Genomic DNA, 144,179 nt, shown 5'->3' on the forward strand with positions numbered 1-144,179 from the left:
CAGTTACTTAAGGAAACAGGTATGATAAATGTGATTAACATCTCTGAGTTAGTACGGTATATACTTTTACATTTTACTCTTAAGAAACATAAGGAGATCCAAGAAACAATTAGCTCATCGTTTAATTTATTTTAGTCAAATAAACTGGGGAGAATGCATTAATAACTTTGAAAATTAACCAAAATTGGTCCCTTTATTGTTGAAGGGTTTGTTTTGGGGGTGGTTTTTTAGGGATTTTTCTTTCTTTTAGTGGTTTTTGTTGTTTTGTTTTAGTTAGGTTTTTTTTGTTATTATATTTGTTGATTTTATTGTTTTATTTTATATTTGGTATGATATACCTTCTGTAGTATTTAAGACATATAACAGGTATTGCAATATTTGTATTGCTTATTCATGTATACAACTCATGCTTATCCCTTCGTATGAGTCTTCTGGTTTGAGGATCGGTGAAACATAAATGTTAATTTAAAAAACAACCTATGCGATGACTACGTTTTATTAAAAATACGGTTTACACACATACTTTTGCATCAAAGTTATTTAATATAAATTGTTCCTCAGATGGTTTCTTTGACGTCTTTCTTTTCCAATACCACGTTTTGGAATTAACAAAATCGATACGAGTATAACCATCAGTTATCAGTATCAGAAAGGAAGCGTGGACATTAATGAACGATAGTCCCAAAACTAGTTGTCTCTTCCTTTTGTTTTATTTTATTTTTTAAATGTGTGTTAATTATCAATTTATCATTATTTATTTATTTATTTATTTATTTATTCATCTATCTATCTACCTATTTATCTATTTATTTGTCTGTTTAATAATTTTTATATACCTTTTCAATTAAGCATTTTAAAAAACAACAACAATTTTTGTCACATTGATGACAAAACTACAAAATATCAAATATAATTATGTAATCTTGACATTTATATATATAGCTAGTAATTCACATATTAAATAGGGAACATTTCAAAATGACTTAATATGGCTGTAGCACTCATATGTTAACGGGAAAATTAATTCACCATATTTATGCTTAAAATAAATTTATTTTGAATTTTTTTTGCGTAAATAAATCAATGTCTTCTCTTTCTTTTCAAACGGTAAACATTTATATAATTACTTTATACTAAGAACTCATACGTTACAAGACCTAGTGAAAACCGCACATATCAATAACATAAATTATGTATATCAGACAGTGGTTCTAATGTCATCGATCATAAAACAAAACAATGTTAATCGAAATTTCATTTTTAATGACAGTTCGTATTTAAAAGTTTAAAAGGCAAAATGTTGATGACCTTATTACAGTTTGTTTACTGTTAAAGCAAAATCAACTGTTTTACAAAAGAAGAAGAAGAAGAAGACACAGAAACAATAAACACTATTTTAATATGTAAAGATATTTCCTGAAAAATGTCCGCTGTTTATTTAATGTGACTGGCAAACGTGACTGATTGTTCGCACGCCAGCTAAACGTTAATTCTCGCCATTCTCAAACTAGAAAGAATGGAAACTGCACGCTCTACATGTGACCTGAAATTGATTAGAATGAAATTCAAAACATTTCACTTAAAAACTAGGTTGAAAAACGGCATCGCCTCACTTACCCACAGGCAGCTGCGGTTTGGTTGTGTTGACAGGACAATTCGACAAGCGGGTTCCTTTGAAATGTGTTACTGTACGCTAGCTTAGACATGCAGAGCGTGTACATTGCCCATTCCAAAATGATAATAAAGCCTATTTACTTTTCCAGGAATCCTTGTGTTCTGCTGGTCCAGTTTAGTCGCCAGATTCACCCGCTAATACCCGCTAAGACCAGAATACACCGTTTTTCGACCGGCATGTCTTTGTAAGTGCACGCGAGCCAAGAATTTCGCTGCATGTTAAAACAACGACTTTCTTTGATATGCTTTTTCATTCATTCGCCACTACGATATTGCAGGGGCTTGTGGTAGTACGAGAAAAGTATTGTACAGGGACTGTTTTTCATGACCTTGGTAGATTTTTTTTTTTTTTATTTTTTTTTTTTCCATTGATAACAACTCGAATTGAGGGCCGTGCCCAGCCTAATATATCTATTAATTAAGGAGCAGTCAAATAAGAAACATGACACAAGAATGTTAATTTTTTTCTTTTAAAATAAAATGGCACTTCTTCGTATTTTTCGGGAGGGGTCAACTGCTTCATTGCCCCTCTCTACTACGCACGAACCTTGAATTTGTTACAGTGCTGTCCGGTGTATCGGCGCACTCAAGCTTTCAAGGACCATTTTCTATGTGAACATTGTGAAATATTTAATAAAATGTGTCTCTCACCAATGAAGAAGTGCATAATCAGAAATACACTACAAACTGTTTTATGTCTGTAGTAAATAAACATTTTAAAATGGTACATAAATATAGGCACTCCCTTGTATCCAAAACGATTTGCATGTCCGGTGATTCGGCGCAGTAGATGTAGATCGTTGACCCCGCTATTTATAAACCGCCCATGACCTCACGTTTAGCCCATAAACGCTACACTATTGCCCCATCATTATTTTAGTACTTTTTTGTTTTGTCCTGTTAAAAATATTACTATGAAAATGAACGATCACATATGACCCATCTCATGATCAGTTTCGGAATCATTTTCTTGAGTGGCACAGTACTGCAGATGCATACATGTTCATTGTCATGCATGGCTAAGATGCCTACATGGATTTTATTTTTCTCGGGTAGATTGTGCACACACGTGGATCTTATTTCGCTTTTATTTTTAAGGTGTAAAATTTTCGTTTTGTTTGCATTTGCCTGTGTTTTCCTTTTCGGTTTAAATAAAAAAAATAACCGAACAAAAATAATTACATTTATACTGTTAACTATAATTTTTAAAATGCGGGAAAGGTGTTTTTAGACTGGTTTTAACATTCTTAATTAATATCATGAAGGATGACCTACTTCGCATTTATAAACACCAAAACAGGTGAATGATTTATTTTGAAATTATTATATAATTATTGATAATTCTAAAAAAAAATGTAATTGCACCCTTAACAATAAATATGTTGATACTTGATTAACCATTGAAAAAGGAATTGAACTTTAATTCGTTAAAAATTCCGACAACATGACAACTTCCTAAGCATACTCAAGCAAAATACGAAGTGCGCCGAATCACCGGACGCGCCGATACACCGGACACGGTTGTATTTAAAACAAAAATCACCGTATGTCTTTTCAAAACAATATCTAAAAAGAAATATAAAACAGAGAAACGAATGTTTGCTTCCTCCAACAAAAGAAAGGAGTGACACCCCAGCACATTGTTTAAATATACTGCACCTTCGAAATAATTTGAGCAATATATGTATACAATATCCACAGTTTCTTGCTTTGAATATTATTCTATGTGTTACCAAGGGGCGGGATGTAGCCCAGTGGTAAAGTGCACTCCTTATGCACGGTTGGTCTAGGATCGATCCCCGTCATTGAGCTATTTCTCGTTCCAGCCAGTGCTGGTATATCAAAGGCCGTGGTATGTGCTATCCTGTCGGTTGGTGTGGCTTATATTAGTCGTAGAACACTCACCTGGTATGCTATGGGTCGCAGGATCGATCACCTACGGTGGACCCGTCGGTATTTGTTCTTACTCCAAATAGTGCTCTACGACTGGTTCATCAAAGACCGCAGTATGTGCTGTCCTACCTAATGAAAACGTAATGAAACAAGTTACTGGTTCATCAAAGACCGCAGTATGTGCTGTCCTACCTAATGAAACAAGTAATGAAACAAGTTACTGGTTCATCAAAGACCGCAGTATGTGCTGCCCTACCTAATGAAAACGTAATAAAACAAGTTACTGGTTCATCAAAGACCGCAGTATGTGCTGTCCTACCTAATGAAAACGTAATGAAACAAGTTACTGGTTTATCAAAGACCGCAGTATGTGCTGTCCTACCTAATGAAAACGTAATGAAACAAGTTACTGGTTCATCAAAGACCGCAGTATGTGCTGTCCTACCTAATGAAAAAGTAATGAAACAAGTTACTGGTTCATCAAAGACCGCAGTATGTGCTGTCCTACCTAATGAAAACGTAATGAAACAAGTTACTGGTTCATCAAAGACCGCAGTATGTGCTGTCCTACCTAATGAAAACGTAATGAACCAAGTTACTGGTTCATCAAAGACCGCAGTATGTGCTGTCCTACCTAATGAAAACGTAATGAACCAAGTTACTGGTTCATCAAAGACCGCAGTATGTGCTGTCCTACCTAATGAAAACGTAATGAAACAAGTTACTGGTTCATCAAAGACCGCAGTATGTGCTGTCCTACCTAATGAAACGTAATGAAACAAGTTACTGGTTCATCAAAGACCGCAGTATGTGCTGTCCTACCTAATGAAAACGTAATGAACCAAGTTACTGGTTCATCAAAGACCGCAGTATGTGTCCTACCTAATGAAAACGTAATGAAACAAGTTACTGGAAGCTTCTTGGTCAGAGTAGTCTATGTGGCGTCTGTCTGGTAGCTATCACTCTTTATTAAATTAGTGTTAAAATAATCAGTATATTACTGATAGACACCAACAGCTGTTCGGGGGCGGGACGTAGCCCAGTGGTAAAGCGCACTTGATCGATCCCCGTCGGTGGGTCCATTGAGCTATTTCTCGTTCCAGTCGGGGCACCACGACTGGTATATCAAAGGCCGTGGTATGTGCAATCCTGTCGGTGGGATGGTACATATAAAAGTCCCCTTGCTAATGGAAAAATGTAGCGGGTTTCCTCTCTCTCGTTAAACAAAACAAACTTTCTAGGGACCATTCTGCTATTGTAGCCATCTAGTAATAACACTATTCAACTGTCTAGAATGTCTCCGTTCTTGATGTGCGGTCGGTCTAGGATCGATCCCTGTCGATGGGCTCATTGGGCTATTTCTCATTTCAGACAATGCACCACGACTGATATATCAAGGGCCGTGATATATGCTATCCTATCTGTGGGATGGTGTTACTAATGGAAATTGTTTTAGCGGGTTTCTTTCTGTAAGACTATATAAAAAAAATTATTATTACATGTTACATATTATGTCAAAATTATCAAATGTTTGACGTCTAATAGCTGATGATTAATAAATCAATGTTCTCTAGTGATGTCTTCAAACAAAACAAACTTTGTAACTTTCTGTTCTTTATTTTGATGTGTTGGAATCAGAACGTAGCCAATTCTTATAATTATGCTATAATTATTAGTTTGATTCATGCATCTAGAACGGAATATCAGAGGCGTGTTCAGGAGGCTGAGTGCTCGCGAACAGTTTGACTGGCATCGTCGTCTTCTATCATATCACATTCAACTAACAAAAACCAGTCTAGTGAGCGGCGGCAATCGCTCACCCTCCTGGAATATGGCCACAGATCACAGTTATCTGCCCATTCGGAAATATATCCGCGCAAGTATTGTGCTGTTTACTGGTTATTTCATGCCTATCAGCTTTGTAGTGGCAAATATTAACCTGAAATTGACAGGGGAGAGCGTGTAGTTTGTAAACATGAGCAAAGTTTTAATATTGGATACTTTTTACGTGGTTATTCCAGCCCATGCAAATGTGGTACTTTTTTTTTATTCCAACGGGTGTACTCCGGCCAGGGTTAGTGGGTGTGTTTGTTTAAACCAATATCCTGGAAAAAATAGCTGGGCAACAGGGGTTGTCTTTACCTGTCTGGAATACACCCACCTTGACCCGTAAGCGGATGTAAGCGTGTGTGTCAAATTATTGACTGATTGTTTGATTGATTGATTAGGTCGTCCTTTTCAAGGTGTCTAACGAGAGTTGCCTCCCTTTCTCGAACGCCTCCAAAAAACGTGCAGTCGCATTTCAGATTTTGTTACTAATGACGTTACAACAGCTATACCGTTTTATCCAAGGTAGAATATCATACATTGTATTTCTGGGTTAATTAAATGGGCAATCTCATATACATTAAATAATACATCCACATTTTCTGATGTCATAATATCTATAAGTTTTGCAATGAATGGATTTGTTTTATAAATTTAGAAATATGGTGATCTCTTAGTGCATCATGACGCTTACATACAAGCAAAATATGGAGTTCATCCTCAATATAGCGCAATCAATGATCCAGACAATACGGACAGTCTTTCAGTGTAAGCTATGTTGTTATATCTTCTTTGGTAAAAAGCAAGTCTAAAACTACTGCATCTAAATATTGTATATACTGTAACAGAAATATCAACATCCACTAAGGGGATTCGAACCAGAGACCCACTTTATGAGAGCCCAGCGCTCTACCAACTGAGCTAATAGGAATATTCCTGTAGCTTCTGCAAGTAGGAGCACTTTATACCAACACTGCTGCAATATTATTCTAAGATACACATGGATTTGGTAAGTGAGATAACGTTCTACGTTTGACAGTGACTTATAATGCTTATAATAAGAAGTATCAGATAGATTAGTAACAGAACTACACCAACGTTGTTGAAGGTTATCAAACAATCGTTGTCAAAATTTAACTATAAACAATTTTGCGTCTCGAACATGTAAATATCATACCTTGAATTACATGGCCACAAAAAAATACTTTCAAATAATTTCATTTACTACAGTTATTATTTATCTCGTTTTAGCTAGTGCTCCACAAATGGGGCAGCAAACACCGTGGTGTGTATTATCCTTTCTGTGGGATTGAGCATATAACAGGGCCCAATTTCATAAAACGTCGTAAGCCGAGTTCTGCACGTAAACGTAAATCTACGACTAAACCACAATTCTTATTACTATTATAGTTCAACGAATATAGATTGAAGAACACATATTTCATTTTCTGTTGTCTTTAAAATACTCCAGCTTCCGTAATGATGTAATTTTCTGAATGAAATAGACGCCAAACACGTGTAAACCCACGACGGGTTTAACTGCTGGTAGCAGACGTAAACTTACGATGTTTTGTGAAATGAGGCCCTGATCTCTTCCTGCTAATCGAGAAGAGTAGCCCATGGAGGGGCGGCAGCAGTTTTCATCAGATGCGGATCGGGGGGGGGGGGGGGGGGGGGGGGTGGGGGACAAGGAAACCAATCTCTCTAAATATATTAAAATATATCTTTTTCTGGCTTTTAAAAACAGTTCATAGTCTTCACGACTTGGTTTATATGCCCTTTCTTCCTTAGCCCCCCCCCCCCCCCCCCCCCCGAGTAGGGGAGAAATCTAGCTAAGTCGGCAGAGCGCTCGGCTGGGGTCGAATCATCTCAGTGGACGCATTCTCTGACTGAGGTTTTTCACATCCCAAGCAGTGCACCACGACTGGTATATCAAAGGTCAACGGTGCTGTCCTGTCTGTGAGAAATGCATATAAAAGATGTCTTGCTTATAATGTAAAAATGTAGCGGTTTTGCTCTAATATCCACTTGATGATAAATAATAATCAATGTGTAGTAGTGCTGGTATTAAGTGCTCGTATTGGCAGTAGCTAGTGGGAATTTCCTTATTAGCTCAGTTGGTAGAGCACTGGACTATCGTACTGAGAGTCCGTGGTTCGAATCCCCTCAGTCGAGATTGATTTTTCTGTTACAAATGTGCCTTAATGATTTCTGTAAACAAAACAAACTTTATTGTATTTGGTATAAATACATACGTTTTGGCTATACATAGTCCGTTGTTATAGGCTACAAATTTCAACAACGAACTTAACTATTAACAAAACATAAAGGGAGATAATACTACATTTGCTAGGGTTGAGAGATGTCAAAAGTTACCTCCCGTACTGGACGAGCAACTGATTAATAAACTTTTTTCGACTAAAAAAGTAACATTAATCTGTTATGATTTAAAAATATTTTTCAATTCACATTTGTAAGAGAAATATATCTAGTGAATAATAATAAAGAAAACCCCAAAATAACCAAGCGTTCCATCTTTTGAAGTTGAAAAGCGGAAAACGTGTGGCACACAGAACAGAAAATGTTTACATAACCAGTTTGTTATGTTGTTTGTTGTGTGTAAAATAAATTTTAGCTTACGTTAAAAATGGTGCATGCTACAGACTTAATATAAAAAAGTGAAATCACTAGTGAAAAATCTGCTCATCATCTATTGTATCTACTGCAAAAGTAAACTTGTGTTTATTTATTATTACGTCACCTATAATTAATATGAAATTTTAAGATAAAAGTTATATATACATTAAGCAAAAGTTGATAAAATGAAGTTGTCACATTTTTTCTCTGGTTTTATTATTTCTTTGTTTTTCCTCCTAAATGTATTTTATAACTTACCAACTTCCCAAATGCCTAAATAGCTAGGGGAGACAATCATTATTATCCAAAATTAAAGTAGTTGTCTAGGGTTATGTCCCTTGCAGTCAACGTTCGCGTTGCACTGCATGTATTTGCGGAGTAAAAACAGCTGTGGCTCTGATAGGTAGTAATATGTGGCATTGATGTGCAAATATTATTATCCATTGCCAATGAATAAATACACTTTTATTTGTTATACAGTTGTTATGCAGTATACACAAGAGGTTGAAACAATGCAAGGTAGCCCCCAAAAAATGCAACTGCGATTTTCATCAAAAAAGAAAAAAAAAAGAAAAAAAGTTTTATTTAACGACGCACTCAACACATTTTATTTACGGTTATATGGCGTCAGACATATGGTTAAGGACCACACAGATTTTGAGAGGAAACCCGCTGTCGCCACTACATGGGCTACTCTTTCCGATTAGCAGCAAGGGATCTTTTATTTGCGCTTCCCACAGGCAGGATGGCACAAACCATGGCCTTTGTTGAACCAGTTATGGATCACTTGTCGGTGCAAGTGGTTTACACCTACCCATTGATTCTTGCAGAGCACTCACTCAGGGTTTGGAGTCGGTATCTGGATTAAAAATCCCATGCCTCGACTGGGATCCGAACCCAGTACCTACCAACCTGTAGACTGATGGCCTAACCACGAGCAAAAATGAAGGTTGCTAATAAAAACATTAACCAAATCTTTTAAACTTGAATGTGGTTCTGAAAATTTCAATCTTTTTGGTGTACATTTCTTCGTTAATATTGCTGAAATGGTCACTGATAACTGAGCCAATGATAATGGAAATGAAAAATACAATTTAAAAAACTGGTCAAGCAGAAAATTAACAGTATTGGGTCGAATTTTAATAGTTAAAATTTTAATAATTTCAAAAATAATGCATTTGCTAATTGACCTTCCAAATCCCACAGATAAAATAATAAAACACATAAATAGGATACTTTACGGGGTTTTCTTTGTTAAAATAAACTTGAAAAAAAGAAAAGAAAAAAAGGAGAAATATTAGAACAAGAATATAAAAATGGTGGCCTTAAAACAAACTCTAATTAGGTACATATGTTTCAAGCAGTTACAGGAATTACAACAGACAGATCGCTATATTCAACTTCAAAAAACTAAAATTAAGAATAACTTTTGGAAAGATATATTACAAAGTTGGCAGACTATTCAGCAAAAACAAAGTTATACAAATATTGCAGAAGTATATAGAATCAATATTTGGAACAATCGTAATATAAGAAAAGATAATAAACCAATGGTATATAAAAATTATATTAATAAAGGTATAATATTCATACAAGATTTACTGGATGAATATGGGCAATTTATGAACTATGAGATATTGAAAGAAAAATATAATATTAATCAGAATTTTTTAGAATATGGTACAGTAATAGAAGTAGTAAAATTGTTCATGTACAACATTAGCAATATGCATAACCAAACTTTTACTCCGCTAAACCCCATTTTGCCATTCGAGTTTACAATATTTTAGAAAACAAAACAGGTTGTCGATATAAGTGTAAACTTTTAAATGCTTCAAGTAAAGCCTCACCTCCCAAATGAAATATGCAAATTGGGTTATACCCTTTCCTGTCATGAATGGGGACAATATTACAGCCTACCTTTTACAATATTTAAAGATACCTCTTTACTATGGTTTCAGTGTAAGATTCTACAACAAACACTTTCTTATATAAAATTAAATACATTGTCTGCAATTTTTGTCATACCCAACCAGAAATATCAGAACACTTGTTTTATCTATACCCAAAGGTATTGGAACTTTGGAAAGATATAGAACAATGGAGTGTCAACAATGGAGAAAATACTATATTAGATAAAAGTACATTATTGTTTGGAATTATAAAAAATAGAAATACATTTATAAACTGGTTGATTGTTAATATTAAGTACTATATATATAGGATGCAAATACAAAAGCATGGATTAAAGAAAGATGTAGTTTTCAAAATTATTAGTAAGAAATTAGACATTGAAAATTATATATTTTATAACAATTGTCATTTTAAAGAATTTGATGAACAATGGGCTCCTTGACAAATATTTTAGATACAACTTAATATTTCTTACAGTAAATTATAAAGGCAATTGGGCTATCTCTCGTTCCAGCCAGTGCTCCACAGCTGGTGTAACAAAGGCCGTGGTATGTACTATCCTGTCTGTGGGATGGTGCATATAAAAAATGCCTTGCTGCTAATCAAAAAGAGTAGTCCATGGAGTGGCGATAGCGGGTTTCCTCTCTCAATATCTGTGTGGTCCTTAACCATATATCTGACGCCAAATAACGGTAAATGAAATGAACTGAGTGCGTCTTTAAATAAACCATTTCCTTCCTTCTGAGGTTCTGAGGCTGAATAGAGCACTTACTGTTAGTGGACGTCTTACAGTGAATGTTTCATACGGGGGGACTATACCAAATAACATCCGATAGGCAACCATGTTAACGTCTGTGTTTAAAAACACTATATGCAATATATCAACCAAACTGACCCATAAATACCAATAGTACAACCCCTACCTCAAAGTATTAACTGATGAAAATATTTCCTTCTTCTTCCTTACCTTTCTCATTTTATTTTTTTTCTCTCCTGTTTTTCTTGTCTTCTTATTTTTATGTTTTATTGAGTTAAATGTCTTCATGTCAATGCTAAATTTCTGTGTTATCCATTTGATTCATTTAAAATATTATTACTGTATTGTAAGACAGTGATTCAGGGCTCCCCAACCCTGACGTTGTCATTGATCTGGGGATAATAAAGTTAAAAAAAATATCTTAAATGATATGTGACTCGCCCCCTCCCCCAATTTCTTGCAGGTAAGTTAGATGTGAGGCGCCATGGTGTACCGCCTGGGTGTGTTGATACGCTGCTTATATCAGTTTCATTAGTAATCATTAATATCATAGGCATTTGGGACTGTGGAACCTTAAAAGTATCAGCACACATTAAATAAATATACAACTAATATACAATCATTTCAACCCATTCAGGCAGTACATACTATTAAAGTATAGCTTCTTACAATTAATGTACTGGCATTTAATAATGTATTGGATGTTTTGCTAACAACACTTATTGTTGGCAATCGCAGCAGTCGTTTGTATTAATATATCTTACTCTGGTTTTACTCCTCCTCTTGGTGAATTTACACAACATCTACACATTGAATAAATATAACTATTAATTAGTTGGGAACAGTTAATAGTAGTGGCACAAACTCTGTGACATAATGCTGCGAATATGAACTGCAGTTGCATTTACTCCGTAAATATTTAATAGTGTACTTTTGAGTATGATATGGAAGTCCCTGGAATGGCAACCATAAGTGGCATCCTTATTCATTGTACAGTTTTTTTCATTTTAGTTTTAACTTATTTTTGTGCTTCTATCCAATTAGTGTTCAACCACACTGCCAATTTATTTTTTGTGCTCCTGTCTAATTAAAGTGTAAGCACGCTGTCCTGGGTATACACCTCAGCTATCTGGACTGTCTGTCCAGGACAGTGAGGTACTGGCTAGTGAGAGAGAAGTGGTGTAGCCGCCTAACACGTAACCACCGAGTCGTCATTTAAACTCGCTCGGGATGGAAGCCGGTACCAGGATGCGAACGCGGTACCTATTAGCCTTAAATCCGATGGATTAATCACTTCACCACCGACGCGACCAGTTCGTGTAAAATGAGAACAATGAAACAAAAGATGTAAATCAGAGGTATGACGCGTCATAAGACTGGTTCCCTTCTGTATCATAGGACCAGCTCAGTCGGTAGAATACTCGCTTGAGATGCTTCGACGGAAGGATCGAATCCCCTCTGTGGACTTACTCTCTGAATTGTTTTTCCCCAGCTCAACCAGTGCCCCAAGACTTGTTTATCAAATGTCGTGGTATGTGTTGTTCTGTCTCTTAGAAAGTGCATATAAAAGGTCACCATGCTATTAATGGGGAAGGGGATGTAGCGGGTTTCCTCTGATTATGTGTCTCGACCAAATGTTTGGCATCAAATACAGTTGCCGATTATTAAAAACTCGGTGTGCTCTAGTGGTGTCGTTAAACAAAGCATACTATTCCCAATTCCAAAATACTCACTTCAGCTAATACTTAAAGGTACTACGTCAAAGTTGTAAAATGGAGGTTCCCGCCAAAAATATTTATAAATGTTTGCTTTGAAATACACACTTTATACCTTCAGCTATATGCCTATAGAAAATTACAACCAAATAATTCCATTCACAAGTTAAACAAAATTATTTTAGGGGGAATCTCGAAACTGTGTCGCACGCATTAACTAGTGACGTCACTGTTTTATGCGGACACATGCAACACAACAAATTTTTACCAAATTATTTTGCGGTTAACTGACAAACGAAACAAAGATGGTGGCCATGCTATATTTAGCCACAAATTATTCGGGAAACTCCTTTTGTCGCCAAGTTCAAGACTTTTTTAAAGTATTATTATAGAGTTAATCATGGAAAAATTATGCATGGGATCGATTAATTTATAGTTTTGTATTACATTGTACTAATAAATGTGAAAATAACGAAATATTGTAGTTTCAATTTTGACATAGTACTTTTAAGTATGGTTAATGTATATCAGTTTCAGCTACATATGTCCACACTGTCACCAATGGGATTCTATCAAGTATAGTGCAACCTTTTAAGTCTGCGACGGGTTTCGGCTCAGACACCTTCTCTACCAACAGCGCTCATCATATGTTGTCGAGTTCATCATTTGTTGGGCTGTATAGTCGTTCACCTGGTGTGTGGCCCGGTCTTTACGATCAGCTTTGAGAGAATTAAATTTTGTTTTGTTTAACGACACCACTAGAGGACATTGATTTATTAGTCATCGGCTATTGGATGTGAAACATTTGGTAATTTTGACACATAGTCTTAGAGAGGAAACACGCTAATTTCTCCATCAGTAGCAAGGGATGTTTCAAATATACTATCCTACAGACAGGATAACACATACCACGGCCATTGATATACCAGTCGTGGTGCACTGGCTGAAACGAGAAATGTTTTGTGAGAGAGAGAGAGAGAGAGAGAGAGAGAGAGAGAGAGAGAGAGAGAGAGAGAGAGAGAGAGAGAGAGAGAGAGTGAGATTGTTTAACTCGCCTTCTGTGACCTACAATACGATATACAATAAATATACTCTAGAACGTATCGGCTGTACTTGCGTCTTTGTCCTATGAATGTTAAGAGACAAACCCACAATCACAGCGAGTATCGGTTAACAACCCTGTTGTCAAGACGACAGTCTCCTGGTACGCTAATCAGCAATGACGTCATGGAGTGGGTTGAGCATCCTCTTGGCAGAAACACATCTGAATATTGCGTGAACTTTGAGTTGTATTATGTAGTCTAAAATCTTAAGCTTGCATGTCTGATAAATTATTAATTTCGAGCATTAAGTATTGCTCCGTATCAGTCATCATCGTATATTATTTTTGGCTTGAAATTTAATTTTTTTTAGAAAGGTCTTCTCCATTTGTTAATGAGTATTTCGAATAATACGAGAACAGCAGACTACAACATGCGTAACAGTACGAGTTTTAACAAAATAAAATATGAATCTTCATATGTATTGTCCCAGCCCAACCAGCGCCCCAAGACTGGTTTATCAAATACAGTGGTATGTGTTGTTCTATCTGTCGAAAAGTGCATATAAAAGATCACCATGCTACTAATGGGGGAAAATGTAGCGGGTTTCCTCTGATTATGTGTCTCGAAGAAATGTTTGGCGAGTTTTGTCTCCAAGACTATAATATGTCAAAATTACCAAGTGTTTGACATTCAATAGCAGATGATTAATAAATTAGCGTGCTGGAGTGGTGTTATTAAACAAAACAAACTTTCACTTTAACTTTATAAGGTATATACTGTATGTAGGGGACTGGAGGATATTTTATCTTAAAAACTTAAATTAGCCCCAAAGCCAGTCAAAACCTTAAAATAAACACAAACACAAGAAATGATAACAATAATTTATTCTCAGTCAAAACTGCGCATGACATCCGTCTTGCATAATATTGATGTAAACCGGAATTTACATAGTTTACACTTGACAAAAAATCAAATAATATATGATAGTGAACGATAAAAAAAAATGGAATGGAAAATGTATTACCATTTTTAACTCGTTTTTCCAAATGAGAAGGCATATTTTGGAATCACGTGTGAGGCTTTGACTAAGGTTTCACTTGTGCCGGACTGTCGGACCAGCATGAATATCGAACCCTGCGCTACAAGAACACATGCAGTAAAAACAAACGCTCCTTTATAGCCTAGTGCTGATAATATTTGCGTTAATGATATTTGTCTTTTTAGAATGCAAACTGAAACTGAACTGCAATCTGAATAGAGGTGCAGTAATTTGAATTAAACCTAAACCAACAATAAACCAACAAAACAAAAACAAAAACAAAAAGAAAAGACGAAAGAAAGAAAAGAAAAGAAGAAACAAAAGCTACTAGTATGATTGTATTTAAAATCATACATCTATACAACACAAGACAGTTCTAGAGATATTTGAACAAATCCGTAGTGAGAACAATATCACGGGGAACACAGAATTAAGGTATAAATGACGACAGAGCGATTATCAAAATCAAAACAAAACTATCTGATTCATAAACCCTTAAACGCTTAAATACAAAATATCAAAGTAACACCAGAAAAGCTATCTTTGAAAATCGAATTTGGTGCACATTGTTTTGTAATTACTGTAAATCATGTAATTAATACGTCATGATATTATTGCGTCCATACATGAGTGAACAAAAATGCATATTTTTATTAATGCGTCGGGCAAAAGTCCACATCACATAAAAACCACAGTTGTATTGTTATTATATTGTTTGGGCTTCATCTTTCATGTTAAAAGAAGTCAGTATAGTTGTTTTCACAGCTACTACATAACCTGAAGCTAAGCGCAAGGTGGGTCGACCAGGAAGCCCTAATTACTTAAAGTAGTGTAATTAGTATAACTACACCTTAGTGTTAAGGGTATGCCTCGCACTTTTGTGTGGTGATTGCTTCTAATTAATCCGCCAGTAGGAATAAAACGTAAACGGGTCGCTATTACAGGGCATAATATTTCACGCGAACGCAGACGTATTATTCTAACAAATGTTTTAGACTGATTTTATACACTTGATGCGCAGCACACGAATAGACGTTAACAAATGCGATATATTGCAACAGTGACAACCTGCGACCAGTCTAAATTGAATTGGTAAATTAAAACAAAAGACTTGATTTTCATAGTCATTAAATTAATGAGACTGTTTTTGGAGTAGACCTAGTTACTGATGGTATGCGATGAGGTTTTAACATGTACACAACATTCAAAAACATTTGCCAGACTATGTTTTTGTCACTGTTACTGCTAATAAAACCCAAACAAATTAAATGAAAATAAAATTAACGAAAACCAAAACAAAAGACATCAACACATTTGCATTAAGCCGTCTATCTCAATCAGCACCCAAACGGAATGAACTTTAGAAAGTATTGTACCAATGGCATACCATAAGTATACATACAGTATTGCACACTTTCAAAAGGTATACGTTATGACGCTCATAATACTACAACAATGAATATAGGCATGGAAGGTGTGAATAAAATTAACAATTAAGACTAAAACAAACTCAGTGTACACAAAACAACAACACAGGAAGCACTTAAGAAATATATAACTGCCATACTGGTCTCCAAATCTAGATGACAACACAAACAATTTTATACCCTCAAAGTAACCGTTAATAACCGTTCAAATTCCTTGTAACGCTTGCCACATTGTCGTCAAATATCCTGGAATATGCCCTGTGACGCAATATGTTGTCGTGCTCTAAATCGCAGGCTCTCTATACTAGAGGTCAAAATGGCGTCCTTGGACGGGTTGGCGGAACTGTTCAAAGGCGCATGCGCTGGCGGTGGTACCCGTATGTTGTCTGCACGGGACGTCTGTGGAGGTGGGATGTCCGGAAGTGAGGGGTGTGAGTAAAACGAGGGCGGCCAGCCGTTCAGCGCATTCGTCCCGTTCGGCGGGAAATGAAACACGGGCATCTGTGGTATCCCAGAGTGCATCTGGATCTGTTTGTGGAGCATGGCGCTGGCCAGGGCCTGGTGCTGGAGGTTCAGCAGACCGAACTGCGGGAGAGGATACTGGTACGGGAACGAAGACCGGTTCAAACCGTTTTCGGAGCCTGTTGGTAAAACATGAATGAATGAATGAATGAATGAATGAATGAATAAACAACTACAAAAATAATTAAATGAATGGATGAATAATTGAATAAACAAACAACTACACAAACAAATAAATGAATGAATGAATAATTGAATAAACAAACAAACAAGCAAACAAATACACAATCAGCCAATTAAACAAACAAATACACAAATAGATAAACTAATAAATACACAAACAAACAGTTGAATATAGAGGATGAAGAAACAAAGTGAGTCGAGGGAAGTGAATTTAAAAATGTTTATCAATTATGTAATATCATATCGTATCTGGTATGATATCTTGTATCATATGTTGCATCATATGCCAATCGTATCATGTCTTGTCGTATATCATATATATCATAAATATCGTATCGTGTCGTATCATATCATACTATATATCATATCAAATTTCATATCATATCATATCATATCATATCATATCATATCATATCATATATCACAGCACAGCACAGCACAGCACAGCACAGTACATATCATATAGTATCGTATCGTATCGTATCGTATTGTATCGTATCGTATCGTATCGTATCATATCATAAACCATACCATACCATATCATATACCATAGTATAGTATAGTATAGTATAGTATAGTATAGTATAGTATAGTATAGTATAGTATAGTATAGTATAGTATAGTATAGTACATTATACCATATTATGGCATAGCATATATCTGCCTATCTGCCTGCCTGCTGCATATTGCGTAATAATAATGACATGTTTGCAAACTTCACTCAATGAAATATTAATCTTGAGTCATATTTACGAAAAACATCAATTATCCTTTTCTACATTGTAATGTTAAAGTGCTAGACAATGTTAACATTGTGTTATACACGCTCAAACAGTTACATCACAGATGCAGGCTACTGTAGCAGTAATCGTATTAAAGAGATTTCGGTTAGCTAAATAATCACAAGGTTAAGAAAACCAAATATGGTATTTGTGGACTATTTTCGGTGTTAACGTAACACTGCCCAGCCCAGCACAGTTCACCGGAAGATAATTTCTCCGTTTAATCTGCTTCAAGCTAAAGATTATTACTTCAGCGACAGGCGGAGAGCGATTCGCTAACAAAGATGGCGTGTAACCCGTGGACTGTATTCTCTCCCGCTAACCAAAATCCTTCCGAGGGACAGAGATAAGAGGATTGTAGCGAGCTAAGACAGAGTAATTAGAGACGATCGTGTCTCCTTAATTGATCCCCTACTTTCCAGGTAAGTTTCAGGTGTTAATGCGTGTTACTCACATAGTTAGTCATGGGACATACGACACAAAATGTAAGAGATGGACCACAGCCTTCTAAGTATTACATGCAAAGTATATTGTAAGATATTGTCTAACCAGTTGGAAGGGAGCGGCCAGTGATGTCATTAATGTGCAGACGACATGGGGTTTTGTTCACTGTTTAATAGTATTAAACATTTAAAATGTTGACTGGTTATCGAAGTTCGAATAATAAATGTTCCCCTTCCGTGTGATGATACTATTTCAGGATCTAAAGACTCGTCTGCAATTTGAGAATTTTTGTATCCATTTGAAAGCTCTTTAATGATTGGTTAACATTAGTTGGTTCTAAAGTGAACCAATGACAATGGATCTTCCTTAAGCTTCAGTATTAAACGGATTCTGCCACATAAAACTCTGTAACAGTATTGGTATACTCTGAAAGACTTATGAATTCTGGAGGTACGGTTGTAGGGTAGAAGTGGGTTGGTTATTTACTGAGGTATGCATGGACTAAATGTATCAACCATTAATGAAATTTGTTATTGCTAGTGTAGTAGAAGTAGTAGTAGTGGTGGTAGTATAGTAGTAGAAGTAGCTAGTAGTAGTAGTGGTAGTAGTAGTAGTAGTTGTTGTAGTAGTAGTAGTAGTAGTAGTGGTAGTGGTAGTGGTAGTGGTAGTGGTAGTGGTAGTGGTGGTGGTGGTGGTGGTGGTAATATGTTTAGTTGTAACTGGTGAGAGTAGTTGTAGTTGGTAGTAGTTTTCAAGTAATAGTGATAGTAGTAACATCAGCAGAGTGGTAACAGTGACAGTTTCCACATTTATATCTAATGTTTACCTTTTGTCTGAGTTAACGCCTGCAACTCCTGATCGAGTGACCTCTGGTCTAAGGGAGACAACGAGCCCGGTCTCTCCAGGCTGTCTTTAAACAGAGGCTCGTCTGTCCTGCACGGGTCACGTGACTCGTCAGATGAGCTCATGGCGCTGGGTTGATCTGCATAAAACAAAAATTCTTATTTATTTATACTATAATAAGTATTAGCACTATAAAAAGATACACTATTTACAATTTGCATTACTTAAACGTTGTCAGGGTTCTTTTATAGATAGCTATGTCTATCTATTTTACATAAAGAAGGGGGGAATGTAGCTAGTCTGAGGTCTGAGGTCAGGGTCGTAAGATTCTTCCCCCCCCCCCCCTCTCTCTCTCTCTCTCTCTCTCTCTCTCTCTCTCTCTCTCTCTCTCTCTCTCTCTCATGAACTAACTGAATTGTATTGGGGGTTTTACCATTTGTTGGCGAGTTCGTCTGTAGCTTGTCCGACAGACCTTCGTGGTTTGTGACGTCACGTTCTACCTTCCCATCCACAGATTCTACGTCAACCGAGAAAGACAGGTCCTCATTGGCGTCATTCTCGTCACTGTCATCTTCGTTTTCATTGGCTGAATGCAAATGGCCTTTGACGTCACTAGTGTTTTCGTCTCCCTTTTCGCCATTGGCTGGGTCAGCAGTACCGGAAGTGGAACTATCTCCTCCAGTTTTTGGCTTCACTGCTCTCTGCTTTTTTCGGAATTTTGCTCTCCTGTTTTTAAACCAGACCTAAAAGATAAAAGGAATGAATAGCTTATACGAATAAACGTATTTAAAAAGATGTTTAGTAAATGTATTTCTGGTATAGTTTTTCTTATTTAATGAGTTGTATTTTAATATATCAACAATAACCATGATAGACTCTGATATTCATGGAAATTATTTTGTCTTGCATTATATCGTAGTAGTCACTGTTTCACCGAACTTCCATTGGACTCTGTTTTGTATAAATCATTATTGCCATAATTTTAAACATGCTGACGGTTTTGCTGTTTTAATTAAATATAGAAAGATACTCAGAGTATACTCGCGTTATGAACGATAAATGATTATAAATGTACTCGATGAAAGGTCTAAGATTTCTGAAGGCGGGTAGTAATTAGAAAACCAAACATTTGCATTCCTAAAGTTTGTTTTGTTTAACTACACCATTAGAGCACATTGATTGATTGATTAATTAATCATCAGCTATTGGATGTCAAACAGTTTGCAATTCTGACTCGTAGTCATCTGTCGGGGATTCTATAATACCCGTAACTGAATAAAACACGATTGTCCAAATATCTCTCCTAACTGTATATCTATTAGATCTCTCTGTAACGGGCAGTTCAAAACCGCTTTGGCTCGTCTAGGTATGATCAGAGATACGATCTTATATAAAGTATATATTATTATAGCACGTTTAGTTCACTAGAAAACACAACAAAACACAATACACTTTGGAATCTGTAATAACCTACGCTGACAAATGTACTGCCGCAGTAGTTAATTAATAACAACAATAATAACAACTCAGAACTGATCACTTGATTAGTTAATCTCTAGGTGTCTAGTTTACACAATATGCTAATCACTTCACCGTGACACAACACCCACACGTGTGATAATTGAGAAACGCTTCCAGGGGAACTTGATTAATAAAAGAATTACAGCTCTATTCCTAACTGGTTAATTTTTAATTAACCCTAACTACTCATTCAGTAACCTTGTAACACAGAATTAATACTGATACCTATCACAATAAAGACAATAACCTACAGTTTACCTAGGTCTTCTAGGATGACTGGCTAAGCTTTATATTACCAAATACTCGTATAAATATAGAACAGTAAGACTACGATTTACTTCGTCAGATGACCGAAGACACTGTCTAAATAATATTGGTATAATACAGTATTAAAATATTTAAAGTCACATCAGTCACATCAAGGTTATACAACAGAGCAGAAATGATATATAATTACCAGTCCGGACGGACAACGTTCCCCCGGGATACCTTCCTATGGTTCTCGCAGATATCTCTAAACCTTAGCTATTTATTCAAAACTCTCAGAGACAGCGAATATTGCCTGGGGGTACAACGCGGTACCTCACCTATCATCTGATATTCCACCTCTCCCAGAGTCGGTATGTTTCTCTCTGATCATCAGTCTGGCTGTCGCCATCCCGCGAGCAATCCCCTGGCCATAAACAGCACTACCGGAGATATTACGTATCTACTAGCCACATGGCCTCCACACCTGCTCTGGGTGTGTATTAGGCGTACAGCTCGAGGACCGTCGCGCAGAAGTATTACGTAACAAGTTGCCCACCTGGCTAAGTGCAATTGGAACTGCACACGGCCTTCTAAAACAATTAATATCGCCACAGGCGAAAACAAAATTAAGAGCATGTACCGTCACATCATCGGAGGAAACCTGCTTCATTTTCTATTGGTAGCAAGGGATCTTTTATATGCACTTTCCCAGAGACAGGAAAGCACAACATACCATGGCCTTTGACCAGTTGTGGTGGACTGGTTGGAACGAGAAAAACGGCAATCAGTTGAATGAATCCACTGAGGTGGTTCGATCCTGAGACGCACGTACCGCAGGCGAGAGATCAACCGTCTGAACTAAATCCCGCCGATTGCATTCCTAACACATGCAATGTCAGCGAAAGGCTATTTCATCCTAACAGACTAAAGCAGTTCTGTAATAACGCGAAATACAAAAGCTCTACATTAAAAAACAAAGTCGAAAATGTCAGTGCTTTAATTAAGATTAACTCGGGGAACAAATAAACCTGTCATCTTAAGGAGAGCGGGGGGGGGGGGGGGGGGGGGGGGGGGGGGCTAACACCAATTTTACTTCAGTAGATCCGACCCTGAATACTCCAGTATTCCTTCATGCAAATAAAATATATAGACATCTTTATACAAAGCTTTTTTTTCTTTCTTTTTTCCTTTAATTTTTTTCGAGTGTTTCGAGATTTCCGGTTCAACAGAAGGCAGTGCGTACCAACATGATTCTAATTGAAAATCAATGGCAATGCCAGGTTTGTGTTTCGGAAGTGATGGCCACCACTGCTAGGCACGGCCTTGTGTTTGATGCAGGGCTGGTGTCTAATTGAAAAATCAATGTTGTTTTTAGACCTTTCCCTTCGGTATTGGCTCAGGTAAAACACAACCTATTGACAGGTGGTGTAGTCATGTTTGGTTCCTATGGGAAGACAATGTCGCTCGTCTAAAGATTTTAAATTTAAAGAAAGGCTGAGCCATGTCAAAGATGGCTCATACACTTGGAATGGAGTGTTAAGCGGTACGAAATATATATTTAATAACATATTCACTGCTGACGTTAATATGTTAATTGGAATGAAAAGCAGTTCCAGTGTCCTTTTTGTCATTTCATTTAAACTTATCTTTATGCTTATATCCAATTAAGGTTCAGGCACGCCGTCCTGGGCACACACCTCAGTTATCCGGGCTGTCTATCCAGGAAAGTGGGTTACTAGTTAGTTGTCAGTGGTTAGCGAGAGAGAAGAGGGTGTAGTGTCCTTACACCTACTCTTTGAGTCGTTAAGCCCGCTCTGGATGGTAACCGGTACAGGGGTGTGAACCCAGTACCTACTAGCCGTGAGTCTGATGGCTTGACCACTACACTACCGAGGCCGGTTCGAGTGTCCCATAGCACTGCTATACCCTATAATTATGTAAACAGGATAGGGCTAAAGGTCACTATGCAGAATACATTTTTACACCAAAAGCCATGGTATGGGTTGTCCTGTCTGTGAGATGGTGCTAATAATGTAAAAATGTAGCGGGTTTCCTCTCTAAGAATATATGTCAAAATGATTAAATGTTTGACATCCAACAGCCGATGATTTATAAGTCGTTAAACAAAACAAATGTTTACTTTTTCTTACACGTGTGCAAGTTGTCTTGTGCAAATGGGCGTATGAATGGGGCCATATCGAGATTTTATCCATTAATATAGACTCATTTTGTAGACCTTGGTAATAACACATATTTAATAATTTTGAAATATGAACCATATTCTGGGTTGCTTTTGAACAATTTGTTTTTAAATTTTGTTTGGAAGTTAGAAAAAAATAATTTGTTACGTATGAAATTATTACAGGAAATAAATCATTTTGAACTATTGAAAATGTTATCATTAAGATGATAAAAATGCATTAAATTTACAGATTTACATATTCTAAGATAATTTTTAAAAACTATATTAATATAACACGGACCTGTATCCTTGCTTCCGGTAAGTTGGTCATCATGGCGAGTCGTTCTCTCATGACCACATCCGGGTAATGAGTTTTGGAAAATGTTTTCTCCAGCGCAGCCAACTGCTGATTGGTGAACGCCGTTCTGCTTCTTCGCTGCTTCCGGTGTACGCCATATCTCGCTTCCAGAATAATATCTAAAAATAGGCACAACGTAATTAGAGATATATAAAAAGTAATATACGATTAACTTCAACAAATGTTAAACTACGGCTATTTGATTATTTTTAGACTTGGTCGAGACACACACAAACACAGAGAGAGAGAGAGAGAGAGAGAGAGAGAGAGAGAGAGAGAGAGAGAGAGAGAGAGAGAGAGAGAGAGAGAGAGAGAGAGAGAGAGAGAGAGAGAGAGAGACCATGAGATGGAAAGAGAGAAAGAACAAACATAACTGGAGTGAGGGGAAGAGAAATACAAAGAGAGACGGAGACAGTTAGACACAGTTTGAGAGACAGTGACATATGGACTAAGGGGAGAGACAGAAACAGAGACAGTATGTGAGAGAGACGACGGGGTGGTGGAGGATAGAGTTACAGCTAGTAAGAGAGATATTGCGAGAGGAAAACCACAACCGCCACATTCGCTACTCCCACCGACAAAAATCATCAAGCAAACGCTCTACAACTAAGCTGTATCCGGCCCAGACAACATAATTATACAACACTGATGTTTTTTGTTAGCACATAAAAATATGGTATAGTCAACACCTTCCAAAATGACCACATAACGAACCTATTAAGCATGGTAATATTTAAAGACAGATTACTTTATGAGCCAGTGATAGTAAATTAAAGCACGTACGTAAAATACACATAGCTGAAATGTTTTATCAGCTCGGGTTTTATTTTTCTAATATATATACTACCAACAAAAAATAAGGGAACGACTGATGTGAATGTAACTATCGTTGACATGCACTGTTACAATACAGTGGCGTTGCATCTGAACGCTTCATCTGATCAAAATGAAATTTCACACCATGCATGAACAGCATGTGGTGCACGTGCACACAGAAGATCACGTGTTGTGCTTATCGTGGAACTCACAATCACCGATGCAAGTGAGGTAATCACATGCGTGAAAATGGTCCGAAGACAATACCTTAATGAAGAGACGAAATGGCGAATTGTCGGTACGATAGAGGGAGGTACGTCAATATGCCAAGTTGCCCGAATGTTTGGTAAATCAAAAAGTGTAATTTCTAGAGTGTGGGATAAGTACCGTCAAACTAGCGGGTTTGCAACGAGACCTGGGCGTGGCAGGCCTAAAAAGACGACACCTCGACAAAATCGTACCATAACATTAATTGCTCTACGCAATAGATTCAAATCAGCTACTGCTTTCAACAGTGAATTCCGTACAATAACAGGAAGGCGAATTTCAACATCGACCGTCAAGAACAGACTCTACAAAGCCCGCCTGAAAGCGAGGCGTCCTCTGAAGGGTGTGACCCTAACAGCTCACCATAGGCGGCAACGATTACGGTGGGCTAGGCAACACCAGGGACGGGCTGTGCGACAATGGCGTTACACCATGTTTACAGACGAATCGAGGTTCTGCCTTAGATTCACAGATGGCAGAAAACGCTGTTGGCGACGTAGCGGCGAGAGATATGCCCGGGCTACAATTCTAGACCATGATCGGTATGGGGGTGGTACTGTCATGGTGTGTGGAGGGATCACACATGACAGGCGAACTGGCCAGAGATATCTGGACCAAATTTTGCGTCCTGTCGTTGTTCCAGTGGCGAGAAATATTGGGAGAAATGTTGAATTTCAAGACGACAATGCCAAACCACATCGCGCTCGGATAGTCACCGATTACCTACGACAACAAGGCATACCGACAATCGACTGGCCCGCTAAGTCCCCCGATATGTCCCCTATAGAGTACCTGTGGGACATTCTCGGGCGGAGAGTGTACGCCAGGGACCCAGCACCCGCCAACGTGGCCCAGCTTGCGGTAGCCCTTCAGAATGAATGGCGGGCAATACCCAGAGCAACCATACGTACATTAATCAACATTATGCCATCAAGGTGTCGAGCATGCATCGCCCAAAATGGTGGACACACCAGATATTGATATACACGCCCCAAATTGGTTTTCCAGACGTTAATCGAAATAAAACATTCACTATCATTTCACCCGTTCCCTTATTTTGTGTCGGTAGTATATATGTTTTTTTCATTACATCATTAATCATTAAATTGGCATTACATTGGTTTTAAGTAATAAATGCATACATCATATTTTAATTAGTTAATCAGATTTTAAATTTAAATAATGTATGCTTCATATATTTTCAGTACAAAATTACATTTTTATATACAAAGTTGAAAATGCCATCAACCTTACAACTGCGATCGGGCTAGAAATAATTATAAATAGATTTATTAACATAATTATTACTAATAACAAGAAGATTATTGTAACATTATGCAAATACAACGATTGGATTAACTTGTTTATAAAACTGACATAAACATTAAGACAAAATATCTGAATTCGCGTTTACGAACTAATACAACCACTGTGGGTATTTCGTGTGTATACAGAACGCAACTGCATAACAAACAAATATGTGTTAAAACTAAATAATGCATTTGAGTTATTATTTATAAGTTTTATTAAATTAAAAACGGTTTAATCAACAAATACTACAAACAGTCATTACAAAAATATTACATCAACAAAAATTTAATTATTTTCGACTTTCTATTTCATTTATACATGTATGCATGATATATACAATGAATGGAAAGAAGCAACACAGAAACAAAGAATAAGAAGACACAGAAAGGAAACAAACAAACGAAGAAACAAACAAAGGAAATCTAGACGGAAGGAATGCTTCATCGTGTATTAGTAGTAACATTTTATTATTTGTGGGTGGTGTGCAGTTTTCAAAACTCTTGTTTTAAGTTATATGTATTCAAAAGTTTAAAACTCTTTAAGTAGATAGCTTATTGTTAAAAAAGAAGATCGAAATAAAATAAAAGGATGATGAAATCAATAAAATCTTTTTTAAAAGTAGTATTTCGAATAATAATTAATTGCTAAAGATTTTTAAAAGAAAAAAAGAAGACAATAGTTGGAAGAGAAATTTTTACTAATTAAATGTTCAAAACCAATGATATTTCTTTTGTGTTTTGTTAAAGGTGTTGGAAACAACAAACATTATATTTTTAACAAAGGCAATAAAAGTAGTAACAAAAGAACAAATAGTTTATATTTAAATAAGCTAAAATACACGATAAGTCAATGTTAGCGCAATTTTATATCGTTACTTAAAATATATTTCTTTCAGATAATCTCTTCTTACCAGTAATGTAATTGCATTGTTAGTGTACTTTCATTTTCCTTTAACTTTTCTAGACACCTGTAAAGATTACTACTGTTCTTATTTTCGTGAGTTTGCTGCTAACGTTATCATTTTGAATTCAATTTCGTTATTGCATTTAACATTTTATGAAGAAAAAATAATGAATTGCATTCACCCTATGAAACACAGCATTAACATTGTCTATGGTTAATTAAACAGAGAGACATTCAACTAGTTTATGAAATACTACACATTTCGGGGAAATTAACACTAACACTTTTGTCATCAGTTCTGTTAAAATGTCCATTGCATTGTTTTTTCTTAAAGACAAAAAAAATAAATAATAATATGTGCGGGTAAAATATACATTGCAGTGTTTTCTCTTAGAGGCGAAATGTGCGGATGAAAATATACCTTTTTGAAACGTACCCACATTTTGGTGAGAATGTTCCATGACGAAAATCGATAAGACACTCATACAGTCACTGATATTAATGGTACAATATGGAAAGATAAATTATTTCAAGAGTATAAGTATGATTATATTATTTGTAATGGAAAATGTAATAAAATATTTCGTTCAAAACGAACATTCAACAAAGAAATAAAAATTCTCAAAATCCAATAACCATTCACAACATCTTTTCAATAAAATGTCTAGTATAATAGTATGTTTATGCATTGTATGAAGAGGTGTTAAAATATACAAAAATAAAAAGTAAGATATAAAAATACTAATCATCTTTAAAAAACCAACTCAGAAAACTATTATTTACTTTTCAAAATATATTTAGCATTTTGAGTGACATCAGATATCCAGAGAATATGTTATGCCTTAGTGACTGTGATGAATTTTTTAATCAATTAGTCAGTCAATTGAAACATTTTATTTCAAATCCGCCGATAGATGGCTAGGTTAATGTGGCCATATTAACGAGTGATCAAGTATTAGTTGCACTAGATAGTTACCAAACAGCCTACGCAGAGAGTATAAAACACACCAGATATAACAAACTGTCTTTTAAATAGTGTTTACAATAAACTGCTATTAAAAAGTGCAAAACATGACCAAAAAAAGAGAAACAGGTACATTAAAAAAAAACCTAAACTTTACGAGGAAAATTAATTTCGTACATTTTGCACAATTGAAGAGTTTTTGCAAAACTCCTTAATGGTACGAGATGTCACTTCGAGAAAAAGGAAGTGTTTTATTTTAAACAATTATAAGTTCATTATATACACCTGGTTTAGATAAACCATATAAGTGGATTTCGTCCATTTTGTTATAATTACTGTGCATGTAATCTTGCATAGCATATCGAACAAGCAATTTATATAGTTATCTTCATGTTGTTTTACTTTTTGGACTTCTTTAGAAACTCTAAATTTGTAAATTAAGACGAAAGATGTGTGTCATTTTATCATGTCGTGTATCATGTTAATTAGACAAGATACTATGTAATATCTCAGACTGTACCTGGAAACTGGCCTCCCATGTACAGTGGCTGGTGCAGCCCCACCTGGCCCCCGGGGATACCAAACATGCCAGGGGGAGGCTGAAAGTGCAGGCCAAACGTTCCGTAATTCTGCATTTTTCTGTAAAAACAAATTAACAAAATGTGTTAAATAAAAAATTTAAAATGAAATAGGACTACTTTCAGATATGTAGAAAGCTATACTGAATTCTTATTCGTATCCATTCTGTCCATTTCCCTTCTGGTCTTGATGAAGAAATGCTATGCAATCTTAAAAATCTCAAAAAACAAAACAAAAACAAAACTAAAACAAACTAAGAAAGAAGAAAGAAAGAAGAAAGAAAAACGAAAAAAGTTATAACCCCCCCCCCAAGCCCCTCCAAATAAAGCAAAATAAAATCAAGCTTAGAACACTTTAATAATATGGAGACCTTATGAATGACTGAACTATTTAAAATTAAAACCATTTTCAAACAGTTTTCGTAAGAACGATAAGCTCAATAAAGACTACGCACATGACGAAGATCAACCATGCTGCATAACGATGTTAAGAAGATTTGTTCCTGATAAATATCAGTAAATGTAATGTAAAAACTACATGATCATTCTCGCATCTAACACAGTGTATCTAAATAACACAACGTTCAGCCGTTCGTCACACAAAGCAGTAAAATTGATGCAAATTTGAATATCTTAATTTAAATTTCAAAGATGGTATCGTCAAAATTATTATGAAACAATTTATAGACATAACATAAAGTTGGACATTGTACTAGTAAACTATTTTCTCTATATGATAAACTAAGGAATAACATTAATATTTTCATCTGCAAGTTTAAAAACAAAATCATTTATTTACTATATAATTGACATTAAAATGAATCCTTTGAGAGATACCAGAAAGAGTTCTGTATTGTTATAAAACATTATTGTTCTCAACCCGATATTATTAAACAGTATAAATTGATTGATATGAATAAATTCAAAATTTAAATTAAAAAAATATATATCTTAGGTTATAAAACATTATTGTTCTCAACCCGATATTATTAAACAGTATAAATTCATTGATATGAATAAATTCAAAATTTAAATTAAAAAAATATATATCTTAGGTTATAAAACTTTATTGTTCTCAACCCGATATTATTAAACAGTATAAATTCATTGATATGAATAAATTCAAAATTTAAATTAAAAAAATATATATCTTAGGTTATAAAAGTTTAAATTGTGAGATTATTTAAGACACTGACCCTTGTAATATAGTTTCGTCTCTTTAAGCCTCTCTGTCGTTATATTACTGGTTACTTACAGCGTCTTGCTTAAATCATCACTTGGTCAAAGCCAATGGATTTCTGGTCATCCTGGTGCAGTAGTTCAGAATGCATTTTACGTCAACCAGAAACTCAGAACTAGGTCCATGACCTAAAGGAATTAACAGACGCTCTGCGATGACATCAGAACATCTAACAGCTTACTATTTACGTCAAAGGGATGGTTTTGTTAACAATTGGCACCACAGCAACAGCATTATATCATGTTAAGTACACCAATCCCAAAACTTGGCAATTTTTTTATCAATATGATCTGGATGCGTGAAGGCATGTTGTAATAATTATTTAACTCAAAGAACTGAATAATTTTGCATTGAAGTTTAAGCAAACATCCTTTTTTTCTAATATCCTCTATGTTTATGAACGTGTTTTTTAAACTATTTAATTACAGGTGATGAAACAAATATTTTAGAAATTAATTTCCTGTTAATAACTGTGTATAATTAATCGGATTTCATCCTATTTAATAATATGCTGCATGTCAATGCATATTGGCGACCACAACTCAGCATGATTCTGTACTCTGTAACTCGGTCATGGACTAGGAGCATTGTGGTCACTCGTATCAAGCTAGTTATTATGTTAGTTAGAAGTAAAGTCTTCGTCTTAAAACCACCCACCTAAAATATTAAAAGTTAAAACTTAATTTTTCGTTTCTGCATTACAGTTGTTATTTTAAAATTTAATTCTTTCTTCCACATCGATAACAGATTACATTAAATATAATGTTCTATAATTTAGATCTTGTGTATGTTATTCAAAACAATAATAATAATAATAATAAGTTATCAGATGAAGTTTATTTTTTTTTTAAATATTTTGTAAACTAAATAATTTCAAAATTAACATTAATTATTATTATTATTATTATTATTATTATTATATTTAAGACAGCATATCGAAAATAAATTACGATTATATAATTTCCCCCTAAAACATTCATTAAGTAGATGCTTCTTTTAAGCAATTCGTATCTTTGGTGACGAAGTGAAACTAATATCCAATCAATATATTTATTTTACACGTATACTTTTATATGAATTTAAATTGTATCCCCTGGTGCGGGAGTAAAACCAATATCTAATCAATATATTAAGTTTACACGTTATGTAAAGCTAATATCAAATCCATACGTTTTATTTTACACATATACTCTTTATGAATTTTGAAAACAAAGTCTTACTGAATTAAGTGAGTTCTTCTCGAGAAGTACCTTGACGATCTAGTATAGAAATCCTTATCACGATGACCACGACTCTACGTCCGACTGTGTGGCCGGCAGCACGTCAAATGACTCGAACTATTTGTGGAGAGACAACACCAGAGCAGTCAGTTAGCCCGGCCGCTTGACTTTGGTGGAAACACCGTGGTGTCATTTACACTCTGCGCATGCCTGGAGCCTCGGAAAGTGGCTTGGAGAGCAGATTTGCAAGGGTTTAGAATGTTTGCAACATGTCACTACTGGGGAAGATGGAGATAATGGTTCTCCTGGCCATTGTCTGCTACACGCACTCCAACGGGCTAAGCATTTCGGGACATGGGAGCCAAAAGACGGACCTTGATTAAGAAGACACCGTTGAGCGTGTCTGGCAAAACCGTCCTTGCAAGACCCATTGTGTCACAGGGATGAATCGAAAACCACCTCTTTCTTGTACGGTTTGTTCGCGGGCTTGTCGTACAATGATGGTGATGGATTCCTATTAAGATTTCGCCAGTGATCTCATAAGAAGATCGTTGGTGTGACATTATAAGCAGGGATTAAGACCCAGAGCTGATAATTGCTCCAATACACTCAGTCATATCGTAAGGATGTGTGGTATTTTGTGTCAGCATCCAGTAATGGTACGGCAGCTTCAGATTAATACTTTCTGTAAAGCTGTAAATCCGAATGGTAAAACGAAAATCCGCCCGATATCATAACCAATCTGTCCAGTACAAGAAAGAATCCAAGAGATATTGAAGACAAAAGAAATGAAATAGAATAAGATTGACTGTGATCATAGACATTGAACATAATAGAATGAAACCAAATATAGTTAACATATTTAAATCATATCTTTGTACAAGATATATTCTAGAGGACATTTAATTAAATTTAATAGTTTAATTTAATAATAATTTAATAGTAGATTTGAGATTTATTGGAGAATCTATAGCGGACGGCTGATGGGCGCATCTGGCTTCAACTACCACTGGGGCGGGAAGAAGCCCAGTGGTATCGTGCACGTCTGATGCGCTGTCAGTGTTGAATTGACCACTATTTGTGGGCCCATTGTGCATTTCTTATTCCAGCCAGTGCTCCACGACTAACATATCTAAGGCTATGTATAGTATGTATATCTGTGAGATGATGCATATAAAATATCCGTTGCTATTATGAAAAAATATAGTGGATTTCCTATCTAAGAGAAAAGTGACATCCAACAGCCGATGATTGATATATCAATGTGCTCTGGTGGTGTCGTTAAACAAAACAAACTTTTAACTTTTCAGTTTCGCTATCTTTGTGTAACACACCTATCTTTGACGGTCCTGCCTAGCTGTCGACAATATTTAGCAGATTCGTCGATTTGATAAGATATGGTAGGACAGGAACGGGGCTGTTTACACAGTGTGTAAGTAAATTGCAATGTCGATATTGCCAGGTTATTTATGCATTATGTGTGAGATCGATTAATATACAACTGTAAAAATACATCGCAATTGTAACAATGATATAGAACCCTTAAGGTCACTTCAGTTTACGCATGCGACTAAAGACATATAATGAAGATGACACTATTCCATTCAAAGCAATATATCTATACACAAAGGAACAGAAAGGAAAGGGAATAATACGTACAAAACAGAGACCAAGGGGTATCTGATTACAATTAAATAAAGACAACCACACTAAAGTTTTTAACTTTATTTTTCACTTGTACACTGATTAAAATATAAATACAGAATTCTGGCGTATAAATTACATTATTAGATATAAAGAAAGTGAAAATATTATGTCATTTTAATACAAATAAAAACAAATATATGTATATTCGGGGTGTGTGTGTGTGGGGGGGGGGGGGGGGGGGGGGAGTTAGGTTTTCCGGAAATCAAGATCTGTATAATTTTAATGCACATTTAGTTTATAGTGTATTTTAATCTTCAGTATCATCAATATAACGAGGTAAGGAAATTATATTATGAAAGTCTATTTATTGCTCTGTAAACTAATTAAAATTTTAACAAACAGAAATATCATTTCATTTCAACTTATTTTCGTGCTTATATCCAATTAAGGTTCAAGCACTCTGTCCTGGGCACACACCTCAGCTATCTGGGCTATCTGTCCAGGATAGTGGGTTAATTGTTAGTAGGTTACTGGTTAGTGAGAGAGAAGAGGGTGTAGTAGCCTTACACCTACCCACTGAGCCCTTAAGAACTCACTCTGGGTTGGAGCCGGTACCGGGCTGCGAACCCTGTACCTACCAGCCTATCATACTCAATACTACATTGTCATTACTTATATTATGTACACGGAATTCGTATACAGATATACTAGTATTGTATTATTTGTGGACAGCCAATAGCTGATGATAAATAAATAAATAAATAAATAAATGTGCTCTAGCGGTGTCGTTAAACAAAACATTTTTTTCTTCTATTTTTGGACTGCAAGGCAACTATGAGATATACATTATACATCAACCACAATTTTGCCATATGCTGATTGGACTGCATTGTACAGAGATACGGTCTTGATCGCGGATAACGGTTTTGTCGTTACAGAGGAGATCTACACACAACTTTTGACATGATTTTAAAAATCCGAAGAAACCCTGTACATGACTTCGCTTGAAACGCAATACTGAATTATATAACCATGAACATGACTGCACAACACTGAGTTCAACGGATGTTTTGAGCCTACAGGACAGTCACTTTCCAGAAGAATAAATGTGTTCTTACTGTCATTTCCACACTGTCCTATCAATCCCTTTATGTTTTAAAAAGTGCACCACACCACGCATCAAGAAGCTGGATCCGAACTAATAAATGAAACCTAAAAGACAAGACTTGGATTCCGATATGCGGTTGAACCAAAATTTTTTATTTTTTATATATTAAACTGGTTCTAAATATTTAGCATAAACAAGCTGTTGTATGAAATAATAAGACAGTCAATTTATTTTTTACTTGAGACCTTTTTCTCTTTTTTTTCAGCCAGTGCAGTCCGACTGGCATATCAAAGGCCCTGGTAAGTACTACCCTGCCTGTGGGATGATGTATATTAAATGCTAATCGAAAAGAGTGGCGACAGCGGGTTTCCTCTCCCATTATCTATGTAGTCCTTAACCATATGTCTGACTCCATATAACCATAAATAAAATGTGTTTAGTGCGTCGTTAAATAAAACATTTCTTTCTCCTCTTTTTTTTTGGTTTACCAAGTAGCACTAAAATTGGGATACATTATTATTTACATGGAATGAAGATATACAACGGTATAAAAAATATTTCTGATGAATATAATTTTAAAATGAAAATTATTGGTGTCATTGTAAAACTTTGATTGTTTGGGGTTTTTTTTCCGTTTCTTAATGATAAGATAAATTATGGAAAAAAGAAGAAAAATAATTTTAAATTACGAAGAATCATATTTTTGGTTACTAATTCACGAGATTGAATGATAATGTTTAAAAGATGAAAAACAAATCTTGGCACACATTGATTACCTGTAAATGTAATTAATGAAATGCAAGAAAACAAATGCAACCCCCCCCCCCCCCCCCAAAAAAAAAAAAAAAAAAAAAAAAGAAAGAAATAAGAAACCACCATTTTTATTACTAATTTGCAAGATTGAATACTATTTTAAAATTTAAAAAATCTTGGCACGAATGGATAGCTGTAAATATATGTCCAAATTACAAACAAAAACCCCCCACATATTTTATTATTAATTCACGAGGTTGAATAATAATATTTAAAACATACAAAAAACATCTTGGCACTAATGGGTAGCTGTATCTTGCAGAGAGACCCAAATATTCACTTAAAGAAGTTGACTGGGTACGCCGGGTGACTACGACCATATAGTATATCACAGTACGATATGGGCATGATCTTATCTTTAGAAGCCTTTCTTCGATTACAAACGCGAACGCCTAATTGGCTGACAGCAAACATGTGGTTAACACCGCCATAAAGCAAACTCGACGACAGCTTAAGACCTTGTATCGGAGAGTGTCGCTTATTTCACCGATAGTGAAAAACTTTATTTCGTACGGACGTGACGGAACAAAATGACATTTAACTCGTCTTAAGAGGTATTTCTACGGTGTAATCTATTTGGAAAAGGTGTTAATAACATTCTAACACAGGTTTGGGCCGTCTTCCATTATGAAAGCCTCGGCGCTATTGCACCCAGTCCACCGGGGTCTGTATTCTAGCGATGCTTTGGAAATGGCGTATTACGTGCTCGGTGTCGGAGCTTCTTGATTACCGCTAAACCATCTAATATTTCGTCTTTGTAAAGCCGCGACTTTTCGAGCCAGGTTTTCGAGCTCCCGAGTCTCACAGGGGTCTCGTGATCCCCGCTCTACGACCACACCCACGTCAACTCCGTCCAGGGACGCGGCAGCCTCTGGGGTATCGGGTGTCGTCCACGTACATGCGCTCTCAAAAGGACGACCGGTGCTGTTCGTGGGAAGAGGAATAATGAGTTCGGAACCAGTCCTACTCCGCGGCGCTGATCTGTGCAGATGAATCGAGACTTGGTATCGGGCGATTAGTGACGAGGAATCCTCCCGGGTTTTAGACCCGCGCAACATCTTTTTTGCCTTGATCGTCGGCTTTTAGACCCGAACAACGTCTTGCCTGTCCGCCTCTTTACAGCGATAGGCTTTTGAAGGCGGATCGAATTTCGCCTCTCGATTATCTCCTCTTTGTACTTATATTATGAAAAGAAAAGCTGTAAGTACGGATAAATCTCACGCTGGTATTGATCATAGCGACCTCTGGGAGGCGGCGACACGATTTGCACATGTTTTCAACACAATTAGATGCACGTGCCGCTGTCGGCACATTGTGCATCAGTGTGTGGGATTAGTATCTGTAAACACTGTAAATGGAAAGCGACAATACGCATTGTTGTTTTCACCGTGGACAAAAGACTCGCATGTCAATCAAAGGGGGAGTAAGTCAGAAAGGGAACAACGTTTTAGCGGTGGTGTCGCGAAGTAGGTGAAACATTCACAGTAGAGCTGCATCATACAGCGAAAGGAAAATCTGTCGCGAAGACTCTTTTTCTGCTGCTTTAGATGTGAGATCACAATGGCAAGCACCGCGAATGGCAGCTTCACAGTAGCATGGTAGACATTTAGTAATTCAGTTGCATGCTAGGAAGCACAGCACACCTCATACACAAATCAAACAAACAAACAAACCAAAACATGTAACATAAACATTTCAAGAGTTTCATTGACCAGCAACATTCATGAAATCTCATTTTCATAAAATAATACTAGCACTTATATTTGTTAGTTACTTGTTACCAATAAACGGATGAAAAATAAAGTATGTGATGTACTGAAAAAAAACCCCACATCTTTAAATAATTTAATGGCCTGGAGAATTCAAGAGTTCTCCCATTAAATCTCATTTCCATGAAATAATAATTGCAATAATAGTAAACTGATGATTGAACAAGTATGTGGTATTCTAAACAATGTATTTTAATAATTTAATGCTGTGAAATTGAATACGTTTTTATAGTGCCTTTTTTCAAATAATCATATGAAGTTTCTGGCACGCACATTTTATAAATGCCATGACTGAAATTGCCATAAGCTGTCTCCTACTGCTTTCTGTGATCAACTTGTACTACTAGAAATAACAATAATTAAGATCAACGACTGGCAAAATTAAATGGATTAAAAAGTACCAATATGCAATATACCCGTCCGTATATTTCACGTACCCGAAACGGTTTGCAGTGGTTACCAACAAAATCAATTCATTTATAAAGAAAAACATATCTAGTTACTCATTGTGGAGTGTTTGAAACCATATCTAACCACTTGACGGAGGAATTGAAAGACGGCCAAAGGAGAGAAAAGCTTCCAATACGAATAAGCAGGGAAAAATGCACGAGATTCACCCTGTAAAGCCGAGATCAGTTTTCAATAAAGACGCTCTCTAAAGAAAGCCCAACGGACGTCACAGCACCGAACTGCCCCTCCTCGGTCTCTCTCCCCGACATGGCGAATTATCGCCAGCATTTATTGCACTAAACGTGTTATTAAATAAATATTCAACACGGTGTATGTAAATTTCTACATTAACCACAAAGGGTGTCAACGAACACCGTGGGTGGCTTAGACAAAGTAGAGGGAGACAGAGCTGAAAGGAAGTCCTCTTCAAATCCTCAATAAGCGTACTACTTGGTCAGGTTCATGCTTTTAGTCTGTTGACATGGTCGCTTTTCATAAACATACACTTTTTTCTGGCGATCGAAACTTAATGCCTTCTGTATATGAATCAGATAAAATGGCATGGGTCTAATTAGGCTGAGGTGTCGGGCGGGTCCCTCTTTTTGTGCCAACAACACGGAGAGGTTCTGGACTGGTACTAGGGACAGTGATTCACTCGATATAATTAGTGCGATTCTATTCACCAGCGTGTAGCTTTATGGAATATCCATTTTGTTAGATTGTGCTTCGAGGGTATTACCAAGAATTTGTGAAAACATCGTCGTGCACGTTGCAACTGGAAAGTCAAATACGTCGTCGTAACGAGATACTTCGTCTGAACCGAATCTGAGGGTGCTATTTTTTTAGGCTACACCGCCTACAGGACAGGTGCTTAGAAACGGTGTTTGTTTATAGAGACACAGTGTCTAAAAGTAACCACGGTTCGCCTTGGTTTACATGTTGACTGTCTGCCGTCTCAATAGTCTCCATTTGCTCATCATTTAGCGGATGGCGCGCTCCTTCGAGATTAAACATTGCTGTCACACAATTATAAAATAAGAATTCTTCTATCAACGGAGATCGGAAAAGTTTTAATACAATGTGAACTCTTCTTTGTTGGAAGATTGGAAAGTTTGAGTACAAACTGAGCTCTCGTTTCGGGAAGGGAGAAAAAGAAAGGTCAAATCGTTGACTGGTGCCAGTCACGGTGTCTTGGAAAGCGTGACAAATAATGAAAAATAGCAACACCATTTCAATGCTGTATTAATTCGAGCTCGGTGTGTTTTACTGACACGCCGTACGCACGCGATGACACGAGGGTAACCAACTAATTTGCGTCTAAAGCTAGTCTTATGATTTCCATGTCGACCAGCTGTTACAAATCAAAACAGAGTTTTCATTTCAAAGAAATCGACCAATAAAGGCTAGACTGAGCAGTAGCTAAATACCGGTGTGGAAAAAAAATCGTATGAACTCGTTTTTTTTTTTTTTGTAATAAAAATTGAAACCAATAAATGCATATTAGCAAAATTTAAATTGAACTCTAAAATAAACATCTATCTGTATTGTCCGTTTATTCTTAAAACTGTTGTCAGTTTATAGACTAGACCTTCAATAGACATGGGGCGAGACGTAGCTAAGTAGTAAAGCGCTTGCTTGATGCGCGGTCTGTCTAGGATCGCTCCCCGTCGGTGGACCCACCATGAGCTAATTTTTGTTCCAGCCAGTGCTCCACAACTGGTGTATCAAATGCCGTGGTATGTACTATCCTATCTGTGGGATTCTGCATACGGAAGATATCTTTCTGCGGAAAAGAGTAGCCTATGGTATCGCTGTAGCGGGTTTCGTTTATTAGTTTATATGTCTGTTCCATAACCATATGTTCGACGCCATATAACCGTAATAAAATGTGTTGACTGTGTTGATAAATAACACATTCCTTTATTCACTGGCCATACAACTTTGTTTTATGGAAATCCAGCTGGAATTATTTTAAAGTGAACCATACACTGTAACAAGGGCGGGATTTAGCTCAGGCGGTTATGTGCTCGCCTGACATTCTTGCATCAAATCACCTCGGTGAATCCGTTCAACTGACTGGGGTTTTCTCGTTACAACCAGTGCACCACAACTGGTCAAAGACCGTGGTATGTGCTTTCCTATCTGTGGAAAAGTGCATATAAAAGATCCCTTGCTGCTAATGGACAAAAATGTAGCGGGTTTCCTCTTATGAGTACGAGTCAGAATTAACCAATGTTTCACATCTAATAGCCGATGATTAATTAATCAACGTGGTCTAGTAGTGTCGTTAAACAAAACAAACTTTAACTTTTATATACCCTAACGGGACAAAACCGTTAGAATATTCAAAGTCATAGTTCTGTACCAAATAAAAAAGAAGTTTGTTTTGTTTAACGACACCACTGGAGCACATTGATTAAATAATCATCGGCTATTGGATGTCAGATATTTGGTCATTTTGACTCGTAGTCATCAGAGGAAAGTCGCTACATTTTACCTAATGAAGCAAGGGATCTTCTATATGCACTTTCCCCACAGACAGGAAAGCACATACCACCACCTTTGTCTAGGTGTGGTGCACTGGCTGGAACAAGAAAAAAAATCAGTCAGCTGAATGAATCAACCAAGGTGGTTCGATCTTGCGACGCAAGCACCTTAAGCGAGCACTCAACCGACTGAGCTAACAGTACCAAATAAATTCCCATTATTAACAATTATTACAAGCCTGCACATTCCTCCACTTTCCAAGGCAACAGAAGACACAACTGCATTATAGACGTGGCTATGATCATAACGAGAGTATACAAGATAAAGAACATCCAATTACAAACGATCGTATGATTAGAAGGATAGTATTATAAGATAAAGATAAGCCAATTACACATGATCATATGAGATGTATGTAAAACGAAAAGAAAAGAAAAGTCAATTGCATATTTTCATGATGAGATGGACTTTTCTGAAAAAGCCAGTTATAATTTATCATAACAAGGTGTACTAAAACAAATTAAAAGGCAGTTGCAATTTACCATAATGAAGGGAGATGCATGGGGTAATTGCCCGCCAGAGAAACATAAAAAATGTTGCCTACATTCAGTCAACCATTTTTTCGCTAAGCGTTTGCAAACTAGTATTGACTGATCCCAGAATTCGTTATTAGGTTTACTGTGTAGCATTAGAACCAGTCTATTAAACATTAGCGACAAACTGCTGTCTGAACATACTCCTGTCTATTTTTGTCTAGCTAGAAAAGTCACTACATCATAGTGTTGCGATTCTATTTTTGTCTAGCTAGAAAAGTCACTACATCATAGTGCTCCGATTCTATTTTTGATATCACATCTCTCCTACCTATTGTAGGGCGGGACGTAACCCAGCAGTAAAGCGTTCGCGTGATGCGCGGTCCGTCTGGGATCGATCCCCGTCGGTGGACCCATTGGGCTATTTCTCGCTCTAGTCAGTGCACCACGACTGGTATATCAAAGGATGTGGTATGTGCTATCCTGTCTATGGGATGGTGCATATAAAAGATCCCTTGCTGCTAATCAAAAAGAGTAGCCCATGAAGTGGCGACAGCGGGTTTCCTCTCTCAATATCTGTGTGGTCCTTAACCATATGTCCGACGCCATATAACCGTAAAATAAAAATATGTTGAGTGCGTCGTTAAATAAAACATTTCCTTCCTTCCTACCTATTGTAGGCTTAGCAGGGTCCTGTATGAACTTGGTGTTTAATAATAAGTTCATTGATATAGCGCTAAACTCCACACTAATGTATGCTAAAAGCGCATTACATAATTAAAATGGTTAAAACAATAACATAGTAAAACAATTGGTAGGATAATACTAAAAATAACAAATAAATATGAGTTATTATAAATGCTTAAGAGGGGGGGGGGGGATAAAAAGTCAAACTGGATAATTAAAAGTACTGGATAAACAAATGTGTTTTAAGAAGTTTTTTAAACGATATAAGATTTGTGGTATTTTTGGCAGTTTGGCAGTTCATTCCATTTCTCCACAGCACTCACACTAAATGAATTGGAGACAAAAGACAAGCTTCCATCCTGGGACAGCCAGTACGTTTTGCTGGCTAGAGCGAAGATACCTATATGGTTGATAGACCTGTGGGAGCTCACACAGATAAATAGAAGCAGTTCCATGGACGCACTGGTATGCAATGGACAAAATCTTATAGTCCACTGGTACTGGGATTGATAGCCAGTGAAGAGTCTTTAACAGAGATGATGAACTGGCATCTTTAGACGATCTTGTTACCATGCGTGCAGCTTTAGTTTGGATATGCTGTGACTTGTGTATAGGTGTGATAAAATCAACGATCTGGCAAGAGCAGATGCAGTTTCCAGTGTCAATAGGTGTCGTATGCCTCCGATATTCTGGAGGTGCATGTTGCACGTTTTACAAACCTGCATGACATGTTTTTCCATTGCTAGCTGAGACTGAAGATTGACTCCCAGATACTTCACTGAAGTAGTGAATGAGATTGGTGCATTGCATATTGTCAGATGGGTTATGTTCGTTTTGTCAACTCTGGGGTTAAGACCAACTAGCATAGCTTCTGTTTTGTCATCATTTAATTTAAGCATATTGCTTGTCATCCATGGTGTTATATCCTTAGTACAGGTCTCGAGTTTTGTTAATGCTGTCTCACTGGGGTAGTCAGGATGGAAACTGGCAGCTAACTGTGTGTCGTCAGCATAAAAATGATGAAAAATCTCTTGGTTCTGAATGATGCTCTCAAGTGGTTTGGTGTAAAGGGTGTACAATACAGAACCGAGGACTGAACTTAGTTTTTTTTTAAATGTTATTATCAATTATTATTAGTCCTAAAAATCCGTGCGTTTCAGGGAATGTGCCGAAAAAAGAAGGTCTTTTTATTTTTTATTTTATTTTTTTGGTTTTAGGTTGGTGGGTTTTTTTTGTTTTTTGTTTTGTTTTTTTTGTTGGGTTTTTTTTTTTTTTTTTTTTTTTGGGGGGGGGTCTTTTGGTTGACGTTGTTTGTTGTTGTAGCAAGGCCAGCACTGAGCCCAAACCTTTCACCCATCGAACACGTATGGGACCTAGGCCAGTGCTTATAAAACGTTTAAGAGTCCAGACTCAATCACAAATGACGTCACACGCATGTAATTTGTATGGCATTGCCATGATGTTATGACTCTAATAAGTGTTGAGTCTAAACTCTAACAGTTGTATAAGCACTCTAGGCCTTATCGGACGACGTTTCTGAAACTGTCATAGTCATCCGACCCAATTTGGTAGTGAGGCGTCGCGCTCTACGAAGAATGGAACAGGACCCCCCCACCTGCTATTGGACGTTCGATCAGGATCATGCCACGTTAGAATTGTGCATGATTGGCGAACCACGTGGGTGTTATTAGTGTATGAAAAACAAAAATCACTTTTACGACAACGGCCCCTGTTGCATACCTGGGTTATATCCGAGCATAACTCACTTGCTAGGTGTTAACATGTTTTGTCAGTGACATTCCACATAAGTGTTTCTCCTTTGCTCCTAATTAGTATTCTGACAAATATTAAAACATCTCTGTTATACTTGTTTTGTGGTTTTTAGTATCCCCTTGGCCTACATATTTTGAACAAAATATATTTGGACGTAAAACAAAATCTGATCATTGGGACGACCACAAACATATTGAATATATAGACACAGATATTCTAAAGAAACAAATTTATTTAATGTGTACCGGTAGTAGTATTTTGTTTACTTTAAGCCGTGTGGCTTATAAGCATACACTTATACACAATATTACATAACATATATAAACAATCATCAGCATAAACATAAACAAGTGGATGTGTATTTGGAGGATGGACAGTTATACATGCTGCGATCTTAAATGTAATGCACATTTGAAATAATTTCCAAGATTACAAAGTTGTTTTCTATTCTGGACAGACAGTAATTATATTAATTTAATAACAGACAGTAATAGTTCAAAAGTCTCCATTAGCAAACAATTATCTTACAGTAATGTCTATCGGACATATGTTATACGTGTATAATTGTATTTTTAAATTTGGAAATAATGCTGAATGGAAAATAGTTGATTTGCTGAATGGAAAATACTGGCTTCCAAAAATATGAGAAAAAAAAAGGGGAAATCAACCAAAAACAGCGTTTTCCTCACAAAGCCGTAATGTATAAATAAACATATCTCTGTCTATTGCAATTTACCTACGTATCACGATATCTAATACAAATGAAGTCCATTATTACAACGAATAGATTATAGATTTGTGGCATAAATTTCAGAACCTTGGCAAGCATTAAAGGGTCCCATTTCATATAATTTTAATATAACAGCTACGAAGACCGATTTGTTGTGTTTAAACACGTTGACTATTTTGTATATATTACTAAGCTGATAATGTTCAGGCCAAAAGTCATGACTGTTTTGTTTTCTCTCTCTCTTCTTTTAGCATTAAACTGATTTTACTACCCTCTTCTTTTGGTATCAAAATGATTTTACTACCCAAACACATTTTTATGTAATCAGACAAGTTAATTATTATCTTTATATGCGCGCTTAAAATAATTTTAATTCCTTATTAAAAACCTACTGTTTTAATAGTATTAGTCTTTACTAGCGTAACAAACTATTCTCAAATAGTTACAAAAGTACAATTACCAGTCAGTGATATCAGCCGCGTGTCCGGTCCTCGGCGGTTCCCGGCCGTTCCGTATAATAATGGCGGACCACAATGCGCCCGCGGTTATATTTTCGTCTTAGGTGTTAATGCCAGAACACACTTGAGTGGGATCAGTTTTTTTTCAAAAATTAAACAGATAAACGTGTAGCTGGTGAAAACGGTGGCGTGTGGCAATGAGTGGTACTCCCTGGCCTGGCGAGTCCTTGTCTAACATATCGGTGACAAACTCCGATCCCGTGCAGTACTTTGTTGATGAAGTAAGATCACGCAACAATTACTTAAACGTTATGAAGAGGGTTTTGCGGGTCGAAAGTTGTTATTCTTCAACGCGGATTAGCGCCCCGTGACATGTTTACGCACAGCCCATTAAGTCCTTAACTAGCTGACGGATAATAAGTATATTAATATGGAAAACAGTTTTATCTTAACGGTAAACAGATTAAACAGCGCAAACATACCTCGCAAGTTGATTGGTTCATTATTTGGATTGTGTTAAGCCGCAGTCATATCAGAAGACAAATGACTTGCGATACGCTTACCGTGGTAATGTATGTATAGAGTGTTCCCACTTGCAATACCTGGGCCATGGGACGCTTGTAGTCATGTTTATATGTTTGTATGAAATGTTCCTACCAACAATATCCCTGTGGTTGGTCTCGGTGGTTTAACTAAGCCATCGGTCTTAAGGCTGGTAGGTACTGGGATCGTAACCCGACTCACTGGAGTGTATACATTTAGGCATAAACTGTAGGCGACGGTGGAGCCATGGCTGTCTATCTCCTAGTAGCGAACTTTCTGTGATATTTGCAACTGTGACTGTAACGAATTATTTAACTGGATCTTACGATTTTTCATTGTAACGAATGTAACGAATGAACAGTAGCTGAAAGAAACTCGTATGCTTTCAATATTAACAGCCTACACTGGCCAGTCAAAAAACAATTAACCGTCGCCAATTTCAAAATGTAATCTTTATGAAGTACATGTACTATTATTTGTACATGAAAAAACTGAAAGAGAACGGCGATTTTTGTTGATGGTCTAAGACTGTTTTTCAAAATGTATGTACTCATATTGGTACTATTTGTTAAACATTCCTTGCTTGACCCTCGCATTGTACTGGTAGATGTAGCCTACCAGATGCCGGAAAAGACTACAAAGGAACAAAACATGACAACAACATATATTTTATATATGAATATTAAAAACATAACCGACATTGAATTTTTAATTAAGGTCTGTCAAACGATGTGGTAATTACGTATATGATTTCAGAAATAGGCGAAGAAAATCAAGTCTGCCAGGAATTAGAATATGCTTCGGAAGTGTAGAATGGGTTTTGTTTAGTCGACAAAGACAATATTTAAAAAATACAATTAGAAACAGTTAGATTAATAAAATGTCTGCCTACATTTGCATCTAAAAAGTCTTTGTACTACGAAACTGGAATAGCAACACTTACTTTGGGGCGTAAATTCAAAAGCTGTGCACAATGTTTGAAATCATGAGGGATATGGATCCTGATTTTATGATGCACAGTATATACCACAAACAGTTGCCGACAGAACCTATTACATCCTAAGAAAATCGTAATATTATTTTGTTCGTTTAGCTTTGCACGAACTAGTTTATTCAATCATCATTTATCCATTCGACAATCACATTTTGGAATAACCTACAAGATGTAATTCGAAATTGTATAAACCTATCTTCATTAAAAAGAGCAATAAAACATGATGCCTCTTGCGTTGCACCATACTGTTCGTTTGACTACAGAAGAAAACATTATTGCACACCAAGTTCAAAATTCGAGTGTAGTGTTATAAAAGCAGACTTATATCGAGTTTGACGTAATATTGATGCGGTCGGAGGAAATAATGTTTTGCTTTGAATGTATTTCATATGAAAGGCCAAGAAGCAATCTCAGGAATTCATGGCAAAGTGGTCGGGACGTTGCCCAGTGGTAAAGCGCTGGCTTGGTACTCTGTCGGTTTGAGATCGATCCTCGTCGGTGGGCCCATTGGGCTATTTCTCGTTCCAGCCAGTGCACCACGACTGGTATATCAAAGGCCGTGGTATTTGTTATCCTGTCTGTGGGATGATACATATAAAAGATCCCTTGCTACTAATGGAAAAATGTAACGGGGTTTCGTCTCTAAGACTACATGTCAAAATTACCAAATGTGTGACATCCAAAGCTGATATTAATAAATCAATGTCCTCTAGTGGTGTCGTTAAACAAAACAAACTTTTCATTGCAAAGAGTTCACTCAAGAAATCTACAACTGATTTTAAATGGTAAAAGTGATGAAGAGATGTATAATAAAGATTTTTTTTTTATCTACATTAATATATAAATAAAAAAAGGTTTTCCTTAAATAGTAAATAATGTATGGTCATTTTTGTATAGCCTATAAGTGAATAAAATTGACAAAACTTATGTTTTGGGTTTTTTACAACCTGCTTCTTCTTTGTTTCTTTCTTGGGCGTATGGGGTCTCTTTGGAGGGGTTGATTTGCCCAAAATTTTACCCAGATAAAAATTGCCTGAATTTTCCCCCACTCTTTTGCCCCTCCCCCCCCCCCCCCCCCCCCCCCCCGGGTCGTACGCCCATGTGCACAGGTCTGATACATCTTTGTGTGTGTAAAACATATTTATTGATGGAAAACATATTGGTGTACACGAAACACATTTTGGTGTAATTATATGAAACCAGTCGCGGATCATGGGTTTCCTAAATGGGGGGGGGGGGGGGGGGGTAATATTAAGGTAATGTATGTAAATCAGTGAATTTAATAAACATGTTCCTCGCTCCACGCACCTCAAACAAATATTTGACTAACAATATCTGCTGGCCACTTACCGCCCTACTCCCACCCCCTAATACGCGCCTGAAAGCATATCTTGGAATACAAGAAACAAAATTGTGTTTAGAAGTATTGAACAAGTTATTTCTCCGTTAGTCGACCCCAGTGACCACTTGTTTTGAACACGGCTGCAATACAGCGTGAAGTGGGCAGCTCGCGAGGTGTCACGGGCAAAACCAAATATTAATACATGTTGTAATGGCGCCACAAGCTCAAACCCGATGTATGGGGATCGTATTTCGGCCATTTGAACACCAAGGGGGGAAAACACAATACAAACTGGCAGGCAAATAGCGGCCTGTTTACTGTAGCCATTCGTCTATGGGCCGTCTGCACCTTGCACAGTAACCAAATGTGCCATACGAGGGTTTTAACGCAGGGTAATCCGACAACGAAATGACTCAATTCGCTCGGCAAGACCCGACTTGGCGCTTGGCCGCCAGATACCGCGAGCGCCTGGACGTTCCGTTGTTAACACCGCCGCCATGTAGCGCAGATTTACAGAGTCCGCCCAACTCCGCGCGCGTGACGATTGTGCACGAGCGGTTCCGAACGGCAGCACCGACAACTAATAAGTGCAAATTTACAGTTAAAAGATCGCTAAACAACGCTAAGTTGGACAATGAGAAAAGTCTATTGACTGTGGGATTGTTCTACGACTTGTAAAGGTCCGTTCGATCTCGGCTTAGTGGCATTTCCAGCGACACGCAGCTTTGTAAGGCAATGTTAAACTACCAAGAAGGGGTTAACGTCGCAGAATTGACATGCACGAGCAAAGCGTTGTTTATTTCTTCACAAAACACCTGTTTCGGGTCGACACCTAGAAATCGCGAGCACACAAGAAAAAAGTAGTTAGTTCACTTCAACAATTCTAGCCTTTAGGGGTAAACCAGTTCATTTGTTTTGCCTTCTGTTTCGTTTCTCTTCATTTTCTTTCTTTTACAGACAAAAGTGGATTCTACGCACCCACACAGCGATACGTAACACTTAATTATTATCTATGAATATATGTTCCTCAAGTTCTTCACCATTCATCCACAACTGTGTACAGCGGATGTGGTCACTAGTTTTACAAAGCAACATTGATTTCATTGGCAGGGCGAAGTAAAGCTGGTCCAAATGACGTGGTATATACGCACACACACACACACGCACGCACACGCACGCACACGCATACTTTATTTTGAAGCCATTGAGCATTGTTGAGCCAATAGTTCTGAAATGGATATTAAATATGTACTTGACACCTATGAGTTTATAGTCACGTTTAACACATGTCAAATTAATTTCAATTAACACATATATTCCGGAAATTACCATATGTGCAGTGGACTATATAAGTGATATATTATTACTACCTTGAACGAACTCGGAACTCAGTGGCAGTCGCCTGTGCCACTAGACCAGAATAGAGTTACTCTGAGAGGAAACCTAAGTTCAGTCAACCATTTGTCGCTAACATTTGCTACAATGTTTTTGTTCGTTATACGTTAAACCAAAGAACCACTTTGGGAACCAATCAAAATACTTTGCAAATGTTTAGCAAAAATACCCTCCCAAAACCCCCTCACAAAACAAAAACAAAAAACCCAAAAACCAGATGACTCTGTTGAGACAGACTGAGCAGAAAGAAAAAAAACGTTCGCAAAACTGCGCTTCACAGTATTTAAAAAGAAGAAGAAGTAAAGCAATGAAATAGTTCGCGAACGTTAGTATTGCTTGCATTTACTGAACGTAGGTCTCACTTTGGTTTATCAGATATGCAACTTGAGTAAATCAGTGAGGAGTTCAGCGAGCAGAATTAAATAAATAATAATTCTAAAACAAACAAAAGCCTTTCGCATGTGTGCTTCATGTTAAATAGAATGACTATACAGCAAACCATTGAATTCATTCGTGAGCGTTTAGTGTTGGTCTCTGTCACTGCACGTAGACCTGCTGAACAGAGACCTACGTTCAGCGACAGCGAGCAACGCTAACGTTCGCGGACGATTTTATTAGTTATCGCACAAAAACCAGTCTAGCGAACTTTTACCTAAGCCGGAAGACAAAGTTAATAAAATCTCCTATACCTGTTCTGTCTGGTTGAACGCAGAATATGTACATGTTCAGGAGACATAACACTTGCGATCGCTCGCGACACTGGTTATCGCGCCCGGCGTCAAATAAATGTGATAAAATACGATAAGATGGAAAACCAGTCAGATCTATTCGCTAGCGATCCCCCTCCTGAAAAGACCACAGGTTAGAGGTAACTATAGGGATGACACTACTAAGTAGTTTAATAAAGTGACAACAGACTACCCACTTTGTCTGATCTCTTATATCGAGTGGGCTAACCCGGATTATGACGTGATCTTTATTAAGTCTCTCCCTCTGGCGACAGATTGGCCTTGAGCCGGTCACATTCTGTTGTTTTATAACGATATCGGCATATTAAATTCGATATTGAACAGCCAAGTGTAAACAAATTCTACTACAGAACAGAATTTCCATACACAATGGTTAGCCACTTTCGGATTTCTATTATCCAGTGCTCAACCTCGAGTGTTTCCGAGAGTTTCCGTCTCCAACTATGGCCGACCGATCCGTCATGGTCTCTTTCATGATGACAACCCGTCAAGGGGATTAGGGGGTGTATAAAGCAGGTTTACACCCATCATCTTGACCTGTAATATTAAATACTTCACGTGCTAATATTAAAGTCTAAACTCGATTAATTGTTTTAGTGTTTTTTAGGTGAACACCATCTGGTGGGAAATGGTATCATGTGCCTACGTCTATCATTATTGATCTGTGATGTCACGAATTTTAATTGTAATTATAAAAGAAGAAGTCTGTTGGTTAAATTATAATTAAGAATGTTGAAATATTGGTTTGATATATACTAAATCTAATGTTATGTGATTAAGATATTTAGAAAAGAAACACGTTAACGATGCAAATCTTGTAATGCTTCTTTAAGATTATTTATCTTTCATTTCAACTTATTTTCGTGCTTATATCCAAGCCCGTAGCCAGGGGGGTTCGTAGGGTTCGAACGAACCCCCCTTTTTCTGAAGTGCCCTTTCAAACTAGGCTAGAGCCCCCCCCCCCCCCCCCCACCGGGGGCCCTAGGCAGCCCCCAGCCAAGTGTTGCTCGCTACGCTCGCAAGTGCCCTTTTAATACCAAAAAGAACCCCCCTTCAAAAATCCTGGCTACGGGCTTGATATCAAATTAAGGTTCAAACACGCTGTCATGGACACACACCTCAGCTATCTGGCCTGTCTGTCCAGGACAGTTAGTTGTTAGTGGTTAGTGAGAGAGAAGAGGGTGTAGTGGTCTTACATTTATGCAAATACCAAAGTTATAGTGGTTATTGTAATTCATAACTTTTATTGTAACCACGGCTGTGACCCCCCCCCCCCCCCCCCCCCCCAATTTTGTTTTTAAATAAGACGGGTCTCCAAAATACATAACATTAATTGTAACTTTTGCAAAATTTTCAAATCTGCTCCGAAGTTGTACCGCATAACATGTGAGTCGTTTTTCGTGTCGTAACGTGTTTTGCTAATCGAGTGTTCTCCGTAACAGAGATGTGTGTGTGTAGGGGGGGGGGGGGGGGTCCCCACCAAACGAACAACGAAAAGCTTCAAAAAATAAAGTATTCAAAAGTACGGGGGAGACAGCTATATCCCTATTAATTTTCTTCCATTAGTTATTCTTGTTACTCCCCCCCCCACACACACACACACCTACACACATATATTTTTGAATAGATTTTGAAAAAAGAAAGAGATAAAAACATATCTTTTCTAGAAAGCCTGAAGAATTTTGAAAATGTAATCTATTTGTTGTTACTTTTTCTTACTTTCAGTACAAGAATGTAGCATATATAATTTGGTTTAATAATAATAGTACTTTGTTACGTAGATCAAGGAATCGCAAAAAGTTCACAATGATTCACGTTTGCTTTCGCGAAGAGCTTTGCCTTCGTCTTCGCTTGGTAGAAACAGACTATCGTGTATCAGTAAAAACCATTCGTTCGCACTAACATTGACGATCGCATATATCGTTCGCGTTAACGTTGACGATCGCATATCGTTCACGTTCAATGGACAGAAAAAAACCCCATGCTAAAATGATATACTGAACATTGGCACGGTTTCTGTTTCAGTCATGTTGCTAATATTGATATTTAATGTGGTATATTCATTAACTGGTCATGAATCGAATTTAGATTGCTAATATACATTGTTATATTTATTACTAATCTGTGTTTTTCCAATTCATTATCGCACAAACGTATCTCCTACTAAGCCAGTGTTAAGGTGGAATGTGTGCCATGCTCGGATAAACCAACAAAATCGATATGAATACGTGTATCCCTCCATTTGGCTAAAAGTAATCAAGTGTTTGCAACATCGAAGTATCAATTGTCCGATTATCAAAGGAAACTTATTGTCTTCACAAAAAAAACACCCAGGATAGTATTACGTATATTATTACGTATATACGCCAAATAATAAACACCCTGGATTGTATTACGTATATTACTACGTACATACGTCAAATAATAAACACCCGGGATAGTATTACGTATATTACTACGTACATACGTCAAATAATAAACACCCGGGATAGTATTACGTATATTATTACGTATATACGTCAAATAATAAACACCCGGGATAGGATTACGTACTAGTATATTACTACGTATATACGTCAAATAATAAACACCCGGGATAGTATTACGTACTAGTATATTACTACGTATATACGTCAAATAATAAACACCCGGGATAGTATTACGTATATTATTACGTATATACGTCAAATAATAAACACCCGGGATAGTATTACGTATATTATTACGTATATACGTCAAATAATAAACACCCGGGATAGGATTACGTATATTACTACGTATATACGTCAAATAATAAGCACCCGGCATTGTATTACGTACATACGTCATATAATAAACACTCGGGATAGTATGACGTATATTATTACGTATATACGTCAAATAATAATTCTGTTCTGTAATTCCGCCTGTTTGTTGACTGTCAATATTATCTAGAGGATGTACCTTTATGTGACGGTACATGCTCTTAATTTGTTTTCGCCTGTGGCGATTTTAATTGTGTTAGAGGGCCGTGTGCAGTTTCATTGCCCGTAGCCCAGATGGGCAACTTGTTACGTAATACTTCGCGCGATCGGGCATTCCAATATGCACTTAGTCCAGCTGTGGAGGCCATGTGGCGAGTAGTTACGTAATACCTCTGCGAGTGCGGTTTTTACAACCGTGATTTGGCGACGATGGCGTCAATAAGTCTGACGATCAGAGAGAAATATATCGACTCTAGTAGAATTGGAATATCAGATGATAGGGGGAGGTACCGCCTTGTACCCCCAGGCGAATTCTGATTTATAATAAATAGCTAGATTTAGAGATATCTGGAGAACGAAAAGGACGGCTCCCAGGGAACGTTAGTCCGTTTGGACTTTGGTAAATATCATTTCTGCTCTGTGTATAACCTTGATGTGATTGATGTGACTTTAAATATTTTAATACTGTATTATACCAATATTCTTTAGACAGTGTCTTCGGTCATCTGACGAAGTAAATCGTAGACTTTTTGTTCTAACATTATATGAGTATTTGGTAATATAAAGCTTAGCCAGTCATCCTAGACGACCTAGGTACACTGTAGGTTATTGTCTTTATTGTGATCGGTACCAGTATTAATTCTGTGTCACAAGGTTACTGAATGAGTAGTTAGGGTTAATTAAAAATTAACCCGTTAGGAATAGAGCTGTAATTCCTTTATTAATTAAGTTCCCCTGGAAGCGTTTCTAAATTATCACACGTTACTGAACGAGTAGTAAGGGTTAATTAAAAATTAACCAGTTAGGAATGGTGTTGTAATTCCTTTATTAAGTTCCCCTGGAAGCGTTCCTAAATTATCACACGTTACTGAACGAGTAGTAAGGGTTAATTAAAAATTAACCAGTTAGGAATGGTGTTGTAATTCTTTTATTAATTAACTTCTCCTGGAAGCGTTTCTCAATTATCGCACGTGAGGGTGTGGTGTAACGGTGAAGTGATTCGCATATTGTGTAACTAGACACCTAGAGATTAACTAATTAAGTGATCAGTTCTGGGTTGTTATTATTGCTGTTATTAATTAACTACTACGGCTGTACATTTGTCAGCGTAGATTAATACAGATTCCAAAGTGTATTGTGTTTTTGTTGTGTTTCTAGAGAACTAACGTGCTATAAAAATATATACTTTATATAAGATCGTATCTCTGATCATACCTAGACGAGCCATACTAGGGTTTAACAGCCTGTTACAGAGAGATCTAATAGATATACAGTTAGGAGAGATATTTTGATAATCGTGTTTTATTCAGTTACGGGTATTATAGAATCCCCGTGACACTTTATTTTATATTAATCAAAATTTAATTATGACATAAATCATTGAAAAAAAGAAAAGTAATTGTAGCTTAACCTCTTTGGTTTATATAAAAAAAATTATGCCATACGACAATGATTTTGAAAACAATGAACAGGATTGCAGTTCCATATATTTTCCAATAATTATGCTACCAACTCTTTGCTATATTATACTATCCCACTGCACATGCATGTACTTATTACACATGTAAATATACGAGCAGTCCTAAAATTCCATTCACTTTCAGTACACCACAATTTGTTTATCTCAATCTTTACAAACTGCTCAAATGTTTGCGTTTTGCCTTTTATCATATATAATCCTAAACAGTAACTGACAGCTTTTGAAGAAAACCTGTTTGCTGTTGAGTACATTTAAGGGATTAATATTTGAAATCCCCCCACCGGCCGCGGAGAGGCTAAAAACAAATCTATTGAGTTCGCTAACTTTCGCTTTGTCGCACTCACAACAAGCCTCTTGAGTCTGACGCCATGATGGGCGGGACATCAAAAGTTTCTGGAGGGGGATCACTGGCGGATCAACACAAACAGTGGGACTTATCCACACACTAGTAGTGGCTAGACTAGTGTGGTATATTGATACAAGGCGGTGACTGGGGGAGGGGTCGGCTGCTTAATGTGGGGCGGGACATCAAAAGTTACTGGAGGGGGGGTCAGTGGCGGACCAACACAAGCAGTGGGACTTGTCCACAAACTAGTAGTGGCTAGACTAGTGTGGTATATTGATACAAGGCGGTGACTGGGGGAGGGGTCGCTGCTTAATGTGGGGCGGGACATCAAAAGTTACTGGAGGGGGGTCAGTGGCGGACCAACACAAGCAGTGGGACTTGTCCACAAACTAGTAGTGGCTAGACTAGTGTGGTATATTGATACAAGGCGGTGACTGGGGGAGGGGTCGCTGCTTAATGTGGGGCGGGACATCAAAAGTTACTGGAGGGGGGTCAGTGGCGGACCAACACAAGCAGTGGGACTTGTCCACAAACTAGTAGTGGCTAGACTAGTGTGGTATATTGATACAAGGCGGTGACTGGGGGAGGGGTCGCTGCTCAATGAGGGGGCTGATGATTGGTGGGATGTTGCCGTTGTTCACGAAAGGTTTTGTTTACAGTGTGATGCTATAATAATCAATATGTCTGTGTGTGACTCTGTCCGTGTATGTGTGTGTCACTCTCACCCAATAGCTGATGTATTCTTAGAGCAGGGGTGTCACTCACCCCCCCCCCCCCCCCCCCCCCCCTCTCTCTCTCTCGCACACACACACACACTCCATGCACAATAGCTCATGTATTCTTTGTTAGGTGTTGTTAAACATTAATTCTGTGTGTGTGTGTGTGTGTGTCTGTGTGTGTGTGTGTGTCCCCCTCTCTATCCCTATCTCTTTTTTTCGGTCACTGTCTCTTTCCATAAGCTTCCTTACATAATTCGTGTGATGCTATAACACGTTTTGTATTTCCACGTGTGTATTTTAATGATCAGTTGACAAAGATATCGACCCCACCCGTTACATGTTTGTCTCACCTCCATTTTGCTCCCTCACCTCTGACCCCCTAATTTCACATTGTACGCCTTGCTCTCTAGATTCTTCAGACGGGAACAGGTATTGAGTTACGAATGCATCCTTACGTAAATACGGGGATTAGACACAAATACTCGATATGCATTAACTTAAGCCTTTTTGTGCAACCCTGTTTTCTCTGAAAAGTGTTTGCGAAGTTGATTCTGGCGTATTAATTCGTGGTTAACTGTGCTTGTATAACTACGCGGTAACTGAGATCACGCCCGATATGTTCCAGGCGAGATGCACACGCACGAGCGTTAAGCACAAAGTAAAAGTTGTCGCTATTAAAAAACACCTCACTTCAATTGTTTGAGACTATTAGGTGAGAAAAATACAGCTTTTGTGATACATGACCTTGAATATGAGCCAAGAAAAAACACCATCGCCATATAAATGATTATTTTGTTTTATTGACGCAGAAGCACAGCAGATACCACAATCGTTGATAAATCAATGGGAAAGCAGTGGTTGAAATAGAAATTTTGGCAAAACTCAACAAACGATAATTTGTGTATTAATAATTATTGGATGTTCGTTGTCCTACTGTTAAATTCATTAGTTACTTAACTGTTGCCATTTTATATCCACATAGCATATTTTACCATTGTTTGACACTCAATAGCCGATGTATCGTTCGTGCTGGGATGTCGTCAAACATTCATTCACAACATGTTTATAGAATACATATTTCTTGACACTCAACATACTGGAGATTAAACAAATCTTTTATTTTACCATTATTATTTTTAATAGGGCCTTAAAATGTGTTTCTGTGAACGTGTAAAACATTTAGGTAGGTTAGGTCAGGTTTTTCTTTTCTTTGTTTTGTTTATTACATTCATCCCTACATAAAATGTTATGTATGTAATCGTTTCGTATGTACATTAATATAAATTCGGCAAATAAAATATATCGAAAACAAAAAAGGTCGGACCTTTTCTTATCTGAGGTAGAGTTTTCGGAAACATATTTTTCATACCTGATAAAAATCCAATTTTCATTAAAAAAAAGAAAACAAACAACAACAACAAGGAAAGATGTTTTTAACCATTATGATGATATAAACTCATGAATCACTACAAATATAAAATACTCGGTAAAACTGAGATTTTTTTTACCCACAGTCAACTGCATTTATTACATTATAACATGTTTAATTTCGTATCAAAATATGAAGGTGAATAACACATTGAGTGTTACAGTACAATATATTTTTCAAATTGGTAGTATATGTCATATTTGTTCTCTGAAAATATCACACATACACATTTTATTATTTTAGAAACATTATACTTGGAAATATACCTCGGTCAAGTAATACATTAAAAGAAGTATTACTTGACACAAGCATATTTTGTTTAATGCAAAATGGGTCAAAGATTAATTTATTGTGTAAATTAGTTTAAATGTATTAATTAAATTGTTATTAATTTATTTTCTTAAACACGTTTTTGTTTAACGTCACCACTAGAGCACGTAGATTTTTTATTTTTTTATTCACATACGTATTGATTGATTAATTTCAGTTTTGTGTGTGTTTGTATCAGCTATCTAGGCTGTCTGTCTGAGACACTGGTTAACGGTTAGTTGTTGATTGTTAGTGAGAGGGGAGAGGGTGTAGTGTCCTTAACCCTCCCAACGGAACTGTTACAACTTGCTCTGGACGGCAGCTGGTACTGGGGTGCGAACACAATACCTACCAGCCTTAAATGTGATGGCTCGACTCTTCATACATTCGTTCATTCGTTTGTTCGTTCGTTCCTTCATTCGTTTATTATTGCAAACTTATATTCAGAACCATAATACTAGTAATAATAGTATGGTATATTTGCAATGCATCACGAGTTTCTATGCTTTTTGCTTTTTTTTTCACATGGAGATAATTAATATTTCAATTAGGCTTTTGATATTCAAATAATGCAGTTATTTAGCAAGTCCATGTTTATAATTTCATATACCAATATTTAATACATAATTCCGACAATTTAGTATGCTTGGAAATATTGTTTTAAATTACATTAATTTTATAATACACTTGTGAACTGCAAGAAAGAAGTTGTCTGTATATTCGCTTTGTCTAAAAGTTAATATTGTAAGCGTAGACGTTTGAGAAATACTTTTCTTCTAGTCTTCTCTTTTTTATTAATTCAGAACACAACAAAAACAACACAGAATACACCAATATTCCTTAAAGAATAGTGTCTTATTAAAATAGTACCAATTTTTTTTCTTACTTTTGTTTATAACGTACGAATTCTTGCACATTTAGCTTCATTGTGTTCTAGAATGTTCTGAGCTGTGAAGGAAATGGATTTTCTAGAACAGACAGTCACTTAGCAAGAGTGATATTTAAGAATTGAAATTTACTCTCTTTTTGGACAATTATACTAGGTTTTGAGTATAGCGGTTCTCCGTTTTAAAGTACTTGAATTTTAGACATAGTTTTAAATCTTATAATTTGAAGTGCATACAAAAGAATACATATATGTTTTTCATGATACATTTAACTTGGTACATAAACTGTCAAAATGCGCCTAAAATATCTGTTCTCCAGTTGTTCCCTGCTCCAGTAACTCAAATCTAAAAAACAAAATTGCGTACAAATGTCCGATTGCAAATATTGGTAGAAACCGTGTATTTTTGCGATTTTCTAAAAATATGAAAAACGGCGGTTTGAAACATTTGATTTCAATTTGTAACACAAGAGTAATTACTGAATGGAAATACTGTAAAATATCCTCACAGCATTAACATTCAGTTAACACACGCGGACAAAACTCAGGATTAGTGCTCAATACTATCCAGTTACGAAACGAATTTTCGTAAGATATATTATTTGAATACTACAGTTGTAGGCATGCTAAACAATATATTCAAGTTATAAACGTCTCCTTCTTCTTCTTGTTCTCCTTCTTTGAAAACGAACTACCGGGTACGTGTTACAAATTGTTGCAGATGCTGGTTCCGGTAATATAAAGAACTAAATAAATCTTGGATTTGAAACAGAATTTACTGTTTAAATATTTTGCTGTATTTAGTTGAATAAATTATGATTAGACGTTTGTGCATTATAATATAACACTTAAACCTAGTTTGTCTTATTACTTTCCGAAACAAATATTTAAGAAAAATATGTTATAGGTTGTTTTAAGTAAAATATGATTTAATTAACATAACATAATACCATAAAATAAATGAAAGAATTAATTTTATCAATCATTTTAAAAATAATAAAATACTACATCATTAGCTATCTGTATTCATAATACTATAATAAATAATTGTGCAAATTAAAATATTTTAAAATGTTGGTAATATGAAATAAAAATGTACTTACATTATATTTTGTCTGATGTAGTCTAGCTGTGTTTAGTCAAGTTGTATTTGTATGACGGTGAAGAAGCTGTTTTATCGTGTTAGTTGTAACTCAGCACATAGCATGATATATTATCAGTTTACACGGACAGACCATTCCCCCATCGCCAGTGAAAGCGCATGCGTCATAATTCAGCAATTCAGAACGCACGCCCCCTTAGTTTCTATAAGCCACTGTCTTAAGACTTTTCAAATTTGGAAAGGGTTTCTCTGTTAATCAAACTAATTTGTTTTATTGTTGCTCTCTCTCAAGAATGCATAAATCTACAAAGTCAAACACACAAAATGACGACACTGGACGCTGGGCTTCGTGTGTGTGTGTTGTTGTGGGGGTTTTTTTTTTACCGGAAGACAATATGTAAAGTTACTTTAGTGTCAGATTCACCTGAGATGGGATTGACTCATCGCGTGACGAGAGGGATAGAGATGTCGTCTGCTTGTTGACAGAGTCGTACAAAAGAGTTTAGTTTTGCTACACGACTCTTTCGCCGCGAAGGCCTAGTCAGATTTTTGAGTTAGCTGGAATGTTTTGCTTCCGCTAATCTGCTTACTAAATTGTGAGAGGTCTAAATCACATTATTGTACCTGTGTGGATTCAGCGTGTTGTGCAGTTCAATACTGACAGACACCGTACATAAACAGGTCGCTCGCCACCAACACTGTCCGTTTGATCCCCCAATATTGACCCCAAGTCCTGTCAGTGCGCTTTGTGGCCGGAGGAATTTAGGAGCAAAGCACTAGTAGACGAAGCCAACACATTTTGATAAAGCCCTGTTACACGGCAAGCGTGGTCCGTGACTTCAATCAGAGATTAATTGACATTCAGTTCACTTTTACCAGATATCATACGCGTCTCAGTGGGTGCGAGTGTCCTCTTCAACCAGCATGCTGGAACGTATACTGTTCTCTTTAAATATTGTACGGTACCAATAGTTGAATGTGCCCTCTTCAACTAGCATGCTGGAACGTATACTGTTCTCTTTAAATATTGTACGGTACCAATAGTTGAATGTGCCCTCTTCAACTAGCATGCTGGAACGTATACTGTTCTCTTTAAATATTGTACGGTACCAATAGTTGAATGTGCCCTCTTCAACTAGCATGCTGGAACGTATACTGTTCTCTTTAAACATTGTACGGTACCAATGGTTGAAAGTGCCCTCTTCAACTAGCATGCTGGAACGTATACTGTTCTCTTTAAACATTGTACGGTACCAATGGTTGAAAGTGTCCTCTTCAACTAGCATGCTAGAACGTATACTGTTCTCTTTAAACACGGTACGGTACCAATGGTTGAAAGTAGAGACAAATGTTTCTGTTTGGAACTTAGAGATTGTCCCAAAGAATATCCATTTCTGTATATCCTGAGATATTGTAGTTGTCATACTGTCCTTTATTGGCAATAAAAGCTCAAACCGATACTAGATTTAAAAATGTACTATTTCAACCAAGACGTTAGTTTTAGATGAATAACAGATACAGCTGTAAGAGGTTACCAGTACCTTAAAAGCTCAGTGACAAACAAACTTGCGCCAGTACGAAAACATTCATTTTTATTCAATCAGGTCTTTAAAATGTGCTTTTTTTGACTCTACCAGAAACAACGGGCAGACCCTATTTGTTTCCATTTCCTGTTCGAACGGGTGAATGTGAAAGTTCCCTCGCTGCTAATGTAACAATGTAACTGGCTTCCCTGGAAGACTGAATTAGAATTGCCAAATGTTTGACATCCAATAGCCGATGATTAATTAATCAATGTGCTCCAGTGGTGTCGTTAAATGAAACATACTTTAGTTAAAAATAGTAACAGATCAATGATGGAGGATATTGGTTTTTGTTTTGCTCGGCAAGTCTCGCAGAATTGTTAGTTTACTTGTATATTTAAACTTGGCGCCATCTGACTATTAATCCAAAATCTTTACATATGTAAATGCAAAATAAAATACACCACTACTACATATAGCCATACATTATCATAATAAAGTATATAATAATAAAAAAAAACCATACAAACTTATTATATTGTTGAATTCAAATTTATCACATTATTAATCCTTAAATTATATTTAATTTCAGCTTACCTTTATACTTATATCTAACCGAGGTTCAAACTGTTTTGCTTTTTAAATTGTATTTGTATTTCTCCCTTTAGGGGTTCTTACAAAATTAAAATATCAATAAAATTTCTAAATTTTATATTTCCAGCAAGAAACTAAATAAGTAGCATCTGGTGTGCAGCATGCCGATCAGATGCCCTGCGTTGTGTTACATTACAAATACCGATACTTAACATAACATACGGATTGATTTTTCACTAATGATTTCATAATACCTTAATACACACATACTATAGAAGCGCTCACAATGCAAATAATAGAAATTCTATAATCTTTAGATGAAATCCTACTCTATTAAATGTATTATAGGATGTAACAGATGGAACAGATGTTTACCGACTTCAAAGCTATCTACCAGAGCTTTTTATTAAGTGTAGCTACAACAAATTTTAAATGGACATCTTATATATAATTAATATATTACTCAATTTTTATTTTAAAAAAGAATTGTTCGTAACTGAACACAGTCACAAAGGCGGCGAAAATAGACGGGAGGACGTTAAACTCTCACCTCATCAACTCCGAAACTGGTATGATAAAATATGTGTTCCCCTTTCTGTTGCAATGCTAATTAACAATTACCCCACCCAAATCTCTCTCAGTTTTAGGTTAGCTTCCAACATCTATTGTTAATGGAAAAGAGGTATTAATTAAGAAATAGTGTGTGCATGCGTGCGTGCGTGTATATGTGTGTGTGTGTCAGTGTGTGGGTCAGTGTGTGTATGTGTGTGTTATGTATGTTAGTCCATGAGCCAATAGGGTTTGTCGGTATCAGTTTGAGGAATAAGGCTCATAGTAATGTTTAGCAAGATATGCAAGATATGCATATCAAGGGTTGGAAAATATGTGATAGCATTGGAATAGTGGTAGCTTTTGAGTATTATCACCCTTTTCCTGATCTTACCCTAAAATAATCGTTTTAACAATACTACCAACACACGGTAAAACAACCTATTTGAAATTAGTGCTACTTTTATCGTTAAGCAGTCATCGTCAATGGCATTTGTCACACCTGTGGTAATGTTAAATAACATTTCAGAAAACATTTAATAAAATGTTGAAGTTGAACATTTTAGCATTGGTAATACATACATTGCGGTGCATAAATTTTTAATAATGCAGTATTTCAGTATCAGAATGTTTTTTATACATCATTTAGTTTTAACATGTTAATACAAATTTTGGAATATATACAATTACACATGTTTGTGGCAATTGTATAGAGGAATTCAAATAACTGAATATATTTTATGCAATTTGTATATTACAATCAGTAGAACAATTTTTTTTACCCCTCCTCCAAACGAAAACAACTCTACTTTTTGATTATTTTAATAAATTGTATTTCATTTCCCTGCTGCTGTTGAAGCATATTCTTCTGACATCAAATAGACGTTTATAGTAACATGTTGTAATTATTGTAAACCGACTTCAGCTGTGTAGTGGGTAAGCCATCGGACTTGTCGGGTAGGTATTGGGTTCGAATCCCAATACCGGCTCCAAACCAAAGTGAGTTTGACGACTCAGTGGGTAGGTGTAAGGCCACTACACTGAATTATCTCTCACTAACTACTAACCCACTGTCCTAGACCGACAGCCCAGATAGTTAAGGTGTATGCTCAGGACAGCATGCCTGAACCTTAATTGAGCAGAAGCACCAAAATAAGTATAAATGAATGAATGAACAATGTAAAGTGTTCAGAAGAAATATCATAATCATATTCATTTCCCTCATCCTCATTTCTACCTTTCCCATAGTCCAGTAGTCTACATAATCAGTGTAATTTATTTGCTACACATACGCGATTTGGTAGTGTACTCGTCTTTGGACAGTTTGAAGCCAGCAGATCCAGAATAATCTCAGCTCCTTCCTATTCAATCATCCACCCTGCACATTCGGTTGTTGCTCCAGACACTCACCTCAATATTTTTTCATACCAAGGTCTTAAGCAGTGTCTATAACTTTCCACCTCAACTTTCGTCACACAAACCAGGATGTACATGAGATCACTGACCTTAGTGTGTGATGCACTGAGGACACAGAAGAGACATGTGAATGCCTTTACTTTGGTGGTATTAGTTCTCCAGGAGAATCTATTGCTGACCCAAATAAAAAAAATGTCCTGGGTCTCCCCGAAGCTGGTCAGCGATCTCAAAGCACTTGCCGCACCTTTGGTGGCAAATTAGTGGCTGAAGTAGCTTTGTTAATCCTTCTAAGTATTTCACGGTAATGGTCCAAGGAATTGAGATAAAATACCATCCACTTGGAGTTTGTGTCCTTATTACACCACAAGGATGCAACCAAAACAAAAACAATCTGCTTTTATGGGGATCACTCTCCTTTCTGCGTTTACGTCTTTTTTATACATAATGCTAAACCTCTACACCATGTTAGTTTTCATTAGGTTTTGGAATTGGTTTGCTGGTGGGGTCTTTTTCTAGTCTCTCACACTTTAAGGCTTTCATGAGACTAAAGGTGGCGATATCTCTGGGAGCTACCTTTGCAGTAGAAATACTAATGAGGTCCTACTTTTCTGTGAATTGGCATATCCTTTGATAACAAAAACAACTGCTGATACTGCTTCCTGGTCAGTAAGTATGACGAAATTTTTATTTATTTCCTTTTAACTGACCCAGGGAAGTATTGCTGGGTTTAGCTGTTCATAATACTGTTTGATAACTCCAACGTTCTGGCTCTGCCTCCAGGGGTCGGAGTATCTTTATTGTAACCTAGTGGTCTAGTTCACAGGGATCCACCTAAAATGTTTTTGCTAGACATCTGCACTGAGAAGTGGCCCATGTTTCAAGCTTAATTATCAGGATTCATCTCTGGGAAATTCGTCTTCAGACCAAAGTTTGGGGTTATATATAGGTACCTGGCATAGTTGATCTTACCATAGGCAAAACACCATGAGATCATAGTTCTTATGGCATTAAGGTGCATATTCTAGTTCCCTACACGAAAAGCACACAGAAGGCCAAGTGCATGTATTACACCCTCTAGCATGTGTATGTAGGACATCCAGTATATGGATAGCTCTCCATGCTTGTGAATTAGGTGTTGTATTAAATATATCCCCATTGTTATCAACTCACCTAAGAGTAAACGTTTACAAGATACCATTGAAATTCTGTTCAAATCTGCGACAATGCTAAGAATTATGAACAAATCACTGCTGCCTTAAACATTGTCCTTCATCCACATTATAAATACCCCTTACAGTACTAATTTCGTAATGGGTTCTTAGACGTACTTATGTACCCTGACAACATGATTGCAGTGTTTGCAAGCATGGACCCCAATGATGGATACCTTAGAAGAATGTTTAAAACGTGCTAAATGTTTTCAGTAGCTTTTACAAATAGCATTTGATCCATAACTACCATAATTTTTCAACAATAAGTTTCTCCCTGATTAGTTCTGACTGTTTGAAGATTTCAAACACTGTTGTTAACATTTGTGGCTGGTGTATTGAGAAGGGAAGATACCCAGTATCTTCTGAGCTTGGCATTTGGTTAATGTTAAATCTGGTCTACCTTGGGATTCGCCGACCCTCTGAACATGTTTGTCCTGCAAAGATCCACATCAGGTTCGTCTTACAGGCAACTTTACCAGCTTCCTTGGTTTTCTGGATATGGTCTCTCTGCTGAGATGAAGCCATATATGTTCATACGTGCATCAGCTATATAGATGCCCATCACTTGGTGTTCAATGTTGACAAATATCTACTTTAGCCATCGAGTCAATGGCATGTAACTTTAGGCCAGGGTTTATGGACCACATCGTCATAGAGCCGAACGTCAACACATTGCGAAACTAAGGTCCACCACACACCAAAGCTGGATCTGGTTAGTCTGGTGCTGTCAAATTATGTTAAATCATGTTCTATGTCGTCTGTTGCCAGATCTATGGTTCACGCTAAAACAGATGCCTTGTTTTTTGTCACATTTGATTCAGTGTGTTTCTTTTTCAGCTGATACCATACTCACCAGCCTCAGCCCCAGCCCCAGCCCCGTCCCCAGCCCAGGTGTGTTTTAGGCACACACCATAGCAAATATCATCGTGGTGATCCCGTATTTTTGCACCTGTGTCATGGTGTCCAGTTAGGAGCCCGAAAAGAAATCACTTTGGGTTTTTGGAATGTAGAATGTAGCACTGTTACCCCTATCTGAAATTTTCATAAGTTGTGCATATATTTATTTATTTTTAAATGATTTAAAAATATTTTAATGTGTGTGTGTGTGTGTGTGTGTGTGTGTGTGTGTGTGTGTGTGTGCAGGGCTTTTCCACTGCCAAATCAGCCAATTGCTAATTTTTATACTAAATGGCTACATTTAGTCTGGTTAAAACATAATTCTTGTGTGTGTGTGTGTGTGTGTGTGTGTGTGTGTGTGTGTGTGTGTGTGTGTGTGTGTTCGCGTATGCATATATGTACTTTTATTTCAATATTTTAATTAATTAATAAAAATAATAAAATAACAAGAAAAACATATTTAATAATTTTACTGTATTTCACATAATCACCTACGTTCTTTTTTATATGGTGATATGCAAATTCGAACTTTTGTTACCTCAAAATGACCTTTAATAATTCAAGTAACATTTAGATTTACCGATACCAAAAGTTAATTTCAGTGTCTTTATGTACAATAACAAATTAAATAGAAGTCCTGTTATCAAAATATATACGCTTTTCTAATTGTGATGTTTTGAAAATTCGTTTGCAACTGTTTGGTGAAATATCTTGTCATATTTGCATTAAATATTACCCTTAAATACAAACAAGAAATTTAAAAATATATATTTTAAATGTCTTAATTTGTGGAATTTCCTTTTTCGGGAAAGTAGTAGTGCTAACAATTTTAACAATATTTAAAAAAATATGTTTATCACATAAAATATATTTTATTAACTGAATTAATGAATTTCCTTCAAATCCATGTATCTAAAAATATTAATCTTTATTTAGGAAATACATCAAATAAATATATTTGGCACTCCATTTATCAAAAAAAATAAAAAAATCTGCAGTGTATTTTAGGGTAGGCTTATACAAAGAGTGATAACATATTAAAAGCTACCACCATTCCAATCTATCACATATTTTTTAACTCTAGGGATATATACCTTGTGAAAATATGAACCTTATTCCCCTCATATGATACCGGTGGCCACAATTTTGGGGTCTGGCTCATAGCCTATGTATGTGTGCGTGTGCGTGCATACGAGTGTATATATATATCACTTGGATCAGCTTCACTTCGCCCTGCCAATGAAATCAATGTTGCTTTGTAAAACCAGCGACCACCTCCGCTGTACACAGTTGTGGATGAATGGTGAAGAACTTGAGGAACATATATTCATAGATAATAATTCAGTGTTAAGATTCTGAGAATTCAAAGCGACACACTGGTGTTACAAAATCACGCTATAGGCTCAGAGATGGGGCAGTCTAGCTCAAACTATATCCGTATTTGACACTAAAAGGAAAATGTACTACTGACTAAGGCTATCGAAACGTTTACCTTTTAGTAATTCTACTGTTTATTTCGTATACACTCAATACATTTTTAATTAAAATTTAATTTGCTCTATAAAAAAAGTAGAATATATGTAAATATATTAAAGTAAACGGATTTATAAAGATATTTTGTGACACTAGTATTAAGAATTTAAAAGAGAAATAAATAAAATCAATCAAACTTTGTCATTCACTTTGATATCACAATTTGCAACATAAAACATTTCTAGTATCATTCATAATTATACTCTTTTCTGCCAAATGACCTCCTGAAATTCTAAGTCCACCCCCCCCCCCCCCCCCCCCCCACACACACACACACAAAATCAGTGTTTAGTAAATTAGTACGGGAGCCAAGTCGATTTATCTATGTCGGAGAGTCAGGAAGGTTTGAACATTGATTCTTATGTAAAAATATGTGTAGATTTCAGATCTGCAACTCTTACTTGTCTAAACCTGTACACTAATTGGGAATTTGCATACTTTAAATGGTACGTCAAGGTCAATTTGTGTTCGATTTGTTGCTACCCCCAAACAACAGTCAACGGGACAGACTCCACATTTCAGTTATAGAGGAGATTAAACTCTTTAAAAATGTTTTTTTGTGACGTTAAATATCCAAACTTTGCATTTTGATTTGCTGGATTTTCATAATTGGTCAGGGAAGGTATACACGCAAGTTTTATCTGTATTGAGATTTGTTTAAGGCAAGGTTTGTGGGGAAGGTAGTTTTTCACACCATTGTGACATTTAAAGGTCACTTTAGGTGTGATTTTAGATGTCAGTGCAAGTCAAAATCAATATTTTTGTTACATTGTTTTAATATCTATGAGAGCAAGTCTTTTCTAAAAAGTGTTTTTAAGGTTTACTCTTGATTATGACTAATTGATCAGCATACCGGGTATATGGCAATATTCATATAAACTAAGGGGAATCTGGAATGAAAAATGTGTTTATTTGACAATATTCACTTCGTGTGACACATCCTTCCCCCACTATTAATTTGTAGAATCTTTACATGTATCAATATGTATGGTTGGATATAGGTCTTCCCGCATATAACTGGGTGGCATCCAAGTATTTCAGAACATCTGGGGTTTTGGGTTTTTTTAATATCCTTAACCTGAGTATCAATCCCAACATCTGATTCAGTAGCTCCGTACACACAACATACATATACCACAGTTCAGGAGGCCCACAACAGTTCCACTCTTTAAGAATGGCAGGAACACTGTTGGTTTCATTAATAATTAATGAAACATTGGAACTACACTTGTGTCAAATGAATGTCACATCTATAATTTTGCAAAATTTACCTTTCTCTTTCCTACTCCTTAGATTTTTGTTGGTAGCTTTATGCATTGTTTCTCAATATAAGTGTGAAAGATAATATCATCTTTTTTGGTGAAAAACAATGTTGACAAATGTGTTTGCAATTGGTTTGTTTAGTGCATAGATCAGAGCATAACCATCAAACATGTAAGGTAAGAACACTGTCAGTCTAAAAATTATCACTCTACGTAGTATTACCTTGCCACAAGTATTATCCCAGTTGATCATGCAGGATCAGAGTAACAATGTTTTTTGTTTTCTGTTCAATATTCTATGGAACATGGGGTTACATTAGTTTGTAAGTATGGGCTCATCATGGAGATGGATGAAGATCCAAAAATGGCACATTCAACCAGATAGGATTTTATGACGTAGCGATATATACATAATTTTTCATCCAAACATGAAGCATATTCTCGAGTTGTGGTTGAATGCAGACACTTAACACTATTAACGGTTTGCTATCCTGGTCACCCTAAAGACGAAGCATTGATACCATTTGGGTAGTCATCAAATACTGGGCAGGACATACTCCACTTGAAACATACTGATACCACGGATCGCAGTAGACATTGTAGATTTCCTGAACCAGTTGATAATTTGTATGGTGATACGGAGTCATTGATAAAGCCAGGAAGGAGAGAAGGCTCTGGAGACGTTTCCACCATCAAGAATGTCTCAGCTACATTTGAAAAGAGCTCATTTCTAAACATACTTTTAAAGCGTTCCATCATTTGACAGTAGTCTACCTCCTGCTTATGGAGATTGGAAAAATAACTTGAATGTAGCAAAACAAGGCAGATATGTATTTCAGAATACACAGGTACTGCAATCCAGTGCTGCTATCTATCAATCATAAATTGGAACCGGTCAGTTATATGGCAATTGTTCATGTTGAATGATAAGTGTAATCATTTTAATTGTTGCTAGAATAAACAGTGATATTGTCTTTAATTAGATAATAACATTATATATTAAATATTGATTATATTAAACCACTCCTCCAACAAAAAAACACACCCAAAAAACAAACAAGCAAATAATAATAATAATAATAATAATAATAATAATTTTCCTTAATTTGTGCCAAATGACTTTAAATGATCTTAACATGACGGGGTACCTACCCTCTTTGTGTACCTTACACTATATAGCATTAAGCATGTGTCCACATTTCTAACTAAACGTGTCTGAAATTGTATTTACCTAGTCGTTTAGAAAGACAGATGGGATCTGTTTAAATTCCCAATAATATTATATGAAACATATTTCATTTCATTCTACACCAAAACCAAAGATTAAACAAAACATACATGTATATAAATTTATATTTCATAGTTTTATTCATAAACATCTTTGGAACAATTAGTTAACTTCAAAATATCATTTGACTTTATCCAGGTTGAGAAACAATCAATTTAGTGAGTACTTGTTTGTCTTTGGGTAGTGCCTGACAGAGGAAACAATTTCGACATACAATTAAAAATATGCACATTCCCAGCTAACGCACAGGTTTATTTGTTATAACTGCTATACCAACACAAATTATAATATCCTGTCAGTTTGTATGCATTGTAGAGCCAGTTATCTACATACAGTATCTGGAAGAATGTATCGCACGAAATTAGTATTGTAAACTAAATGCTTTTTTCGTTCTAGATTTCCAAGTTACATACAGTATCTAAAAGAATGTATCGCACGAAATTAATAGTGTAAAATAAATGCATTTTTATTCCAGATTTGCCAGTTAACATGCAGATTATACTGACCAATTAGATACATTTAATAATCAAAAGTAAACCTTTAATAGCACATTTAGGAAAGAACATAGACTTACAGATAAAACAAAAATTAAACATTTCGATTTTGACCCCAACTAGCTTCTAAAATTACACCCAAAAGGTCAAAATGGCATGAGTACCTACCTTTACCACAAACCATACTCAACATAGATCTCAATAAAGGTCAATTTAGCATGGGTGCCTACCCTCACCATAAACCTTACCCTGCACAGATCTCAATAAGCTTGGGTACCATTAATGTTTTAGACACTTGTAAACACATTGTTTCGAGATAAATTGATTTTAATATCAAGATTCCCCAGTATACGTGTACAATGTAATGATCTAATGTAATCATATCTATGAAGAGTGAACTTTGTGTAGCACATTTGTAAATATATTATTGGATAGAATTAAAAGAAACCAATGATTTGTGTCTGTCACGGGGATCCTATAATACCCTTAACTGAATGAAACACGATTGTGCAAATCTCTCTCCTAACTGTATATCTATTAGATCTCTCTGTAACAGGCAGTTATACCCGCTGTGGCTCGTCTCTAGGTATGATCAGAGATACGATCTTATATAAAGTATATATTATTATAGCACGTTTAGTTCACTAGAAAACACAACAAAACACAATACACTTTGGAATCTGTATTAACCTACGCTGACAAATGTACTGCCGCAGTAGTTAATTAACAACAAATAATAACAACCCAGAACTGATCACTTAATTAGTTAATCTCTAGGTGTCTAGTTTACACAATATGCTAATCACTTCACCGTGACACAACACCCACACGTGTGATAATTGAGAAACGCTTCCAGGAGAACTTAATTAATAAAGGAATTACACTCTATTCCTAACTGGTTAATTTTTAATTAACCCTTACTACTCGTTCAATAACGTGTGATAATTGAGAAACGCTAACACACACACGTGTGATAATGGAGAAACGCTTCCAGGAGAACTTAATTAATAAAGGGATTTCAACTCTATTCCTAACTGGTTAATTTTTAATTAACCCTAACTACTCATTCAATAACCTTGTAACACAGAATTAATACTGGTATCTATCACAATAAAGACAATAACCTACAGTTTACCTAGGTCCTCTAGGATGACTGGTTAAGCTTTAATAATATATATAGAACAGTGAGCCTACAGTATTACTGCGTCAGATGACCGGCAGCACCGTCTAAATAATATTGGTATAATACAGTATTAAAATATTTAAAGTCACATCAATCACATCAAGGTTATACACAGAGCAGAAAATATATATTTACCAAAGTCCCGTCTGAACTAATATAGATCGTTCAGTGGACGACGTCCGTTCCCCTGGATATTTCCAAATGTTTCTCCTCGATATATCTAAAATCCTAGCTATTTATTCAAAACTCTCAGAGACAGCGAATATCGCCTGGGGGTACAAGGCGGTACCTCACGTATCATGTGGATTTTCCACAACCACCACGCCGGCATATTTTTCTCTGATCGTCAGACTGGCTGTCGCCATTCCGCGAGCAATCCCCTGGCCATAAACAGCACTACCGGAGATATTACGTAACTACTAGCCACATGGCCTCCGCATCTGGGCTGGGTGTGTATTAGACGACCGTCGCGCAAAGGTATCACGTAACAAGTTGCCCATCTGGGCTTAAGTGCAATTTGGAACTGCACACAGCCCTCTAAAACAATTAATATCGCCACAGGCGAAAACAAATTAAGAGCATGTTCCGTCGCAGTGTCATTTACAGCATATTATATATTCAGACACAATGACCTTCATTTGACCTTGTTGAAAATGTAGGTCAAATTGACCAAGTATGAAAGTACAGCAAATCAAAATGGAAAGTTTGGATATTAAGCATCACAAATAACATTTTAAAAGAGTTTAATCTCCCATATAACTGAAATTTAGTGTCTGTCCCGTGGACTATTATTTTGTGGTAGCAGCAGATCGAACACAAATGTACTTCGACGTACCATTAAAAATATGCAAATTCCCAATTAACGTACAGCTTTAGACAAGTAAGAGTTGCAGATCTGAAATTTACACATATTTTTACATAAGAATCAATGTTCAAACTTTCCTGACTCTCCGACATAGATAAATCGACCTGGTTCCTGGACTAAATGGAAGCAATGTATTTAGTCGCTTTTAGCGGAGAACATGCGATATCTTCGTTAGCTTGGTATTTCTGTGGAAGAGTACTTTAGATAATAGTTTCGAACATTGTAAGTGCCCTGTAAAACATTGCATCACCTCTCAAAATATTGGAGGTGCTCTTTGTGTAGTCGAAAATATTTAACCGTGTCCAGTAAATAGGTTAAGTGTCTTTAACTTCATTCAGACGTTTTACGCATCCCACCACTCAGAAATTAGACGAAAGAAAGAAATGTTTTATTCAACACATTTTATTTACGGTTATATGGCGTCAGACATATGGTTAAGGACCACACAGATTTTGAGAGGAAACCCGCTGTCGCCACTACATGGGCTACTCTTTCCGATTAGCAGCAAGGGATCTTTTATTTGCGCTTTCCACAGGCAGGATAGCACAAACCATGGCCTTTGTTGAACCAGTTATGGATCACTGGTCAGTGCAAGTGGTTTACACTCACTCAGGGTTTAGATTCGGTATCTGGATTAAAACTCCCATGCCTCGACTGGGATCCGAACCCAGTACCTACCAGCCTGTAGACCGATGGCCTAACCACAACGCCACCGAGGCCGGTAAAATTAGACGAAGATTACAGTCCCTGCGATTAGATGTCATTCTACTAAAAATACTTTCGCCTCTTATAACTTGCTCTTACGTCACCAAATATGTGTGAGTGTGGGTAATTTTTGGCATGCTTCTGTCAGGGAACTGTTCAAGCTCGCTTGTCGTGGGCACAACCTCTGACTTCGCCAGAGAGTTCTGCCCATGACAGGGAGGGGGATTTCGAACTGTGGCTTTAAGATTTGTTTAATATTGGCTAATTGATAAATAACAAAATGTATACATATACATAATTATTATATAATAAAATAAATGGGAACAATCAAAACAAAACAAAACACAAAAAAGAAAAGAAAAAGAAGACAAATAGGACACAAAAAAGACCAAACAAACAATAGTTGTTAATAACGTAGATTGGCAAGCCGAAAAGGTTAAAGGTAAAGTTAGCCATTGTGTGTGGGAGTCCAAATACAAAAGAGAAGCTTGGATAACCAATGAAGATTTGAAGCCAATTCTAAAAGTGTTATCCAACAAACCCCAATAATAGCTCATTTGAGCAAAATTTAAAAAAAAGTGATCTTCATACTCAACTAGATTTCATAGATATGTATTTTATCTCAGCGTATGGACCGCCACCCGCCCCCGTACAGGCGGGTCCACGCCGGTTATGAGGGGAGGGAAGGAATGCAGCCGGGGCAACCTATCACAATTCCTAAATTGCCAAAACACCCTACGCTTACGCTTATCGGTCCATTTAACCCGTCTCCGGTCCCCCATTCCCATCCCCAAAAAGTCTCCCCCCCCCACCCCCCGTTCCCCGCCCCGCGGCAGGCAGTGGACCACTGCAAAGATCGATAGTTTATGTATGTTTAAAATAATAATAATAGTAATAATAATAATAATAACAATAATAATAATAACAATAATGATAAAACAAGTCACCAAATGGTAACCTTGAGCATAATAAAGTTCTGTTTTGGTCTGCCACTTACAGTTTGAAATATTACTACTATTTGCTTCTAGAGGTCCGAAATGAGAATCAGCTCTCATCAAACATCAGTATACAAGCAACACGCCACATGATATGGCATTAATTCTAGATGCAGGAATCAACCCAGTTTTTACACCATAATTATATATTATATATTATATATATATATATAGATTTATTGACTGCAGTGGTGGTGTGTAATCCCTTTACCAGCTGACGGAAAATGTCGAAGTGAACAATAACGTATATGACGAGGTTCAGTGAATTTACCTTGGAAGGTGTAAATTCTACTTGTGTTTAGTCTTGACGGTCGATTGTCAGCTACCTGGTCAGATGTTAAAAATCAGTGGTTTTTGTGGCATTTATTTTTAATAGAAATATTTAAAAGCACAAAATGGAACCACGGTGTTTTAGGGAGGGAGTTGCTTCTCTTTTCGGACCCCTCGAGGTAACGAGCAGTTATGTTTTAAACTGGTTAAATATTTTCCACTATACAAATGTTTACCATTCCAGAACTGATCACATGGGGGACCCAGGTGGAGAGGGGCGGGGTGCTGCTTAATTGTTATTGCATGCCTGTTGGTTCAGCAGCATCTTCCCCGCCATAAAAACACGATTTAAATAAAATGTTATTTCGTGTGTGGTAGCGAGGGTATATATCAAGAGCTGACAACGAGAACTAGCTTGGCCTGAGTCATGGTTTTCAGGAAACCATTATTTGTAATTTAAAAAATTGTAAAAGAAAATCTGAAACGAAAACGTTATTTACATTTTTTTTTTTTAATGCATTGCTTGACTCCTGCTGCTAATTGAAAAGAGTAGCCCATAAAGTGGTGACAGCGGGTTTCCTCTCTCAATATCTGTGTGGTCCTTAACCATATGTCTGACGCCATATAACCGTAAATAAAATGTGTTGAGTGCATACAGAAGAAAACAAAATAGTGAACTATACTCAATTTCTCAAAGTTAAAGTTTGTTTGTGTTTAACGATACCACTAGAGGACATTGATTTATTAATCATTGGCTAATGGATATCAAACATTGGGTAATTTTCCACATGAAGTTTTAGTGGAAACCCACTACATTTTTCCATTAGCAACAAGGGATCTAAGGTGGTTCGATCCTACGACGCAAGCACTCCAAGAAAGCAAGCGCTCAATCGACTGAGCTAGATCCCGCCCCCACTTCAACACAGTAGACATAACCAGATCTGGTTATCAACCCCTAATATAAAAATACCCCCTCCCTACGTAATCAAATTTGGATCAGCCTTCGGTTCTGTATGCTTAAACTCTTAATATGAAGAGTTTGTTTTATCTTCCGATAACTGTCTCATTCCAACATGTTTGCACGCGCTACTTTGGTAAGTACTGTTACTGTTCCTTTATTAGCGTACCTATATCCAAACGAGGTTTGGGCACGTCGTAAGTACTGTTACTGTTCCTTTATTAGCGTACCTATATCCAAACGAGGTTTGGGCACGTCGTAAGTACTGTTACTGTTCCTTTATTAGCGTACCTATATCCAAACGAGGTTTGGGCACGTCGTAAGTACTATTTCATTTCAACTTATTTTTGTGCGTATATCCAATTAAGGTACACGCACGTTGTCCTGGGCACACACCTCGGCTATCTGGGATGTCTGTCTAGGACAGTGGGTTAGTTATTAATAGTTAGTGATTAGAGAGCGAGAAGAGGGTGTAGTGGCCTTACACCTACCTATTGAGTCGTTAAAACTCGCTATGAGTGGTAGCCGGTGCCGGGTTGCGAACCCAGTACCTACCAGCCTTATATCCGAAGGATTAACCACGGCACCACATGTCCTAGGAAAACAAACAGCTTAAAAATAAACAAGGTGGCTTGGTCTTCGGTGTTCTCTTAAAGCGCAAACAAAATCTTTAAACACTAACAAATATCATTTTTATTTTATTTTTAAACGTTTCGAATTAAATGTTTAATAATTATTTTAGTATTATATAATTTGAGATATGTGATTAATGAGTTTAAGCTGTCTAGTAAGTCCCATACATTTCTGGACGAAACGCGCACGCACACACGCACACACGCATGCACCATCCCACAAACAGAATATCACATAGACGGACTTTTATATACCAGTCGAGGTGTATTGGGGAAGCGAGACGCTCGAAGATACGTCGAAAATACAGAAGAAATTTAATATACCGATATAGGGTGCGCTGTGTCATTTTAGAGCACTTTTAAATTTCTACAAACATTACAATGAAAAAATTCATAATTTTTTTTTTAAACTCATGCGAAATTAAAGTTAATAGTAAAAAGTGATAAGTCCCATTATATATTTTTAATTATTCAAAAATCATTGTTAGGGCAGTTCCATAATTGAACAACGTTTTGTTTTTGTTTTGTTGTTTTTGGGGTGGGTTTTTTTTTACATATCCACTACCCACAAAACTTTATTTAAAGTTTAAACCAATTATTTTATGCATAGGAAAACATGTAGTACACCCACCAGGCATAAATGATTACTTATGATATGTCCTATCCCCAAGGTAGAAAAGCTATGGCTGCTCTATTTGGTAAAACTATAACTATTTCTTAAATACAGAAACGTTAATATCACTGTTTGATACATATGTTAGCAGTATTTTAAATTATGGCTGTGAAGTTTGGGGTTTTAACAAAGCAAATAGTAACATTTACAATTCTGTAAACGTATTTTAGGCGTGAAAAGGAGCACTACTAATATGATGGTCTATTTTGAATTAAGTAGATCACCTTTGTACATAAGTAGGAACATCCGTATTGTTAAATATTGGATAAATTTGTTGAATACAGATAACTGTATTTTGAAAGAGTGTTATAACACCCTATATGACGAGTGCATAAGAAAACCACGTTCTGTTAACTGGGTTAGTCAAATACGAGACCTGCTTCTCACTATTGGTTTTGGTCACATATGGTATAATCAAAATGCAGAAAATCGCAATACATTTATATCACTATTCAAACAGAGAATGACTGATCAATTTATCCAATCTATGTCTGTTATACAAATTCGTTGTTAATAATTATTGCTTACAACCTTACCTTCAGAAACCTATTGCCCTGAAATACAAACATATTTTGAGTAAATATAGATTATCTTCCCATAATCTCTTTATAGAAACGGGCAGATACCACAATATTAACAGGAATAATAGAATTTGTAGTCTATGCAATATGAATGTAGTAGAAGACGAATATCACTTTGTTCTAGTGTGTCCTTTCTACAGTAACATAGGAGATAAATATATTAAACCTTTTTATTATAATAAACCATCAACAATTAAATTAACGTAACTGCTGTCCAGCGACAATTCAAAACAGCTAATTAAATTGTGTAAGTATTTGAACACTGCTACCACGCATAGAACAGACAACATTGATACATGACATATGTTATTATATTGTATAGTATTGCTATGCATGTATTACCCATTTACTATAGAATGTAACCCGATGCTACATACCATTCCCCGCAATGTGCACATTATATTATTTTATATATAAATATGTATGTATGCCTACAAAATGTATATTTTTTTGCAAAAATAAAATGTGTGTTTATCATACGGTGTGATCACTTCTGGAACCGTCCTCAATCAGAAATACCGTACTGTTAGTACACAGAGACGTGATAATATGTAAGTGGAGTATATACATACTCTTTATTATTTACATACTCTTTATTATATTGATAATTAAAATTACATTTTACATTGAATATTTTCATTACTTTCCATACAATGTACACTGTTTTCCCCCATTTTAATGATATATGCATTATACATGTATAAGGTTATTTAATGTGTGTAATACCAATGGACTGAACGTTTACGGCTAATAAAGTGAAGTATAATACAAACAAAAATGTGCGACTTGCTGTATAATACATTTTTACAATCATGTATTACATCAGTAACTAACTTAAATATGTGTTGTAAAAATTAATAAAACTTGATGGAATAAATTACTTATATTTTAATTAGTTTTCAAACAAATATTTCACCATTATATTAACATCTTCTTCTTTGGTTTTGCCCCCTTCTTTATTTCTTTTGCCTTTTTATTATTTTTAGAATACTAGTAATCAGTTTAAATCGCTAAAATACACCAGGAACACAACGGGAAAGTTAGCCCAGTGTCTACAGCGTATTGGGATTTTAAATTAGAAAAATAAACAGCTTAAAATTACCTGGATTTGTTCTTCGGCTATTTCTGCGTCTTGCTGCAGGTTTCACGAAAAGGTGAGAAATTTTAAATAAAATAAGGATTTAATGGAGATAATCTGTCTTTAGGGTCTCATTTCGCACCAAACCGAGAATTATGTCTTATCCCGAATTCTTCTTTTCGCTGTCGACATATTGATTCATGTTGTGGGCGCTACCTTGGTCGTACGAGACGAGCCGCCTTTTCTGCAAAAGTAAACAGAATGGGGAAACAAAAGAAGGAAAGAAATATTGAACACCACCTCACATTTTAAATCTACTGCAAATCGGGTGTTTAACATATGGAGGGGGAGGGGTGGGGTGGGACAGGATCTAGCTCAGTTGATAGAGCGCTCGCCTGAGGTGATGGGGTCATAGGATCAAACCACCTCAGTAGACCCATTCTCGGATTGTTTTTTCTCCATTACAATGTACCACGACTGGTATATCAAAGTTCGTGGAATGTGCTGTCCTGTTTTTGGAAAACTGTACATAAAAGATCCCTTGCTTATAATGGAGAAATGTAGCGGGTTTCCTCTGAAGACTACGTGATTGTGGTGTCGTTAAACAAAACAAACTAATTAACATATATCGTGCGTTTAACATATACTAATGGCGAGAGAGAGAGAGAGAGAGAGAGAGAGAGAGAGAGGGAGAGAGAGAGAGTGTGTGTGTGTGTGTGTGTGTGTGTGTGTGACGTTGATACGAAGAAATACCCTTAAAAATAAGACTACAGCATTTTGTGTTAATAAAAACACCAGGTTGACCAGAAACACTTGCATGTATAGAAATTGAAATTCTAAACAATAAAATCTAAGTAATGTCTAATTTCAATTATCTAAAACGTCTCTAATAGTGAACAAAATATTACATAGTGTTTAAAATTAGGGTCTGTCATATTAATTGTGTATAAACACGAAAATCAATTAAAATAAAAAGGAAAGTTATTTTAACTAACATTTAAGCTATCTCTGATGTTGCAATCAACTGACGAGGAAAGTAAAGAAAAGTTGTCGAATGGTTGAATTTGTGGCTGTTGTGGGCTTTTTTTTACATCGAAGGGAAACTATTTAGTACATGTGATATTTTGACGACGTAATAACTGATTTCTTTTAATGTGATTAACAGCTGTTTGATTTTCTAAATGATTTTTAAATAATATTTTTGTTTATATCCAATTAATTTTCACAGGCGCGTATACGGCAAAATTAAGCAGGGGTATGGAGGATATAGAGTGTGGCAAGCGAAGATTCTACGGGGTCCGTGTTATGCTTTACCGATACTCCCGATAGTACTTGCCTCCGTTTCAAGCATGCTATCCTCGGCAAAGACCTCAGCTATCTGGGCTGTCTCTCTAGTTGTTAGTAGTTATATAGAGTGGCCAGTGTAGTGATTTTGCAGCTCCACATTTGTCCATGTCACTATAAAGCCCATACAGGCAGGATTTTCATTTAATCATTTTTACTTTTACCGTTCAAACACGCTGTTCTGAGCATGTACCTTGGACATCTTAAGGCCCAACACACACCGAAGCCAGATCTGGTTCTGGGTCTGACTAGAGTGGCAAATACGTCATGTCTGGTGAATTTTGTCGTCTAGGACCGTTCTGTTACATGTTATCAATATGTATTAAGTGCCTTCATATCTTTAAATATATTTTCTTCTGTAAACAAAAATAATTATGATAATATATACCTTTCCTGTTGTTTATTAAGTGTGAAAATATAGCACATATTCTGTCATATGTTGCCAGATCTGTAGTTGACGCCAGCAGACCCATTTATCATAGTTTGACACCCAAAAGCCGATGTACTTTTCGTGTTGGGGTGTCGTTAAACATTCATTCATCTATCCATCCATCCATCAATTCATTCATTCATACATCCATCCATCCATCCATTCATTGTTTCATTCATTCGTTCCAGCACAGAAGCGATGTGTTTCAGTGTGTTTCTTTTTCGACTGGTGCCATGTTTGCCAGACCCAGACCCAGCTTCTGTGTATTTTGGGCGTAAAACACGTACAGAAAAGCAATCGCTCGCTATATTAAAGTAGGTAACCAAATTGTAGGTAACCTCTTCTCTCTCACTAACCACTAACAACTAACCATGTGTCCTGGACAGCCTAGATAGCTGAGGTGTGCGTGCCCAGGACAGCGTGCTTGAACCTTAATTGGATATAAGCCCGAAAATAAGTTGAAATGAAAATGCCGATTAAATGGATTAGCCGTTAGATCACTGAACATGGTCGATTCCTGATGAACAGCGAACAATCATAATATTTCATATCAGTTAGTAATTTAAATTTGTGGATAAATAATAAATTATACTCTCGCTAGAGTCGTTCTCGTCTAAATACTCTTTAAATATACAATTACATGTATATGCATTTAATTACTCATATGATCTAATGCTAGGCACAGACTGTGAACTGTCACGACGAAGTTGGCCAACTCAACGTTTGCGTTCTAATTTTCCAAACTCCCGACTTACAACGGGTGCGCTCAGATTAACAACTAATGGGTTACACGACGAGAATATAGTTGTAAGAAAGAAAGAAAGAAAGAAAGAAATGTTTTATTTAACGACGCACTCAACACATTTTATTTACGGTTATATGGCGTCAGACATATGGTTAAGGACCACACCGATTTTGAGAGGAAACCCGCTGTCGCCACTACATGGGCTACTCTTCCGATTAGCAGCAAGGGATCTTTTATTTGCGCTTCCCACAGGCAGGATAGCACAAACCATGGCCTTTGTTGTACCAGTTATGGATCACTGGTCGGTGCAAGTGGTTTACACTTACCCATTGAGCCTTGCGGAGCACTCACTCAGGGTTTGGAGTCGGTATCTGGATTAAAAATCCCATGCCTCGACTGGGATCCGAACCCAGTACCTACCGGCTTGTAGACCGATGGCCTACCACGACGCCACCGAAGCCGGTATAGTTGTAAGAATGCTCAGACTAGCAACTGGACAGTCGCAGAAGTCGTGACAGAAATTTGGCCAACCTTGTGCTGGTAATTGGTAGTCTGAACCTTGCATTATGTACACTGCAGGTCACAGGAATTATGCTATCGTCTTATGACGCTTGTAGCACAGTCGGTACGCCAGTCGTCTCAGTGCCTCGGTCGAAGGATCAAATCCTCTCGGTGTATATATTAGTTGACTGGGTTTTTTCCCATCCAAACCAGTGCCCCACAACTGGTATACCAAAGACCGTAGTATGTGCTGTCCTGTATGTGGGAAAGTGCAAGATCCATTGCTGCTATTGAAAAATGTAGCATGTTTTCTCTTAAAACTATTAATAATTGCAAATGTTTGGCATCCATTTACCGATGATTAAACAGTCAATGTGCTCTAGTGAACTTTGTAGAATAATGCTTGTTTTAATCTGATGAAAGGGATAGGTTATATACCTCAATTGCCAGGCCCGAAGGAACAGGAGGCGAAAATGTATGATTTTTTTGTCTTACTCTATATAAATATTAAAATATCGCTTGTGCGCCCCCGCCCCCACCCCCACGAACTATGGCAGTTTTGAGCCCACACTAGATATCTCCAGATATCGTTCCTAAGGGCCTGATTGTAGAAAGTTCGCCGAGGTGCGGCGGTAGGACTCGAGTTTTTCCCGTTCCAACCAATGTACCTCGGCTGTCGCGTGTAACCATAAGTTAGACATCAAATAGCCGAAGTTTAAAATGTCCTAAACTATGACGAAACAAATATTCAGTATTTTCTTTTTCTTTCCTTTAATCTAATGAAGTTCAATGTTTCGTCGCATTTGTTAACCCGGCGTTCCATCGCATGCATAATCTGCAACGCAAACTCCACACTGGCAAGATAGGCATTGGTGCGAAGAAATATGACATGCATGTTAACAAATCCGCAAAAAAGCCACAAGTCAGTGTGTATTGCAGGCGTCGAAGCTTCCGTTGATAAATAACACGAATAAACAACTGGCGAAATTTACAAAAAATCCCCATTGTAGAGATTTGTCAGGCAATATTGATAATTTCTAGGAAAAATCGTGATATCTTCCCTTTAGTTTATTCGTTCTGAGTTCGGAATCTCTTGCCATGGCGCAAATTGTTGGTACGAGCTGCGTCCGTGAATCGGGCCATTGTCTAACGTGTTACAAATCTGTTGGTGTCTATGAATATAATTCTACAAACTCCGCTCAACAGACACCTTCTGGCATTTGCTAGAATTTAAAGTATTGAACAAACGTGAGTTTTTCTTAAGTTTGTTCCCAAATCTTTACACGTCCTTGCAAAATTCGTTGAATGGTCTCTTGTGATAGTTCGGTTTTCAGTCCCGTTATGATGGAAATGCATAGAACTATTAAAACTAGATATTTTGGTGACGTAAAAGTGTTACAAAAATATGCTGTGTCCTGCAAATTCTTTACAAACGGTGTTGTTTAAAACTTCTGTGCGTCAAATTAAATATATGTTCATGCGATGTTTGAATTCTTGTTAAATGAGCATGCACTGTTTCGTTGTTCTAAATTTAAAAGCACAATTTAAACATATTACTTTGAGTTATGTGGTGGGTAAATTATTTATTTATTTATTTAATTCTGGTAAGAATAATAAATGCGAAAACAATTTCAACTTAACTCTGCGTAGGCAATATTATGCAATGCATTTTTACTGCATTTTTAAACAAAATATAGCATGGACATTTTTTGAAAACTTTATCTAACGCATTGTGAATAAGATTTTGTTTAATGTTTAATTTTATAAATCAGTTATCTTGAAGATTAATTAAATTATTTTATTCAACACTGGGTCGTTGTCGCTCAGCCTTATTTAATTTCATATTTCAAAATTCGATGTATAGCATGCATATCCAATGAAACATGATTCGCAATGTAAAATTCTGAAATAATGTTAAAGCACCGAATTAATTTTAAGAATAAAGTTCAGGGAAATTGCAGGTTGGTATACTGTTTATAATTTTACAGAATTGAGCTTTTGTAACCAAATAAAACTGTTCTAAAATAGAATAGACAAATAGATTATAAACATCAATGCAAAAGCAGGGCCGTAGCTAGGATTTTGTTGGGGGGGGGGGGGGGGGGGGCAACTGAGTAGTTAATAGTCTAAAACTCCTTAAAGAGTTAAGAAGAGAATTTTCTTTTAAGTTTCTATAATGCTTTACGGATTTTTTCCGCTAGCTACGGCCCTAAAAAGAGCTCTGATTTGGGTTTTTCCCCACCGCAACTAATGTCTCACGGCTGGTATATCAAAGACCGTAGTATGTACTGCCCTGTGTGTGGGAAAGTGCATATAAAAGTTCCCTTGCTGCTAATGGGAAAACTGTTTACATGTAGTTTATATTTACAGCTATGTAATATAGGTCGCGATACATATATTGTGTGTATATAGAAGAGGGCCTCGTAAGTTGTCATACTTGTGCCCGATTCTTTTGTTCTAGGTACAGTAAAATATGTTTTTAATCAATCAATGGGAAAATGAAGCGGATTTTCATTAAGATTATATGTCAACATTATCAAATGTTTGGAACTCTAGTGCTCTAGTGTTGTTATTAAACAAAAACTTTAAGTTCATCTGCTAAATACTGGAGTTTTTCGGGGAACATGGAGTTTGGAGGGGACGCGCACTTCAAACACCCTTAAACAAACAAACAAACAAACACTTACCTCTGATGATCCATCCTCTCAGCACGTCATTAAGTATTATTAGATCCATATACATTATATATTTAAAATAAATATGCTTATAAAAGTCAAACAACGATATGTTGGCACATTTCTGATTTTAAATAATATTCTGAAGAATGTACATAGTATGGCTTTGACATCAATAAGCATATTAAAACGCCAAAGCATTGTTGACGTCACACCAAAGTATTGTTGATGTCACACCAAAGTATTGTTGACGTCACGTTTTTATGGTAACGTTTCCGGCCATTTTCGTAAAGGTCGAAATACAATTGAAATGTATCCCCCCCCCCCCCCCCCCCCCGTTCTATCCGCGCAGAACTATGTGCAGTAATAATCAATTGATGATGTAAAAAAACTGAAAGAGCATAAAAACATTTAGGCATTAAAATACCAGTCATCTTGTTTATTTATTTAGACCTGTTTATCTTCTTTCTTCTTTTTTTTTGGAAGGGGGGGGGGGGGAGGTCAAATTCACAATGTAGCGTCATTACTGGGTGTTTCAATAAATATATGAAAAACCACTAAATTTAAAGTAGTAAAATGAAATTATTTGGATGGTTTTTTTTAAATTAATTTTGTTTGCTTGTTTGTTTCTTTATATATATATATATATATATATATATATATATATATATATATATATATATATATATATATATATATATATCGTACCGTCATATATATATTTACATTTTGCAAAATTTAGACTGTCGCTTTAAGTGAATGTACTTTATAGGTGGAATCTCGCAGTTTATATATATCATTTATCCAGTTACACTAGACCATCAACATTAGGGCTCTTACTGTCAAACGCCATTCTTCGATAGCATTTGGCTATACTCGTTATATTCTCCATTTTAAAACCGATAAGCGGGCTGCTATTCCATAGTTTTCTCTGCATCGGTGAGCGTCTATGATGTTACGAAATATACAGTTTGTTTGTTTTGTTTCGCGACACCACCAGAGCACATTGATTTAAGCCTATTAATAATCGGCTATTGGATATCAAACATTTGGTAATTTTAGCTTAAAGTCTTACACAGAAAAGGCTGCTACATTTTTCCATTAATAGCAAGGGATATTTTATGCACCATTCCATAGACAGGATAGCACACAGCATGGCCTTTGATAAACCAGTCGGGATACACTGGTTGGAACGAGAAATAGCCCAATAGACCCACCGACACCGATCGCGCACCAGAAAAGCACTTTACAGGGCCGTAGCTAGCGGAAAGCATTATAGAAATTTAAAGAAAATTCTCTTCTTAACCGTTTAAGGAGTTTTAGACTATTAACTACTCAGTTGCCCCCCCCCCCCCCCCAAACAAAAAATCCTAGCTACGGCCCTGCTTTATCGCCGAGCTACGTCCCGCCCCCTAGATATATATACAAAAAAGTAGATTTAGCATAAATTTAATCGGATTCCTAATTTAGGTGCTTGCTTAATTAGAGGTCAAAGAAGGCTTGTGACTCTTGCTGTTTTCCAAAGGACCCCTGTGACACACACTAAACCCACCCCACCCGTTGGATCCGCGCCTGAATATCTAGTCCACAACTCCTCTGAGATCGCGCACCAGGCAAGCACTTTACAGGGCCGTAACTAGCGGAAAGCATTATAGAAACTTAAAGAAAATTCTCTTCTTAACCGTATAAGGAGTTTTAACTACTCCGTTGCACCCCCCCCCCACCCCCCCCCCCCCCCCCCAAAACACACAAAAAATCCTAGCTACGGCCTTGCTTTATCACTGAGCTACGTCCCGCCCCCTAGATATATATACAAAAAAAGTTGATTTAGCATAAATTTAATGGGATTCCTAATTTAGGTGCTTGCTTAATTTGTTGAGGATAGACTAACGTAAAAAAATATATATTTAGAGGTCACAGAAGGCTTGTGACTCTTGCTGTTTTCCAAAGGACCCCTGTGACACACACCCCACCCACCCCAACCCTTGGATCCGCGCCTGAATATCTAGTCCACAACTCCTCTGAGATCACAAAAACGTAAGTACAGTGTAAAATGTTTTCTGTAATTATTAACTGGAAAATACCAGGTAACTTACATAACATTAATAAATAACTGATGCAACATCTGTGAATCACCAGAAATGCAAGAGCAAATTTTTTTTCCGTAACTGAATTTTTTCTTGGTCATATGCTCATATGCATCAACATATACTGCTTGTGTGGTGACTAAAGACATTTTAACAAAATTATTAATAAATGTTTAAACGTTAATGAAAACAGAAACTACATGTTACAGATTATGACATGGACATCAACATTAAATCTTTCTTTACTATTTCTGAATTGAGTCATGCGAAATAATTTTCAACATAATTTAGGAACTGGTGCAAGAACTTGATTAGACAGCAACTGTATTCCTCTCAAGTCATTAACTCGCGTTCTATGCAGAACTTGATTAGACAGCAACTGTATTCCTCTCAAGTCATTAACTCGGGTTCTATGCAGAACTTGATTAGACAGCAACTGTATTCCTCTCAAGTATTCCTCTCAAGTCATTAACTCGCGTTCTATGCAGAACTTGATTAGACAGCAACTGTATTCCTCTCAAGTCATTAACTCGCGTTCTATGCAGAACTTGATTAGACAGCAACTGTATTCCTCTCAAGTCATTAACTCGCGTTCTATGCAGAACTTGATTAGACAGCAACTGCATTCCTCTCAAGTCATTAACTCGCGTTCTATGCACAACTTGATTAGACAGCAACTGCATTCCTCTCAAGTCATTAACTCGCGTTCTATGCAGAACTTGATTAGACAGCAACTGCATTCCTCTCAAGTCATTAACTCGCGTTCTATGCAGAACTTGATTAGACAGCAACTGTATTCCTCTCAAGTCATTAACTCGCGTTCTATGCAGAACTTGATTAGACAGCAACTGCATTCCTCTCAAGTCATTAACTCGCGTTCTATGCAGAACTTGATTAGACAGCAACTGCATTCCTCTCAAGTCATTAACTCGCGTTCTATGCAGAACTTGATTAGACAGCAACTGCATTCCTCTCAAGTCATTAACTCGCGTTCTATGCAGAACTTGATTAGACAGCAACTGCATTCCTCTCAAGTCATTAACTCGCGTTCTATGCAGAACTGGGTAGATCACCATTGACTGATTATTCATAAATAATTCAACAAAATTTAAAAATAGTTTTTGTTTATAATTTATTCCGGATATGACACGTCAGTCAGCTAACTTGATTACTAAATTTCCACTGCAAATTTTGCCAACCTTTGAACTCACGTCCTTCTGTTCTACAAACAATCTCTATCGATGGTAGATATGGCAGGTACCCATGACGAACCTGTCTGAAGTCTAAATGGATATAGATAGAAAATCAGAATTTGAAGTCGGTGCTAAAACAAACGAAAGGTCTGAAGTACGTTAGTAATCAAAATGCCCAACTTTTTAAAAGATTGGTGTGGACGGTTAGCAATTAGTATTTCTAAAACATATAGGGCCGTATTTACGAAGCTTTAAGCATAGTAAACGTATGTAGTTACACACGTGTAAGTCTAAAACATGCTTTGTAAATTCGGCACATACTGTTTTCTCTAATTTAATAGTACTATGACTAATTTCTGTGTGACGGGACGAGACAACCTTTCTAAATAAACGTAGGATATGTTTTATATTTCTGGCCCATCTCGTAACTCGTTTAGAAGATTAAGAAGGTCGTAATGGCGCCAGGACTTTCCGTTTCCTGCATTCAGCGAGGATACTGTCCCAGGGTATTACCACAAATATCCCAGTGTTGGTTTCGCACATTAACCATATCAAAAATGCAAATCAAGATTTTCAAATGTCATCCATGACTCATTATGGATTTGATGGGTATCATCTTTCGACGTACATTCCCACCCATAGAGGAAAAGCACTCGCTTGACCCATGACACGGGTTTTAAAACGGCTTGTGCAGTGGTGTCAAAACCTTAGACAAATCCCCGTATGGAGCAAGTGGTAGTCAAACGCCCGTACTGGTTCACAATCGCATAATGGCGGGCTGACCCTTATCGATTTTGTATACAAACTTCTTTAAACGCAAAGCGGTTTAAATTTCAATTACAAGTCCCAATTAGGTCTACGTTCATTGAAAGCGCACGTTTGTACTGGAGTCGAATGAATAGGCAGAGACAACAATATCTTTAAAAGGCTAGGAACCGTTAGATACCCCTTGTACAGGCAATACGGCTTCATTGGATAAAACTGGTTTCACGTTCGAGCGAAGCCTTTTTACTCCAGAACTGGCATTGTTCCCCTTCCCAGTACCGCATGTACGGGTCCGCAAGGAAAAACTCCTAAACTGGGGTTTTAACACGATTTCCTTCAACACTCCATTAAATCGTGCTCATAATCCAGTTCAATATTTTGTTTACTGTATAATGGGTGGAGTTGTGTTTCCGCCACGTACCCTGAATACCGACAGTGTAGCTGGAGGACTTGCTGGGTTCGGTGGGGGTTCTTGACGCGGTATAAAGGACGACTCGATATCAGTCGCAATGTAAGAAAAATAAAAACATTGTCGACACCCGAGTCACTGGTTATTTTTTAGTATGACAATACCACTAGATTGTCCGGACTGTGAGTGAGACAAATTGAACCAAATTCGGTTTTGCATATACACTTCCACAGCACCTAAGACCTTTAATGCTAGATTACAATTATTTATTTATTTGTTTATCTATAATACTTTTTATTTTATTTTATTTTGGCGGGGGAGTACCTTCATACTCTATTTTGCCAATAGGGCCAATTAAGGCAATACATACTTCTAAATATTCGAATCTCAGTTGAATCTGAACAACAAAACCGTTTAGGAAAAATATGGCGGGTTTCCTCTGGTGAATACGTGTCAGAATTACCAAATGTCTGACATCCAATAGCCGATGTTTAATTAATCAGTGTGCTCTAGTGGTATCGTTAAACAAAACAAACTTTAACTCTACACAATCAGGTGCACGTCCTTTGGAGGACCGATGTTCCCCCTAGGAGACTACCACTTAGAAAACCCAGACCTGTACATGATAGACCTCAATTGAATATATATACAGCTGTGATGGCATGCACTCATGAATCACAGTAAAAACAGTGATGATATCAGGTGTTGGCGAAAGGTGAGCCTATCCTACCTAATCGGCGGCACCCGTCAAGAGCACATCCTACAGACATCAAGTTCATAGTTGAAAAAGATGAAAAGACATGTACAAGGTCAAAATAGGGTATTGCATCAGACATCATTAATTTTTAGTCAGTGAAGCGGCGTCCTGAAGCAGGCAAACCAAAGAGCAGATCAACGCTCTTGGCATTACGAATTTAAGTTAAATGCCAAAAGGATGTGCTGTTAAGTTTAAGAAACGTTATGTTAACAAGCGTGTCGTTGGTTGTTGAAAACTGCCCGTTTTTATATACTCTTCAAAAGAAGAAACGCAAAACCACATTGTCGTAACATTTGGAGAATTGATTTAATTATTGAATGGCGAGTCCGATAATTACCAAATGTTGCAGGATTGTTCACAATTCACTCTAGTCCATTGTGAGTAAGTGATAGAACACACCACCAAGGTCAAGGTCATCTGGAGTCAATACCGGGTGTGGCCTCCGCGTGTGTTGACAACTGCCTGGCACCGCCTGCCCATTGAAGCAACCAGAGTACGGATGACGTCCCGGGGGATGGTGGCCCACTCGGCCTGCAAGGCTGCTGCCAGCTCGGGCAGGGGACTGGGGCTGTGGTTGTCGCTGTCGGAGGCGTCGGTCCAACTCGTCCCATAGATGCTCAATTGGGTTCAAATCCGGTGATATCGATGGCCAAGGAAGGACATTAATGTTGTTGTTCTGTAGGAAAGCCGTTGTGAGACGTGCTGTGTGAGGCCTGGCGTTGTCATGTTGGAACACTGCGTTGGCGTTGGCCATAACTGGAACGATGTGTGGCCGGAGGATCTGGTCAATGTAGCCCTGTGCATTCAGGTTGCCCTGCACGTGGACCAGGTCAGTTCTGCCAGTGTGTGAGATGGCTGCCCACACCATGACACTACCCCCGCCGAATCTGTCCACTTCCTGCACGCAGTTTGCCGCATAACGTTCACCACGACGCCTATACACGCGACATCTTCCATCATGACGTCGGAGCAGAAATCGGGACTCGTCACTGAACCACACCTGTCTCCATCGCAGTTGAGGCCATTGTCGATGAATCTGGCACCACTGCAGTCGGAGTCGACGGTGTTGTGGTGTTAAGATGACACCTCGAACTGGACGTCTGGCACGAATTCCTACCTCACGTAGGCGGTTCCGTGCGGTCTGGTCGGATATCCTGCGCAAACCTGGTATTGCTGCGGCTGTGGAGGTGGCAGTAGTCAATCGTTCCCGAAGGTGGCGTACCCGGATGTAGCGGTCCTGCCCGGGGGTAGTGACCCGTGGTCGACCGGATCTAGGGAGGTCACGTGTTGATCCATGTTGCTGGTAACGGTCCCACAGTCTGGAGATGGTGCTTGGGGACACATGGAATGCCCTGACAACGGCCGTTCTGGATTCGCCTGCGTCTAGTCGGCCGATGGCATTGTTTCTATGCGGTTCACTGAGACGTGGCATGTCCTGGATTGTCAACTGTCGGCCAGATACAGAGGCCAGGCAAGCGAACACCCTGCACTTTTATACTGTCGGTGTTCATGTTGCACGCGCAGACAACGCACGTGCAGTGGTGACATGGTTTGCACGTGGCTGCGTTTTTGCGAATATTCACATTTTGCAACTTTATTGTACAGTAGCTGCGTTTTATCGAATGTAACCGTGGGAATGTGTTTGGGACATGCAATGACCTTATATTCACAAAGCATGAACCGGTAGGAAACATAAAATCGGAGTTATAACCCATTTGTACCCTTTTGCGTTTCTTTTTTTGAAGAGTATATAAACGACCCTTTCAGTTGTTTTCAGCAGGTTGACGAACACTTGACTGTATAAGATGATTACATGTGAATTGAAAATGTCTGCTTCTCTAGATAATGCTGTAATAAACGTTACAGGTAGATGTTGGTGTAATCGACCACGGTGGTGTCGAGATTAAGCCATCGGACATAAGGCTGGTAGGTACTGGGTTCGCAGCTCGGTACCAGCTCCCACCCAGAGCGGGTTTTAATAACTCAGTGGGTATGTGTAAGACCACTACACCGACTTCTCCCTAAGCCCAGATAGCTTAAGTACGTGCCCAGGACAGCGTGCTTGAACCTTAATTGGATACAAGCACGAAAATAAGTTGAACTGAACTGTTGATGTAGTGTTTTTGAACATCTATATAATATGACTGAAACCAGATAAAAAGGTTGGCATCATACTTCATGTCCAAATAATACTTCGATAGTAAATAGTATTAAAATATCTACCAATTAGGCAAAGGCAGTAAGTGAAAACTGGTTCGTGATTAAAATCTTATCTATGCACAAGGCAGAGTCAAAAGGACGTTTTAGGCAAAGTCGTGATTGCTTACATGATCCAGTATCAGATGCTTATCCTCATGAGGACTGCCACGCCTCCAGGGGATCCGTAAGAGGATGTCATCCCCGCATTGCCCACAAGAGGACTGCCACTCCCAGATAGGCTTATACAACCCAAACTCGCACAGGATAGAGCTTAATGGAATATATACAGCAGTGATGGTATGCACTCATGAATCACTGTAAATAATCAGTGATAATACCAGGTGTTCGCGGAAGATGAGCATATCCTCCCCCACCGGTGGTACCCGCTATGAGCACAACCTACAGCCATGTACATTTCATTTCAACTTATTTTCGTGCTTATATCCAATTAAGGTTCAAGCATGCTGTCCTGGGCATACACCTCAACTATCTGGGCTGTCTGTCCAGGACAGTGGGTTAGTTGTTAGTTGGTTAGTGGTTAGTGAGAGAGGAGAGTGGTGGCCTACCCATTGACCCATTAAGAACTAACTCTGGATTGGAGCCGGTACCGGGCTGCGAACCTTGTACCTACCAGCCTGTAGAAGATATGCAAGATGTTCACCAAAAGGATCAAAAGCTATTCACAAGGTCAACTGCATCAGACATCATTTTAGTCAGTGATGCGTTATATCCTGAAATGATCTCCGAGTGTCTACCATATAAATTGTGGAATTTTAATATAAGTATCAAAAGAACATAGCAAGATACCAAATAAATATGTTCCTGAAACACTAACCGTGTGTACAAAATCATTTAACTGCTTAAAAACATTTATTAGACGCAAACATTGATATTCTTAAAATCGTTAATTCACTACTTACAGCCTTTTGCCGTAGCAGGGCAATATTCCGGTGCATAAACATCCCTGGCTATACTGTCAAGTTTATTGTTTTTGGCTTGAAGCGAAGTTCCGTATCTATATCAAAATTAACTTTCGGTATGATTCGTAATTCAGTCGAGGCATTCCGAATGCACTTGGAATAATTCCGAACGTTTTCAAATCGCCGAAATGATTCTGGAGTGTTTTGATTGGTCTAATGAAGGGTCACCTGGACATGGCTATAAATGGGATTACGTCAGAATTAACTCACTGAAACTCCAGCCAGTATAGTCTGATATCAAAGAAACTGATACACCATGCAAATACTGTCAACCACAACAACTTAATTAGAATTAAAATATGCGTGTCTTATATCACTCAAGTATTTACTATGCTAATTCGAGTAGTCTGGTTAGCCGATTTGGCGCAAAATCTGTTTTCATAAAGTTAAACTTGCTCTCTCTTCGCTTAATAACTAAATCGATTACTGAGTAAAGATTGACATTCACATCCAAGACTGCAACACTAAAGTGTCTCGCACATTCAGGGTGTTTTTAGACGTTGATAACCGCCAAATCCGAACCGCTTTGCAGCCAGTGTAATCATCTTACGCGATTCTACAAATGTTATCATATAGTTCGGCCATTTCCCTTTTGATATCATCCGTTCCTTTGCCCATGAGAGATAACAAAAGCTAATTGTTATTGCAGTTTAAAGGAAATTACTAGACCAATTTTCATATTAAGGATAAATATTTTGGCGATGTAAAACTCGGCAAATGCCGTTTGAAGGAAGCGCTAAACGTGCGATTTTGGGCGATTCGTCTGTTTGTGGTCTTTAAAAAAAGTTTGTAAATCTTCTACATGGATACGTCGAAAAGTGAACTTCGTTAGATGAACTTGTTTACTGTTCTCTGCTATTAGTTTCCTGGCCGGTTGCGCTGCCGATACTTTAAACGCTTCGAATAATCGAATTGGTAGGATAACACACATGCTGATCAGTTTGATATGCGCCAGGATTTAATATTTATTTGCAATATATATATATATATATATATATATATATATAATCAACCAATCCAGTTTTAATCAATTCATTTATTCATGATTATTTTAATGCTTTGTTTTATTATATACCCAACCATCCACTAAACGCGTGTATCTATCCACCAGCCATTATATTTCCGAGTGCTCCGGGCAGCATGCTTGTATTTCGCTTTAATATAAATCCAAATATAACGTGAAACAAAATTGTCGTTTTGCCATACAATCATCATATACGACGACATGTATGCACAGGCTGAACTTTTTGTATTATTTGATAAAGATCTCGTGGTTGTAACCTGGGTGTCCGGTTATTGTTTGATCTTTGCTCATGTTCGAGTTCGATGAAAACGTTTTGGAAGACAAATCCAAGAAACGGTCGCCTTGAGCGGATTAGTGGAGATGGAACCAGGATAACGCCGAGGACGCTATCATCTCAACAGCTTGGTACACCCTGGTGTTCGACGACAAACTGCAGTTCGCGGTGTGTGGCCCACTTTATACAATTCTACAGTTGTCAGTCGTGGGCCCAGCTTAATTAACCATCAGCTACACTAGTGTCCAAATAAGGCACCCCCAACCCCCCTACCCCCGAAAATAAAAAAGGATAAATAAAATATATTAAAATAAAAATTTGGCGCGCTTGAATCTTAATTCGATATAGACACATCAAATACTAATAAGAAGTTATTCGTTAACATCCGGTCGCGAAATGCTTTCAAAAACAAGTATAATTACTCAAGTTATTGCCTCAAGTAACAGACCGATCAGAAGAAGCTTCATATGAAGCGCATTCTGACTGTGTATTAAACAAAAGGAATGTTTTAAAATGGTGCTGAAATGGAAAGGTCACGAGTTTAAACCTCTTTCTTTGGGCAGACCTAAAAACACTAAAATGTATACACAATGATCTGGAAATGTCTTAGAATGGTCACCGTGGGCTTGTGTGTCAAATAAATAAATAAAACTATTTAAAAATAAATGTGTAATAAGGTCTGGACATGATGATCCACATTTAGACTTTGAGGACCCCAAACCACAAAAAATGTCATAACCCAAGATCAAAATCACTAAGAATGACCAAAAAATTAATGGCTGGGGTTCACTTTGTTGTAAATATGTTGGCCTGTAACGAAATAGTTCGTAATAAGCGGGTATAAGTATTTTCAACCAATTCCTGCACATTCAACACATATTTTGAATCCAAACCACAGAGCACAAAGACGGTTCCTGTACGACTGGACAATATTTAATGTGAATCATTACACAGATGTATACATACATCTCACCAAAATAGGTTGTAAATGAGTTAATCAAATCTAGTTTCTATGTGCATGCATTGTTTCAAACAAAATATCTCCCTGATTAAGTTCATCTGATTACATGTATATACAATAAACTATAGTAGGGCCATTTCAATAAGGGTCTCCTTTAGTTCCGTCTGGAACACAGCCTTTAAGAGCAAAGTCTCAAGACTGAATTAACTTGTCGAGACAAAACCAGTGAATTTGAAGTACAGCACTGGGCACAGAATAAGTACTAAATGACTGTTATGACAGTGATTCATGAGTGCATTTCATCACAACTGTACTTATTCTAATGAGCTCTATCTGGTGGTAATTTTGATTTAGTAAACTAGTCTAGAAATGACAGTCCTCTTTGTGGCGATAGTGCAACAAGGATGACAGCTCCAGTAAAGGATCTCCTCGAGAGTGGCTTCCAATAGACGAGGCACTAGATTGGGATTCATGAAATCAACCTTTATTTTCCTATTTGCCCATTCGACTCTATATTGTACAGAGACACGGCCCTGATTACGTATTACAGTTTTGTCGTTAAGGTTACACAAGCTCGGTTTACTTTTAAAAGGGACCCCCCCCCCCCCAAAAAAAAAAAAAAAAAAAAAAAAAAAAGAAGAAGACCCTTATATAAAATGGCCCTGTATAATCATTTAAATTTATCAATAGTACAAAAATAAAAGTTGTATTACCATAAAATGCTTCTAAAATACTTACACTGAAGGGGAAAGTGATGACACCACATTATTTTCTTCTGCAAGGACATTCTCTATATAATTCAAGGGGCCCGGTGGTAGAGTGCCCCCCCCCCCCCCCCCCCCCCCCCGTGTGCAATAGGACATATGATCAATCCTTCAAATGATCCATTTATTTGGTGTATTTTCCATCTCTATCTGGTGCAAATGATATGTGATGTATGTAAATAAACGATACCGCCCCTTTTCCCCCAAACACACATCTTTTATCCCCCCACCACCTGTTGTATTAGATTAACGTCCCATAACACTTGTAAAAGCGGGCATTAACAGACAGTGTAGCCTCCCCCACCCCCCCACCCCCCCCACCCCCAAATGTAGTTGTGTATAGTAGGACAGCAGTGAATTTCTTATAGTATAGTTGTCTACCAACTGACCCCTTTAAAACAATGTCAACAAAAATCAAACAGAAATGAAATATAATACACAGTCTTAATGCAGGTTTACAGTGGTGTCATTAAAAACATGGGTCTCTTCTTCTTTTTTGTCCCAATCCGGAACAGTTTAACATTTTAAAGACTAAATTAAAGTCGTGTAAATTAATTAATATTACTCCTAGGTACAATACTGTTCATATATACCAACAAGCTTCAGTCTTTTAAACATTATCTGCACTAAACACTGATCCGGACGGGACAAGAGGAGAATACCCTTTCATCAAATGGCCCAGTAACATATTTTTTTACAATGGCCGGACAACACTCTCATACAGTAAAATGAAATAATCATAATAGAACTTGAGGCAAATGTCTCAAGCAACATATAATTACCGAGTTGGTGAACAAGTGTAACAGGAGATTCTGGTTCCTGGTCAGTAGTCTACTACTGAAAATGAAACATTGGTCGAACTACAGCTAGGTGGAAAATGTACAAGTGTCCAAACCAGAGGAATGTGTATGTATACACTACTTCAACAGAATACTTCCTTCAGGTTAGGAGACTTTGATGGCTAGATTCTAGCCATTTTTGGCAATATTTTAATGTTTAATGATACATGATTGTGTAATACTGTAAAGGGCTATACAGTGTATTATTTTTTAATTTAAAGGATGTTATGCAACCTCGGTAATCCCAAACTAAAAATTATAGTATTTCTGACATTAATTTCTATAGACAGGTTGTGTCTTTCTTGGTGCCAAATAAAACTACTGTTAGCTTCATGAAGTACCATAGGAGCTAGAAACATAACTGACATACGAAATACCCGACAGTCATAACTGTTTCCACATACATGTATACAAACTTTAAAAATCTATAATTCCTATCAGTTTGTCAAAATGTACTGTTAAAAAAGACTAACGATAATATAACACTATAGAAAGCTTTAAGAAAATGTGTAATTTATCTAAAATCTATCAACAAAAAAAGCAAATCTATAATTTATCTAAAATCTATCCAAAAAAAACAACAACAAAAAACCTCCAAACACCAACATGTATGCATAACGATATAAATTAATCATGTAATTGTCAGGCAATTAAAATATTTTGATATTACTGTGAAAAAAACAGAGTATTATTTTGGTCTATGCAGACAGACAGACAGAAATTATCTGTAAATATTTTCTAAAATATAATTTCTTTCTTTACTGTTCTACTGCTACAGATTGGATGAACACAAACTCATGTAACTCTTAAAACTAGCCAAGTGACAACCTCTCATAAACGGTCAATTTAGATATTTAAAAAATATACCATTTCTCACATCGTTTTCATTATTTGTCCCTTTTTGTCAAACTGGCCCATAAAATACAGTGTCAAATATTAGTCTTTTCATCACCTTTTTCTCCAAGCAAAATAAAAAACAATGGAAAAACAAATATATTAAGTCATATGTTCATAAACCATACTGTCTCTAATGGCATGGTGGTTTTGATACAATCCACACACAATGTAAATTACAGCACTCCCTGAAAGGATATATGTCATAAGCAATCACTATAATTAGCAATAATCAAACTTAACAATATCTCAGCTACAATAAGACTTACAAAAATGCGAGCAATACTGTACAAAATGTACCGCCTATTTTCATAGTAATGCCCAACAGCACATCACATAAACATGTGGGAATGTTAACCAACTAAATATTGATATAAGCAAAGTCAAAAACACAAACAAAAATGGTTCTTGTCCACACCCACTTGCCAGTTAAGGACACTATCTTTTTTTTTATATATCAATTATTAAAAACAACAAAACTGCTAACCCCCCAAAACCCCCCAAACAAAACCAACAATAAAATAAAAACAAACAAAACAAAAGAAACCCAAATCCACCACATTTGGTAGTATTAGGACATGAATACAAGTACATCACTAAATATATAAACAGATTTCACTATATCAGCTACAGTGACCATTTTGGCATGGAAGCAATCTTGAAAAAACCCATAATAATAAGTAAATAAATATAATAAGTCCAGAGATTGTTGAAATCACTAATCTCATCAAAATATTGTTCACTAATAGTGCAAGAAAATTCAAAGCCTACGGTGTGCCTAGTCATAATTTAGATAGGTTTATATAATAGTTCCTAAACCATTTTTAATGGTAATCTATTCCATGCTAAATTGCGATTACATTAAGAAGGGGGCCATTTAAAATGTGAATACACATTCTTGACCAATCAAAACATGGCTATTAGGAGCCATCTGTTTTGAACTTCAAACCATGTAATTTTATATATGTATATATAGATTATTAAAAAAATTATCATTTAAGCATGGTCTTATTTTATTTCTAGTGGTATTATTATAACTCTTCATTTTGTCCAGACATCAAAAGCCGAATGTAATCTGTAGCTGTCTGAACCTACCATAAATCCCTGCATAGAAGCCTGCCTCGAATAGAAGCCTGCCTCGAATAAAAGGCCATCTCTCAGAGTGTTGGCCTGAATAGACACCTGCCTCACACAAACGCTTGTTTTTGTTATTGCAACTTGTAGGGTTAATGACCAAGTTATACTCGTCACTTCTGTTACCTGACCATCAAACGGTTATAACAACATGGTGAGAACAACAGGAAAGGAAAAATATGTTCATTCCTCAGGGAGGTACATAAACATTTGCAAGCCTACATTAGAAAATGATCTTACAACAAGGCTATGTTTTAAAAAAAAAGTACAACCCTGCCTTGAATAGAGGCCAGGTCTCTGAGCTTCATGAAAACAATAGAAGTCTAGGCGTCTATTCAAGGGTTTATGGTATGTGCCATTGTTTCATATCCATGACTTTGTTAGCCACCCAATAGCCACGTTAAACATTTAATCATTCATTCAATGAACCAATCGGAAGACAGTATACATCTTACGGTGGATTTGTTAACAAGATTTTGCAGAACATAAACATAAAATGGACTCTGTTCAAGCTGTATAGTCTGGATTTCTGTGCAAACTGGCTTAATAAAAATAACATGGCTGACGTCTGTCTTTTCTGACCCTGTGTATATCAGGACATTCCATCTGTCCCACTACATATGTATTATATATACATAAAATGTAAAAAATAGGTTGACAATAAAACACGATTCTCTAAGAAAACAACAGAAAACCATTCTGCAGCTGGCTGCCAGGTAAAATATCATGAATGAAGCAGAACATACAGGTGAAAACAAACACACACCTAACACACTGTTACATTCGATAATCATTGTTATATTAACAAGCATTCTGAGAGTACCACTGAAGCAATACATGTCCCTTACTGGGCCCAACAGCTTTCATATCTCCTAAATTCAAGGGGCATAACTCTGTGACAAATTGGTAAATCACCATGAAAGTCAAACTTGATCTTCAACAGTACTGTTTCCTTTATTCTTTCTTTTTTCAATAATATTTATTTCTGTTCATATTTAAATTGCAGAAATATATTACTGTCGTAATATGTTATGTATTTTGGAGAAGGCCTAGTAAGTTGTGTAACTTGTGCCTAATCCATTTGTTCTTTAAAAAGCAATAAAATATGTTTCAATCAAACAGTACATGATAAAACTATACACAAACTGACAGACAGAAAGACAGTCAGGCAGACGGACAATAGTCTCCTCCGGTTGGACCAGTAGGAGACAATAAAATCCACTGCATAGTATGAAGAACACCCGGCCATTTGAACACAAGGCAGAAAGTTAACCTGTCTCATTAACTGCTGTCTACTCTGAAATCAACAAAACAAAAAAACATTATTTAAAAAATATTTTGAACATAATTGTACAGTATATAATTTTTTTGTTTACATGTCTGATGCAATAATGAGTTTTTCAAATAAAAAACCATTCTTTAAATCATTTTCTTGAATGCAGAATAAATGGTAGATGTCACACCTAACACATGTTGTCTAAGTTAACTTATACACTGCTTATATCTGTTTTATTTATAAGCAGTTTTATTTTTAAAATGCAGCACTTAACCCTTTTTCTTTTACAAAATTATTTAATGCATAAAGATTATTATTAATTTAGTTGTTTTACTGTATGCTTTTTAATTACTGATGAAAAAAATATCATTTAGCACTGTACAAATTTTGCGTGAACAGAAAATAGATAATGCAAACAGTTCCACGTGACCTGCACCCAAATGAAATGATCGTTCACACAATCTGTGCAGCCCTGAAATGTTAACATTACTGGCAATGGAATTTCATTTGATGGGAAGAAAAGTGAATGGCTGATGGTGTGGCTTTAAAAAAGACCAAACTACCTTATCACAGGTACTGCTGTCATCACACTGTGCTTAAAATGACGTGGTGCCAGTCATTTTTCTCACTTGTTCATACGTCACCCAAAACACTGTTGACCATGGAGCCTGCAAACAATGAGACTGAACTTTTAAAACATTATTATGTTACTGGCCATGGTGTGTACGATCCTGTCTGTGGGATGGTGCATATAAAAGATCTAATGGGAAAAATGAAGTAGGTTTTTTTTCTCTAAGACTATTTGTCAAAATTATCAAATGTTTAACATACACTAGCTGATGATTAATAAATCAATGTGCTTTAGTGGTGTTGTTAAAAAAACAAAAACTTTAACGCACTTTGGATATCTATTTTGTAAGCTTTCGTATTATAGCAAATTCATGCAACTACAATATCAATTTGTAAGAGACTTTGGTGATGACTCGTAAAAGAAAACTGCAAAATGTTGCTGAGGAAAACACTTTTAAAAATCTATATTCATTTACAAAAAGCTAATACATGTTTGTGTTTTATGTTTTAAAATGAATCACCACCATTGTTGAAAGAGAAAAGTAAATATGTTATACAGATGGAAGAAAGAGTTAAGACTGTGAAGTACTTACCATTCTTGCCCAAATTGGAAGAAATCCTTTGTAGAGAGCCATGAATCCTTCATTGCTGACAGTTTTTATCAAACAGTCTATAGAGCCCTTGTAAAGCAGTCCTCTGAAATAAATAGTTACAGCAGCTACACATTATCCATTATGGAATTAGTTGTCAATACTTTTAAGCCATTCAATAGCTATTCAATACTTTTAACCCATTCAATAGCTATTCAATACTTTTAACCCATTCAATAGCTACTCAATACTTTTAAGCCATTCAATAGCTACTCAATACTTTTAAGCCATTCAATAGCTATTCAATACTTTTAAGCCATTCAATAGCTATTCAAAACTTTTAACCCATTCAATAGCTATTCAATACTTTTAAGCCATTCAATAGCTACTCAATACTTTTAAGCCATTCAATAGCTACTCAATACTTTTAACCCATTCAATAGCTACTCAATATCTGGCCTGGTGCTTATAAAACTGTTAAGAGTCGACACTGAAGAATCTAACATCACGACAATGCTATACAAATTGTATGCATGTGATGTCATTGCATATTTGAGTCTAGACTCAAACGTTTTATAAGCATGGGTCCTGTTCTCTTTATGTACACAAGAAAACAAACCCTCGCCCTATCAGACTTGACATATATTTCATCCTATAAACTGTAAAAAAACAAACCCTCACCCTACCAGACTTGACATACATTTCATCCTATAAACTGTCAAAAAACAAACCCTCGCCCTATCAGACTTGACATATATTTCATCCTATAAACTGTCAAAAAACAAACCCTCGCCCTACCAGACTTGACATACATTTCATCCTATAAACTGTCAAAAAACAAACCCTCGCCCTATCAGACTTGACATATATTTCATCCTATAAACTGTAAAAAAACAAACCCTCGCCCTACCAGACTTGACATACATTTCATCCTATAAACTGTCAAAAAACAAACCCTCGCCCTACCAGACTTGACATACATTTCATCCTATAAACTGTCAAAAAACAAACCCTCGCCCTACCAGACTTGACATACATTTCATCCTATAAACTGTAAAAAACCTAAACTGTTTTGTTTAACAGCACCAATAGAGCACATTGAGTTTTTAATCAACGGCTATTGGATGTCAAACATTTGGTAATTTTAACATGGAGAGGAAACCTGCTATATTTTTTCATTAGTTGCAAGGGATCTTTTATATTCACCATCCCATAGACAGGATAGCACATACCACAGCCTTTGATATACCAGTTGTGGTGCACTGATTGGAACAAGAAATAATAAACTGTACAAGACATTGGTAAACATTTTCGACAACAGTGGATTACAAATGTCATACCTGATCATCACACTGCTAGGATACCCAAAATTCAGTAATTTTCGATTATATTACTGTTAATTATTGTGAACATCTATGTGAAAAGCCAGCCAAATTCCCAACAGGAATTCACACATAATATTGTTTTAAGTAATTAATACAAAAATACTTCCATTTCTGAAAATTAAATAAACAATATAAAACAACTTACTTTCTGCTTGCAAAAGATATAAAGGTTACAAATATTCTGAAATACATATTTAAAACATGTTTCTTTATAGTCTTAATCACTAAATAGTAATTCCAGTCTTACTAAAATATAGGCAGAAAGGATATTATTTTGTTTAAATTATTAAAGGATGAACAAAATGCTTACACCCACACATTTACAACATGATATAGACGTGAAATATTTTTTAAAACTGTACAGGGCTTCTAGAATATTTTATAAAATCCACTAGCCTAGGGATGTGATTTTAAAAATTTACTAGCCATGATTTAAAATTCACTAGCCACGATTTAAAATTCACTAGCCCCACTTTACTTTAAGTTAATATACTACTCAAAAGAATTTAAGGGTCAGACGATATTTTGGACATTATTTTCTGAATGTCAATTATATTAGCTAGACCATAATGTCACGCATGGTATTGTTCCATTTTGACGAAAGTGGGTCTAAGCAACACATAAATGAATTAAAATCCACTGTCATTGACACTGTCGACTAGTTCTAATGGCGAAAACATGCTTACATTTGCACGTAAATTAGGGCGAAAGCGAAAGGTCTGCTAAGTGCCCATAACTTGCTTTTTCACAAAGCGCTTCATTTGCACGCTTTGCATGTGTATTCCATGTTCCCAATGCTGAATTTCCGTATAATTGGAGCTTGCGTTCGTGTACGGTGCACACTCCAAATTCGACAATGGTACGACGTCAACTGACTATCGAAGATCGAGGAAGGGCTATTGCTTGGCTTCAGGATGGCAATACGCAAAGAAATGTTGCTCTGAGACTTGGTGTCAGTCAGAGTGTCGTTGGCCGACTGTGGCAACAGTACCAAGCAACGAATTCTGTTCGAAATTGTCCACGTTCGGGAAGACCCCGAAGCACTAGAAATAGAGGACCGCTACATCACCAATATGGCTCTACGTCAACGCACAACCACTGCACGCCGATTACGTGACAATCTGCGGACTGCGACTGGAACTCGAGTGTCTGATCAAACCATACGCAATCGTCTGAGAGCCAATAATCTACGCTGCTGTCGCCAGGCTGTTCGACCACCACTCCTACCACGTCACAGAACGGCCAGATGTCACTGGTGCACACTTCATCTGCGGTGGCAACGTATTCAGTGGGGTTGAGTAATGTTCACTGATGAGTCCAGGTTTAGTCTCCAGTTCAACGACGGTCGGGTTCGTGTCTACAGACGTCCTGGGGAGTGCTTCGCTGACGTTAACGTTAGACAACGTCACCGGTTCGGTGGTGGCAGCGTCATGGTGTGGGGCGGCATCTCTATCCACCACAGGACCCCCCTCTATGTGGTGGATGGCAATCTGAATGGAATCCGCTATCTGAATGAGATTATCCAGCCGTTGGTTCTCCCAGGCCTTCAGCAGATTGGCGGCGGGGCAGTTCTGCAGGATGACAATGCCAGACCCCACCGCGCCAGGGTGGTAACGGACTTTCTCAGACAACAAGGTATCGCCAGGATGGATTGGCCAGCATATTCGCCTGACTTGGCCCCAATAGAGCACGCTTGGGACGAATTAGGCAGGAGAGTTCGGGATAACCATGCCCCTCCGGCCAACCTTCATGATCTGGGTCAACTTCTTGTGGCAGAGTGGCAGGCCATTCCCCAAGAGTTCTTCAGACGTCTGATCAACAGCATGAGGCAACGATGTGTCGAGTGTATTCGCGCCAGGGGTGAATTCACACACTATTAAACGAATGTTCTAATGTGTAAAATCCATGTTTGACAACCTTCAACTTTGACAGCATGTCATGTGACTTTCTTGTATACAGTGACGTTTATTTGTGGTTTTTTGTAAATATGGAACAATAAATTAAATTTTTGGTGTAGTTTACATCATCAATCTAATACACTCTGAAACTTATTTGGTTATAAATTTTTGACCCTTAAATTCTTTTGAGTAGTATACAATTTTACTAAATTATAGTATTAATCAGATGTCACCTAAAGAGGGAGATAAAAAAACCCATTAACATTGGGAGTTCTATTACAAAATAGACTTAACTGCAACATTTGACAACTATTTTTCACTAGCCATCGGGCATGGCAATAGTAGTTATTTACTAGCCCAACATTGAATACCATTAGCCATGGGAGTGGGGCTACCATAATCTAGAAGCCCTGATGTATATGATTACTAAGCTCACCTTGATCTTGCTCATGATGAAGGCTGGGTTTTGTTACAGACAGTCATCATTGATAATTGCAACACCACTAATACTAAACCCAGTATATTCCAGCCCCACAGTAACAGCGTAACCAACACCAATTAATAACTAACTACAATTGGTAAAGATGATTCTCTGAACAGAAATAGGAGAATCCTACTTTCCGTTTGCTGTCGGTTGATTCATTATTCTCGTCTTGATGACATCAGCTGGAGTCCCTAATGACGCAGCAACCACACCCGAACAAGCACTGAATTAATCAAACATTAAACTGACGTCAAACATCTCAAAACATACTTTAGAATTTAAACATTAAAATAGCATATATTTTAAAATAATAACACTGCAGTGTAACCTCTCAAAACCGGACAACGTAAAAATTCTAGTTTCAAGGGTATCTAGTTTAGAGAGGTTCTGTTATGTACTAAATTTTTAAAAGGACTGTGAAGAATGTCTGGTGTTGAGGGAATTCTAGTTTATTGAGGGATCAGTTTTGAGGAGTTGTATTAGTAGTATTGAAAACAGAGAACACACACACACACACCCGTGCGTGCACGCACACACACACATACAAAACAACACAACACAAATACATATCTGATTTCCAGAAGCAGGGATGTGATTACTAAGTAGCAGGCAGTAGTGTTTTGAAGCCTACTTAACATAAATGTACATTCTTCAAATATAAAATTTCAAAGAGTAAATGTTTTCAATCGAGATGTTGACATTTTTACAATCTAATTTGATTTAGTTAGAAATCCTGTTACATGCACTTGAAACCTTGTTTCTGACTGGTTCGTATTAGCTGTTTCTATACTGTCAATATCCACAATAAACTAATGAAAATTTGTTTTGTTTAATGACACCACTAGAGAACATTGCTTTATTAATCATTGGCTATTGGATGTCAAGCATTTGGTAATGTTGTCATATAGTATTAGAGAGAAAACCCATTATGTTTCCATTAGTAGCAAGGGATCTTTTATATGCACCATCCCATAGACAGGATAGCACATACCACGACCTTTGATGTACCAGTCGTGGTGTACTGGCTGGAGTGAGAAATAGCCCAATGGGCCCACTGACGGGGATTGATCCCAGACCGACCATGCATCAAGTGAACACTTCAACTGTGGGCTGACCCACTGGTAAATAAACAATAAAGTAATGAAGTCATCTTTTCTTAAGACTTCTTTATCAACTCGATTCTCTCACAAACATTCATAGCAGATGACTTAAAACAGTTAAACATGTAAACAGGATCCGTATATTTTAGTATTAATAATATTATCACAGAAAAAAACACCCTGTAGACCTCACCTTGAAAGCATATGGGTAACGTAGTTATCTTTTAAATTTGTGTGTGCTAATATCTTGTGTTTCACTGTGTCGTACGTTGCTAGATCTGAAATAAAATATTAACATGCTGATAATACCATTAATCTTACTCATAAAAAAACAAAACAAAAACATTAAATCTAAATGTTAACGCTTCAATAATAAGTGTGTTCTACATCATACATATATTCAGTGTTCACCATACTGACATGTTTGACACTTTACTCGTACACTGTATTAAATGTTAACGCTTCAATAATAAGTGTGTTCTACATCATACATATATTCAGTGTTCACCATACTGACATGTTTGACACTTTACTTGTACACTGTATTAAATGTTAACGCTTCAATAATAAGTGTGTTCTACATCATACATATATTCAGTGTTCACCATACTGACATGTTTGACACTTTACTTGTACACTGTATTAAATGTTAACGCTTCAATAATAAGTGTGTTCTACATCATACATATATTCAGTGTTCACCATACTGACATGTTTGACACTTTACTTGTACACTGTATTAAATGTTAACGCTTCAATAATAAGTGTGTTCTACATCATACATATATTCAGTGTTCACCATACTGACATGTTTGACACTTTACTTGTACACTGTATTAAATGTTAACGCTTCAATAATAAGTGTGTTCTACATCATACATATATTCAGTGTTCACCATACTGACATGTTAGACCATTTTACTTGTACACTATTAAATGGTAAAGAAACTTGTACGCTTCATCACAACAGTAATCAGTACTACAACCATAGCAATTAACCATGGCTATCGGTAATACTGTGAAATTTGCTGCAGGTTTTTCTATTTTCTGCTGCATTTATTCTGTAGCGGACCGTTCATTTTTGTATGTCATTTTTTAATTTTTTAATTTATTTTTGTAAATTACAAATTAACTGCAAAACTGCAGTGGAAATGCTGTGTAGATTTTTCCGAGCATTTTATTTTCAATTGCCAGAGTTGCCGATAGTTAAAATTCAAATTCTAATAACAGCTCTGTCCAGTGGTATTTTCTTTACTTGCATCAGTACAATATCTGATAAGAACACAACAGTGGGGCTGCACTGTGTTGAGCAACATTGCCCAGTTAGGTTAGATGTATGACCATAAATCACTATCAGATTCGGCACTAGCTCTGCCACTCACCAAATTCGCCAATTGCAAATTTTAAAAACTACTGGATAATTTTATTTTAATTTGAGAGAAAACGTGTGTAATAATTGATATTTTGTTGGAAATTATCTATAGATTTTGCATTTTTGCAATAATTTGGCGAAATGTTCTGATCACCCTTGCTATTATCAATAAATAACAGGGGGGGTTTGGGGAAAGAAAAAGAATGTTTGTTGGAATTACCTCCCATGTTGACCAGGGCTGCACGCTGGACGTTAGGCACCCACCCCCGCCACAGCCCTCTCACTCCTCCCTCCAAGATTATATTTCTGAACGCTTGTCCTATATTGTTCACTCTGAAACACAATGTATAATACTGATGTAGAACAAATTTACAATATTCAGACCAAGGCTCGAAATTAATTTTGTGAACTGGAAAACAATGTTTGCATCTTGGATTTTAATTTGGAAGCAAATGTTAGAAAATGAGAATCAGTTTGAGAAATTCGTTTAAAAATTAGTATCCTTATGAGACTCCTACTGTAATGTTTTAAATAAGGCTTGCGATAAAGCTGGCGATTGTTTTTATCAGAGTTAAATATTAGATACTTCTAGATATACACTGAAACCCCTCTAAACCGGACATTCATGGGACCAAGTTTTTTTGTCTAAGTTTTCAGTAGTGTCCACTTTTCAGGGGGATTTTTTATTGATACAAAAGCTTTTGTTGTGCTCTGTTGTTTGTTTCCACTGGTGTCCTATTCATATTTTTGGCCTTATATAATATAATATATATATATTGAAGATGTACTCAACAAATAATACACCAATAATGAAACTTTGACTTAAGATATTTTAACGTTTGCTTATACTTTTAAAACTCTTAATGATTGTAAGTTTATCGTCGAGTGATAGTTCAATATGGTGATATTTAGCTAGACGTTCCATGTTGAAAATCGATTGGTAATGAAATGCTACTGACATCTTTTTGACACCGCAAAGACAACATTACTTTTCCTACTCTTTATTTTGCTAAATAAACAGTTTTGGAACAAAATCAAAGGAAGACAGTGAATGAAATGCATTGTTGTTATGTTGATCCTTGAAGCAAACTATAAACATGTTTGTGAAGAATGTCAAAGCTGCCACTTGATCATTAATTGCTTAATTGTTATTTCTTAACCATACCAGTAACAGTGATTACACAATTAATGCCCAACCTGAGCATATGCATATTGCACTAGCTACGTTTGCAGTCAGGTAGTTCTGCTAAAGACAGTGAAGTGACAATAAACAATACAATTAGTGATGCCATAAAATAATTCATAATAGTCTGATTTTCAGAGGTACAAATTGTACTGAATAAAGAGTTTGGGACTCAATTATTCGTCCGGTGTTCAGTTTAGAGAGGTTTCCGGTTTAGAGGGGTAACCTTTGGTGTTAAAAGATGCATAAATCACAGGACCATGGAAAATGTCCAGTTTTGAGAGAATTCCAGTTTAGAGAGGGTCCGGTCTTGAGGGGTTTCACTGTGTCTGGAATACACTCAGCAATAGCTGATTATGAGGAATAAATTACATATTCACAAGCATGACTATATAGAGAGAATACTACATGAGTGGCTGTTAGATACCATTTTATGTTACAAGTTGTTTTAAAATGTATCTAAGGAGCAAAAGCGAGATGGATAAGTTTTTTTTTAAATGAGTTTCAATATCAATGGAATCTAATAGTGTTCAATTTCTTACACATCTTAAAAAATAAATTTAAATGCCTTTTCTAACTAAAACTTATTTGTAGCCCTTCTGCTTGTAGTTGACTTCCACACCACAGAGTAATCAGTTTCAGTTTCAGGTTCTCGTGTACATCACAGAGTAATTGATTTTGACTGTGCTTTTTTTATTGGGTGGTATGACAGTAGCAACCTGGTCATCTCCTAGGAGCAGCCAGTTATATGACTTTAAAGTGTTATCACACATATATATGTGTTGACAGTAAGTGTGAATGATGTTTCTTTTACTTGTCAGTCATAAATTACACCATAAAAAAAAGAAATATGTAAGCTACCTAAGAATCTGCAAAGAATCTTAGATACTAGATGTTTTTTTCATGACTATTTTTGTAAATAACTGCCATATAATGGTATGTGTCATAAAATGAACTGATATATTTGAGTTAATGATTTTTAGACTTATGAACATATTTATAGTTATTTGCCATCTAATTCTAAATTGCAAGTATACAGAACAAAGCAAATATTAGTATTAAATGAAAAAATCCTTTCCAATAGAGGCATAAAAAGCACACTGTTACAAAGTATGAAGAGACTATATTTTTGTTTAAATAAGTACACTGAATGAGTGGCTAGATTTTCCAAACTATATTTCCTCCAAGTTCATAACCTTAAATCCGACTTATATTCTGTGCAAATAGCAAATATTTTTCTGTCAAATGATCCATCTTGCTGACTTTAATTGTTAAACACCTTCACTCACATCACAGGTTTGCATAAGTCTCAGTTCTAATGAAATAATGTGCTAGTAAACCACATACTAAAAACAATATTTTTTTGCATAAATCCAAACGTTACTCAATAAACTTGTAGATAGCAAGATAAGCAATGAGCTTTCAAAGAAAAAATAAATTAAAATTTAATCGTCTAAATGAAGACATTTAAAAAAACCAAAAGACATACTGGCCGAAGGGAGGTAATACCTCGAGGGTTTGCCCTCCAGCCTGCGTCTCCCTTCCATCTGCATGTGAACTTTGACCAGGTCTGTCGGGCTGGCTACCAACTGCCCTATTGCTCCAGCTAATACCCCACCTAGAGATGCCTTCCTGGTAATAAAACAACAAGTCCAGTATAAAAATAACACACAGTAAAGCATCTATAAAGGAATGTGCAGTATTATCGGTATATCAATGTATTATGGTTCAAAGAGTAACTAATATGTATTACGATTTACTTTACCCGTACTAATACCCTTAGTATTTTCTTAATTTCAAGTTTGTTGTCAGTCAGAAATCAAGATCAGTTAGCTCTGACTACTGTAGTTTTCTTAGCAGTATTCATAGACATGAAAAAAGATGGGCCCCGACATCAATTAAGTTTAAGTTTTAGCACACTGAAGTGATTTTCCATATTTTATACTTTAAATAACAATCTTCATCTTGTATTAAGTGTTTTCTTTATTTTGTTACAATCATTCTTAAGTTGACACTGCAGTAAATAAAAATGTTATGATACAATATTAAAACAAAAAATCGTTCCTCCACCCATGGTCTTATTTCAGATATAATTTCCAATGTTTGTTTTCTTTCTTTTCATAAACCATAAAAACTGAGTTACAGTTTAGCAAACTGAATTTTAAAAGAGGCTCTATATCTCATACCAAACAGAAGTAGTCCCGTCTATGTTCCGCCCAAGGATTTTATCTCGTATAAATTCATAACAGGTCATTCTACACCCAGTGTATACTGAAAGAAAAATGACATCGTTAAACATCACAAGACATAAAACAAAATTTAATGAAGAATTAAATCATGCAAAAAGCCAATCACATGTTATTACAGACAACATATACTGCTCTGGGCACCAACAAAAGAATTTAAAACTGAAAAACATCCATTATGTTATTAGGTGAAGGGAGATAACTGTGTTTTCAGGATACAGTGACTGGTAGCAAAGGGGAAAAGTCAATGAATAAAAGGTGAAAGAGTTTGTAATACATCTAATACAGCACTTTTAGTTTCTTTGCAAATTTATTTCAAAATATATTCACCAAATTAAAGTTGAGTTTGATTCTAGCTGCTAATAATTATATCTTTACAGGGCTAGCTCTGCTAATCACCAAATTCACTAATTGCTAATTTTAGGAATAATTGGCAAAAACATTTCAAGTAATAATTGATGTTTTGTTGGAAAATAACTGGGTTTTGTTGGAAAATAACTGGGTTTTGTAGGAAATAACTGGGTTTTGTTGGAAAATAACTGGGTTTTGCATTTTTTAAAGATAATTTGGTAAAATGTTTTGCTCACCCAGAGCTAGCCCTGCTTTATGTGCATTAACCCTAGATATATTAATTGTATCTGACCACTTTAAAATGTATATAATACATCAATTACTTAACACCAAGAACAACTTTTACCTATTATAAAACAGGCCTCAGAAAACTGAACATTTATATACACAATTGAAGTTTTCAATCTAATGTAGGCTAAATAATGCCTTAAATAAAAAAAAATTAGTTGATAAAACTAGACGTTCTGATTATAATTTCAGAGACCTGTAATATCAATAATACAATGGCCAAATTCTCACCCATGTGTCGATAGAGAGCTGGTGTTACTCCCTGCCATAGCTTTAACATACCTTCTTCTTTCACTGAAAGCAAACAAAATAAATTCCTCTGTAAATCAATATTTAAATATTTTATCCACACCCACTACTATGATTTCTTTAATAACACCCCAGCACCTACCTGCACATGTACATAAGCTAGCTCTCACAATGTGCATCACCGTTCAGCGATGCTGGTGTTAAAGGTGAAGTAAAATTGGTTAAAAGCATTTCTTATATCTGTGAAGAGATAAAACTTTAGTCTAGAATAGCTGCTGATAAAATATAAAAAGTACAAATTTGTGCCACGGCTTTTGCTTATAACTATTTTAGAATTTTGTAGCAAACTCTGAAATTTGATCATTAACTGTTCCATGGAAAATTGTTCTGACCAGAAAAGTCAAACGCAAATTACGAAATATGTAAAAAAAAAAAAAAAAAATCATGCTTTTGATGCAGAGAAGTTAAATTATATTTGGCCTTTAATTTGTTCTCGAGACAACACAGATTTTGTTTGGCTTTCTATTAATTATCCATTCCAAATTCTGCCCACCTCTTATTCACCACACCCCTCCATCCCAGATCCAATTGCTGGTTATGATAAAAAAAAACATTATGATTCAAACTGAGTGTAAAATTCGGAACCTTTCCAAAGGAATGCAGATTTTTTTTTTTTTTTTTTTTTTTTTGGACAAAATGTTCTGATAATTTAATGATTTAAAAGGGTTTTTTTTTAATACGGTAGATGTAATTTATAGATATAATTGTTGCCTGCCATCTACTAATGAACTCACTGGTTTTGTAAACCTGGAACTAAAGTTATAAAAAGTCATTCACTCTTTAAGTTTAAAGGTAAAGCATTGTTTGGTTAATCAAGGTTGTTAATAATGAATACTCATATGGATCATAAAGCTTCAGGGTTGTTTTATTCAGGTTACTAGTTTTATCCAATGTGCATCAGACCTTCTATCATTTTTATAAAATCCACTAACCATGGGATCAGTATTTATACAATTTACTAGTCACAATTAAAAATTCACTAACCCTACTTTACTTTAAGTTAATACAATTTTACTAAATAATTGTAATAATCAGATATGTCATCTAAAAAGAGAGACAGAGCTTAAAAACACTAACATTGGCAAGTTGGGGTGGAGACAGGATATTTGTATTTACAAAATAGACTTAACTGCAACATTTGACCCAAAAAAAATATCATTAGCCGTCGGGAATGGCAATAGTAGTTATTTACTAGCCATGGCTACCATAATCTAGAAGCCCTGTACATATACAATCATATATGATGCTTACCAATTCCTACTGCAGTGTGTACCATGCCCCTGTGAACCAAGTGTACCCTGGTATCTGCTTTTGAATGCAGGTCTATCTCACCCTGTATCTGCATTCGTGTTTTAGTGAGATCAAGTGGGTACGTCACTGAAAAAGAAGAAAATTAAATAACACTGTAAACAAGTTTGCTGGATTTAGGTCAATGAAAAAGTCGGTCATTATTACTCATCTTCTTGGAGCAATATTAAATTTGTTTTGTTTAATGATTTATTAATCATCGGATATTGGACTTGGTGACATGTCATATATTTTACAATTCTTAGAGAAAAACCCACTACATTTTTCCATTAGCAACAAGTGAACTTGCCCAGCTCCATTCTGTTGAGACTACTTTCAGTCTCTATTGTACACTAATTAAGGAAATAATGATGGGTACAGACTCACAGACAAAGTTTTTAAAGGAAGCTTCACAATTCATTGCAATATACAATGTACCTTAAGTATGTAAATGCCAATGGTCACAACAAACCGTGAGAATAATTATATAAGATACCCCATGAAACTGTACATTGATTATTGTTTATCCAACATTAGGACTTCCTCAAAATTAAGACCAGTTTTAATAAAGACACATAAGTGGTCGTAATAGCAGAGTTTCACAGTAATATTAATAAATAAAATGACACACCAAAGTTGTAGACATCTATTTTTAATACTGTCAAAATTATTTACAGATGGTACTGTTGAAATTGGGGTGAGTTGACCAAACACTGGGGAAAATTTACCAAACACTGGTACAAGTTGGTAAACTTTTTGGGCGAGATGACCCACAGCTGGGTTGAGTTGGTAGGGGGCAAGCTGGCCAGCATTCCTTTTATATGCACTTCCGAGACATGACAGCACATACCATGGGGTTTGAAACATATATACCCGTCATGGGTTGAGATGGGATAAAACCCATTAGAAAATGGGTCCACTGAGGTGATTCGATCATGTAAGAGCTCAACTGACTGAGCTACATGTAGATATCCTACCTCCTTTCTTGGAGGACGACATACATGTTTGGAGCATATCACTTGGGTGCGATTTACTGTGGTGCACCAGCCTCAGTGGTGTCATCGTTAAGCCATCACATATAAAGCTGGTAGGTACTGGGTTCATAGCCTGTACCGGATCCCACCCTAAACGAGTTTTAACGACACAATGGGTAAGTGTAAGACCACTACACCCTCTTCTCTCTCACTAAACAACCGAAATAGTGCAACAAATGGACACACAAACCAAAAATGTATAACCTACCATTTACTCACTTAATCCTGATTGAAGTACTTGCATCATTATTAATATTAACAAAATAAATCTTCCAACAACATAAAAAAATTTGCTAAATAAAGGCAAGCAACTGCGCCCTGCACTATGTTTGAACTAGTCTGTGGGATAGTGCATATAAAAGGAGTCCGAGTTGTTTCGCCCTTAGTCCTATTCATCCAGGGTTGGTTCGCCCTAAATCTCATTCGTACCGAGTAATTTCGCCCCACAAAATAAATATATTTATTATAGTTTTGAAGTATTTTCTTCTTCTGTTTATTCATTACCAAATATTAGGTAATTTTCTGTCTTTGGATATTAATGCTTTATCAGCTGTTTACTTTCTGTCAGTTGAAGCTAGGCGAAATCAACATACCGTACTCAGCATTTTAACCTCAGCTGGGTATGTAGTATATTTAATAAGAAACCACAGCACATCAGTAGCATGCAGTGTGACTGTTCATAAATTAATTATTAATGTGAATACATTGTCTGTATATTATCTAAGGCCTGTATTTATTTCATGTATATGGCTTGAGTAAATGATATTGGAAATAAACAAAATTATAATATTATTTTTATCTGTAAATATAAACAAGCAATGTGTGACATCTAAAAATCAATGGATATAGGACAAATAATGAATAAATGTACGACAAAATAAAAATTAGAGCAAATCGAAACATGGGGCAAATGACTCAGTTAGAGGTACGATTCGACCCTGTTCAAAAAGACTCGGGTGAGTAATAGGTAGCCCGAGTACTCTGACTGTAAGAGAGCTAGACGGACATTTGGACATAAATACGCTCTCATTACAGCACCAAGCTATGTATTTTTTTGGCAATTCCCAACAACCAAAAAGTTGGCAAAGATTTCTGCTCTAATACCACAACAATCCTATCACGATATAGGTCGGCGAACTTAGAATTCTGCTGTCCGGAGTTTGCCAAAGCTTAGCTGAATGTGGGTGCTGTCGGGTTTCTTTCTGTAGTGTGTGTATTAGTGATTAATATCTGAATTTCTTTTAATCAATCAACTCGAAAATGATCGATGTAAAGGTATTTGACATCAAACATAGGATTGTTGTGGTATTAGAGCGGAAATTTTTGCCAACTTTTTGGTTGTCGGGAATTGCCAAAAAAATACATAGCTTGGTCTCGGACTGTAATGAGAGCATATTTATGTCCAAATGTCCGTCTAGCTCTCTTACAGTCAGAGTACTCGGGCTAAGTAATAAGGCGTAACGACCTGTTACCATATAAAAGATTTCTTGCTGCTAGTCAGAAAGACTAGCCCATTGCATGGTGACAGCAGATTTCCTCTCTCATTATATGTGTGTTCTTTAACCATACATCCGACGCCATATTATTATAGCATATAACAGTAAATAGAATTATAGAAATGTTGTTAAATAAAACATTTTTTCCTTCCTAAAAGTAAATATTTCTCGATTTTCAGGCCTATAAAATTATTGTCACGCCAAACGATAATTACCAGTTTCTGCTACCAAGGCTGCCACGGAAGAAAGTGTGTACTTAAACACAAACGATTCGTTTGACACCTGTCTAGAAACAGAAGACTTCATCTTTTACTTTTACAAGACATCCAAAACAACAAAAACATGTGTAATACGAATCGACTGGTTCTCATTGAACGTTGGATAAATATCCGCTGCAATTTGCGTCACGTTTCTTTTAGATCTAAACTCTGCTACTCTCAAGCTTTATCCATATTATCAAACGAAAGCATGCAGTTTACTCGGAATCTTCAGTACATTTTGTCACATGCAAAATTTAATAACATATATAAAAGTTAAAATTCCGAACATTAGCATGAGTATTTTATCAATTAAATTAAAAAGTAAAATATACAACAATCTTATAATATAAAAATCCATATGTTTATACATGTATATATCTATTGAACATATTATTGGAAACAAAATGTGATGTGCATACCGGCATCATGATGTCACCCAGAACGATATTTAAAGACTAACTGGGCAGGTGCAACACCACGACATCTACCCACTGTCATAGACAGACAGCCCAGATACCTGAGAAGTGTGGCTAGAACTGTGTGACATAAGCACGAAAATAAAGTAAAATAAATTATAAAATAATAAATGATTTGTCTAGCGACATATGTGATGTCTATAGAATGTGCGTTTAAAAGATAATAATAATAAAGGAAAAATACATCACAAAGCTCAGTGTTTTTACTTCGGATCATTGGTTGTAAATGAAAATTATCAAACAGATCAGCTACATATGTGTACACTCTATCTCACCATTTTTACCGATTCAAGTGCTCGAAAGTTAAATTTGGTTTAAACAATATTTATTAGCAAATCAAATTTGGGATTGGTCAACAGGCAAGTGCCTATATTAAGGCCTCTCCCTACATTTAACAAATATACATGTTATACATCAAGATGGCTAGAACAATATTACAATAAAGATAACACTGACAGTTGGGGGAACAGAAGAGAGGAGTGTTTAGAAGAAACAAAGAATAAATAGCAAACAATTAGAATGGTTAAATGATCTCGAAACGCTTACTATTAATAAGAAAATTCTGAACAGATTTAAATATAGAGATATTTTCTTGGACACTTAAATTTGAATCTCCAAATAGCAAAGTATGACACTTGAGATTATAATAGTTCAGTAAATGGGTATTGCGAGCTGCAACATATATTGGGCAAAAACATAGAAAATATTCTGCATCTTCAACTGGATGGCCACAAATACAAGAAGGGGTATCTGTCACATGTCGTACAAATTTATGACCATTCAAATCACTGGTACCCAAACGGAGTCGGCTATGTAGGATCTTTTGCCATCTATCACCTTCATAAAAATAAGATGGAACAGCAGGGTCGTGTTTGTTCATTTGTATTTTAAACAATTTTAATGAAGAAGAATTTCTAATAACGATCTATATATTTTTTCTAATGCCTTTCTAGATAATCTGAATTTGAATGAACGAAGACAATTTATCATTTTACTGGCCTTATCCACAATATCTTTTATATGACAGTCCCATTCTCCAGATTTTTGAAACGTCAAACCCAAATGTTTATGAACCTCAACCTCAGATATATGAACATTGTCTAAGAATAACCTAGGATTATCTATGTTTACATTTTTACGACTAAAAGTCATTGTTTCAGTTTTATTAGGACTAAATTTTACTAACCATTTTTTTTGCCCATCTATTAAGACACTCTAAGTCTGTGTTTAAAATTTTATAACATGTATTAGGATTTTCAACAGTTATATATAGCGAAGTATCATCAGCAAACAATCGTATATTTGAAGTGATATCACTTACAATATCATTTATATATATCAAAAACAAAATAGGACCAAAGACGGAACCTTGGGGGACACCTGCAGGGACAGTCTTGATATGAGAAAAATGGTTATGCAATACTACACGCTGTTCCCGATAGAATAGATAACTTTCAAACCATGCTAATAATTTTCATTTTATACCAACATTTTCCAATTTGTGAATTAAACCCTTGTGCCAAACTCTATCAAAAGCTTTACTTATATCACAAAATACTGCTCTAACTTCCTTTCCTTCATCCATAGATTGACAAATAAAGTGATACAAATCCAGAAGCTGGTTAACTGTTAAAAGTTAAATTTGGGTTTGTTAATCATTGGCTATTGGATGTCAAGCATTTGATAATTTTGAAATATTGTCTTTGAGAAGAAACCCACTATATTTTTCCATTAGTAGCAAGGGATTTTTTATATACACCATCCCACAGACATAATACTATTAATAGCACATACCACCGAGACGTAGCTAGCCCAATAGGCCCACCGGGGACCAGACAACTCGGACCCATGGACAACTCGGCCGAGTTGTCCACGGGTCCGAGTAGTCTGGCATTCGGCCCACCGACGGGAATCGAATTGACAGTTATAAATAACAAGTGGGAATAACAGGTTGAATAAAGTACCTTTTTGTGTTAAATCATATTTATATTATATTCAGGTGATACTTTGATAGATTATTTTTTTCAAGACTGTAATGTATGTGCGTCCCAAACTGATGATAGTCATTCAACCGATAAATATAATTATAAAATGATTGTTTTAAAAAAAAGGAAAAACAAACAAACAAAACAAAACAAAACAAACAAACAACAACAACAACAACAACAACAACAACAACAACAACAACAGAGAAGAAGACATTTAATATTACTTTATAGTTGTAACATAATAATGAATAGTTCAGATCAGGCCTAAGAAGAGGTTGGGATTTTAGACCTAGACTGTTTTCTTCATGTGCTGGAAACTAGGGCGGATACCAGTTAAGAAAAAATGGAGGCGGTAGCAAGTTATGATTTCAATGCGTCAGAACCTGACGAACTTAGCTTTAAGAAAGGCGATGTGTTGAAGGTAATTTAAAATGATAAGTGGCTATTCTCAAATTACACTTATTGTCACTTTTTGACACCAAATGTCATCATGGCATAGGCAGTCGAAGTATTTTATCGAGATACTGAATCGACTTCCTGGTTCAATGGTTGGGTGACCGGACAGTGGAACTGCGACTGGCCTGCCATTCATGATTTATTAGTTGTCCCAACAGCAAAAACATTTTATTTTGGACATTAAAAAAGGAGGAGCAACGTTTCTTTCTAAAATGTTTATAAAATTAAATTTTTTATGTCATGAATATTTATTTTTTTAGGATTGTGTTTTATTCAAGAATAGGGCCTAATATTTTGTAATCCAGTATTACCAACAAAAATGGTAAATATCTAACCGTTGCCCCATATTGGTTAGGCCTAGGATTAGGGTGGGGTTCCCTCTTTATATAATATATCAATATATAATGAGAAGGTGTTAACAATCACATCTATATCTTTCCTAAATATTGAAATAAAATTTTGTGTTACTATTTTTCATTTGCACATAAGGGATGTGGTGAACTCATATAGAAACTAACTCATATGAATGGAAAACTCGTATGGAAAACGAACTTGTATGTGAAAAATAACGGTGAACTCTTATGGGATGTATGGATATGCAGATATACTTTGATATATTTCTCTTAAATGTGTATTTTGACACTTGTTTTGTATACATGCAATAGAGATATTCAAAATATAAAAATACATACATAGCCAGTGCCAGGTCTGTCCACATCTGCATGTAAGTCAAACGTTGCCAAGCCATGGGGCCTTAGAACCGCGTGGTTGTTGGACCGGTACGAATATGGTCGACTAACGATTGTTCTATTTTTGTGGAACGTTGTTGGTCTGATTGGTAGCGTTCCAGCCCAACAATTGCGGGCGATTGGGTGCCACAGGTTCGGTTCTCGGTAACGGCATGAGGAAATTTGTGAAGGCAATAAAGGATTTTAATATCCCCTGTGCCAGTGCATCATTTGAATATATGTATGTTTAAGTCAAAACCCGACATACATACAATAGAGATATTCAAAATATAAAAATACATACATACACACACAAATACACATACATGGGAAATCAGAAAACGGTTCATCGGTACATGCTACATATTGATTAAATTGTTAAAATAGTATAAATCTGTCCTGGTTTGGCTGAGAATAATGTACTGTTAGTCTTTTATACGTTTGTATTTCCTCCATCAACCGTAACTTTTTTTTTTCTTTGTTTAGGTCTTAACACAAATGTGTTTTAGGTAACTTGCTAAATAAAATTAGGTAGGGTAGATTGTTTTATTTTGTTTTGCTCTAAAAAATTTTTTAGTATATTCATCCTTGCAGGTTCAGATGAAATGCTGTGTATGTCTTCTTTTCATGTATACATTAATTAATTTTTTTTTTTAAATAATAATTATATGGCAAAAATTAGTTTAAAAGGGTGTCGGACTCCTTGTTTTTCTTTTTTCTTTTTTTGTCTGTGTAGTTTGATACCTGGAAATAATTTTTTTTTTCAAATTAGGCCTCAGCATATAGAATTTCATATATGGTGACAAAACATTAAAACATGAAATAAAAATAATACACAGGAAAATAAAGTGGGAAATGTGTTTTTAATCCTGTTCCAACCAAACATGTTGTAAGTGGAACTTGTATATTATGCATAATATGAAAACAGCAGGATAAAAATATTTTAGTAAAAGATGTATATGAAAGAGTGTCTTCCAGTTTAAAGCAGCTGGATAAAGGATTTGACTATGAAAACAGTTAGATTTAATTACTGGCTCCATACAACAATCTTAATCTATTTTATGAGATTAAACAAGTTTAAAAGTTAGTGTGACCTGTCTGCAGCAGAATCGGACTTGGTGGCCTAATCATGCTAATGGTTAAGCCATCAACTTTATGGCTAGTACATACACACGTATGTGTAATTCAGGGCCCTGAAAATTGTGAGAATGAAAGTTTTGTTATCACCTAGCCCAGCCCCTGAAATTGCCCAAGGCAGGTGGAAATGCTGTAGAGATTGCTTTGGAGTTTTTAATTCTCTTCAACACTTGTTTTTGCTTTGAACTATATATTTATATTTTTCACTATTAGGGCTGTTTCGGATATTTGAAATCAGACATTGTTTAGATTTTATTGTGTTAGATTATCCATTTTCGTACAACCAAAGTGTTTTGAAGGGGTACATGAAGTACTTGCCCACTCGTCAGATCAGGCACAGTGAAAATCATTGCGAAGTCACTTCTCTCTCACATTTTTGTGAGAGAAAATTTTTATAACAGGAGGGAGACTTGAATTTTTAATCTAAAAAAAAGAAAATATGCAAAAAGAAGTTATAGTAATCCAGTCCAGTCAAACCTGTCCTTCGCGGCCACACAAAGTAGTAGTCAATTGGCTGCTAAATACAGGTGCAACTTTTACAATCTGTATTCTTTTTTTAATCTTTTCTTTTTTATCGTGTTGCTAATTGATGGATATGTGCTTTAAAGATTTCTAAAAATTACCTTTCCACAAGTCGCCATCCACAGTCACAGTTTCTTAATTAATAAACTGTGGAGATGTCGGACTGAATGGATAATAGTATCCATAAATGTGTGAAGATTGCTTATTTGCTGTACCTTGTCAGTGTTTAAAATAATATTGTTATAGAATTTACAGTGACCGCTTAACACAGGCATTTTAACCGACTTGGGATCCATTTCACATGGCCGCTGGGTGCGTTAAGACAGGTGATCGCTTATTACGAGTGCATTTACATTAAAACAAATATTTTGGAAAAAGTGGCCGCTTATAGCAGGAGAACACTGATTGCAGGTGGCCGCTTGGGCATGTTTGCCTATATTATTTTATAATTTCAACATGTTTGTTTGTTTAATGCATTCATTATGAGATAGTCTTGTAAAATTTGTTAATATTCACTGCTGCTCCAAACAAATCAATTTGTTCAGTGAATTTCGTTTGTTTGCCAATGTAGATCCCCACCTGTGTCTAATTTCCAGCACACACACCTGACAATAAATTTAAACATATATGTTTCAACAGTCAACAGCACATGTAGGCCCACCTTTATTTAATTAGTGCCAGATACAGATGTTGTCTGAGCTAGAATGCCTGTCTGTGAGCCTGTTGTATGATTTTGTGGTACCAGTGTCGCTTTGAACTCTCAGACAGTTAACACTTAAATAGTATCTATGAATGTGTTCTTCACCTTTTATCCGTGATTGTGTACATGCAATGCAAATGGTCACTATTTTAAAAAGGCGACAACGATTTAGCTTTACAGTGACTGGCACGGCAAAGTCAAGCTGATCACAGCGAAGTTTTGGCTCACTTTGCCTGCTCGCATGAGTCTTGCAAATGTGAGTAAACATTCTCACGGACAAGTTAAAAAATACAAGTACCACTCCAGGGCGATATGTCTTTTTCTGACTGACTGGTTTTTTTTTTTTGATTTTGTAAATCTATATCAGACAAGCTGGGAGAACTGAAAAAACTTTATCTTTATTAGCAACGAATGAATGAATGTTTACGACACAAAAAGTCATGTCAAAATTTCAAAATATATTGATTTGTAAATGCAAGGCTTGAAATAAAAATTTTAAAAAGAATTGCAATGGGTGAAAGTCCACCGACGGCAATTTTGAGACTGCCCATGGCAATTTTTTAAAAGTGGCATTTGCAACAAAAAAACCTGACTGAAAGGCTATCTTGTTATATGTAGACATGTTTTAAATGTGCAAATGTTAAATATTGGCAGATAATGTACAACAGGTGTATACATTTCGCCATTGTTGAGCTTTACTGATGGCACAAAAGTGCCATCGGTAAAAGTGCCATCGGTGATGCTCTCTACCTATGGCAATTTATATCTCTACGACAGCAATTGGAAGAGTTAGGCACCCAATTATTGCAGGGAGGTGCTAAGTGCATCAGATTTGAAACCAAGTATATTATTACCATGCTTCGAAACATTAAAAAAAAACCCTGGTCTAGTTACTTTCACCCATTTTAAAATAATTCCGAGTTCCATATTGAGCAGTCAATGCCATTTGCCTGTCTGTATGTTGTTATTTTTCATAAGTTTAAGCAAAATATAAGTTTAACTTTAAAAAGATGAAAAAAACCCCAAAAGTACCATATATCAAATATATGTCATATTAAAACAATGGGATTAGTGGAATATTTGTTATATTATACAATTTTTTTTAACTGTACCAAAATGTAGTTTGAAGACTTTAAATAATTATTTTACATGTCAGCAAAATTAAACCTGTAACAATAACACTTAATATTATAGTAAATAAGTGAAAAAAAAAAAAATTGGAACATTGTATTATTATTTTTTAATATTTAAAATTCTTTAATATTTTGACATTTTCAGATTTTAAACATGGATGATACCAACTGGTACAAATCCGAAGTTAATGGGAAAACTGGATTTGTGCCATCACCATACATCACCTTAGTACCAAGTCCGTAAGTGTGCACTCATCTTCACTTTGAATGTTTTAGTCCTAAAGTCAAAGTTAAAGTTTGTTAAATGTTTAATGGCACCACTAGAGCACATTGATTTATATTAATCATCTGCTATTGGATGTCAGACATTTGGAAATTTTGACATACAGTCTTAGTAAGGAAACCGTGCTACATTTTTCAGTTAGTAGCAAGGGATCATTTATATACGCATCATCCCACAGAAAGGCTGGAATGAGAAGTAACCCAACAGGCCCACCGATGGGTATGAATCCCAGACCAACCATGCATCAGTCTAGCACTTTACCAATGTGCTACGTCACGCCCCATTAGTCCTAAAGTAGTGCAGGGGTTTACCGGGCACACAGAACCTGCATGTAGGACTCAATTACAACGTCATTTGGACCCCCAGAAATGGAGATATTGCGTCCCCTGAGAAGCACAAAATTTAATAAATTTTCTTGTTGTTTTTCCCATGCCAACCAGTATATATGTACGGTCATAATAAAAATAACATGATTTTCATCTGAAGCAGGTTTACTTAAAGGTAAATATTGTACTTATATAATCACTCTAAAATCTGAATTATGAAACCTTAAAAAGAATCTTGTGAACATTGGACTAAATCTTCCTACCTATGTTTTTTAAAGAAGTGTCCAGCAGTTATGTGGATTGATTTTGTTTTTAAAGTGTATAATTTTCTTTTTAAAGTGTATAATTTTCTTTTTAAAGTGTATAATTTTGTTTTGTCAGATGGTATGTTGGTAAGATAGAGAGGCACGAGGCAGAACAGAAACTCTTGGAAACGACGGCAGGCGGAAAATACAAACATCCTGATGGAGCATTTCTTGTCAGGAACAGCCAAACTGACCCCGATGGAATGTCGCTATCTGTCAAGTATGTTAAATAATGATGTTTTGTTTGAATATATATAATTTAGGGATTATATACAGGATAATAAACGAGTTACCAGTTATTATCAAATATATGTCCCGAATGAAATAATTTTCAGTTGTCACAAGTTTTAGTGAGTGACAGATGGAAATTATTTCACAAGGGACATAAGTTTGACAATAATTGGTGCTTAGTTTGTTATTCTATTTATTACCTGAGCTATTTTTTCTCAAAAAGCCTTTATTTTCAACCCATAATCACGTACATGTATAGAAATGATATAAACCACTTTATGCACTGTTCTGAGTATTGCTATAACTTTGGTAATTTAATCACATTCATAGATAATTTTCAAAAACAAAAGTTCTCTTTATTCTGGTACAAAATCTATAATGAATTGCATTAAAATGACAATTTGTTATAAATTTACAACCGAAAACAGGCAGCATTAAACTCTTTAAAATACATGATGTTATTGTGTGTGTTTTTGCCAAATCGTGATGACGTCATATTTAGTACCAACGGTGACAAGGTGATTGGTTTGTAAGGGTCAAATCATCCAATAGTATTGTTCGTTAGACCAATGCATGATAATTTCTCAGTGATTTTTATTTTCCCCATTATGAGTGCCTGGTAAAAATGTGAGATACAGATATTACTTTCTAAAAAGTTTAATATTAAAGCTTTGCATTTAGATCATCTTCTAGCGAACTATACATGCTAGTTCAATAAGACTTGGTTTATAGTTGCACCTATTATTGTTCATCTCCGTGCTCCAAAAACGTTTAGATCATCTTCTAGCGGACTATACATGCTAGTTCAATAAGACTTGGTTTATAGTTGCACCTATTATTGTTCATCTCGGTGCACCAAAAACGTTTAGATCATCTTCTAGCGGACTATACATGCTAGTTCAATAAGACTTGGTTTATAGTTGCACCTATTATTGTTCATCTCGGTGCACCAAAAACGTTTAGATCATCTTCTAGCGGACTATACATGCTAGTTCAATAAGACTTGGTTTATAGTTACACCTATTATTGTTCATCTCAGTGCACCAAAAACGTTTATGGTAGCCGAGACATTTATTTCCACAGAAGTCTTGTTGAAGTTGGTGATTTTCTTTGTGCTGACACAGAGCTATCCATGGTTGTTAGAAAGGGTGAGATGTAGCACAGTGGTAAAGCGCAGTAAATTTAGGATTGATCTCTGTCAGTGGGCCCTTTTGGGCTATTTTTCGTCCAGTCAGTATGTGCTACCTGTCAGTGGTGAATATAAATGATCCCTTGCTAATAATGAAAAAATGTAGTGCGTTTCCACTGACTGTAGGTCAAAATTACCAAATGTTTGATTTCCAGTAGCTAATGACTAATAAATCAATGTGCTCTAGTGATGTCATTAAATCAAACAAACTTTTTTGGTTGTTGAATGTCTTTTCATTAATTTTCCTTTCAGACAAGGTACTGGAGTACAACACTTTAAAATCCTTCGCGATGCACAAGGGAAGTACTTCCTGTGGACAGTGAAGTTTGATTCAATCCACAAACTAATAGAGTACCACCGGCACAACAACGTCACGCGAGACCAGTCAACAATTATCTTCCTCAGAGACATGGGCACCGGGGCTCCAGCACAGGGAGGAGACTCTGTATGTTTATTTTATTTTTATTTTTATTCTGCAATTATTTTATTTTTCTTAATTTTTTATTTTTTAAATTTGTTTTTTAATTCTTTTATTTATTTATTTATTTATATGTGTGCTTCAGGTTTCATTCTTGAAAACAATAGGGTAGGTAGGTAGGCCCTTTTTTTTCTTCTTTTTTTTTAAATCGAATCAAACCGTAATCGGCCAAGGTGTTCTGAATTTAGATTGCTGATTGCAAAAAGTCATAATGAGTGGAATCAGCCGGATGGTATGTCACAGGTCTGATGCAGGTCTAATCGACTGAGCAGTGTTTTTGATGTTATAATATTTGTAGTAGCTCTAGTTTCATTGTATTTCCTATTTTATTATTCCTCCCCCCCCCTCCCCCCATAGGAACAATAATTTTAGGAGGTAAAATCTGCTGTAACAGTACTTTGAGCTGCTGTAAACATAGGTTGACCAGAAACACACTGAATAGGCAGAAAATTATATTCTAAAAAACAAAATGTATTTAATGTGTAATTGTATTTTTGTATTTGTTTACAAAAAAAGTTTCTTGGCCCAATTTCAGAAAGCATCGTAAGCCTAGTTTTGCATGCAAACATAAATCTACGACTACACCACAATCCGTATTACTAGTAAGAGAACACTAATATAGTTTGAAATGCATATATTTCTTCTTTTTTTTTGTCCTTAAAATGCTCCATCTTCCATAATGATGTACGTTTCTGCATGAAATAGATTCCAAAAACGTGTAAACATATGACCGATATAACTACTAGTTGCAGACGTAAATATACAATGTTTTATGAAATGGGCCCCTGTTATTCAGAAACATATTGTGGGATGGGACGTGGTGAAGTGCTCGCCTGATGTGTGATCGGTCTGGGATCGTTCCCCGTTGGTGGGTCCAGGACTGGTATATCAAAGGCCATGGTATATTTTTAACTCAACAATGGCTGTAAATTGGGGACCGTCTCTTCCAGTGTATTTTGTAACAGGTACAGTAAATAAAAATGTAATGCTTTAATTTTATCTCTGTAGCTTTTCAAAGCCCGATGTTTATTTGACTTCAACCCAAGTGACCCTGAAGAGTTAGCATTCCGTAAAGGAGACATTCTCAATATTCTCGACCAAAACGACGTCAACTGGTGGAAGGCTGAACTGAACGGCAGAACAGGTCTCGTACCAAAAACATACATCGAAGAAATGTAACGTCCCTCTCCTTCTGGAACTTTCATCAACTGTTTCTCGCATTCCACCCGAACAAGCAAAAGATTTATATTTTCCAGCAGTTTTAAGATTAACTATGACTTTAGAAAATTGTATATCTTGCTAGGATTTCATTTTGTTGGGCAGATGTCTAGGATCATTGAGTGTTATTGATTTTGGAAACATTTCATTTTGTACAGACAAGAGTTCTGCTGGGCAGAGCCTTGAGAGAGAGAGAGAGAGAGAGCTGGTGTGTTAGGGGGAAATATGTTTTTGTTTTTAAAAGGGTAGGATCACAAGTGAAATGCCCTGAAAATATGGTATTTAATGGACGAATACAATTAATTGACTTGTTTTTAATGAATTGGGGTGAGGGTGAATGTAATATCCGAGTTAAATAGGTGTTTATAGGACAGACTGCCTATGTATTGTGCATGATAGTATACTTTGGAATGTTGTAGGTGCCCTTTTTAAAAAAGTTGCTCCTCTTCCTTAGGAAAATAGCATTCATCCATCCTTGGAGCTTTATAAATAATTATTGAACATGGTAACCTGCTTTAGAAGATAGTATTAGAATAAATTATAAGATCTATGGGAAATGTGCTACATTTTCTCAAGTGTAAGGAATAGGTGGTTGCCGTGACATCACCTGGTAGGTGCAGTCGATTATCACGTCTCTGCCATGACCTGATTTGTATTTCCCCAAGACACAAAAAAGGAAGGAGAGAGAGAGAGAGAGAGTACATTTTCCATCACCAAAGGCATCAATAGTTTTTCTTGGATCTAAATTGTTTTTATGTTTATCATTGAGTGTTAGGTCCAACATTCATGTTTACAGCACATGAACAAAAGGACATCAGTAGTACCTTACAATGTGACATGCATGTATATAAGACAACATGGTAATATATACATATAGCAACAGGTTGTTATTATCACATTTGACCAACACTAACAAGAATGATGAGTTACAGACAGCTTAGTGTGTAGTTTTAACTGTAAATTTAATTGTGTTGATAATTTGTATTTTTTGGAATATTCTAGGGTAAGAAATATATCTTCATATTCAAAGTTTATTTTTTCCATGTCCATACTTGCCCTTCTTTATTAAGTTTTTGCAATATAAAACTTTCCATCTGTAAATGAGGTCTGATTTTTAATAAAAGTTTTTATTATTATTATTTATTTAGGGGTGTGTGATTTGGTGGGGGGTTTTATGGGATGTCCTTAATACCTATTTACTATTTCTAGCCATCCTTTTGAAATTTATGGAGCAAAACAATTTACATTTTATCTTTTCTTCTTTTATTTTTTTCGTTTTTGTTTTTGTAAAATAATATTTGTCATTATTAATATTTTTATATTGTAAGATTGAAAATGTGATAATCAAAATTTTCAACGATGTCTTTTTATAATATTAATGTGTATACCAGTTTTCTAAATTGTGCCATTCTCCCTTGCATGTTAGTGCTTCCACATATTAAGATTTACCAGACTTTGTAGGTGACCACATGGGCCTGTGCTTATAACACTTTTAGAGTCTAGACTCGTATCTTTAATGACTTCACAGGGGTTGAAATTGTCCGACATTCCTGCCAGATATTTGGTCTGGTAATCTACATATTCCGCCGGCACGAATCAAAACCTGTCGGACCAAATAATTGCCAGTCCAATGTTGACTTGCAAAAACGGTTTAGGACAGTTGTATTTCGATCCCTGCATAACATGCATGTAGTCAGTGTGTACTGATGTTTAAGTCTCAAGATGTTAGAGACTGGAGTCTGAAACTGTAAGAGTTTATAGGGGCGGGACTAGCCCAGTGGTAAAGCTCTCATTTGATGCTCAGTCAGTCTAGGATCGATCCCCGTTGGTGGACCCATTGGGCTAATTCTTGTTCCAGCCAGTGCACCACGACTGGTATATCAAAGTGCATGGTATGTGCTATCCTGTCTGTGGGATGGTGCATATAAAAGATCCCTTGCTACAATTGGAAAAATGTAGCAGGTTTCTTCTAAGACTATATATCAAATTACCAAATGTTTGACATCTAATAGCCAATGATTAATAAATCAGTGTGCTCTAGTGGTGTCATTAAACAAAACAAACTTTAAAAGTTTATAAGCATGGATCATGGTTGATCCCTGTGTCTTTCTCTCAGTTGACTTGGTTTCTTTTTCAGTGTTAGAAAAATATTGGATTATTCACACCAAGCATCAAATAATGTTTACTACTATCTTAAGAACTTAATTAACAATATATGTATCAATGGTGACAATCAATGACTATTTAATGCATAGTTTAACTTTTGTAATAAAAAATATGTCAATAAGAACTGAGAACCCTATTTTATAAAATTCTAATTGTGACTTTTTGGTGGTTTTATAATTTGTTTGAACATATTTTTATTTTTATATTGTATGAAAATGTTTTCATCTTCTATAAAATATGTGGACAGTTAATTAATTAATTTTTTTAATGTAAGTCTAGACTTAAAATTTTGAGCCGGGTATTGAGCCTCAAATACTAACCCTGAAAATCTTGTAAGTACATTTACTATAGTTGTGCAGGGCTGACAAATATGGCATGTCTTGTGTGGCCAGGAACTGATTGTTTTTAAAGCTGCACTTTGAAAAACATTATTAATTAATGAACATCGAACATGATTAACCAAACACCACAATATGAAATAAAAAACATGATATGGACCGCTTAAAGCATGGTTTTTTGTTTCAAAAATTGCTGTGAAATTAAAAATAAAAGGCCGAATTTTTTAAGTCTGTTTTTCTTGAACACAGGTATTTAAGCATTGTAAATATGTAGTAATTTTCAAGATGTGCATTATTCCATATCCAACTAGCTCGCATGGCAGTTTGTAAAGATTTCTTCCAACTATCATGTTTTCACTGTTATATGAGAAATTCACGTTTATTGTTTATATTGTTATGGTCTTTGATAGTTATACAGATGATGGGTGTTAAAACTGTGTATGAACTGTTAATATGATAAGAGATATATGTACTACTGTTAATGAGAACTGTGATAACAGAGAATTGTTATTTTTGTACGCTAGTGTGCCTGTTAAATATTGCATTGTGCTGGTCATAATTTGTCCGCCAGTTGCTGGTTATAGTAATACATTACTTTCTAGCAAGAATGTACTCTTCTTTTTTCATTCCATTTAGGCATTTTCTACATTTCACTGTGCAGTAATAACTGTGTTGATAACAAAAAATTTGTAATTTTATTTGAAATATAGAAAAAATATTTTTCTTATTGTAAATTTGTTTGAATTATAGTTTAAATGTATTACTTTCTATATAATAAAAAATGTCTCTATTTTTGGATGTCACATATGTTATATCATTTGAAGTGTTTCAAACATTTTGCCAAAGGAGCAGAAAAGAATGTCAGTAGAGGAGGAATTATCATAAATTACTGAAAGAAAGTAGATCATTTAAACCAGTACAATGGCTCCTCAGAGAAATTCATCCCTAATTGATGTACATGTATGTGACAATCATAAGTATTTAAAAGAACACATTTTTATATTTCATATTTCTTTTGTAAAATATTTCTAATGGATTTGGTATTTAAATTGTTTAGCAAATTTTTATTCTTATATGTTGTAATACAGTATTGTTTGAATTTTGTTTTCATCTTCTATACAACCTGTGGATAGTTAATTTTTCATGTTTTAAAAAACAAAATGTCTGAATAAATTGCCATGCCAGTAATGTATGTCAGATTAAGTAAAAGGTGAAAATCTCAAAGTATCAATGATATTCATAATAATTTATTATTTCAAGGAAAAGGCCATTATTTTATTAAAATCTGTATATTTTATTTTACAAAATGAAAGGTAGCATAATTTCATTAACACTGTTCATTGAGTTTACTTCTGTCCAAGTTGTATTTCAATAACAGTATGATTTCCTAACTTGTATGAAGCTTTCTTTGTTCATTTACCTTATTCATTGGTTTTGGTCTTGCCAAGAAGATGAGATAAAGTTAGACCTATTACTTTTATGAAGTAATGATGGCAACATCTACTTTTGCATTCAGCTCAAATGTTTAGTTTTGTTCAGCTATTTTTTTCGTGGAATTTCCCATTCTTACCGTCACAGGATAAAGCAGATATCAGACACCAGTAACTAGTTATTCTCTATCTAAGAGTGCATGAAGTGAAATACATGTTTTTTTTTTTAAATCAATGATCTACCTGTACATGTACATCTAGTTTGTTACAAAGTAAACTTGATTTATTTCTCTATATTTTCAAGCAGTATGACTGTTGATAATTCTCTTTTTTAATAAATTGTGAATACTGACTATTTTATTGATTGTCAGTCTGGAGTAATTAATTATTCATATGATTAAAATAAAATGTATATTACTTTAAACATCTATATTATGTGTGCTACATAGATTTTAGATCTGACCGACATCATGCAGGTGCAGATCCAAAGGGTGATGCTGAGGTGTGCAATCAGTGGCGTAGGGAGGGGTGGGGGGGGGGGGGGCCAAGTGGGCCATGCCCCGCTCCCAATAAAACTTTCTTCTTTTTTTAAACTGTATTAAATTTGATAAAATCATACATACATACGTTTGGGTTGCCACCCCAGTATGGGTTGTCCCCACCCTAATATAAAATCCTGGCTACACCAGTGTGTAAGCCTTCTTCCAGCTTAAGGTGCATCCAGAATTCAGCTTTTAATGAATACATTTAATCAATTTATTTTCATTTCGTGTTAGACCTAATATTGATCCGCACTATGTTTCTAGGCAAACAGTTTTATATAATGCATGTCAGCATACTTTGGACTCCCTAAACTAAACTGCTTCGACTGTTGTTTTTATGACAGAATGTGTGTTAGGTCTATGAAGATTTCTGTAATAATCAATAAATTCACTTTCCAATATTACATAATTGATCACACTTGTATGTTAAATATAAACGTGGAGAATATGGTCTAAACTATAATATTTGACTTACAGCATTGTTTTACACACATGTATGTGATTAATAGCAGTATAAAGTGTGTATACACTGTATAGTGAAACCCCTTTAAACCGGGCACCAGTTTTAAGGGGTATCTGGTTTAGAGCGATTCTGTTCTGTACTGATATTTAAAAAGAGACCATGACAAGTGCCCAGTTTTAAGGGAATTGTGTTTTACAGAGGTCTGGTTTTGAGGGAATTCCTGTTTATGAACAGGCTGGTTTTGTGGGGTTTTCACCATGTACGAGAAGCTGTCTGGGTTATGGGTCTGAATTAGTATATTTAACTGTGAAACACTTTAAATGTTGATTGCACATTTTTGAACTATCGGTGAATGATTTTCCTTTTGTTTGTTTGTTTAAAAAGTATTCTTATTTTGATTATTTTGTTCATTTCGTATGTATCTGTACTAATTGTTAGCATTTATTCTTGACTAATGTATTTATAATTTAGTTCAGTATACTAATAAAACCTATAATGCACATATGTAATTTTTAATCACAATCTTCAAATACAGTCACTGAAACCTCTTTAAACCAGACACCCATGGGACTAAATAAAAGTCCAGTTTTAAAGGGTAACCAGTTTAGAGAAGTTGTTTTCTGGGGATTTATAAAGGGACTGCAGAAAATGTCTGGTTTTGGGGGGATTCCACTTTACTGAGGATCCTGTTTTGAAGGGTTTTACTGTTTATCTAAATAATTATAAACAATCAGTACAAAAAAAAAAAAGATTTGGTCACAAGTTATGATTTGTATGTAAATGTAGATGTTATATAAATGTTGTTTCTACATGTTTTGTCCTGGCATGACTTCAGGGATGTTGTTTTCTCTTCTTTATCTTTTACTTTTTCTATGATGAATTTTAGTAGAGTGCCAAATGTACTGGCAAGTGTAGATTCACACACTTGCACAAGTGCAGAGGGGTATCAGGGGACGAACCCCCTCCCCCCCTCCCCGCTCAAAGTGAATTTTCTTTTTATTAATATAATTTTTCTGGGGGAGCATGACCTGAACACACCCTAGAAACTTTGCTAGACCCCTTCTGAATATGTTTTCCTGCGCAAGCACCTGACACTCTTTAAAAGGCAAATGAGAGAGCATTTGTTTATTGTTGTTTTTGTTTTGGGGGGGGGGGGGGGGGGGGGGGGTGTGAGGGTGCTTAGTTTAAGATATTTCCAACATTATATCATTTACATGGATGAAAATCAGCAAATAATAATCTTAATGTGTTATGATCTTAGGATGGAATGTGGGGAAAATAAACCCTGCTACTAAAAGTAATATAATCATAAATCATGTCTGTACTTTATTTTCCTCCACTCTTCTCATCCAAGTGACAGCTGCTCCTGTTAGGGAAAACTACAGTATGTGTGGTACCACTTGCCCAGGGCTTCTAAATTATGGTAGCCCCAATCCCATGGCTAGTCATATTCAATTTTGGGCTAGTAAATAACTACTATTGCCATGCCCAATAGCTAGTGACATTTGTTGGTCAAATGTTGCAGTTAAGTCTGTTTTGTAAATATGAATAGTGTTTTTAAGCTCCATCTCCCTCTTTAGGTGACATATCTGATTATTACTATTATTTAGTAAAATTGTATTTAAAGTAAAGTAGGGCTAGTGAATTTTTAATCCTGGCTGGTAAATGTTTTAAATCACTGATCCCATGGCTATTGGATTTTAAAACCTTTCTAGAAGCCCTGACTTGCTATTGGTGTAGATTGACCTGGTGCTAATCCAATAATAAATCACAATTTCATGTTCATAATTTTTTGCTCTTTTTAGAATTAAATTCATTTTGAAGGTTGAATAAAGGTTGATATTTTGAGAATTGGTCGTTCCTCTTTTTAAATGGTATATCGGTGCACACCTCCAGGTTAATTCTTATCTTCTATTATACATAAGGAGAATCACCCGATAGTTTTTGTTGTTGTTTTTTATTGGTGTGTGTGTGTGAGTGTGTGTGTGATTAAATTGGTGATTCACATATTAAACCAGTGTTTAACATACATGTATTTTTAAAACACCAATAATTAAAATTAAAATTTAATCATTTATATGCTATAAAATATATATTACACAGTCATATATGTGTATTATAATACATTGTAAAGAATATGGATTTTAAAACATAGTTACTATACATGTTTATTTATCAGTACTAAAGAGCTTGGGTGGGATGGGGGGCTTTGCTCTTTCTTCACTTTTCTGAGATCATTTAGGTACAGCAACATGCAATGTAAATAGTTTGTAATTAGATTGAAAGTTCCATTTTAAGCTAATTAAGTTATTGTATGCGAGTCCTGTGTGCATGTCCTTATAGTGATGTCACTAATTGGCCGAGTTGAACCGAGGGGGAGATACCCCACCCACCCCCCTGCTCAGGATGTGCCCACATCCTGGTTGTAAACCCAGCCACAAAAGAAAGTACTGTTTGTGCTGGTTTGTCTATCAGGAAGTTTACTAATACTTTGTAAGGCCATTATTCATGTTATATGGAGCCCTGTAACCTTGGCTATCCTTTAATTCTATATGGATGTGTTAATAGTGTTAGGCTTCTCTCATTTTGTCACTTATGTTTGCTGTTACGAATAAAGACTTTTTAAGGGCTGTGCCTAATTGATGCACATGGGGTGGGGTGAGATGTTATTCATATACATATATACACACCTGTCACCCAGTAGATATAGTTTATTTAAACAAAGTATGCATTAGGGGACAAAATATGGTGGATCCACCAAGCAGAACATAATAATTACAATTGGCTTCCTCCACTTGCAATTACATGGGAACAACCATAAGTAATAATGGTGCATCTTTTTATGTTGCAAAATCAAACGTCAAAATGAAGAAGAAGAATAAAAAAACTTAAATGTCTTTTAAAAAAAGAAATTTAATTATATATTTTTAATAATTGATTAATGTATCGGTATATTTGATTCTCATTTTAGTAGCATTCGAGTGACAAGTTACTTGTGTTAAGTTTTTGTGTTGGAAATGCTGTTACTTCCCAGTGTGTTTGTCGAACAGGCATAATAATTAGTAAATTCTACCGCCTTGGTATCATACCGTAAGAGTGTATCATTTTATACTTTTTAAAATTCTTTTGTCCAAAACGAGAAATGAATTCAAAACCTTTTGACAGATGATATTTAACTAAACACCATAAAGGAAATTCTTCCAAATATAGCACACATGCATCCATGCAACAGCACAAATACACGTACATACACAATATTGTTTTGTAATCCTAGGGCACTTTTTTCTTTCTTTTTCTTGTTTCCTTAGTAGTGTTTTATATTTATTTTGGCACATGTTTGTTTGACAAAATGTTTTTATGTTGCATGTGATCAGAATAAAAAATGTTTGTAAAAAAACAATGTAGACTTGTTTTGCTTTTGCTATGTGCATGTTTTTGGTAGATTTGTTTTTCATAATCAGTTATATAAAAAAAATTCATTCATTAAAAAGAATCTCTGTCTACTTGTTTTCAGGCCCATGCCCAGCCTAAAATATGGTAGGGAGGTTTTTAAAAGGGGGGAACTTTTAATATACTGCCCAATGTCACACAACTAAGAATGGCCCTGGTTTTTGTCTGGGTTTTTTCAATATCTCTCTCTCTCTCTCTCTCTCTCTCTCTCTCTCTCTCATGTAATTATACTCATATGAGAACTCTATAAATTTTGCATAAGTTAAGTTTCAGGTATTGCCATCAAAATTCCAGAACTGAAAAGATTTACACGAGCACATTTTATATAAAATGGTCGACAGCCTTTACCCACTACATTTTTTAACATTTGTGACTTGGAATTTCCTACAGGCAGGACAGCTCATGCCACAGACTTTCATATACAGTTGTGTGGCACATGCAGGTTTGGGATCAGAAACATTCCAAATGTGTCCACCTAAAACTTAATTTATGTTCAACACCAAATAGTGGTTGTTAGAATATTGGTGATTAGGTGTGATTAAGCAACTGCTCTTCTCTTTCCATGTGTATATGTGTTACATGGTTGACCGGTTCACAACACTTCAAGTAACTTCCTCATTCATTTGATATTTATAGCGTGTGTACACATTTCAGTCATGACCGGAAGTACATACATGATGTACTCTATTTTTATACATATATAGTAAAAAGGTCATGTTTAAACAAGGGGCTGGATTTAGCTCAGGCTGTAGAGTGCTTGCTCAAAAGTCGTTGAAATTCGTCTCTTCCCAACCAGTTCTACAACTTGTAAGTCAAAGGTTGTGGTATCTGCTGTCCTATCTGCAAATGAAAAATGTTTAACAACACCCCATCACACAGTGAACTTTGCTATTGGGTGTCAAACAAAGGTACACAATGATCAACATCAATTTAAAATTAAAAATAGTGTAGGCAGCTATCAAGGAGTCGCATTTGTGAAAGACAATGAATATGAAAAAGACAAAAGTAAATGCTATGATCAGACCATGAAAATACTGCAGTAAACAAATCAATATTGCACCGAATTATGAACATAAAACGAAAATACGATTTCTATAGAACTAATCTTAAACTTTTTAAGAGATGCTGAGTGAACTAATCTTAAAATCTTCAAGAGATGCTGAGTAAACTAATTTTAAAATCTTCAAGAGATGCTGAGTAAACTAATTTTAAAATCTTCAGGAGATGCTGAGTAAACTAATCTTAAAATCTTCAAGAGATGCTGAGTGAACTTTTCAAGAGGCGTTAAGTGAATTAATCTTAACATGTTCAAGAGATGCTGAGTGTAGGGGCGTCGGAAGGAATTTGACATTGGTTCGGCGAAGAGTGGATGCGGGAGGGAATGAATGAATGAATGAATGAATGAATGTTTAACGACACCCCAGCACGAAAAACACATCGGCCACCGGGCGTCAAACCACGGCAATGCAAACAAATAAAGTGATGATCAACATCGATACAAAAATCCAAGATCTAAACAAAAACAGTGTAAAGAACTGTTCAAAAACACAAATATCACAGATACTGACTTTTTACTCAAAATTCCAATTGTATCTTGAAGAAAACAAGGGGATTTGTGCTGTATTGGCCATTCTCAAAGAGAATGTTACACCCCTGCACTACGGTGAGGTTACAGCAAGGGCGGGGGCGGGAGGGGTGCACACCATTTGCAGATGGTGCTACAGGGGTGTTCCCGTTTGAAACTTTTTCAAAGATTTACTTTCGGGTGATATTGTCAGATTTAAATATGACTGCAATTATGATTATAAAGATATAGTTTGTCTAGAAGTAAAGTTATCATGAAACATAATTATGTTTAAGGGTGGATGCAGGATTATGGTGAGGATCATATGGACCAACTCCCTGTACATGGGCACTTGAATGAAAATTATCAGGTGGTCGGGGTGGGGGTGGAGGTGGGGAAAAAAATTCCCCAAAATGAGAGTGGCCAATTGTATATATGCCATGTCAGCCAGCACCTACCTACAAAACTGCAATGGACCGACTTCTCCACTTGAATGACATACATTATCGGTGGTAGTTACAAAGCACTGAAAAAATGTGCAGTTGTTACCAGGAGAAGATAAATAACCTCATCGGGGAAAATAATTAGAATTTGGTGCTATAATTTCAAGATATTTTATGTATCCACCCAAACGAATTAATTCTGCAGCTTAATGGCTATTTACCCTAATTCTGGCTTTCTCAAGTACATCAAACCTCAATTTCATTAAAAATCAAAATCAGTGTAATGTGTATTTTTCGACCACCAAATAAATAATCATATAAATAATCGATCAGTTTCCTTTTGTTAATGAAATTTAAATATTCATTCTAAATATTAAAAAAACAAGGCACATAATGAACAGCCTATTGGCAAACATTTATCAACAAATATGTGTTCAAGTAATTTGAAAAAAGTTCACATTCAGATGGAAATATTAAAAGTGTTAAAAGCTGATTTGATAAAATCTTGCCTATCAAAAAACAATGTCCCAAACTATTTACCATTTTGATTGCTTTATAAAATGTGTAATAATTAATGGAACTGTGGTCTGGGTAAATGAAATTATCCAGGCTAGATCCCCAGTTTATAGGCGTAAGATAGACATGTACACCAACTAACCAAAACTGTATTTACGTGTCTAAATCGACTAAAGGTTCATGCACGCCCATCCCGATCCCGATCGCGACATGCACATAATTATTATATATATACTATAATAATGTTTACAAACGTGTATGATATACACTAAGAAAAATATAGAAATTAATGTATTGTACATAAATAGCAAATGTGTAGCTTACATTTATGTAATAATTACACATGTATACACTCTGTTTTCACGTGCAATGATCTGTTTTGTATTTGGTAGCTTTAATCAGAAATTCAGTTTAATCAACTGTCGTGTTATCAATGGACAGTAGTTGATTTAATTTATATATTGATGGTTTATTGTAAAGCAAATCTGGGTTTTCTAAGCTAGTCTTGAGAGTGACAGTAATCCTACATGTTATGAATCTCCTAAAGTTGTCCTAAGGACGAGCACTTGATATTGGATCATATATATATATATATATATATATATATATATATATATATATATACATACATCGTTATATATATATATATATATATATATATACATACATCGTTAAAAGTGTATGTTTGTCTCTACATGACAGGCTTGTTTCGTGAGAGAGTTGAATTGCTTTCACTCATCAGATATAGATTTAATTACACCGTCAACGGAAAGCTGATGACGTAATGGACTATATGGCGTTGAGGTTACGACTATGCAGGTCTATAGGTGATGTGTGGTATGCGCACAGAAGGTATTTGCGTCTGTGTCGACATGCTGATACGAGTTCATTCTTGGAGTTTAGTGTGCTGGTTTCAGGTTTATACATTATGAACAGTTTTTCCTTCAGGCAGAGGTTACATCTTTTGCTCGCTGGAGAGTATGGCTTTGCTTTGGATAAAACTTTTCCACTTAATGGTGTATGGGGTGAATCTGTCCTTCAGTGTCCAAATGTACTGACTTAGCGCTGTTGCGTTCTTCTGTGTTGCGTTTTGAAAACTGCTCGTGTGCGCGGTATATCTCGTCTTAAATGTGTTCTCGGTCAAACCAACGTATGTTTCTTGCTTGTTGTCATCGAGTGTATTAACGGTAGCTTGGTATATATATATATATATATATATAGATATATCATATAATATCTTACATTTTCAGTGCAATCAAAGTATGTGATATTTTTCAGATCACATACTTTAAGAATTTTATAACTTTGCAAATTAGATGTAAATTAGTCAAGGTCTCGGCACTAGGTTTATTGACATTTAAGCAAACGTACTTGGGTGACACTCCATGATTGACGTATGCATTCCTAGTCATCAAATAAAAACATTTCAATGGCAATTTGACACTGAAAGCTGTCCAGCGTTCAGAAAACAAAAAAACTTTAGGCATAACTTTATTTTGATGTAAGGACATCCAAAATGACGTCATTCGAGTTCGACGTCATTTCATTAAAAAATACACCGCACCACATATTCTTACGTCATTTGAATATCTCGTAATGGCGAACTGGAATTAAAGTTGCGTGTACAGTTTACAAAAACACATTGCTTGAGCTTATATGATAAAGAGATTATTACCCTCGTGTATTTCGGTATCGTCAATATTATATATTAGGAATAAAAATAATGTATTATGCTCGCCAGAGGCTCGCATAATACACTTTTTATTCCTAATATCACCATTTCTCACCAATATTGCCCAAATTGACAGCTCAAAATTATGAAAATGGAAAACATTAGAATGTTTATAAAAACATATTTTATTAAAAGAGCAATACTGAGAGGGTAAAAATCTGAAATTTCAGAACTCGGAACTAAAAAAGTTCAAAGTTCTACATCTTTACGACAACACTACAAACTGTTATAGGTAAGCTACGTGACCTCAGTCAATGGTATTATCTGATGTAACTGTTATCCCCAGTCATTCACAATATAATCAGACATACTCCACTTGTTTATTGTTATTTCATAGATTTTGATTAGTTAAACACAATAAGGCATTTGATCAAGTAACATAAACTATCTATGTGTTAAAGATAATTTTAAAGTCTGTTCACTACTAATTACAATGATACATCTTTAATGTATCTCATGCCAAAAAACTTGATTACTTGGAAACTGCATTTGGTGTATCATCGTATTTGCTAGAAAAAGTACTCAATCACAGCCAAAGACCAAAAAGATCATTGTCCAATTGTGTAACCAAGTCTGATTGATAATTATGTAACGTAAATTACAAAAAAATACATAAAAATAAAATAGATTACAAAACACACAATGTGAATAGTAAACAATGAACATGAACATATTTCATTAATTAAACCATTCAGTTATTTGTTTGTTTTTTCTATTGTCATGTAGTCACATGTTCAGAGTAGTTAAATAACTTAGGGTTTTTTAATAATCTGTACATAAAAGGTATAAAGTAGAATGTTGTCATCAGAAATATGAACTTTTAAAATGTGCACTGCAATGTATCATTGGATTCTTATTAAAATAATATGAAGCACAATATATCGAACAAAATACTAAACTAACTTTGAATGTAACGTTAATTGAACGGTAATGCTTGTAAGAAAGCAACAGTAACGTAGATTTCATTTCATTTCATTTTTTTTTCATCCTAATTTTGAACGCTTCAGAAATTCGCGTAGCCTCATCAACTGTGATCTCGAAACTTCTTTTGCTGCGCCCTTTCGGCTCTGGTGTATTTATTTCGCAGATGATGTCTTCAAACTTTATCCATAATTCATCCGAGGAACTAGGCCATTTGAAAGTTGGTTTTTGGGTTAGCCTCGAAGATTCACGTCTCATGAAGGTAACCAGACAATCTTTATCATCTGCATCAATCTGTTTCACGCATCCAATGTGCCAATCGTTGTTATATATTGAGGCAATCCACATATCCTCAGAGAGATCACCGGCTCCAATTGAATTTTCAGAGGACGTACCGGGTGGAGGAACGTCAGCTGTAATAGAGCATTCAGGAGTAAGATCTGCAGGCAGTTGGTCTGTCTTCTCGGGATTAACCGGTGGAGGCAGTTGGTGTTTACCATGTACAGTTGTGACAGTCCAATCGGCATGATACTTTCCTTCCAAACATTGTGCACAATAGCAGGAAACAACTCGAGTTTTTACAACTCCACGACTGACAGGCACCACAGCATGCAGTAGGAGTGTACCTTTAACAGGAACTAGGATTTTATTGAATTCTGTAATTTCTGAACGAGCTTTTTCACATTCTTCTGCACTGACGAAGATGTACTTAGCACTATGGTGATACTTCTGTCCCCATGTGTAAAACTCTCTTGCACTTTCAATTCTCATTTTGCCTTGCTTTACTGATAAATCAGCCATGCGTTTGGCAGTGCCCCCGACACCATCGCATGGTCCCTTCCCATGTCCACTTTCAAAATAATTCCATGTTGCAGGGACACCCATCAAGCATTTATGATCTGAGACAATATAAAATGCTGTTTTATTTCTATACTGAGAGGATGGGCTGTCCGTCCAGTAATGTATCCAATCTATGGGCCCGAAATCCGCTTGTATATTAGGAACTAGCTTCTTCAGGATAGCATACACTGTCCCTATATTGTGTCCCAAGTCATCCGAGGTAAACACGTAGCTTTTGTGTTTCAGGCCATCTTCAGGAGTTGTCTTGAAATAGACAACCACGGGATGCAAAGTTACAGCAACACTATTCCAGTACAGCTATAATTTTCGGCAAAATCCATTTGAACAAGAACGTGGTTTTTCGGCAAATTGTTTTTCAGATCTGAAATGGCTTTATATTGGTCCTTGACCCTTGATGCATGTGCCAAGAACTCGCATGATTGTTCTGAGACAAGTTTACTAAATTGTTCTTTCTCTATTTCTTCTTCTACAATTCTTGTCCTCTTCCTTCCATCTGGCATATCCACCTTCTTCCATTTTCCATAAACAATCTTCTCCCTGTTCAGTTCTTTCAGAAAATCTACAGGTGATTGATCCTTCAGCTTGCGTCCATATTCATCAGGACTGAGAGGCACATTACAACCTGAAGATTTCATAGATTTCAATAATAATGCCATGTTTTGGTGTCTTTGACAAAGACATTTGTTTCGAGAAATGTATTGTGTTAGGATGATATGTTTCGGTCGCATCCTGCAGAAGGTTGCTAGTGACATCTTCACTGTATTCTCTGACATAAATTTAAGGTACAGATATGAACAGTTGTCATTCAAAACTCTTTTCTGTTTCTTTTCCTTATGTACTGTTTTCGTGTCATTCTTTCCTGGCATCACTCTACTATTGTCATCTCTTTCCAGAAAAGTTGTCAACGTTTTCTGAAGGCATTGGCGTTGCTGAAGTAATCTTGTGATATGGGGAATTCTTTTACACTCCTTGCTTTGTTTTGAAAATCGTTTACGGCTAAAACCTGTCATGTTTCCAAGATAATTTTGCAAACGATATTTCTTTATTATTGCACCACATACAACCCTTTTAACCAGTTGATTTCCTTTATATCCATTTGATATTCGAGCTTGTTTAATTTCTTCACCAATAACATTTGCTAAAATCAACTTCTTGGTGATGCTTTTTGGGACAGTCATTGGACTCATCCCATGTTTACGAAGTTCTGCCACAACTCTTTTTTTTAGGAGTTTGCATTTCTGGTTCATTTGGGTGGGAATTTACACTTACAATGGCAGATGCATTTTTTTTGCTTTTTAACTAGTCTCTCGTATCTCTTCGATACGCATTTATATTTTTTAATCAAGTTATTGTTAAGTGATGTAAGAACATTGATGCGCCTTCTTGATTTGGCTGTGGCACGACTTATTCTTTTCCTTGTCCTCTGCTTTTTATCAGAAAATGGCAGTTTAACAATTAAGGATGGTCTGGCCTTTGCTGGGTCTGTACTTGAAGAGATCTCGTCCTCCTGAATAACATCCACATTGATATACGGACTAGAACCACCTTCAGAAATGTTCTTTTCAGCATCCTTTAATCGTTTCCTGTGTTTTGTTACCCATGTTCTGACCTTCTCTCTCCTCTCTCTTGCATCTTTTGTTGTTCTTTCCGTTATAGGTACATAATACGTTTGTACTCTCTCTTTCCTTTTTTAGATAACCGTCACCTTCCTTTTCCAATTTTCTCTGTCTATAGTCTCTCTGAATCTCTGCCCTTGATTTTCCCATCCTGAAAATAAAAAAGTCCTTTACAGTAATCTACGTTACCAACATATGTAATCTACGTTACCATTGAAACAAGTACTACACACTGACAAATTCAACAGTTAGTTAATATCTATACATTGGTTCTTAAGGCCAACTGTTAGTAATATGATTTTTGTCAACTAACAATTACATTTTATTCCAAGACTACATTATTTTAGTACACTTAGAATATATATGTAATCTACGTTACCTATACATTGCACACATATTTAGTAATATTCAAAGTAATTGTCTGCCTGCAATTATGTCTGACACTATTTTCAAATCATCAAGTCAAAATTTCGAAGGTAATGTCTTTGGTCTGTTATTTACGACTAATCGGTTATAATCATGAATAGAAAAAAGAACAAACTCGGAAACGATAGCCTATGTTGAACCATTATAGTACAATTTCACACAAACGTACGGTTGTGTTAAAATAAATATATTAAATTATTAAGAAAGATTACATTTATTCACTGACTTACCTTATTTGGTCCAAGATCTTGAACAATTTGTGCGATGCATCTGATTAATATCAGCTTTCAAATTTCGTCACTTGCAAATATTTTCTCCACAGGAAACACGTGTTTTTTTGGCAAGGGAGACTACTACGTTTAGTGTGATTCAATATAGTCGTACATCCAAATACCAGCTTTCATATTAAACGGCAAACTGTCGTGTTAATAAAAATGTTAACATTTACTGGTAACGTTGATTACATCACGTAAATTACTTCAAGTGCTTCTACACTCCCAGTAATACATTAAAATAATGTAACATGTAGATATATGGTTCATTTAGATTACTTGGTATCACTGCATTGCGTACACAAACCTGTGGGTGGTTGGCGCTATACATTTGTACGATATAGGCGGTCACGTAGATTACATGCTTAACACAACTCTTCAAAATTACACACTGTTTTGCAATATGGAGACAATAATTTGAATTAAATGTAACAAGTGTATTTGTCATCGATTCGGTGATGTTAGAGCTCTGAAGTATGAATGTGTCACGTTTTTCCGTCGTTATATTAGCATAGTGAATTAACAAATGAAAACTAGAACTTTTTTGTGTGAAAATACATTTATTTAAAATTTTCACATGAATACTATTGAATATTACAGAATCTTAGCAACGCATATGTATTGCAATAGCTGTTGCAAATATTATGTTACGACTGTATTAATTTTGCATGTTGTCCAAGCGACAACGTAAAATTCGCGAAATTACTCCTTTCGATAGATAAATTGGGATTTGTTTTTTTAAAGAACCCAATCTGTTTCTGATTGTCGACGTTAGTACTGGTTTATAGCTTTTAGTAAATGATAACTTGTTATCCTGAAAACAATATTTAGAATGGCTAGTCGATGGCGACAATAATTTTCTTAAATTGGGCAACATTGGTGAGAAAGGGTGATATATGATACTGACGATACCGAAAAACACTCTGGTAATAACCTCTATTTATTTATATATATATATATATATATATATATATATATATATATATATATATATATATATATATATATATCAGGCGCGGATTCAAGCAGGGCCCCCCCCCCCCACACTTATTTTTGGTCAAACAATATATATATATATTACAGAATACACTAAAAATGCTAACTTATCCCGACCATCTGTCAAGGATCTTTAAATTCTATTTTCAAAAACAAGAACGGCTTTTGGGCCCCCTCTAATAATAATAATAATAATAATAATAATAATATATATATATATATATATATATATATATATATATATATATATATATATATATATATATACACACACACAGACACACACACACACACACACACACACACACACACACGCACACACAGGCCTCACGCGAGGTCAAAATCGTAGAGCGAAGTCACTTCTCTCACAAACTTTAGAATGAATGAATGAATGAATGAATGTTTAATGACACCCCAGCACGAAAAATACATCGGCTATTGGGTGTCACACTATGGTAATGCAAACAAATAAGGTGATGATCAACATCAACACAAAAATTCAAGATTTAAATAAAAACAGTGTAAAGAACTGTGCAAAAATACAAATATCACAGATAGATACTGACTTTTACTCAAAATTTCAATTTGTGCTGTATTGGCCATTCTCAAAGAGAATGTTACACCCCTGCACCACGGTGAGGTTACAGTACGCGCAGGGGCAAACTTTAGAGGGCGAAGTTGTTAACAGCAGGGAGAAGGGAGACTTGAATGTTTAATCCAAAAAATAAAATACGCAAAAAAAAGTTATCTTAATACAGGTGCATCTTTTATTATTATTATTATTATTATTATTATTATTATTATTATTATTTTATTTTTTTATTTTTTTTACAGTCTGTACTGCTAATTGATGGATGTGTGCTCTATAGGTTTTTTTTTAAAATCACCTTTCCACATGTCGCATGATTTTGTGGTGCCAGTCTCGCTTTAAACTCTCAGACACTTCACGCTTAATTATTATCTATGAATAGGTGTTCCCCAAGTTCTTCACCATCATCCGTGATGTGTACATTGCAAGTAATGACTATTTTTTAAAAGGCGACACAGATTTCTTAGCAACATATTGATGTCCTTAGCAACAGCAAACCTAAAGTGATCAGCAAAGACGCTTACAGTTAGCTCGATGCCTATTCTGAATGAATGAATATTTAACGACACTCCAGCACCAAAAACAAAGTCTATTGTGTAAGACAATGGTGAAAATATATAAATGAATTGATCAACATCAAACAGTGTACAGCGCTGTGTATATGTATAAGTATCACAGGTAAGTACATTACAATCTCGTAGAAACGTCAAAATAAGTTTCGGGGCGAATTGAAATGATTGAATATATCTTTCCTCGTCGGTCTCAGCTAGATGATTACACTCCACCAAAATGTGGTAAACCGTCAGTATACACTGAGGTGGAGGATCCTTCTTTAGAATAAATGAATGTGTGGCGAACACGACAAATGACCATTCATTTACATTTGATTCTTCCTGCACCGCCTGTATGATGACTGCCACTCTCCAAGGACTAGCTTGACAGAATGGAGCTTGTTCGCGACCGCACCGTTCCAGTAATCTTGCCAAGTTGATAAGATAAATTTGTTAATATACTTCTTACATACAATCAGTGTACGGCACACCAACCCAGATATGAAGTAAATTCAACGCAGACTTGGCTTCTGTATCTGCCTTTTCATTAGGGCCTACCCTTCATGCCAGCATACCCCCTGATACCTAGACCGACCGCGCGTCACGCGAGCGCTTTACCACTGCGCTACGTCCCGCCCTCTTGCTTACTTACCCTTTCGAATACTTTGAGTATGATTCTCAAAACAATATTAAAAACATCCGATGTTTGCTTGTTTTTTTTTTTTTTTAATTTAACGACACCACTAGAGCACATTGATTTATTAAACATCGGCTATTGGATGTCACACCCGCTCCATTTTTTCCATTAGTAGCTAGGGATCTTTATATGCACCATCCCCCAGACAGGATAGCACATACCGCATCATTGGATATACCAGCTGTGGTGCACTGGCTGGAACAAGAAATGATCATCTGACATCTTCCGCTAAATCCCCAGATCAATAATTAAACACAATATTAGGCTAAATAAACGATGAACATTTGGACCCATATCCATAACGACCGAATAATTTAAACCCGAATATGTTTCAAAAATACATATTGTACATGTTAACTTCATGATGCAACTGACTGGTGCAGTGTGCTTTTTTCGCTCTCTGTCTCTCTGTTTATCTCCTCACCCCCCCCCCCCCCCCCCCCGCCCTTCCTGGCGTATTTTTAGCTGCTTTTGAAGGATTTTTAAACTCATGCTTTCAAGCCCCGTGCTTATAAACCTTAAAGTCTAGACTTTAATAAAGTCCAGACTTTAACGTCATGGCAACGCCATTCAAATAGCATTAGGGCCTACGTTAAAGTCTGGA

General features: G+C 36.1%; 3 protein-coding genes across 4 annotated transcripts; 1 reads left to right on the forward strand and 2 right to left on the reverse strand.

The window, feature by feature from the left end:
- Positions 1 to 14,329: 14,329 nt before the first annotated feature.
- On the reverse strand, positions 14,330 to 81,623 carry LOC121379294 (diencephalon/mesencephalon homeobox protein 1-like). Of its 2 annotated transcripts, XM_041507841.1 has the most exons (9): positions 81,436 to 81,623; positions 75,753 to 75,972; positions 74,606 to 74,623; positions 29,105 to 29,217; positions 27,792 to 27,910; positions 22,954 to 23,129; positions 19,134 to 19,443; positions 18,684 to 18,839; positions 14,330 to 16,567 (listed from the first exon to the last, which is right to left on the reverse strand). In XM_041507841.1, exons 5-9 carry the CDS (start codon positions 27,904 to 27,906, stop codon positions 16,164 to 16,166), a joined length of 1,161 nt encoding a protein of 386 aa, XP_041363775.1. In that variant the 5' UTR covers positions 27,907 to 27,910; positions 29,105 to 29,217; positions 74,606 to 74,623; positions 75,753 to 75,972; positions 81,436 to 81,623; the 3' UTR covers positions 14,330 to 16,163. The 2 variants fall into 2 exon arrangements, with proteins under 2 accessions (XP_041363775.1, XP_041363774.1); XM_041507840.1 differs by lacking the exon at positions 29,105 to 29,217.
- Positions 81,624 to 96,744: 15,121 nt separating this feature from the next.
- On the reverse strand, positions 96,745 to 112,922 carry LOC121378917 (mitochondrial uncoupling protein 4-like). The gene is made up of 11 exons (XM_041507302.1): positions 112,788 to 112,922; positions 110,007 to 110,132; positions 108,678 to 108,740; positions 107,748 to 107,832; positions 107,071 to 107,193; positions 104,599 to 104,711; positions 103,200 to 103,284; positions 102,040 to 102,129; positions 98,143 to 98,245; positions 97,543 to 97,647; positions 96,745 to 97,000 (listed from the first exon to the last, which is right to left on the reverse strand). The coding sequence occupies exons 1-10, from the start codon at positions 112,876 to 112,878 to the stop codon at positions 97,576 to 97,578; spliced, it is 951 nt and encodes a 316-aa protein (XP_041363236.1). The 5' UTR covers positions 112,879 to 112,922; the 3' UTR covers positions 96,745 to 97,000; positions 97,543 to 97,575.
- A 2,697-nt stretch (positions 112,923 to 115,619) lies between these two features.
- Positions 115,620 to 125,887, forward strand: LOC121378824 (growth factor receptor-bound protein 2-like). Its single transcript, XM_041507156.1, has 5 exons — positions 115,620 to 115,717; positions 120,118 to 120,212; positions 120,963 to 121,106; positions 122,559 to 122,751; positions 123,793 to 125,887. Exons 1-5 carry the CDS (start codon positions 115,640 to 115,642, stop codon positions 123,961 to 123,963), a joined length of 681 nt encoding a protein of 226 aa, XP_041363090.1. The 5' UTR covers positions 115,620 to 115,639; the 3' UTR covers positions 123,964 to 125,887.
- The last annotated feature ends 18,292 nt before the right edge of the window (positions 125,888 to 144,179 follow it).

This window comes from Gigantopelta aegis, chromosome 8 (genome assembly GCF_016097555.1).
Source record: "Gigantopelta aegis isolate Gae_Host chromosome 8, Gae_host_genome, whole genome shotgun sequence".
Lineage (NCBI taxonomy): Eukaryota > Metazoa > Mollusca > Gastropoda > Neomphalida > Peltospiridae > Gigantopelta > Gigantopelta aegis.

Excerpts from the sequence above, each read along its gene's own strand:
- LOC121379294 (XM_041507840.1), bottom strand. The coding sequence starts at position 27,906 with ATGCAGAATTACGGAACGTTTGGCCTGCACTTTCAGCCTCCCCCTGGC. Across the intron at positions 18,840-19,133 it reads GACGAACTCGCCAACAAATG|ATCAACCCAGCGCCATGAGC; the intron begins GTAAAACCCCCA and ends TGTTTTATGCAG. Across the intron at positions 16,568-18,683 it reads GGCGTTAACTCAGACAAAAG|GCTCCGAAAACGGTTTGAAC; the intron begins GTAAACATTAGA and ends TTTTACCAACAG.
- LOC121378917 (XM_041507302.1), bottom strand. The coding sequence starts at position 112,878 with ATGAAGTCTTCTGTTTCTAGACAGGTGTCAAACGAATCGTTTGTGTTT. Across the intron at positions 104,712-107,070 it reads CTGGAGGGCAAACCCTCGAG|AGTGAACAATATAGGACAAG; the intron begins GTATTACCTCCC and ends ATTGTGTTTCAG. Across the intron at positions 102,130-103,199 it reads GTTACCCATATGCTTTCAAG|TGCTTGTTCGGGTGTGGTTG; the intron begins GTGAGGTCTACA and ends TGATTAATTCAG.
- LOC121378824 (XM_041507156.1), top strand. The coding sequence starts at position 115,640 with ATGGAGGCGGTAGCAAGTTATGATTTCAATGCGTCAGAACCTGACGAA. Across the intron at positions 115,718-120,117 it reads AGAAAGGCGATGTGTTGAAG|ATTTTAAACATGGATGATAC; the intron begins GTAATTTAAAAT and ends TGACATTTTCAG. Across the intron at positions 121,107-122,558 it reads GGAATGTCGCTATCTGTCAA|ACAAGGTACTGGAGTACAAC; the intron begins GTATGTTAAATA and ends TTTTCCTTTCAG.